A 101,267-nucleotide genomic window follows, 5' to 3' on the forward strand; every position below is an offset into this window, starting at 1 on the left:
CCCACTATGCATGATATATAAGTGTACAGTGGATCAATTACGGCATCAAGGGAAAACACATGACCTCCTCCAATTTTAATGAGAATAGTTAGAAGTCGGTACTAATCCCGTGTGGGGGTCGTACAACGTCAAGGCATGATGAGCAAGTTAAACTTTGAATGAAGTTGGCAAAGGAAAGGGAGAAAATAAAGGATCGGGTCACGTGTGAGATACGTGAGTTGATCAAGGTCTGACTGTCAATTTCATATATAGACCGATTTGTTTCATCTTGGTGATAAGCGTTTGTCTGCATTCGGGGCCAAAATCCATATTGCCGAAGCCCGCGTGGCAAGGGGGGGGGGGGGGGCTACGGGTCTCTACTCCAATGTGTATTTCCATGCGTTTACTCAACTATATTTATTACAAATGAAAACATCCACTTTAAAAACGACACTCGACCACGGCCTGATCGGCCCTGTTTAGGATGAGGTTCGATCCCGCCTCCAATACTATTTGCTTATATATATCATCGAGATATCACTAAATAAATATCGAATCCGCAATGTAGATTAGGGCGGTGGTCGAGTTCCAGTGTAAGTTTGACCACTAAAAAGGTTAAACACCTGGGAAAAAGTTGTCGACGTTTGTTTGCCTAGTATATCAGACGTAATTAATATGTTTTTTTGGCAACTTGATGGTTGTCAAAACTTATCAAGCTTGCGGGATACTTACAGCGAACAAAACTTTCTCTTGACCGATGTTATAACGATGCACGCCAATAAGACTTCTTTTACTAACCTGTACGTTTGCTAGTGTAAACCGCTCAATGCCCAGCGCGCGTCAAGTAGTCCGGTGTGTATAAGTGCGCAATTATATGCAATTACCGATTCGTGTAAACACTTTAACTGAACAATTCAATCTGGGACGCATCACAAAGAACCGATGTCGGTCACAAATTCCGCAAAAAAATATGGATTTTATTGGTCGGGTAAAAACTAGGTCATATACAAAGATATTGGTCTATACTTGATCTTGGCACAACATACCCAAAACATAATGCATATTAAAGCTTGATCCAACAATTTTGGAAGTAAATCCAATACATGAAATGTCGCGGATAATATGGATTAAATTGAGCTAATTATAGTAGCCAGGCTCTATTTTTGTTGTATACGCGTGTGATGGTCCATGTCTAAACTTTCCAGTGACACTTGAATAATTTTGGTCTGCACAAACATTTCGTTCTCCCATCCCACCCAAATAGTGTGTATGAGTAGGACTTTTGTCAGAAATCGTTTTTAAAACTCGCCCCCCCCCCCCCAAAAAAACCCCAAGTTCGATCCGGTGACTGGCATGCGGTATGGGTATAGTCACACCGTGCCCACGTACGGCCGCGGACGTACGTACGAACGCCAATCGTGTACTATCCGAGTCGTACGCATTTCAAAAAAAATCTTGGCAAGAGGGCGCTCTACCAGTTCCTGCTGTACAAAACAACGGCGGTTTGATCTCCCAATCAAGTAAGTATAAACTAAGATAATGTTCATATTTTTGGTTATTTTGGCTGTCATTTTGTACTTTGGTAGTAGTGGTTATATCCTGAGGGTCAATCAGAGTAAACTGTCTTCTCTAAAATATGCTTTAAAGTTCTGATTCGGCCTTTTCAAAACTGGTTCCGTATGAATGGGTTGGGCAGTTCGGTACGCTGTGTACGTACTGTCTCATCGTAGTCCATTGTGCATGCATGATACCCCTCCGTTCATTGATCACACACGCACTCGGTCAGTGACAGCCATAGTACATTCCTAACATACCATACGTGAAACTCACCAATTCCGGCCGCCGTTCACATTACATGCAATAGAAACGGGCCGTTTCCTATGTCTATGCATTCACTGCACTGATGTGTATGCATTCACTGATTCTGTTCATGGCGGATGATTTTAGTTGATTTTCATGCTTATGGGGATGTTCAATGTTAATTACTTAGAGGAAGAATTCCATACAGGGACATCACTATACTAATTTTTCCCTGCACAGCGAATAGGCCTACCTCCAAGGTGTAAGATCAAACCTTATAGGAAGACGAATTGAAGTTGCTATAGGCCTAGCACTAGCAGAAAATTGTCAATTTTTTCAAACTTCCAAACTCTCCTGTCACTGTTTGGCCTCAATATTTCAGAAGTATTATCTTGATGTGGATTGGTACCTCTAGGGTGGGTTGAAATCCCTCAAATGTCAAACGAAAATGTGAAATTTACCAGAATTTTGTTCACCAGGATCATTGGAGTCTCGCACTCGGCCGTCTCTCATTGTTTGTCGTCGACTGAGGGCGCTTGAATTCTCTTGACTATTTACAGCGCGGTTTTCATTCCAAGAGTGTCTCCGTGCCTCGCGCGATGTCTGGTGGGGTGGCTATTTGCACTCGTTGCAACGATGGTTTCCGTGAAGATGAGAAGATTGTCAACTCCAGTGGGGAGATGTGGCATGAAGAATGCTTCGTGTAAGTTCATGCATTGATCAAGATCACTGCTTCTTCTTTTTTATATCCCGATACATCCGATTTGAACGTTTGTCATACACAGTATACAATGTACATGTACATTGGTACATGCACCGGTATATATTAGAATTTGATGATGTCTTATTCATCTTAAAATCGGTCATTTCTAAGAAACAGTTGGTGAATTTTGAGAATTGTGTTTCCACAATATTTGTCATGTCCTGATAATTGGACCAAAGTGGGCAATGGGACTGTTCACTCAAACCAAAAATTTGGATTTGAAAAAAAAAAAGTACATCTAATACTGATAAATTTTGAAAATAGAAAATAGATTCTGTACATGTAGGAGTCTCAACGTGCTTACTTCAAGTAACATTTCAATGACAAGTCAATTATCATAAAGTGACTTACATGTACACATGTACATGGCCATTAACAATAACATGGAATGTAGTTTGGGGGTTAACAATTATGTGGTTTTTATTAGGAGAATGGGAAACTGATAATTTGCATACATTTTTATTTGCAGATGTGCTCAGTGCTTCCGACCGTTTCCTGAGGGAACGTTTTTTGAGGTAAAAAAACAACTTTACCTGACATATTTTTCGACCCCAATTTCATTTCATCATATTTACGCATATGCACGTACTGTTAGAGATTCACTGAATTATGTAGAAGTAGGAAATGCTTTTACAACTTGTCCCAAAACAATTGTGAATACATTATGGGGTCCCTGCACAAGTACAAATGCTTTTTAAAACTGTTTTCTTCATTACGCTGTCAGAGTGTTTGTAGGCTATATTTATTCTTTACCGATGCACGAAGTTAATATCTACATGTATGGATATAGACAATTCCACGGTTACTCACGTTACATTTTTGATGTACTTTTGAGTTTCCTTGGGCTGTAATTACCTTACTGAAAAGGTTTAATAACTGTTATCCCCATGGTAGATAGAGTAGACCTAGACCTACCTAAGCACCAAAGATGACATCCAGAAAAATGTGTTATGTATGATAAACAAGACGCACAAAATCAGTTACCCACGTTACGAAAATGTAACGTGAGTAACCGTGGAATTGCCCATATGACTTTTGTGTGTGATGTTGTTTTCTGCTGTTTCAGTTTGAGGGCAGGAGGTACTGTGAGCATGACTTTCAGGTCCTGTTTGCTCCATGCTGTGGAAAGTGTGGTAAGTTAAAAACAGAACCATAAAGAATTCATCCAGGGAATATTGACGATTGTGATTGCGACACCAGACACTCTTTCTGAGCTGCGTTGCTTTTAGTACCCACGAAAAGCAACTTCCATGATCACATTACCACTATAGCTTATAAATGTGCATACTTGTAAGCTATTCTAAATTGATTGAATAGCATTTTCGTGTGCTGGGATTACATGTAGCTTTAACACGCTGGCCTTTTCTTGATTAACCATACTATCTTTCTCTTTTCACATTGACGAATCTAGGGGAGTTTGTGATCGGCCGCGTGATCAAGGCAATGAACAACAACTGGCATGCTGAGTGTTTCCGCTGCGAGTTATGCAACGCCGTGCTGGCCGACACGGGATTCATCAAGAATAGAGGAAGGTATAGCAATTCTCGGGATGTTTTCCAAATCCTGGCTCTGTCTCCAGCTGTGGCTTCAATACCTGGCTGAAGGTTGATTCAGAAATGTGTTTTTGAATTGAGCCCCAAGTAAACACATTCTTTACTTCTTATTGGATGTTCACTGGACGTGAATGTGTGTCTGAGTCTCCAAATTCAGTGGCTTATTAGATTTGGAGCCGAAGTTTGAAATTCGGCTGAAGTGTGGGAAATCCTCAGCCCTAAAGAAAGTCTGTAGCCATGTGACAGCCAACAGGCTTCCATAGCAGACAGCCCGTAAGCTTTTGTTTTCCAGTGTACTTTAAACTCGATTCCCTCAACTTCCATAATAACTAGCTTCAAAGCCTTTGCTTAGAGTTTGAGAGATCATGCAAAGTTTCTACGCACTTTCACAAACCTTCGACAAATCCTGTATGTCATTAAAAATTGAAAAGACTTTGTTGAAAATTCTTGGAGTGTTTTCATTCTTTGTAACTACCCATTTGCGTACCATATTAATTTAGGCCCTACAGTCTGAAAATGGAATAATTTCCATTGGATGTCTGAACCCGGTTGAAGGTGGGGGCAGTATTTAATTAAGAAGGTATTGGACCTGATTTCTAATGAACAGTTAAAGAACACTATCACCTCAGTGCTCGAATATAATATGATATCTTGTAATATTTGTTGTTTCTTTTTTTTCTGTATACAGAGCTCTTTGTAGACCATGCCATTTGAAGGAAAAGGCTGCAGGTAGGCCAATTATTATTGTGGAAAGATATCTAAGGCTGCCCCCAGGTTGACCTTGTCGGCGACTGACTTTTCAGGATCAAGCTGCACCTGAGCTATGACCGTCAGGAACATATCAGTTGCCAATTTTTTTGTGACGTGATTGTAACTGCGACAATATTAAGACGATCAGCAAAAGTCGGCACTAACAAAAAAATTAGCAGTCCCAAGATGAGAACAATTTCAGCTTCTGTGCCTTGACGAAATGTGTTTCCTACAGGCGGTAATCAAACACAGTCCACCTGTGTGGAGTTACAACGTCGTGCGCCCATACAGATCATCTTATATCACTCATTCATCCATCTGTTTGTAGTATGTCTGTCCCCGAACTAGAGGTTGGGACTCCATGATGATCATGTCATCTTGTTCGGATAGCTTCACTCCACTCGGTTCAATTCCGGACTGGCATAGATCTGCAGACACCTCAGGTCTGATATCGTAGCCAATCAGCGTGCGGCACAAATGGTCGAATGAAATCATTTTGTATTTCGAGCATGAAAGTTTGTTTTTTATTTTTTCCCTCCAGGGAGTGGAAAGTACATTTGCTTCAAGTGCCAGTAAGTGGGTTTATTTCTCATTTTTAGTTTTCAATTTGTCCTATGTGGTTTTCTGAATATTTTGGGTTAAATTGGTAAACAAATAAAACCGCTTGTGAACATTTTGCTCTTCAAAAAGATGATGTATTTTTTCCCCGTGACAACAAATTTTTGTCAGCTTTTCAACCCAATTTCAACCCAATTTTTTTTTGCTGTGCAGTGGCCTGATCCAGGAAGACGAACATTTGAAATGGAAGATGGAACATTATCATCCCTACCACTTCAACTGCTGCAAGTGTGGGTGAGTAACAGGCTTTGAAAACCCAGGAATACCAAGCTTTTGTGTTTGACACTTTTGTTTTCAATTTCAGATGTGGATTTATTTTCACAAAGCCAAATATTTAGAGAGATTTTCAGGACTCCATTTTTTTCTTTCAGTTTGCCACTTGTTGTAAAAAAAATTTGCATTTTACAAATAATAAAGAAATAACTTGGGAATAGAGTACGCAAATTATGTGAAATTTTCACAGTTGCTAATCAATAACATGTAAGTTATCCTTATGTTATTTTTATAAAATGGAGCGAGCCACATAATTATTTTTAAAATATTTTTTCTAGTTCGGTCACTTTCTTTTTGACTCACCCTGTATATCGTACCCAGTTTTGTGGTGATTTCTCCTTTAATATACAGTCTCTCCATGGTATTTAATACTCAAATCTATTGTAGCCGGAATACATTGTCAAGAACATGTATATCAAGTATTGCACATCATCAATACTTGAAAAATATTATTAACATTTTTCATTGAAGAAAAAAACCAAAATCAAACAGGGAATTCAGGAGTATAGATATCGAAACTAAATGACAGGTTTAAGTTTCTTCTGAAAATATTTTCTCTGGAACATGAATAACTGAATTGCTAATACCTTATACAGTTTTAATAATGGATTGTTCCATTGTTTTTGTGTAGGGAGGAATTGACTCCCAGTGCTCGTGAGTTGAGAGGGGAGCTATACTGCCTGCCATGCCATGATAAGCAGGGTATCCCGATCTGTAGTGCCTGCCATCGTCCAATCGAAGAACGTATTGTGACGGCCATGGGCAAACACTGGCACGTCGAGGTAAGTAAGGCTGCATCTAACCTGTTCTAACCTGTCCAAACCCAGCGGCAGATCCAAGGGGGGGGGGGGTCCAACGGGGACCATGGCCCTCCCCAAAAACTAACACATTTTTTTCTTTTAAAGTGACGTTGCAAAAAAGGCAGCCACTGCGTACACTACCATCCTTTGCTAAATCAAATTGGTTAAAGTGGTCAGAAATTGCAAAATTAAAGTGGTCAGATAGAGCATCTAGAATCCACAAAATTTCCGGGGCCCTTATGCGGGCCCCCAACCCCACGCCTTAAATTTTTGAATCAAATTTCTGGGGAACATACCTTTTGAGCCCCGTAAAAATTGTCTTCGTGATCCGCCCTTGTCCAAACCTGACCTTACCTAACCTGACCTGACCTGAACTGACCTGACATGACATGATCTGCTCTGACCTGAACTGACTCGACGGTGCCTTACTTGACTTGACCCAAACTTTAACCTGACCCGACTTGACCTGGAAAGATATGACTTGTCTTGTATTGATGCCAGGTTGGGAAACCTCAGTTTTATTTTCAACATTAGCTTCAGGCTCTAGTTTCATGACTTCAGATGCCACACCTTCATCAAATTATTGACACTGAGAAGTCACCAAGGGCTGAATTTCTTGTTTATAAACCTGCCTTTTGTAAACTGCGGCTGAATTAATAAATTAATTACAATAATGAATTTGTGTTGATTTTTCAGCACTTTGTGTGTGCTCGCTGCGAGAAGCCTTTTCTTGGTCACAAGCACTATGAGCGCAACGGCAAGGCCTACTGTGAGATGCATTACAACCAGGTATGTAAGTGGTACCTTTGTGGACAACTTGAAACTTTTGGTGGCCAGAGTTTTATTCCTGTCTCTACTGAGATCCTATGGTATAAATGGAAGACAGACAGATGAGAACACTGCTTTTCTCATTGGGAGTAACCTCCACTAGAAACGTCAGAGAGAAAACAGTCAATCTAACTGTAAACTGGCCAGCCCTCTAATCTATCTTAATCCTTCGTCCAAACAGTGGCTTTATAATCCCTAACACTTAAGTGTAATAAAGCCACATGTGCTGTCACACAGCTGATATTGACAAGTGCAGGGGATAAGCAGCAGTATCTGATAACAGGGGCCAGTTTGTTGACAAAGGGATTAACAAGATTAGAGTGTACTGTTAGAAGAACTGTATTCTTTTGAAGAACTGTATAAAATTTGTATTTTAACAAAGTTTGTAAAATCTTTGTGCTGACAGCTTTTTGGCAACATGTGCTTCTACTGCAACAAGCCCATTACATCTGAGAGTAAGTTCTGTAGATTTAATTGTCATATTTCTCTTTCAGTTTTTAGTGTATTTTTTTCTACCTTGCAGCGAGTATTAAACGTTTCAAATTCAATCTTGAGGTAATTTGTATTCATCTTTTACTCAAGGCAGGATTACCCCCTTCTCTGTATTATCCATTTACTTCCTTGCTTATCAGTCACACTTTTGAGGGCATTAAGACTTTGAGATTTGTGTGGTTGACCATCAGTGGGTAAAGGGAGTACCATGTATGTGTACTTCTGAGTAGAAATAGCTACAAGTACTTTGTTCGTCTTCAGCTGAAGGTAAAGGTAAAGGTACCCATAGCCATTACTGGCCGTAGGAGCAGTGGGATGTTAGAGGTCCACTGTGTCTTTGGCGTGGCATATGAGTGGCGGGGCCCAGTCCTCTCCTCTCGCCATCTTACCTTCGCTGAACGAATCAGGTACCCATTTTGCTGTTGGGTCGTCTGAGAGAGTTTTCCAGTTTTTGATCCGAATGGGATTGGAACCGCCGACCTTCCACTCCATAGCTCCACGCTCTAACCGCTCGGCTACGAGGCAAACAGAAAACACGGTTTGCAATTCAATTAAGGGGTTGCTCTTCAACGACGTATTTTGTAAACAATCGTATACTCACTATTGTCCCGAGTGATTGTGAGAAAAATTCACAAGTTACTTGGGTGGAAATCAAACCCACGACCTCTTGCCTACTAGTGCAGACGTCTTACCACTCCACCACGGAGCTTGCCAGCATCGGCTTTTGAAATGTTGAGCTAATAAGTTGTTCTCCTCAACACTGGCAACTCTGAAAAAGTGGTGCTGTGTATGTAATGTTGCTTCCTCGCAATCAGTTTCTCTTTTCCGTGTCAGTCAGAAGGAGTAAATCAGTTAGCTTTATAGAGGTTTAATTGTCGTTTCCCTTTTCTGTAGTGATGTGCACCATGAACAAGACGTGGTGTGAGGAGCATTTCTTCTGCAGTTCCTGCGATACCCTCCTAAGTGCCAAGTAAGTCATCACATTTCATTCCTTCAATTTCCCTAAAGCAGGATCGTTCCCTTTGTCCTGAAAACTTGGGAATGGAACCTCCACGCAGGTCCAAGTGATTTTGAATTTGTTTCTTTCGTACAAAATATTAATCCAAACTCTGTTAGGAACTTGGTTTGACTTTTCAACCCGATTTAGAAATCAAGTTTCACCATTTGGTATAAACATTTATTTAATCTGAAATATCAAGAACAATGAAATTTGGCCGTCTAAGATGTATTTTGATTGAGATATTTGCTATTAACAACAGGAGTAAGTTCATCGAGTTTGATCTGAAGCCTGTCTGCAAGAAGTGCTACGACAAGTTCCCCAATGAGCTGAAGAGACGCCAAAAGAAAGTGGAGACTACCAGCAAGAAATACGGCAAGGCTGAGCAGAAGTAGGCCACTAGGAAAGGACGGCGAAATTAAAGATGGAGAAGTTTGGAGGGAAGGGGGAGGGGGTTGCTTGAGGTCGTGGGGTAGGGTAGAAGTAATGGACAATGGAGGAATATTAGCCTAGATGAGGCACAATATTGGGGCACAGGCGGAGGGTGCTATTTGGTTGGGGTATGTTTGGGTAAAGAGAAAAGAGTTTAAAAAGGCTAATGCAGGAAAGGGGTGTAGTTGAAACGTTTGACAATATCACTTGGCTATGCATGTTGAGAATAAAAAGTCATGCATCTAGGCATGAATTTGATACCGCTTACTTACTAATCATCATTTATATATTAAAAAAATTTAAGGTCACAATGTGACATTTTAAAGCAAATTAGGTTAAAGTTTTATATTTTTATTAAGGAAATAAATCTGTGCTTGACCAGTTTTAAACAAATAATTTAAAGCCGTGTAGGGGCCTGAACGCTGATAATGCCCCAGGCAAGGCTGCTAGATTGTTAAAAAATTATGTGTTCGAAACTGGCCAAGTACATATTTATTCACACTCATAAAGACCTTTCAGTCAAAAAGTCAAAACAAATCATAAATTCACAAATTTCCAACGACTTTGTTCAACAATTTACTTCATGTTTTGTGAAACACCCCTCTGGCCATGGCTATAGTATGTGCCTCATGTGCATAGTGCTAAGAAATCTCCTTATATGGAAATTGGCATGTGCGAGGCGCGTACTCAGGAATTGTGTTTAAAACCAGCAGGTGTTTTATCAGCGCCAACCCAGCCAAGTGACGTGCTCTTGACCAATAGGAATGGGTAAATTGTCTCAGATATTTATGAATGCTTATGAATGCATGTTGGTATAGCTATGAATTATTCTCTTTGTAATTATTGAATACACATACATTGTAGGTATAAGATATTAATGCATGCCTCAGTAATGAAATAAGCCGCATGCAATGTTTTGCTTTATAGATGAAAAAATAGTAAAATCAGTCACGCGAAGCTAACACCTTATTACTTGCACATCAGCACACAGGGAGAAGAAACTTTAAGCTTAAATACAATAACATCATTCGCATTTCATTAGTGTTATTATTCAAGGAAGAACAGCACTCGAACTCGCCCCAGCATCTAAAAAAAATTAAGTATGAATCAGTCAAGATCGTGCGTGATAGTCGTTTGCCCTGGTATGGTTACATATGATACAATACAATGCATTGAACTTGTTGAATTAAACAGATGGCATGCCTACTTCATCATTGAATGAGTATAATTATCATATATCACTTCCGTAAGTTGCCTTTTCATGATGTCTGTCTACAACATTAATCCCCGTGGGAATTGTATCGAAGCCCAAGATTTTGACGACCTTCTCGGATTTTTTTTTTTTTTTTTTTAGGATTGAGGAAGGCAGAGCCCAACTAAGCTTGGGGCTGGATAGTACCTTGAAATAAAGTTCAGTTGTGGTTGGTTTGGTTTATGGTTTATTAAAAAAAACATGACATATAGTAGTGAGAAACTGAATTGCATGACATTTACAACATTAAAAAACAGTTAGGCCTAGAAAGCACAAATACATATTAAAAGTTTTTAAACTTTAACTTTAGAGTTAAGGTTCACGTTATACATTGTATAAAGACCAAATACGTAGAATGTGGTTTCACACACAGAACAGTGTTGAATTTTAGCGGGTTATAAGTAAGTTTCCAACTCCAGCAAAAAAAGTCATATTAAAGCTGGTGAACGCGGTTTCAGTTATTGTTACCGGTATTATTATAATGTTTTTAAACTCGGATGCAGGGTTCAAAATGTTTACGATGCATCATGTTGGCCTTCATTATAAGTACATGTATAAACGTGCATGCCTACAATCACCTATTTGCAGCAACAAATATTAGCCACATTTTACTTGTATATACACCGATTCCTAATTTTTCAATTTTTCAACCCAGATTTCAGTTTGACCGATGCGTTGACACATCTTTGTAGCAAAACTGAAATCCGTGTCACAAATTTAAATTCATAAAGTGGAACAAAGAAATTGACTGGAGCTGAAACACATGGGCCTAATGGCGACATTTCTTGTTTAGATTGTGACGGACGGAACAAAAGTAGTTTGAGATTATTTTGTAAGTTTAAAAAACAATTAATTTAATACGATATCTTAACAGTAAATAAAGTTTGCATAAAAATACTCATTGTATAGCTACGTTAAGTTAGACATTGCCGAAAATGTAGTAATTAAAAAAAAACACTTATTTTTTTGCATGATGGTAAAATAAAATTTTACAAGATATTGAAAAAACAAGGAGAATAACTCTTTCCATTTTTTTTGACAACAACGTCGCTACTTTCAGTTGCTGTTTAGTTGTGATGATGACTTGCGCTTTTCAGATTTTTAAATCGATGGGATGTTGATAATTATTTGGTCCCCTTTGGCTGCAGACAGAAGCGTGCATATTTATTAGGGGACGAGGTTGATTTATGACACGGGCAACTTAACTCGATTATTGAAAACCGTCACATCAAAAGTAATGCTGGTGCCAATTTGCTGAAGGATCGAAAGATGCATCAAACTACATGCATTTCCCACGGAGTGCTGTGGCCTCGTGGTCTGGAGCATTGAGTTCGTGGTCTCCGCGGGTAATTCTGCAGGTTGTGGGTTCAAGTCCAGCCTGCGGCTATGGTGCGTGTGCCCTTGGGCAAGGCACTTTGTCACTCATTGCTTCTCTCCACTCGGGAGTAAATGGGTACATGTGAGCACAGGGAGGGTGTGGTTGATTTTAGCTGCTTTGCGCCGAAACGGTAGCATCAAGCTGTTTTCAAATGTACTAGGGGGCTGAGATGGTATTTGAAATGTCCAGTAATGCTGGATACGTGCGCTTTAAAAATACCACTTATTATTATTATTATTATTGTTGTTGTTATTCATTTCTCCGCATTAATACAACTCCACCAAACATCGTTTGTCTGTTTAGGACCCAAAGGTTACACCTTTATCTGTCTACTTGACGGAAGCTTGTAACGTCGCTGATATCACGCCGCATCAGTTGTGTAAAATGGGCACCCTTACTGCCCCAGCAAACAGGACAAATTCTGATAATCACCCATTATCATTATGCGAACGGATTTGTGATGATCTAACAACAAAGTAAACAAAGCCCAACCAAATTTGGAAGCACTTACAAGCCCCACAGGTTCCAAAGTTTTATGACGAACTTTATAGCACGCCATTAACCCGTGTCAGTTTGCTATTAAAAGGGTACACTCTCAATTTGTTTGCGCAGTGCATGTAAGCATATACGTGCAGTTAAAAAGTCGAGGGCAGTGTTTCAAGCCTGCTCCCCAAGTTCACACGGTTCGTTAGCCATCAACGTCTAAGTAACATCTTCCCGTAGATCGTCCATCATGGCGAATAAGGTATTGATCGCCCTTGTCTCAGCAGCGGTCGTGGTGGTGGTGTTTTTGGCCATCTTCCTGCCTGTGTACCTCACCCAGAGAGCCAAGGACGAGCCGTCTACTACAATTAAGGACATAGACAGGTTGGGAGAAATATGTTATACTTTTCAGATCTTGGTGTCCGAATTTTTTGGCTTAAGCTTTGGAATGATTAGGAAGGCTTTAATGAGGAAATACATGTATGTTTGGGAGGCATTAAAAACTCTGTTTAAGACCGGTTGGAGTCTGGATGGTTGATAATTACCCGAGGCGAAGCAGAGGGTAATTATCAGCACTCCAGACTCCAACCGGGCTGAAACGGATTGTTTAATACCGACCAAGCACAATTTATTTCACATTCATAAATACCTTTACGGTAACCCCCCCCCAATCCGAGTTTTCGGTCCAAAATTATATACAAGTCAAAAATTATATACAAGTCAAAAACTATAAAGGGCGTCAACATTAAAGGGCGTCATGTTATCGAGAACCGCAATGTTCTGCCCAAGAAAAAAAGAAGGCCAGTGGATGTGAATTTACCCCCCCCATCATATTCCTACCCGGCTCCACCCACCCTATATAGGTGACCCGTGTATATAAGGACGCGTGATAACGCTGTGGTCTCATTTTGTTATAACAAGCTATATATAAGAAGTTGGCAAAATAGATAAGGGGTGTGCAAATACGAAGCTAAGATGATAACCATCAGCTTTTGGTGACAGCATGTCATAATATAGGCCTAGTCCTTATTCGTATCGTATCAACGGCTACCCTCGTGCACCAGCCAATGTTTCCACAGAATATAATATGCAACATTTGCAAACATCCAAAACAAAACTATTGTATTATAAAAAAAAAACACCTTCCTTGGCTGTAAGTGAATAATAGTCTCAAGCATCATGTGAAATCATGGCGTATGGATGGTGTGCTGTCATTTTCAAGAAAAGTGGAGTTTTGTATCAATTTCCGACGATGGTCGGCTGACCAACGTTGGTGGACGAGTACAATTAAGCCTGATAGTCTGGTTCCCTGACCTGACAATTTCCCAACTTCTATGAATCGCTCCGTTTCGTCTGAAGAAGGGTCACGGGAAACAAGACTACAAGAATAGTATTTTTGCTTGGCTTTCCAGCATCTTTTAACATACAATTCAGTGTAAAAATATTAGCTATAAAATACTAACCCCATTTCTAAAACTTTCTAAAAGCAAACGTTGTTTGTTACCTTTAACTATAGGCCAATGGCGGGAAAAAAGTTGAACTCGCTTTTTTGGCCTTGGGCCAAAGCCTGCAACGTGCAATCTCGCTTTAACTTTTTAGTGGCAACTTGATTTTTCAGTTAGTAGTTTGGAACATGTTAATTGATATTTTGCAATGCTCACACCATATCGTTTGCACAAAATTAATCAGAAATAAAGAGGACTGTTTCCCCAATGTAACTATGCCACATGGGGGCGATTGCGATGCATCATGCATCGCTGCCATTGCGTACCAGCCTCGCCTCAATGGGCGCGTGGGCGTTCCTCCATTAACCCCTGGCCAAGGAGAATACGAAACGGCGACGCTGACTGGATATTCAGAGCGTGGGACGAGACCTTTTTTCGCTCGCCACGCGGTCTGGTTTGCCGATTTTATAAAACTTCACAGACATAAAAACGCCGAAAATTCTACATGAGAAAAAAAACATAAAAAACAGTGAACCCTTTGTGCATGCATTGCTACTATATTAAAGTAACACAGAACAACCTCTGAGACACCTATAGTTTTGCTAGGCGACTGGGAAAAAAGACGAACTTGATTAAATTAAGCTCTCCTTGTTGCAGGGTACCCATCTTCCATCGCTGTTCACGAATATCACGGGGAAGTAAAATGTGGTTATTAATGGGGTACGGTATCAGCCTCGACAAACTAGTTTCGAACACTGCCCTTCTGACCTTTAGCCCTTTGCCTTGTCTATTCTTTGGTTTTTGTAGAAATGTCGGGCATACAAACAAAAACAATACTAATCACTGATTCAACAGATGAATTTGATAAGAAAACAACTGGAGCCACACAACAGTTGAGTAAAGGACAGACGCCATTTTGTAAAAGTACACGCTTGAAAGTCCCGAGTAGATTTTGGGCCGTATCATTTATAAGTCCGACGCCTCATAAGTCCGACGCCTCATAAGTCCGAATATCGGACTTACCAGGCGTTGGACTTATGAGGCATAAATTCCGCCTCATATAGGTCCGACGCCTCATAAGTCCGACAATGGACAAACGCTGTTTCGGACTTATGGCGTCGGAGCTATAAGGTGTCGGACTCATGCGGCGTCGGACCTATGACGTGGAATAAATGCATCGTATGGCGACGCCGCATAGGTCCGAAATTTCGGACTTACGAGGAGTCGGACTTATGAGGCTAAAAGAGCCTACGAATGCACAAAAGAGATAGAACAATCTCTAATGAGGAATATTGCTTATCATTATTTAACTCTGTAAAAAAGAAAGAATTTTAATGGTTTTTCGAAGTGTTGTACAGAAAAGCTGATTGAAATGTCTTTTTCAGTGATGTTTGATTATGTTAATGGTTTTGAAAGAGACACTTAACGTCCACTGCAAGACCACCTCCCATGCTGTAATAAATATTATATAGGCCTATTAACCCAATATCCTGTGTATAATTGAATCCTTGTCTGGTTACTCAAGGGGTAAAACTGCTTTTCATGCGTATGAGCGAAGCGAAGTAGCATCAAAATGATCTTTCATTTCGCTGTCAGGTTCGACTGCTACCCGGATCTGGATCTGAAAGTTAATTCCACCCTCTGCGAGAAACGGGGCTGCTCGTGGAGGTCCGCCAGTCTTGCCGGGGCGCCCCAGTGCTTTTACCCCGATAACTACGGCTATCAGATCTCTGAGCAACCCACGGGTACCAACCTGGGCTGGGAGGCCAGGCTGACTCGTCTGGAGGGGATACCTAGCCGCTACGGGGCCGATATCAATACTCTGAAAGTTGAGGTGGAGTTCCAGACAGATTATCGTCTACACTTCAAGGTATGGGATCTTCCTGTTCGCGTGATTTCAAGATGGCGGCCCCCAACGAAAGTGTCAGTGACGTTGTCAGCACCTATACATTTTAGAAGACAAGCTGGTTGATTTGTGGCCAGATTGTCCTTGTTTGTAATTCGCATGATTTTAAAACTAGCGACAAACGCCAACAGGCTTTAGAAAAAAAAGAAAAACAATACTTGAAATCACGTGAACAGAGCATGTGCTTTTATTGGCTAGTTAATTTTTTTTGGCTCAGCACGTAGCTCCCCATGCTTGCACACGGTGAATTGTTGACTCGCAAGGCGATAGAATCAGACAGGGTGGATATTTGCCTCACGGCCTCGCGAGGCAGAACATGGTGAGCTACGTGCTGACCAAACGGCCTTGAATTACTTTTTGCTCAGCACTTTGCCCTCGCTTGTGCGGCGGGCTCAATATTTCAGCAGTCCTACAACCTTCTGCTGGTCCCAGAGCAAGGGCCAGCCGGATTTGTTTTTTGTCCCACACACTGACTGGCAGTCACTTGTGAGCCGGGCAGTGCTATCGCACAGGATTACCCCGCTACCCCAGTGGATGGCTAAATCCGGCCCATTGTGAAGACCAGATGTATTCAAAAAGGCGACCAGTGAATTGCCGTTCCGAAGCTCTACTAGTTTTGCCTTGGCTTGTTTTCGTTACATGCGCTTGTATTATTTCTCAGTCCATTATTTTCGTCCATCCGTAGATATCAGACGCAGACAACGCCCGATTCGAAGTTCCCAGCGATGCAGTCAACATTCCTAGGCCGACCTCGAAGGCATCTAACCCAATGTACGAGGTCACCTACACGCAGAACCCGTTCAGTATCAAGGTCAAACGGAAAAGCACTGGGGTGACAGTGTAAGTGCAAATCAAAATATAACAAAATGGCTGGATATCTATTGTAGAAATTCTGATGATGCACCAATGATCTGCCGCACAACTAAGTAATCAGTAAGGTGTTAATCACAATGATTTCGTAGATTTTACATGGAGTCTATCGCAAATCTATCTAAATGTTATGTTATGTTATGTTTGTATAAACAACGGCAAAGGAATACCTTTGTAACAATTTATTGAGTTAGCTTCATGTTGTCACACTGAAGTTAGACTGGACGACTTCTAAATAACTTCTGATCTTTTCTGATATCCTGCTTCTAACTCCTGTAAAAAGTCTTTGCCAAGAAGAGCGCTGGCATTTTCGGCGACACTTCTTTTTGTCAGTGTTTTGTGCGTGCTTCCTTTAAAAAAAAATCCACTCTTTTGTTCTAGTTTTGATTCGTCAGTGGGTGGTTTTACATTCGAGGATCAGTTTCTTCAGATATCCACCAAGCTGCCATCCAAGTACGTCTACGGGTTTGGTGAACACAATCACAGGCGCTTCTTGCACGATATGGACTACAAAACATGGACAATGTTTACCAGGGATGTTGCGCCTGTTGTACGTATTTTCTTGTTTGTTTGCGCTTTTGCTTTATACACATGAAAGTTGGAAGACCCAAATAAATAATTTCATTCTCCATTTTTCATTCTCCATTTCTTACTCAGGATGAATGGAATCTCTACGGTCACCACCCATATCACATGTGTGTCGAGGATCGCGAGAACGCCCATAGCATCCTCTTCTTGAACAGCAATGCAATGGGTGAGGGCATGATTTTGTGTGGTATTGCATTGATAAAGACTCCAGATTCAGACGTATGATTTTTGCTCCATTAAGCTTCACTGAATCCCAGCTGGCGAATTTCAATCGATGTTATTGGTTCGGAAGCTCGTTGTTTGATATTTAAACCAGCGACTTTACTTGTAAGGAGACTAAAGGGTAAAAAAACACAGCCAAGTCTGTCATTAGCCAATGTGGCCTATAAGGCTGGCATGTATCTTCGGTTTCAGTAGCATTAAAAGACTGAGAATATTTCTGCTCCCCTGGGATGCTAATACATCGCAGGCTAATCCCCAGCTAAAAGCCGGTGCCCATTTATACTCCTGGGTGGAGAGAGGCAAGTGGTGGTGAAGTGGCTTGCCCAAGGACACAACATTATGACCAGCAGCTGGACTCGAACCCCTGACCCTCTGATCATGAGTCACAAACCCTAACCACAAGGCCACACTCCCCAAGCCAATGGTGCATCAAGAGGGTTACCTTTATTTAACATTGGGTAGAACTATAGTGACTGATTGGAGCAAGTTTTAAACCTGTTATCTTCGCAATCGTCAGAACACGCTTTCCGAAGGTCCCAGATTCAATTGTCAAAATAGCACTATTGCTACAACATTTTGTGGAATCATAATACCTATATACGATCTACAACTATCACACAACGATCTTAAATCGGCAAAACTGTACGATCGCTGATGAAAATTGAATGATTGATTAGTTTGGCTTTATCTGTCTTTTTTTCTCTCTCCAGATGTCACTCTACAGCCAACCCCAGCTCTGACCTACCGCACTATTGGTGGGGTATTCGATTTCTACATGTTCTTCGGCCCGACGCCCGAAAACCTTGTATCGCAGTACACAGAGGTAGGTCTTGGGAATATTGAACCCGACAATCAACTAGATTAAAAAGAAGACTGCAACACAACAGGTGGAAAAGGGGAAGTAAACAAAAAAAAAAGTACGATAAGTCAGCCAGAGAATCTGAGTGATGTTCTATTAAGGAGTAATCTTATTTATGATCGAGGATGAGTTGCGGACGAGTTTGTCCGCAATAAGGTCTATTTTATCGGGTGTAAGCTGCCGGATTCTGAACAACTTCCCCGCAATCTTCATGCAGTGCAGTACAGGTAGCTATTCAGGATTCCGAGACAAGTACTCGAGAAAATGTGCTTAAAGGAATTTTGGGGAAACATTTGTTTTGCCCCACCTTCCCGGGAAAAATCCTGGCGACGCCTATGATGCATGACATCTACAGCCGTCAGGAATCAGCGTCAATACTCTTAGCATATCTTACTCGTGAATCTTTTTATATTCCCTCCAAAGGCAATCGGCCGACCAGTAATGCCGCCATACTGGGCCCTTGGGTTCCAACTCAGCCGATGGAACTACCTGTCACTCGATCGTGTCAAAGAGGTGGTCAAGGAGGTCACCGACGCAGAGATACCATTTGTAAGACTTGTCACCTTTTCCCCGTAATTTATCACCTGTAATTTCTTTCCAGAATATAGGCTCCATTGTTACTTTCAAATTCAAACGTGCACCATTACTTAATTTAATATTTGGAACAGTGCAGTTCATTCATGAATGTAGCATTCTAATTTGTCCAAGTTTCTGAGAAATTGTTCTCGTATGGAGTTTGATCATGTTTATTTGAAAAACCAAATAATGTATTTTTTATTATGCTTTTAAATGCTTCGGTAATTTGAAGAATAAATGTGAGCATCAGTCAAACAGAGAACAACAATAGAAGAAATAGCAGATACGAAGCTGTATTGCGATAATTAACATACCCTACTCAGGGACACATTTCACAAAATAAATATATATATTTTTTTCAGTACATGTGTTGCTGAATCTTAACAACTACTATTATTATCACACGAACAATATAATGTCTTACCACTCTGCTCTCTGCTCATGCTCATACTTGACCAGAATCAGGGTCGTTTTGGCCCGATACTTGTCAGGGTCAAAATAACACTCCAGACTTGATCGGATCAGTTTCCGGGTCATTTTGACCCAGAACTTTTGAAAAAAATTGCCATTTTGACCTAAGTGTCATTTTAACTCTGAAAATAATCATGTCAAATCTGACTCGGATTCCGGGTTAAATTTGACCCGGGACATTGGAGAGCGCAGAGAAACAATTTATATTTCATAACTTAATAAGGGTCGCTGATCCATATCCACAGGATGTCCAATACGGTGACATCGATTACATGGATCGATGGATGGACTTCACGGTGGACGAAACTACCTATGGCACGCAGAATCTGTCTGACTTCGTCGATGATCTGCACAGCAAGGGTATGCGTTACATTATCATTCTGGTGAGTCCCAATAATTTTATTTGCTCATTATTTGATATTATATGGCAGAACTACCGAGAACTACATTTTTGTATTTGTTGTTGTGTTGAAGATAGATCGCTGTAAAGAACGAATATTGTTGGAAGCTAGGTTTTATCGTCTAATCAGTAAGCCCTATGCAGAATGACTTTGATATGCAAAGTAAATAGAATGTGAGTCATGAATAAAATTGGTACATGTACTGAATGCACCTGGCTTTTATATACTCTCAGCTTTTTTATCACGCAACACTTTACACTGAAAAACAATGACACATCAATGCTGAAAGTACCCACGAACCGTCAAAATGTAAATGGTTGAGGTCTTCTGTTCTTGATCGGCAATCCCGATAATTTCATTGTTACGTACAGGATCACTGCATCGGAAAAGAGGTTGGCTACGAACCGTACGACCTAGGTCTCACACAGGATATCTTCGTCAAAACCAAAGCTGGTGCGAATCTGGAAGGCGAGGTGAGTTTGAGTATTCATACATATACCTTAATTCTTGGATCCTTTTGGGTTACTTTACCCCTCCTTTCCCGAACCATTTTTCAAGCCTTGGTTTTGTCTCCGACTACGCCTCTGGGCTTAAGATTCAGTTTTCGAATCCCTGACGTTCTAGATTCGAGCTGAATTTGTCTCCATTTGTCTATTCTGAACCAAATATATTGCCTTCCTGATGTTTCTGGGACGTGACAAAGACAAAGCCAATATTTTAGATATGCTTTGTGATTCTTTTCTTGCTACTTCCCTCTCCTTTTTTCCCCTGTCTTCTTTGTTATATTTAATACCTCCTTTTCTCCCAATTTCTCGTACACACTTCTTTGATTCCTTCCAGTTCCCGTACATACTTCTTTGATTCCTTCTTTGATTCCTTCCAGTTCCCGAAGAGTGTCAGTTTAAATCTGACCCGGATTCAGGGTATGCAGCATATGAGTAATAATAGGGGACGGAAGGTGCACTTATTCACCTCTTCCTCGCCCTCTTACGCCCCTGCTAGCCTAATTGGTTCATGATTCGACTGTGCCATTCTTTCTCATCAAGGTGTGGCCTGCCGTTCCCTCCAGCGTGTATCCAGACTTCACTCTCTCAGATGACGTGACCGCGTGGTGGACGCAGCTCTGCGATGACTTCCACGGGAAGATTGCTTATGATGCGCTGTGGATCGTAAGTTAAGAGCCTCAGAGTCGTAACCACGTCTTCAATCGATTGAGTTTCTGAGCTGATCTGCTTTTACCGTGAAGGCATTTGTGATTTGCGTAATTCATCCAATTACATTGCGTGTTTTTCGTTTTATAAGGACATGAACGAGCCGTCGAATTTCGTCCCTGGTTCCACAACTGGCTGTGAAGAGAACAAGATTAACAACCCACCTTATTTGCCCAGTAAGTTTCCATGGATGCACCCAACCCAACACGAGGGGTCATAGATTCCCCCCTAGTTATATACCTTTTGAGTAGTATAATTTTATATACGAATCTTGCAAAACAAAATTGAATAGAAAATATTTCTTTGTACAAAATAATAATAAAAAATTGTTAATTGATAATTTGTTTAGGGATAAAGCAAATGGACAGCTATGTTGTTTTTTTTACTGCAAATGAAAAATCACCCAGATAAAACAAAATTCTTCAGAATACCGACTTATTTTGTGTGATCCAGTCACATAATGCAACACATCTTTACTATTTGTGTATTTTAAGGACCACACCATTATTCATGTACCTCAAAAAATTACATAATAATCATATAGATGTTGTTTCTCTTAAATATCTCTCTCGCCTTTCTGATTTTCCCCTGTATTTCCTAGACATTCTCGGTCGTATGATGGGTGACAAGCGCGGTCTGTACGACAAGACGATATGCATGGACGCAAAACAGAGCTGGGGCGACCACTACGACGTGCACAGTCTGTACGGCCACAGCATGTCACAGGTCACCTTCAAGTGAGTTTACTAGTACTGTGCTCTGTGTTAATGACTGGCTGACAACACAAAGCATTGTCCTCGAGAGTATAGTAAAACACGACTGTGTGCGTTTGAGCGTGCTATTCGTGTTAACACGAGTATACGCACGAACGGCAGGAGCAAGTCCCGCGGGTTAGCAAGAGTATACTCTCGGTCAGACCAGAAGTACTCTTGCACCGAGAATAATGCGAAGCGCAACATTTTTCATGCACTTGGGAGTAGCAAGATCTAAGAGTAACATGCTCGAACGCACCCTCGGAACTTTGTATAGGTAGTTGGTATATTTTTTCTTCTTCAGAGTTAAGGCAGCGAAAATAAGAATTGTATTTTCTGACTGGCTTTTGAGAATACAAATAATATTTCATAAGGGGAATTGTTTGAAGTGAAGAAAACATATCAACTGCAGATTGTGCGTCGCGTCTATATTGTATAGGTCAGGCAGACGCCACGGCTACAAATAAATATGATGGCCCTTCTCAAAGCTCGACGTCGTTTCTGGTTTGGCTTTATCGTTAAAAGCTCTTTAATGTTCCGATCAAATAAAAAATAAAAATCACTTGCTTCATATATCATAGAGTTTGATATATCTGTAAGAAAACATTGACTGATGTTGAGCTGGAATCTTCAAAGTTAGGAACCCAAATAGCAGGCGAAGCCAAACTGGAGACGAAGCCGAGTTTTGGAATACCCCTTATGGTAACCGTAGTCAGATTCAACATAGTACTTGTATGTCGCTACAATACTTTTGTCGATTTGTATAGCGCCTTGAAGACTGTCTTCCCGACCAAGCGTAGCATGGTTCTGTCCCGGTCGACGTACGTGAGTAGCGGCGCGTACACGGGACACTGGCTGGGAGACAACCAGAGCCAATGGCGGCAGTTGCCCTGGAGCATTCCTGGTATGTAAAGTAGTGTCGAATCCGTGTACTAGGATCTATTTAAGGGCCCTGCAGTTTCATCATTTAAAAGCTATATATCCCTGAAAATGCACTTTTGTTTTCCATTTAACCTTATTTTCAATTTTCGTTTTGCCATTTGAAAGGTATTTGATTTTTACGCTGATGCGAATGTCCATATTTATGAGCAAAACAGGATGTCATTCCGGGCTAAAAACTCCATGTTATAGCTATTTCAGCACAAAAGGTTGCTAGAATTTTGGATATTTTGCTGCCATAAATGTTCTTTTCTTTGCTGATTTGCTGTTGTGCAAGAACATGGCAGTAGAGCAAAAATTTCGGGTTCACAATTTGAACAGAAAAGCCCTAAACTGAACAGTGTCTTCCTGAAATGATATCACAACAACAGCTCCCGCAGTTGCCCGGTAAAGCATGTAACATTTCTAAAGTTTAAGGGAGTGCTCTTTTCAAAATTAACCAAAAGTGGATGTCCAAAAGATGTCATACGTTTTAAGAGGAGTATAGAAAGTTGCATAAAATGTGTTCTTAAGAAATGTCATCGCAAAGACCTTTTAATCTTGGCTTGAGAAGTAAACCTTCGGGGATAACTGGCTATTCTGATTGTTTTAGTACTGTATATATCAAATAACTGATGTGTATCATGTATTGTACGTTTTTAATTTTCGCCGTTTACGGTTAAAGTTCTTTGTTAAAAGGTTATACTTCTCAAATGTACGTCTCACAAATTGCAAAGTATTCAAATAGTTTACTATATAAAGAAACCTGACGTTATAGACTTTTTTCAAGACTCTCCTAAGACTTCCATGTTTTTCCTCCGTTTACAGGTATGCTTGAGTTCAGCCTCTTCGGCTTTGCTTACGTAAGTTACATCAAAATTTGAATCAACTTCCACGAATAAAGAATAACATGTTTAGGTACATGCATGAATGCCCAAGCTAGCTTAGTCTTCAGTGCCTCTAAATTTAACGCATGATTAAATTTGAAATAGTCGATTGTAACAGCAACGTAGACATAGCGCTCTGATTTATGTATCTCCGTGCACGTGCGCGAAGTGAACAGTTTTTAGTTGACGTCTATAGCTTTATTTACACGTCATTTAAAAGTAAAATGTATGATCGACGGCGAAAACCTTCTCCCAATGTCTTTCACTGAAGTCTATCGATGACCATTTTATGACAGTGTGCTCAGTGTGATAACAGTCTCTTGATTAATTAAAGCAAAGGCGAAATTGCCCAGAATGTTTGCCGTCAAGTAGAAACCTATTTACCTAAAGCTTTATTGTTATACTGCTTTTCCTTAGACCGGGACCGATATTTTATGTTTCTTTTCCTTAGACCGGGTCCGATATTTGCGGCTTTTGGTTCGCCACCACGAGAGAGATGTGCCTTAGATGGAGTCAGGTCGGGGCCTTCTATCCTTTCGCCCGTAACCACAATGCCAAGGATTTTATAGTAAGTAAAATATGTACATACATCCTAGGCCATCTCATGTAGCCATGTCTGCACTATCTGCCAGACTTGTATTCGAGTAACCAGACCTGGAGCCCGAGTCCGAGTCACCTCTCCCGATTCCCGAGTCATGCAGGTCGAGTCCGAGTTCGAGTCACGAGTCACCTGAAATATATATCGGAAATTATTTTTCAGGTACTTATTATTTTCAGGTACTGTTAAAACCTCACAGTGTAAATGTTTACATTTTGTTTCACAGCTGTTCTCTAATTTAACAAAGAACCGGAAAACAAAATAACTTGTTTAACCAAGCAATAAAATACCTAACCTCATTTCCAGCCGCAGCATCCTACCGCATTTGATCCCGAGTTCACGGCCAACGTCAAAATGGTACTGGAGATTCGCTACAAACTGCTGCCTTTCTTGTACACACTGTTTTACGAGGCTAACACGAAGGGGACCACAGTTGCCAGACCAGTCCTGCACGAGTACGTTTGTATCTCTTTAGTTTTACAGAACAGGCTCAGTTACTTTCGTTAATGGACCGATCCAGTAAGCTCCGCCCAGTGCGCACGTGGGCAAATTAACACGTGCTCCTCTCCAATGCCACGCTGCATTTTCCTTCCGCGCGCATCATACGCGCGTGCACGCATGTCGGACTTTAGTGCACGCACGTCGGACATAAATCACGGCTGTGATTGGTCAGAACACCATGGGGCGGTGCTTACTGGATCGGTCCATTCCCATCTCAGCTTGAAGTTGTAAACGAGTTAATGTGTTTGGTCTCTTTGCCCAATACAAGGCTGATCAGAGAAATTGATTGGAGCGGCCGGCAGTTGAGCCTGCGACCTCTGAAACACCATACCGGCTCTCTACCAAGTCAAAAGTCGGATATGACATATCTGTCTCTCGCCAGATGATTTTGTCTCCAAAAAGTTTAAAGAGGAATTGGTTAAAGTTCAAAGAAAATATACATTTGTTTGAATGTCGACTCCCAATGCTTTAATGCTTTTCCACACCATGATGTTTTGGAGTTTGGTGGGTTTGTTCAAACATTATTTCACCAGGAAATTCATTCCGATATAAATTACGTGTATTTTAAATCCTTCTGTTTGTTCGTTAAGACAAATACATTCAATAGTTTTGTCCGGATCTAGAACAATCCGACATCTGATCATCAAAATTCAACAAAACATTGAGGCATTTTCAGATGAGTACAGCCACATTCTCTGTGAATATGTGACAGTGATTTTCGTTGCTATACCACTCATGAATTTGAATCAGCCATAGTGTTTTGTTTTGTATTTCACAGGTTTCCTGAGGCTCTTGGTATGAATATAGACCGCCAGTTCTTGTGGGGTCCTTCATTCCTCATCTCACCGGTCCTGGATGAGGTACGTCATGCCCAACACATATTCTAGAACTTTTTTTCAGATATCTTAGATTTGGTATGTTCGATTATTCTACTTTTCCCTATGTAATATTCATGTTTACTTTCCCGTAGGGTATGACAACTGTCGAGGCTTACATCCCGGACGCTAGATGGTACGACTATCACACCGTGAGTATATAGGTAGAATGGAACGGAAGTGCTTCAAAGATTTACTTAACGTAGTAACTTGCTGTAGCGTTCGTAGCAACAACTATTTAATCCACCTGCGATTAATATGACCCTGTACCAGTTAGCAGTATGCAATGCCATGACTCCGGGAAATTACAACTCTTCAAACAGAAATCATACTTAAATATTCCAACGTTTTCGCAATAAGCCTATTGCCACTTCACGTTCAATTATTTACAAAACGTCAACAGCGAAAGGAAGTGGATTCCAATTTACGCGGGACAACGACCACATTGGAGGCGGATCTGTTGACCATTAACCTGCACGTCAGAGGCGGCTATGTCCTGCCATTCCAAGAACCAGCCACCAACACAGTCTACAGGTCAGTGTTATAAACGTACAATTATCCTGATGGCAAATCCCGCCAAAATTAAGAATGAATCCTCTTATTTAGATGAACGTTTTGAGATATGAGAGTAGGCAAACTCTTTTGTATTTACTTGTTGCTTCCAATTATACCCACGCGAAAAGGCGCCCTCTCACTGTGTCCGCCATATCTCAAAAAGGGCTAATGACACACAACAGTCTACAACTAATGAATGTTTGTGATTGCAATGGTAAGAATAATTTCACATGCTTACAAATAGAACGTTCCATTTCATGAGGCGAAGTCGAGTGGAATGGAACATTCCATCTGTCACCGAATGAAATTATTCTTTCCACTACACGAATGTGAATTTTGTATTATTTGTTTCACTTTTGTTTGTTTTTATACATGTATCACCAAATGTATCATATTTGTAAAACATAATGATTATTACACGGTCGATCCCCAAATTCCTATTCATCAACACAAGAAAGAAAACAAACAAAGATAGCGATATTGTGAGTAAATCTCCTTTCCCATTCAAGAAAATGTCACTAAAAAAATGATATTCAACCTTTAGCATGGTTAGACGCCTTCATTTTGTAAAACTCATTAGTTCCATTTACATTCCGTCATTGACTGATTTCTTTCTCTCATCTCCACAGTCGAGTGAAGCCCATGGGTCTGATCATAGCCCTGGACGATGACCTCAAGGCTAAAGGAAATCTGTTCTGGGACGATGGGGAGTCTAGAGGTAAGCCACATTTCCGCACCTCGCACATTTTGTAAAAGGCCGCTATTTAGAAGCATTCCAATCAGTCATTACACCTGTTGCCTATAAACTTCTGAGGAAAACTGTCCAGGTTCATCTTCTTGACGGTATTTTATATGAATATTGTCTGACATTCAAAATGTACACTTATTAACATTTCATGACGTTCCTGAAAGTGCAAGTTTTACCTCATTGAGCACATCCTGGGTATTTGTGTCATCTGCAGATTCGATAAAAGACGAGAAATTCATACTGGCAGAGTTTGACGTCACGACGCAGAATGGAGTGGTAACGATTGGTTTCTTTTATGCATTACGGTAGTTAGGATGTGATCGATACCCACATTGTAGCCCATGAAGTCTAAAATGCAATGATTGAAGATTATAATTGTTTAAAACAACAGCTTCCTTTAAACACTGTAAACTCAGTGTGTGACGCCAGTGTGTTGTACGAATTTGAACCAGCCAACAGGATCGGTTGGTTGGAGTGATTCGAACCAGCCAGTGTAGGCTCGATGGTCGAGTGGTAAGACGTCTGCACTACAAAGCAGGACGTCGTTGGTTCGAGTTCCACCCCAGTGATTTTTCCCAACTAACATTCGGGAGGTAACACGCTGAGAATACAGTTTTATACGTCGGTGAAGGGCAAAACCTATACTTCGAGGTTTTAGTATCAAGAATTGTTATTTGGTACACTGAAATTGCAAACTGTCAAAATTCTCCTTCGCTGAAAGTAAACACATTCCTTTTCATATTATATTAAGGGTACACTGAACATAATTGAGACCAACGGCAACAAGTACACTGATCCGGACTCGCTAGCGTTTCAAACCATCCAGATAATGGGACTGACTACCGTGCCGACCAAGGCAAAGGAAAACAACGTGGCGATTCCACCGTCTAACTTCCAGTACGACGCAGACACCAAGGTATTTGGTTCTTCTCGAGTTTTTTAAGCAGGCGTTTCTTTCCTTATCGTGCAGTAGGGCTTTCAGTCTTAACCTAATTCACGTAATCTCATGAGATTCGTTTTTTTATGTGGAAAAAGCACATTTGGGCTCCTAATGAATGCTTTAAATGTACATGAGACACTGAGCTGTAAGTACTAGGTTGTTTAACTAGTCAATTACATTCGCTTTTGGCCGTTTATAGCTGAAGCCCTAACCCTTACCGTAACCTTAACCCTGTACCTGAACCCACCTAGCCCTTACCCTTACCGTAACCTTAACCCTGTACCTGAACCCACCTAGCCCTAACCCTAAACCTAACCAATCTACCAGGGGCGTAAATCCCGGGGATGGAGGGTAAAATCTCCCCCAACTTTTTGACCGGGGGGATGGGCTATTGAATCCCTAACACTTTTCGTGATGGGAAACAAAAAATGCGGATTTCGAGGTATTTTTCGAACATCCCAACAACCTAAATGTATTCAATAGCTCTGAAAAGCAGAGAAGCATAGTGCACAAGCTTTTAAAATGCGCCGTTTTGATGTATTTAAAGCGTGAGTATACATATTGATATGCATCTATATCCTGAAGAGCGCCCCCTTGTGTAGATTTAAGCATTGCAATCTATTGTCTGGTCGCAACTCATTAGACGTTTGCAAAGAAATCAGTCTCTTGGAGGACAACACTCGAGAATAACACGGACACTATACATTCTAAAATAATGATGTTCGACTGAACCATGGCCTCAACGATGTTGTCTCCAAACATGTGGCACGTAAAACTTCGTTAGAAATAAGCCCGAGTGGATATTAATGATAGGCATACTCAATTTTTTTTCCCCGTTCCCTTTAGGTGCTGGAATTGACAGGGCTGGATCTGCTCATCTCTGGAACTCATACAGTGGTGTGGGAGCCGTAAACTACCATGGATGGATAAAACCAGGACGGGGAACATGTTGCTTTTTAAATATGACCGGCTCCACACAAAAAAAGGGTTTTATGTCGCAAAAAATGTGAAACAAACTGAGTTATACACATGGTTGGAAAGCTCACAATGTAAGCTTTCATTTGGCATATAAAAGTGCTCCATATCGCTTCCGTTTCTGGAGATATGACATATTTGCATGAATTACTTCCTTGGAGTTCACCTTACACAACTGAGAAAACAGGCTATGAAATAGCTGGCTGTTTTGTAGAACAACAGAACGACTCACGCATAATGGTTGTTTTTCCCCACTTTGTTCATCAAAATCAACATTTCTGCGAATGAAACCTGAAACTGTAGGTGTTAAAGATGACATTCATGACCAACAAAAAAATGAAAGTCACATTTTGACGAAATTGTCACCCCCTCAATGTTGAGCGGGCCATTACACAATAACTTAATACCCTTTTTTGGTGGAGCCGGTAACAATTTTAATGATGGTTATGTCTCGATATTTTCTTATTGTTTCCGATCTTTGAATTTTCAGTGGGAAGTATTTTGTTCTGTATTATGTTTCTAGTAGGCTTGTAGGATTGGTTAGTAATTGCTCGGTTACTTAATCAGAGAGGCGCTGGAATTCGGGCGATTCACAATGCAGTGCGCCACCAAGAGTTTGCCGTGGAAAGTCAATTTTTTCAAGTTCACGGTCGACAAAACATGGCTAATTTGAACAAAGGGGTGTCAGGAGACAACTTGAGGTAATTTGTTATACTTTTTAAATTCCACAGTCGGAAACCCAAGCTCACCATTTGTTTTGGTGGCAAATAGAGTATATTTAGAGAAAAACTGAGTGTTTCATTTGAATGGTTATTTACCTTGTCTTACACAGGGAATTTTGAATTTTTCAAAGTAAAGGCTGATGAGTTATGCCATTTTCATTGAGGTGTCTCATTTTCCTGTCTTCACACGTAAATCGGTACTTTGCCTTTAGTTTTTTAATGTGTCAACTTCAAGTGAGTCACTCACCATGACTACTAGGTTTCTATTTGTAATTACACTGCTTCAAATCAGTACACGATTACAATAAATTTGTTGAACCATGGAACCGTGGTCAGGGTTTTTTTTAGCGTATGTCCTTAATGACGCTTTTCTTCAAAGTGGTGCGATGGACATACATGAAACTTTCACAAAGTATGTACAAAATACCAGCCTGGCACACATCTCATTTGCAATTGCATTAATAGTTCCTACATATTTTTAATATTTTCTGTAATTTCGGTGCAGATCATTCTGTCACACTGTTAATATGAATACTTCTTAAAAGTCTTGATTGTCTTATTAGAGTCACATCCAGTCATGACAAAATTTTAATATAAGTCCACACCTATATTTCATTTGGGAAATTAACAAGCTTGACAGCCTTGGTCAAGGCTACACCAAAAGTTGCCAGAATATTGGATTTGTTGCTGTTGTGAATTCTCTTTTCTTTTGGTATCGTTGTTGTTTCGGTGCATGGCAGTAAGCCAATAGGCAAATTTTTGGTTCACCAGAACATAAAACCCCTATTCGAATGACCCGCGTTTTGTTCGGGCACTGTGCAGTCGATAGGGGCCAATCACGGGCATTTGTGTTTGCGCTCAGCAGTTTCTCTTCGCGCAATCTATAATTTTGCAACTGTTTATTGGATTAATTTACATTTCCCATGGGCAGAAATGGGACTTGTTCTCCTAACTTGCGTCCACTCGCTGCCAAAACCATATATTTGTACATGGCTCTTATGTAAAGACTGAATTCTGTTCAATGAACCATGGACCCCACTATTCCTGTACAAAACACACAAGCCATGGAACAGAATAAGTAAACTCTGGCAACAACAACGCCCAAGATAAACTGGGGTCAAAGTTTAGAAGTTTTCAGCAGCCTTATCGCAAGTTCTGAAATGTAAAAAAGAAAGGACAATGAACGAGGATTAAACAAACATGGCAGCTCTAATTGAAAACCTACTGTAGGTCAAAAGTCTTTTAAAAACAGATTGCGATATCATTCTGCGAGTAAATAACAGTTGTGAACGGATGTGTCTGTATTTAGGTCCTACACCAAATTCCGGGCTGCTATCAGAGTTAAAAAAAAGAAAGAACAAATTCCTAGAGTCTTGATCTTCCATCTAAGGCCGAACTTCCCTACTCATCATGGTGAACAAGGCCTTGGTTGCTTCCGTCACGATTGCCGCAGTAGTGGTGGTGTTTTTAGCCGTCTTCCTGCCCGTGTATCTCACCCAGACTAGCAAGGATGACGGGAAAGAACCAAGCGAGTACCTTACACCGGACCAACAGTTCTATCGAGACGTCAATGACGAGGACAGGTTAGTATAGGCCCATAATACCGTTAAATTCAGGGAAACAATATCTACGAGTCTCAGTTGATGGCTTCCTCCCACTTCTTGCTGGTACTATACAAACAAAGAGATCCACTAAAAGTATCCGAGCACTTTATTTACACTCTAAAAAGTTGATTTGACCCGAAATCCGAGCCCTATGGGGCCTGACTTTTTTTCCAGGGTTAAAACGACACTTTTCTGGGTCAAAATGACCTGGGAAATGAGTCAAACAAGTGCAATCGTGACCGGGAAAAGTGTCAGTCCCCGTAGAATCCGGATCCGTTTAAAATCTGACCCAGGACTTTTGAGAGTATTAGGAAGTGTGAAGAAAGTTCCGTATGCAGGGAAAAGTCGATGAATAGGCCTATACATCTTTGGTTTAAGAGGTGGAAGGATATCCCTATAATGGTATTTCAGGGAAAACTCACTTAATCATGGAGGTATTGGACATCAACATGCACTTCGGATTGGGTTCAATTCGAACCTCATTACAGAATTGGAAGGCGAGGAAAGCACCACTGCATGAACATCAATACTCACGGTTAACAAATTGAGAGTGCAAAAAAGCCAACACTTACAACAAATAGCATGGGTTTGTTACAAGTGCGGAAAACATTGTCAAAGTCATCACTTTCGGTAGGAAGGGAGTAGTGAAACATATATTTGCATCCACTGAAACCCCGATTTTGTGAAATAACTATTTTATGAACTTTAATTAACGTTGCACACATATATAATGACCGTTTATGGTCATGGAAATTGACCTAATTGTGAAAGCAAAATGTGTATGGTTCACAATATATATTTTGCTAATGACTGTTTAGGTTTGACTGTTTCTCGGATCTGGACACCCCAGCCAGCCAAAAGCTGTGCGAGGCCCGTGGTTGCTTCTGGAAGCCCGCCACCCTGGCCAAGGCTCCCGTCTGCTTCTACCCTCCAACCTACGGCTATCAGATGGCTGCTAAACCCACGGATACCAACCTGGGCTGGGAGGCTAGGCTGACTCGCATGAAGGGAATACCTAGCCGCTACGGGGCTGATGTGAACAACCTGAAACTTGAGGTGGAGTTTCAGACAGATTATCGTCTACACATTAAGGTATTAAGTCTATTGCTTTATGGACGGAACAGCCATAAAGATCCGTGGTATACACAGCCAATTGCGTTGCGTGATTTTGTTCCAAACGGATTACCTGAGTTAGACCTCTTGAACATGTTAGTGTCATTGAATTAGATTAACAAAAAGTCAAAACCACCTCAAAAATGGCGGCCTATAATGCAAAGAGTCTGGATGCCACACTGACAAAACACTTTTATACTACTTTGCCAAGATTGATAACTCACGATTGCGGACGTATTATGAATATCTCGCCTTTTTAAATAGCAGCAGTCGGGATTCTAGGCAACCAATCAGCATTGAGATTGTAAGCAGCCAATCGTCGTTAGTGGGTTGCCGCCAAAATCCTAGGCCAATCCGTAGGCAGGAAAACGTATTAGCAGATGTGTGTGTGTGTCATTTTATGTCGCGGCTTCAAAAGACAAACATGAAAATTTAGTTTGAAAATAACTTGGGTGTCTGTCTACTTTAATGGAGTTTGAGTATAAATCGTCTTGAAATTGATTGTGATCAAAGTTGTCACTCACAATAATATTGTTCCCTGATGTTTAGATATCTGACGCAGACAACGCCCGCTACGAAGTTCCCAGCGATGCCGTCAACATCGTTAAACCGACCAAGAAGCCGTCTAACCCGATGTATGAGGTCAGCTACAAGCACGACCCGTTCAGTATCCAGGTCAGACGGAAGACCACTGGAGTGAAGGTGTAAGTATACAATGTCAAAAGTCTCGTGTCAGATTTTACCCAAACTCCGGGTTCTATTTGACTTGACGCCTTTCTGGTCCTAGTATCGTCCGTTGATCAGAGCCCACACGCTAGCTCATACTAAACGTCTGATATAATTTCTGAAATGCAAAATTGATGCGAGTCTGCGCGCCAGCCAAAAGGGGTCAACTTTAGAAACTGTGACGTCATTTAGTGCCGAAAAGTGAATTAAGCTGTAGATTGAATGGTCAATTGGCTGACATTGTTTTCTGTGTGTTATACAACAACTTGTTGCCGAAGATTCGATAGCAGGACTTCTGCATTTCATTCTAGTTTTGATTCGTCGGTGGGTGGTTTTACATTCGAGGACCAGTTTCTTCAGATATCAACCAAACTGCCATCCAAGTACGTGTACGGCTTTGGTGAACACAATCACAGGCGCTTCTTGCATGATATGGACTACAAAACATGGACAATGTTTACCAGGGACGCTTTTCCTATTGTAAGTAATACAATTTATTTACCTTAATCCGTAGTGCGTTGGTATACAAGGCTCATTACTGATTTCTTAATTTGCAAATTGGATGGATTCTAAGTTGACAATAATTATGGCACATATAAATGCGTGTTCAGTGGCGCGTCAAATCCCTGTCAGGCCCTTGGTTATATATTTTTAATGACACGAGTCCAAACAGTTCCTCAATGTTACTCCTTCAAGACACCTGAGCTATCCAAAAACAGAATATTTTCATAAGTAATTATTTTCAGCATAGCATTCCAATGAAATTAATTAAAGGTATTCGGAACATTCTTGACAACAATCAGTCACATTTAATGCCGTCTTTTTGTTTTGATTTCCCAACCAGGATGATTCAAATCTCTACGGTCAACACCCGTACTACATGTGCGTCGAGGAACGCGAAAACAACGCGCATAGCGTTCTCTTGTTAAACAGCAATGCGATGGGTAATTCCTTGCTCTATAAGTTAGTGTAAACATTTCTCCTCATGGATGACATGAGAAAATACATGACATAAAAATGCCCACCCAGTTTTGAAAAAAAACCTTTTCGGGATGCACAAATGAGCGTTTAAGCTATTTTGCAACTGTTTCAGTCTCCATAAATGCACTCAAGCATGTTTTCTGTAAAAAGGGACCTAGTATTTTATTTAACTGATTGTTATATTCACCTAGAAGTATGACGACATTATTTTAATCTCCTGTCACATTTTAATTGTATGCATGGTTAAAAACAAATACCATTTCTCCAATCTTTATAAACAAAAACACATGATGCACGCACTGCGCGGTGTGTGGCTATGGGTCGAGTTTTACATACACATACATTATTTGCAAGACAACACATCAGACTCAAAGGAAACAGTATATTATTTTGCCTTAGAAGACCATTAAATGAAAACTGCACGGAGAAACCAAGAAATACCCATCCTAATGTGTAAAAGTCCTAAAGGTATGTAATTTATTTGTTGACGGAACCAAGGCTGTAGTTTTTTGTTTTGTTAATTCTCTTTCAGATGTCAGTCTTCAGCCGACTCCAGCTCTCACGTATCGCACCATCGGTGGAGTTCTCGACTTCTACTTGTTCTTCGGACCGACGCCTGAGAATGTTGTCTCACAGTACACAGAGGTACTAAGCAACACAGACTGATTAGAGCTTAAGTATTTAAAATAAAAATATAAAAAAAAATTGCAAAAAAAGTTGAGTTTCATTGCGCAAAAAGGTCATCAAAAGTCCATAAAATATTCCTAACTAAAACATATCACGTGTTTACAAGTTATTTTTATACCTCCTTGCAACCTATGATAACAGGTTTTGTGCAGTGTCTCATTTTAAACTCAAACGGGCTCCGATGTACACAAATCTTAGTTGTCAACTTCTTCCACGTTTTTCTTTTCTAGGCAATCGGCCGGCCCGTGATGCCGCCATACTGGGCCCTGGGGTTCCAGCTCAGCCGATGGGGCTACAACTCGATCGACCGCGTCAAAGAGGTTGTCAAGCAGATGACCGATGCACAGATGCCATTGGTAATATACCTGCATGTAGTGCGCCATCACGCGAATATCCGGAAGATGCCACTTTCCATTTTTAAATTTACCCCGACAACATGTCGATTATCCATCGGTTATTTACCTGTCCATAGTTTGAAGAACAATGAGGACATTGTCCGTGAGCAGATGGAAAGCAGGATGTCTTGGCCCTACGTTTCCCATAGTTCGTTGCGAAAAAAATATTGTATCCTTTGTAAACTCTTGGTGGCGCTCTCTAAGATTCTATTTTTACGATGAAAAGAAAAGTATATTGAGGTTGCAAACCAGTAAATAAACTGCCATATACCTCAGTGATAATTACGCCCACTATTAGTCAAGGGATCAATCATTTATTGCAGGATGTTATGTACGGCGACATCGATTACATGGACCGATCCATGGATTTCACAGTGAACGAATCGTCTTACGGAATGCAAAACCTGGCCGACTTTGTGGATGACCTCCATGACAACGGTATGAAGTATATTATCATCCTGGTGAGTCCCGTCGAGAAACACCGTTTTTTTTCTTCTTTAGATATTTTTCAATTTGCCATAATGGTTTCATATTAATCGTAAATGTCACGTCGGCACAGAAATGAATGACAACAGGCTCGGTTTTCACTTGAAGCACGAGAAATTACCTCCTTTTCAGACTTCCTCATTTCAAAACTCATTTTTAGTACCTGGGCCTATGTGCAGTTCCCTCCACCGGGCATATTTTGGCGAAGAATCAAAGACAATGCACCATCGAAATGTCTTTACTCGGAGCGCGTGTGTCCGTTGGCCAGAACAGATGGTTACACACCGATGTTCCGAATGAACCTTAACCCTAACCCGAACCCAAACCGGGAGTAACACAATCTTATGTGCGAGTTGTCGGAACATAATGGTGTCGGAACATAGAGCAGTCAACGATCAGATCACCCAAAATAAGGTTGCATAGGATGGCAACTATTTTGGGTCAACCGACATATACGTTTTTCTTGTGGCAGCAAAGTTTGTCTTAGGCCCATACTGCCAACGAGAGCCTGATTTGCCCAAACTTTTTTAACCGTTTAGGACCCGGGTATTGGAGGGGAGATTGGCTACGAACCGTACGACAAAGGATTAGCGCAGGATGTCTTTGTCAAGATGGAGAATGACGAAATACTCAAAGGAATGGTAAACATTATTCATGGTTTTTGATTCACTAATGCAGAAAGCGTGTTACCAAAAGGCAAATGTTCTTAAGTTTGTGGGATACAACAGGGACCAATTTCAGATAGCTGCTGAACAGACAATGTGGCTTTGCAAATGAACGCGTTCAGCAAACATCAGCTTGAAACCAGCCATAAATTGTACTTATCTCAGTTGCATAAAATGTTTGCTGGTAAGCAAGTACCTCAAAAAATACATTTCTCCACAAGTTCCAATTGTGTTTAACGCGACCAATCAATCACACAAGTAGTTAGCATCCTACCGATTTTAACCAACAAAGAGGAGGGATTAAAGCATAGGGAGTTAGCAGCAGTAAGGGGGGGGGGGTGAGACTTGCGTCCATGGGCGTCGCGAGGGGGGGGGGGGGGCTTCCCCACCCATCCCCCCAAGTGCATGCAGTGTTTGTGCGTCTTGTTTCCGCCGTTCGAGCATGTATACAGCTGTCAAGAACAGACCGCCCGAACTCACCCAGAATTATGACAAGAAAGTGTTTGAGTGTTTTGTGAGTTCTGTAAACAAGTTTTACGAGGTTTACCCTGCCTTTTTGTTTCTAACTTTTGCTGCCTAGGTTTGGCCAAATGTAACTTTCAGCGTCTTCCCTGACTTCACAGAGCCCGACACGGCTGCTTGGTGGACGGAGTTGTGCGATGGGTTTCACGATAAGATCGCCTATGACGGGCTATGGATCGTAAGTTGAAAGACATATAAAATATCGGTCACATTTTGACATGGAGATGGGCTGTCGGATCCCCTCGAACAAGGCAAAGCAGTGTTGTAGTACTCGTATTCGGCACTCGGTACTCGTACTCAAGTACATCTCGAGTCCTTTTTTTTGGAGTACTCGTACTCGAACGTCAAAGCGTTTGTTTATGGTGTAAATCTGGGACACACACGCGCAACATCATCGGTGAATCGAGGACAGGAACCAATTTGAGAAGGACCTCGATAAGAAAACGTGTACAAAACCAATAAGAGCTGTTGTGAAAAAGTTAAGTACAAACAAAGGAAAAGGAACATCCTCGATTTAATTCACGACTGGTTGCAAAAATATTCACGACTAGTCGTGAAAAAAAAATCAGGACTAGGTCGCAAATAAATTCACGACTAGTCGTGAAAAAAAAATCGCGACGTCGCAAAAATATTCACGGCCAATCGCAAAAATATTCACGACCGCTTATGTCCCTTCAGGGCCACCATCCAGAACAGTCGTTCATCCTTGTGTGTATGATCCATGGTTTTATCAATGATCGGTGAGTTTACGCCGCTTTTATCGCAGTCCGAATGTTAACAAATACAATACAAGCTGTTGCGTGTGCCGCAGAGAGTCAGACATGGAACATAATGTGTAACTTCCACAGCGGCCGTGAAAGCGGCGACAGCGGTGATGAAAGCAGTAAAAATAGCAATGACCCATGAAATACGCCGGTTTGGCTGATTGCACAAGTGAGAAATAGTGTATACATGTAGGCTACATGCTCAACTCTGTGTGCTGTGTGGACTCTACAAAAGTAGGCCTTTCTTGAAAGGTCTGCAAGGGTTAGTCCAATAAAAAAAAAGTGGCCGAATTTGAAGGAAAAAAAAACATTTTAGAAATATGCGGCTCGCTCTATTTTATGACAAAAATAAAAGGATAATATAAATCTTATTAACTTTAACTGTGAACCTTTTTACCTAATCTGCCTACTCTATACCCAAGTTATGTCTATTTCGATGAAAAAAAATCACAAAACTCGGCTATCCACCACTGATCATTTACCGTTCTACGAACAGATGAATGATCCATTGAGCACAATAAAACATGGACGTTTTCCCACCTTGGTGAAAGAACGAGAAGTTGGAAAGGAAAACAAGTCAGACAAATACCGCCATCAGTATTTTAGAAAAAAAAGAGTTGACTTGTTCCTCATTATCAAAACACAAAATATGACATTAAAAATAGTGTCTCGGTCTTTATTTCAATTATTGAAATCTCATTTGTATTTCTGTGGTTGTGTTTAATCTGTAACACACAGTCAGCTTAATCACTTTTTATCGTATTCCATGGACAGCTAGAAAAATTGGTTCTTTTTGTAAAACTGTAATTACCCTCCGATAGCAAGGATCAACTTCACTGTTCTTTTTTTTTGTAGATGAGTGGAAGAAGATGCTCTTTTCATATACACCTTATTCGTGTTTCAAATTTGATTGGTTTTTAAGATAACAAAAAAACATTAATTTGTGGGTAACTTTCCTTTGACACCCTTTAGCCCGTCTACCTCTACAATTATATCTTACAGAAGGTCGGTATAGTTCCTCTACATCAAGGCAATTTGCCATCTTAATTAATGCACCTGTCTGAGTATTTAATGATTAAGATATGGCCTTTAATTGCAAATTCATTCTTATTGAAAAACACCCACAACAAATATCTCCATATAATCGAACTATTTTTTGTATGAAAAATAATAATTTACTATTTATAATACGAGCCAGCTCGTGAATTCGATTAAGGAAAAGCAAGTCTTTAAAATATGAACATACAAAACTGTTATACAACCTCTAAAAATGCGAGCAAAGACTTAATAGTTACTTATCACGGTCATTATTATTATTATGTTGAAAACATGTATCATCCGAATATATATTAGGTGTGAGTCTATAATTATTATATGTTTGCAAATGCATCTGAATATATAATTTTTTTTTTCATCATAATAACTCAAAGAAGAACGGAAACAGTCAAATATACCGTTTTTCGACTAACTACGAATAAACTTCTCTCTTGTGTAAGCTGTAGCCCGTAGGGCCAAAATGAGAGCATGTGGAAGAAACTTTCATCCAGTATCTTTGCCAAATCTTGCAAGGAATATGAAAATGAGATGTTTCCCCTGCTAAAAAATACCCCAAAATATACGTAGCGTTAAAGATGCATACTTTCCCTTGTGCTAATTATTTTTTCTTCTCCCAACGAATTCTCAAATGTATGTTTTGTTTTAACTAGAAAAACTACTTTATTCCGGTTTCGGGCGTCCGGAAGCCTTGATTTTTTTGGGATTTTTTTCGCACAACTTCACCCACCCTGCGATAGCCGAATTATTGTCTGCCAGCCAATATTTCAATTCTTGTCAAGAGTAAATTCAATAAACAACGGTCGGTGGTTTTTGTGTTCGCTATCCTATTCCAAAAGTAAATAACTGTTATATGTTTTTTCAGAAAATAGCCAAAAAACACCCCCCCCCCCCCCAAAAAAAAAAACAACCCCCAAACAAACAAAAAAAACAGATCTACTTTTCAAGATGAAAGCCGAAAACAGTACGGGGAGCGCATCTTTAAGTCAAATAAACGTGATGAATATTCCTTTCAAGCTGCACTTGTTCATGAGTTCGTGCAGACCAACTTGTTTTTTGGTGCATCATTTAGTTTTCGGTTTCTTCGAATGAAACCTCTTCTGGTTCATTGGTGTGTTGAGGGGTCGCGTCCATGTGGATGTGGTGAAGCTCGATGTCAGGGTTCTGAGGCCAGGGTTCCTGGGCATGGCCATGGAGGATGTTGTTATTCATAATCGGTTTGGGTTTCGACTTCAAGGTGCGAAGGAGAAGAAGATTCAAGCCCATTGAGAACACAAGGAGAAGGAGGGTTACCATGAAGGTTGCCATCCATGCGATGGGTGACTGGTCGGGTTCTTCTGGACGGACTCGGATCGGCCCGAAGGTACACGAGCGTATTTCCCCTGGGAAATCCACCGACGAGATGGAACACATGAATTCCTTCCCATCGTCGGAAACATCCACCGTCAGAGACAGAGAGGCTGAAGAGACCGTCTTGTTACGGGTGATGGTGATGTTCCTGCCATGACAAGTGTACCCTGCTGTGGTCTGGGCAATGTCCATCGCGACTGCCGGGTTACCGGGGTCTGACGAGCAGTGCAGGATCAGCTCCGTGCCAGGGTCAGGGAGGTCGGGTGAGGGAGAGCAGACCGGGGACGACTCACCGGGGAAGTACAGCACTGACAGTGTTACGCTGGAGGTGTTCAGGAGGATATACCGTTGTCCCAGAAGATCTCCTGTGTCTTCGCAAACGCTGCAGTAATAAAGCCCGCTGTCCCCTTTGCGCAGATTATTTGTGACAGATGTAATCGAACTCATGTTTGTGGACGCATCAAAGTAGGGCATGGAATTAAACTGACTGGTTTCTGATATTGCTCTCATGCCCATGTGGACTGTGCATGCGGCATTGTCTGGTGGACCAGGGCCCCACATAAGCCTATGCCTGTTGTTGTCGAAGTTGGTAGCCTGGCACGCTATCTGTAATTGCTCGCCCTCCTTTCGATCAGCCTCTGGTGTAACGATCCATGTACGCACCTCCGGTGCTGTGCTGGCAAAACCAGCGTGAAAACACAGCACATAGAGAAGAAACAGACGAATGGAATTTATCCTAGCCATTGGATTGATTGTCATAGATCTACAATGAGAGACCGAGTCCTATAACACAATCTTGAATCGGAGATGGGCTTGAAAAATAGAGCAGTCTAGGCAGGCAAAACACTGAAAGTAACGGGAAGTTTGCGCCTTAAAATGTCTTTTGTGAGAGGTAACCTGGTGTACCTACATAACTCACCAGCAAGCCATAGCGAAACCCTACATTTCCTTGAAGTTTTCATTTGTATGCAAATTAGTGGCTAAGCCAAGTTCGCTTCAACAAAGGCTCGCCAAAAATCTCGTGACACGGTACAATAAAAGACCTGATTTTACCTATTGTCAAAGTAACATTCTTCTGAACCGTAAATAAATGCTAAATAAACATTCCATCAACATGAGTGCATGTCTGAGCTGTTCTACATTTAGGCCTACATATTTTATATTAGTTGGCTTGCACGGTATATATATTAAAACAAAATTCAATGCGTCAAAAGATATTGAAAGCTTTTTTTAAATTTATAGATAGTGCTATGTAAAGAGCGGCGAAAGGTCTTTTTTGTTTGGGTGGGGGGGGGGGGGGGTGGGAATAACAGTTAAAATTGTCATGCAAATTTCCTCCCTTAAAATTAGTTCGCAAAATACCTTTCCTGCATACCTTCGTGTAAATTGCAGGTAGTTTCCCGGTTCTCTGGTAGAGCTTTGGAAGGATGTGTACATGCCTCGAAGCTCGATGCTTAATTAGGCAATTAAGCTCGATTCAATAATCCATTGTCCAAAAATACAACTAAAAGATAAAACAATGCTACATTTTATGTTTAACGTAATGTGGTGTTTCTTATTAATGTGCTTCGTTGTTTATCACAACATGGTTAAATCCAAAGACTGCATATGCCATTAGCTGCGTACTTTTAAGCACTGTCGCGCCCATGTTGAAACAGTAAAAACTTACTTTTCTTGTCCCCTGCAGGACATGAACGAACCCTCCAATTTCATCAACGGTTCTTTCAGTGGATGCGAGGACAATAACATCAATATCCCACCATACGTCCCGAGTGAGTTCCAGACATCTTTTACCTAGTAGGCATTATTGTGCCGTGCTATTTCATTTCATTGCAAATAATTAGCATTGACTAATCGTCATGAAGTGTAGTCAAAACATGGAACCATTGCAGCCTGCTGGCGTTAGTATTTGGAACTTGGAGCCTTGCTGCTCTATTTCAAGTCATAGTTAAACCTGCTAATTTGTCATTGGAGCAAAGACATACGAGTATGACCTTCAAAATGTTGGTTTTAATAATAGCCAGGCCTATATATCATTATTATTATTATTTTTAAACAGCCGAACAGAAACAATCAACTCAAGATGGCAACGGTGACCAAAAATAGCTTCACATTTTAATATCAAACAATCATTGTCCCCATTTCTTAAGTGTCAAAATGCAAATTGTAAATTTTTGGAAGGGAAACATCTTTTTGTCCTCTATGAACAAGGTTCACGCGTTACACATAAAGGAGAGAGCAGTGTTCAAAACAGAGGTTGGGGTTTTCAAGGAACAGCTGTACACAGTTAATTGTAGGTAATCGACTCCACCATCAATTTGAATACGATAACACTTGACATTCCCTTGCATTACTCTTCTTGTATTTTCCCTACGGTCTCTTCTCGCTCCTCTTAGATATTCTGGGGCGGACTGCAGCTAACCGTCTTGGTCTATTTACCAGAACCCTCTGCATGGACGCTAAACAGAGCTGGGGAAAACACTACGACGTACACAGTCTGTATGGCCACAGCATGACACTTGCTACAGCCCAGTGAGTATGAAGATCTAGACCGTTATACATGCAGCTTAATATACATCATTGAGGGTGCACTCCTGCATTAAAATTCCCATAGACACTAGTGCTATAAATGCCCATACTTCAAAATTCTTTTTAAAATACTAAGAACTCTCACAGATATTTAAGCAGCACAGAAAAATGATGATCAACATGTTATCTTTCATTTTCTTTTCAATTTGTGGTGGGTTGACCACTGGCTTTTCGAGAAATTCTCGCCCAAAGAAGACGACCCCTATTTTCCCCAAAGCGGAACGGCAGCCATCTTGAAAAACGATCCCTCCACAACATGACAATGTAGCGCCGCTAGGATTATACTTTCAATGGGGGCGCTGTTCAATTCCGACGATTATTAACACTATATCACAGAGTAAAGTATATATACACCCTAATCAAGCTGGCTTTGTCCGTATTTTGTGCAATGGCGGACATTATTACAAGTAAAACAAATATGGGCGTCAGAGCAGGGGGGGGGGGGGAGGGCTCGCATTTTTTCCTAGAATTTGATTTTTTTTGACAGAGCTGGGGGGGGGGGGGTTGGTACCCCCCGGATCCGCGACTAGCGTACCAACTTTTGCAGATTGTAAGATTTTATTGTGTTGAGATATTATTTTACCACCAGAGCCTTGGAGACTATATTTCCTCGAGACCGGAGCATGATCCTGTCCAGGTCGACGTTCGTGGGTAGCGGCGCCTACACGGGACACTGGCTCGGGGACAACCAGAGCCTGTGGCCCCAGATGCATTGGGGAATCCCTGGTGAGTGTTGTCGTCGTAAAAAACAGCATTGCTTGAATCGGTGACCAATTTGGAATCTTGTTCCTTTCAGAATCGAAATTGAAAGTTATGTACAAACGGATTGAAGACAATGATGATTAAATGAGATATCAAGATTGAGGAATGTCTGTCTTCGGTATTTTATTAAAACTGAAAACCTTTCTTATCGACTCTGACGTCATCGGCAAATAGTACTTCGCTTGCCTGACCATAAAGGGTCCAATTTCATGCATGGCTCTGCTCTGCTAACCAATGATTACGATTATCATTCTGTGCCGATGGTGATGCCAGGATGACCAGGAAAACTACCTTCGACCCTTGAGTGGTCTGTCAGCAAATTTCAAGGAAAGAATTCAAGGAAAGAAATCCTGGCGATACCCGAGATTTTGGCCAAATATTTCGAAAACAGAGACAGTGAAACTGTAGGGGTCCAGTGGTTAGTTACGGTGTTGGACTCGAGTGCCGTGGTACGAGGGTTCAAACCCTGTCGGAAAATATGGTGCTTGTGCAAGACACTTACTTCAATCGCCTCTCTCCACCCAGGAGTATAAATGGGTACCTGTGAGGGTAGAGACCAGATTGCGCTGATCTCGAGCTGATGCAAAAAACTGGTCTCATGGCCTGATGAACAGGGGTAATAATTGTGAAGCGCTTTGAGATCTTTGGTATAAAGCGCTATATAAGCACCACATATTAGTTTGGATTCAGACGAAGCTAAATAATACTTGCAGAAATTTATATTTAAGTTTGTGGTTCGTTCCAACAGTGTCAATTCATTTATCTTGAATATTGTTCTCACCCGTCTTTGAGTGCTCGAACTGATTTTTTTTAAAAATGTGTTAATATGCTCTTTTCTTTCTATAGGCATGTTGGAATTCAGTCTCTTTGGTTTTGCCTTCGTAAGTACTTATAGAAAGGTTTTATATCTCCCCCACCAAAAAAAAGACCGGCGTTTGTTTAAAACACAAGTTTCGGTTGAATTTGATGCTATGTGTGCCTAGAGGCCATCTACTCAGTAGGCCTAAGGAGATGAATTGAGGATATTTAATGTTAAAAAAGAAATCATAAACTTTATATTCCTTTTTATGTCATCTTCAGCGCACCTAGCGAATTTCAGAATAAAACTCTTAAAAACAAGTAAAATAATCATTCTATCACGTGTCAATACTCAACATGTTTGTTTTATGACCTTTGATTGTAAAGGACGAACGATTCATGAAAATACTTGCATGATGATGGTGAACTGTTTCTTTGACAGACTGGTTCTGATATTTGCGGTTTCATGTTCAACACCACCCGTGAGATGTGCCTGAGGTGGAGTCAGGTCGGGGCCTTCTACCCGTTTGCTCGTAACCACAATGCCCTTAGTTTTACAGTAAGTTCTTCGGTATTTTTTCTAATGTATGTGTGGTGCTGTGGTCCAATGGTTACAATGTTCGACTCGTGTGCCGTGGTACATAGGTTCGAATCCTGACCGTGGTAACATGGTATTTGTGCTCTTGAGCAAGGCACTTTACCATTATTACTTTGTCCTTCGGATGGGACGTAAAGTCGTAGGTCCCGTGTGTTGTGTAATGCACGTTAAAGAACCCAGTAACACTTATCGTTAAGAGAAGGGGTTTGCCCCAATGTTTCTGGCAGTGGCTGCAATATGCGCCGCAGCACCTTATACACCCTTATAAGGTGCTACGTAATTGGTCTCATATTTCTCATAAACTTTATTTACCTTTCTTTAATAAAAGACATAATTTCCAGCGCATAATTGTACGTGCGCTATTATAAGACTCCGATATTATTATTATTATTATTAACCATATGCATACATATATTATGATTGCAATAATAAGATGCAAACATTATACCAATCAGCCAATTGCTAATTTTGGCTTACCAATGAACCTCGATCGAACCCGCTCTTCACTGAGAACGAAGTATTTACGTTTTAGCCGCAGCATCCAACGTCTTTTGACGACGAGTTTACAGCCAACGTGAAAATGGTACTGGAGATTCGCTATAGACTGCTGCCCTTCCTGTACACACTGTTTTATGAAGCCAACACAAAGGGGACCACGGTTACAAGACCTGTGCTACATGAGTGAGTCTGGCTTTCTCATTTTGTTCCGTCTTCATTCGATTTTGTCTATAAACCAGTGTAACTATGTAAAAATAAAAACAGTGTTTGTGTGCAATATTTAGGCATACCTGTCGTGAAATCATTAATTACTGGGTGGAGTCGTCAAGATACTATTTTTTTTTTATTGAAATACGGAAGTGGGAAAATGCACAATTGGGAGCAAAAACTTGGACAGATTTTATCAACGAACTTGATGGATTTATCATCATATAACGTCGCTGTTAATCTAACAAATGACCAGTTCGCCCTCAATTGACTTTTTTTTGAGAAGGGGTTCATAAAACAGTTAGGTTTTGAAATTCGCCGTTCAAAATAATACCGTTTCTGTCATAAAACTCGACGAATTGTTGACAGAGGAAAATGGATCGTCTCCCATAATCACAAGATTATGAGTTTGAAACTCATTGCGCAGGCTTTTAGTCGTGGGGTAAGCACACTTCGTACACGTCATGTTGGTACAAAGTCACGCTTTGCCTTCGCTATTTCAACCGCTGTCAAGATTTAGATAGTATTTGAAGTATACGAAATTTTACTTGTGCCTTCTTTCACAGGTTTCCGATGACCCTTGGTATGAATATAGACCGGCAGTTCCTGTGGGGTCCATCATTCCTCATCACACCGGTCCTGGATGAGGTAGGTGATACTAACATTTTCAAAAACTTCTGCTTCGAATTTGATGTCCGCCTCAAACCATTGATTTTAATTTTGGTGATGACGACTGTATTACGCTTTAATGTTTCTGTCTTTTGGTTATTCTATAGGGCATGACAACAGTTGATGCGTATATACCGAATGCAAGATGGTACAACTATTATGACGTAAGTCTTAGGGGTCTTGTGCCCTCTTATATAAAAATCATTTATCTAATCACCAAAAGGGATACAAATTTGGTCCCCCCCAAAAGTGGGTCCAAAAAATGACGGCGTGGGGTTCGGGGTTCGATCAAGGTCCCCGATCATTTCTTGGATTCTAGATGCTCCGTGGTGCGATTGAGGCAATTTCTGACCACTTTTTTTTGCGGAAAAGATGGTGATCAATGCAGTGCCTGCCTTTATTACGACGTCTCTTAAAAAAAGGTTTTTTAAGGGGTGGGCATGGCCCCCGTTGCCCCCGATCCGCCCTTGATTGCAATCAGCTTGGAGAAGCACCTGCTTTTATCGTCAATGTGCTTCATAAGCTCATATTTGTACCAACTGTTTGGACGTAACTGCAAGATGCAGTTTCTACGTATTAAAATGGTGCGATCGTTTAGTTAGCCTGTGTCATTAACTGTATACATTTACCAATACCCTGAATATTTGTGAAAAAAACTGTGCAAAAATCATAGACCTCTCTGTTCCCTCCAGTCTTTGTCAAGCCGGATGGCACATGATAGAAATGCTAGAGTTATGGTTTCCAGACACCCATAGGCCTGCACAAAATCAATTTCAGATACGTATCGAAATTTAAAGAATATTAAAGAAACAATGCAGATTTTGAAACTAGTCATATAGGTGAACGTCAATCCGTTAGCAGATCACCGTTACTTATGTTTCATGACACATTTCATTTCGTTTTGCTCACGCACTTGATCCTCCTCAGGGGATGGAAGTTGCTTTCAGTTTACGCGGGACAACGACCACATTGGAGGCGGATCTGTTGACCATTAACCTGCACGTCAGAGGCGGCTATGTCCTACCATTCCAAGAACCAGCCCAGAACACAGTCTACAGGTCGGTGACAGAATCGACTAGCGATTTTAGAAGAAACATCAGCTAAGGCCAAAAAAAAAGTCTCCGGTTTCTGGTATGGAGCTTGCCCAAAAAGTGGTGCGGCGACGCGGCTTTTTTTTTTTTTTTTACCTGATTTTTTTGCTTCAAATGCGTGCTGATGACTGCAAATGGTGCCCGACTAAACTTAGTGCAAATATATGGGAGTCCAGAGAGGCCACAAAAAGCTTATTCTCGACCATAACCCAATCTAAAAACACGTTAAAATTGTGCAGCAGCAGGATTCCAGTCAAACCAGTGAGTTTGGCGGTTTTGAGACATCATCTTTTATTGAAAAAAAAACTTTTTCATTTTGCCGACGCGCATGGCTACGGCGACGCGTGCGCATACCAGAAACCGGAGACTTTTTTTTTTGGCCTAAATATTGACCAATGTATATCACTCATCCATCGACAGATAAGTCAATAATTTATCCAGTAGTAACTAACTGACCAACCTGCTGTCAAAACAAAATCGTCAATAAAACGTTCATGCAATTATCAGTCAGTCACTATGTGCACATTTAAAACAGTTTGAATGATTGTAGTCAAGGCCATCACACCAGGCAATTACAGATCAATCAAAAGTCAAATTTCAAGTAAAAATATATCCGTCATGCCAAATCCCTTTTAGCTTGCAACTTGACTTAAGACTTAAGATGTCTTGTGATTAGACTACTACTTTACATGCAACTTTTTCTGATGGCACTACGACTGGCTACATTTTCTTTCGAAAAATATTTTCCTATGCACGGACTCCAAATACTGTGTAACGCCGCAATACTAAAGTCTATGGAATATCCCCTTGCACAGCACGGGTCTATGATATGCGAGCAGATTCGGCGATTAATTATGCAAAACAAGACTGTGTCTTGGCCTCGAGATTCTAACCATTCAGTGGGCGCCTTCTATCGGGTCTTTGGTACCCCATTGTTGTATTACAAAAAACATGGTAGCCAAATTGACCAATCAACAGCTCAGTTCACATTTCTGATCGAAATGACATTAACATTCAAAAGCTGGAATTTCGCGTCGGGGTGATGTAAATCAAATTAGGTTTTGGGTTACCAAAGTGTATTTGATATGATTTTCTGTGTTTTAATCCACCAGTCGGAAGAATTCCATGGGTCTGATCGTTGCCTTAGACGATTACTTGAAGGCCAGTGGCAATCTGTTCTGGGACGACGGTGAATCCAGAGGTAATAGGCAGTTTAGGCATCAAAGTGTTTTTTCGACTACCAAAAAAAAATGAGAAGCAAAAGCTCAGTCCTTTATGTACCAAAAAATATCTTTGTAAGGAAAACAGGCTCTCAAAAAAGTGTTAACACAGACATCTCATTGACTTTATACAGATTCTATCAGCGAACAGAAGTTCATACTGACTGAGTTCAATGTCACGACTGAGAATGGAGTGGTAAGGTTGAGTGTTCCGATTTGTGGAAAAGATTACAGTTTATTGAAACAAATCTTAAAAGTGGAAACCACGGATTTTAAAAAATTATTCGACATCTTTTGCAGTTATTAGTATTTGTTTAATGCTCACAAATACACATAAACCTTGACCATTACTCGACATCTTTTGCAATTATAAGTGTTTGAGTGTTCGCTTTAACAAAGAAAATGTATGGACGCAAAACATAACAGCCTCACTGAGCTACATCAAACCGTAGAATTAGGACGGGTGAGTGCATTCACATATTCTTCAGTGGAGCATAGTAAGCTGGGTTTATATCTTGTCCTCTCTTTTATGTCCAAATTATTTCTCTCAGGGTACCCTAAACATTCAGAACAAAGTCAACCAGTACAGTGATCCGGACTCGTTAGCGTTTGGGACCATCCAGATAATGGGACTGACTACTGTACCTACCAAGGCCACGTACAACGGAATACAGATTTCGGCTGAAAACTTCGATTACAGTCCGACTAATAAGGTAAAGGAATTACCTTTGGTAAAACCTGTAGCAAAAAAAAGATGTAGGTAGTTTTTAAACATTTAAATAAAATATACAAAACAATAAAAAGTAAAAGAAAGCTGCTTTTTCGCTGTGAAGGAAGCTCTGCGTGTAAGGAAGTTTGTGTGAAAACACAATCCAGGTGTTGAAGATCTTCATTTCGTTGCCCTTGTGGGATCCGAACCCAGGACAATGGAATGAAAGATAACTTCCGACTGACATTTTGGTGTCAGATCTTATTGAATATTTTAAGAGTAATCTGATAGAGTTACGTCTGACGTGGAAAAGGTCTTGCTACAATTTCGTCGAAATCACGACTTTTCTTGAAATCTTCATAAAAGGTTTAACTAGGTCAACATTGTCCAGACGTGTAGCCTGGCGATTTTTTTTTTAGCTCTGATGGGAGCCCAAGAATATTGACAATGCAGTTAGTGGGGCAGATAGGGAAAATAATTGGGGGCATTGTGCCATTGATGATACAAGCATGGCATTTGGCACACAGTCAGAGAATGTCTTAAGAAAGATATTTGGCTATAGGGCCATCACAGATATGTCCTTTGACAAAACATAGGTAAAATAACAAGCAATTTCCAAAATTGTCAAAATGGCTGCCATGGCTTGTTTTTCTACCTATAGTTTTGTTCAAAGGGCCCATACCCAAATACCTTTCTAATCACATACTCTGACTCTGTGCAAAATGCCATGCTTTTATCATCAAAATCACAGTCCCATCAACTATCTGTCGTAGTAAATAGAAAACAATTGCTTAGATTTTAGTTTGGATAGATCCAAGATCCAAGCTTGTTTGTTGACATACATTGGAAGAACTGACCAATCACAGGATAAACAAGATTTTCTCACTGGAATCCGAGGGTTGACTGGGAAGAATCCGAACATTCGATTGATTCACAGCAGAACTGAAATTATGATACTTTTTTAATTGCTATTGTAATTTTCCTCTTTATTGTTCATACTTCAAGGTTCTTACATTGAAGGGACTGGGACTTTTGATATCGCAGAGTCACACTGTCGTCTGGGAACCGTAGCTTACCATTGCTGGAGGGAAGAAAATAATCATCAGACACCACGGCAAAAATAGTTTTTCACGCCACACCCAAATTGTGGATTTGGCGCCAACGGCTGACTAAGCTTCAGTTTTCACCTAAATGGCTAACCACTAAAAGCAAATACTTGAAAACTATTAATTTATCTAAAAAAAGAACAAGACAACTGCTTTTTCAATTTCAGATGTAATTAAGGACGTACAGTTTAAGATTCAAAAGTAAAAGAGTATGAATGCAAACGATATTAACATGGACTTAACTAGACTGGAACCTGGCAAAATATGCGAACCTTTTTCGTTTTGTTTCATTTGTAAGAAAGCCTAACGCTTAACAATAAAATAAAAGTCACATAGGTAGGAATTAAATTTTACCAGATTTCAGTCCATTACACAGATTTAGGATCAGCGTTGGACAATTTACATCATCGAGATTATGTCTCTTTAACTATTCATCGGAAAACATAAAATACTGTCGACTGGTAAAACCAGCCTTCCCATCCAATCGTCGTTTCATGTGATTGTCTTTAATTATAATGTACATACCTTTAAATGTAATGATCTGCTATATTTATAGCTGCTGGCACTTTGATTGCCTATTCATTAACCACAGGTTTCAGATCAAGACATGTGAATAAGTTCCACTATATCATGAGGTAATAAAAAACACTTTTTGTTTTTGCTTGATAGTAGCCGACACTTTTATTGATTGCAGAATTCAATTGTTTGTTCATTACATCTATCTGCCAGCTTTCTGGTGTTTGTAAACCCCTATTTGTCTATTTTTATTTGCAAACGCTCGTTCTGTTAATTGTATTGTGATATAGCTATGCATGCAAGAAAAGGGGCTAATAATATAGGTTTTTCCGGCCAATTAACTGTTCATTCACTTCTGAAATCGGTCACTCATTAAATCCCAGTTGCTTGTCTTAAATCCCATTTCAATTCAACGAAAGTTCAATCGTTCTCATTGCCCGTGCATTTGGTTTTGAGAAATAGACGGCCGATTACGTTACCTGTGCATTCATTTACGCAAGCATACCTTTTCTAAATTGATTGCAGGTACAGCTAATTAGATTGACGGTTAATGAAAAAGAAACCCCTAAATGTATCTGGTGCCGATGGCATTAAACTAAAAGTGAAATAAAAGGGTGAGTGTTTGAAATTGCTCTTTAAAAGCGAAAAAAGAATTCTTGTAAATGAATCGGAATGGACATAAACGAAAGGTGCTGCTCCAGCACTTAACTGATTGAACTGAATAAGGAATTGCTCTGGTAGCAAAAATGAAACGCGTGTTTAGAGCGATTCTGAATTTCAGACACACATGAATTACCGATTTTCAGACGTGAATGAACATTTAAGGAAATTGGCCGGGAAAACCTATATAAAAAAAAGACTAGAATGAATTTAAAAAGAAAGGACTCATTGATGAATGAAAAACACGGGAAATTTTTGTACGCTGAATTGCACCATTTGCCAATCTGGATCGTCCCCCTTTTGCCTTTGAAATTTTTTATTTATTTTAAGAGATTGTCTGTGAGGAATCGAGGGTTTTGGCATTGACCACCATTAATTTGAAGACGGAACCTCATTCTAATGAAGCTCGCCGACCCAATTCTCAGATGAATATGCACCGCAAAGAAGGTAAAAGCGGCAAACATAAAAACAGAGAATTCTTTGTTCTTTTTTTTTCTGACAATGTCTGTGGAAGCCACCACTTCCCAAGAGTGTGTATTGTTGTTATTGTATACAGCACTTCATTCCAGGGTTTGTAACTTTACCCCCCCCCAAAAAAAAGAAGAAAAAACCACATCATAATAATTAAAAACAAAAAACAAAGAAAAAATGTCCCAAAGCCACATGTCCCCTGTTTTTTGGCCAATTTTTTGTGTGTGTGCGATATCTCCTTGAAAAGCTAATAACTAATGTAATGCTAGAATTTATAAATTCAATCGAAAAATGTATTGCCACAAACAAAAAGCACGTATTGTACCACCTTGAAAGGAAAAAATCATAGATTATAGTAATTCTCAACCAAAAATCCACACATTTTTCCAAGAAAAAAATACTGAATTCTCACAAAAATAATAGACTTTCCATTTTGAAATGTTCAAAGCTTGACATGAATTTATAAGACCTTATATTCTTCAGTACGTGTTCGTGAAAAAAGGAATACTTTCTACTCTATCTGCATAATTATGACATTATCACTGCATTTTACTGTGTTCACGATATTTGTTTTAACACCAATAATGCACAAGCACATTATTTATTCCCATTCATAAATAATGAACGATCACAAAGTAAAAAAAAATGTTCAACAATTTTACTCATAAAACACACTTCGCGCTATGTTGATGGTATGGGCCTCGCGCGAATTGTACTAAGTATCTCCTTATATGGATATTGACTCGCTCGTGAATGTGGCGCAGAACGCAGCGGTGCCGGTGTAGTGTGAATTTGGTTAGGAATCTACGAAATACGAACTCATTGGTACAGTACTGCGCATGCCTATAGGTGAAGGTAATTGTAAACGTTTACCCAATAAAAGGGTAAAAGGGAGAAGATTGCATAGGAGTCGAAATTTCATGTGACACCGGAAAGTGTTTAAAACCATCCAATCGGTTTTTTTTAACCGTTTAAAACCACCCACGTAAAAAAGAATTAGGAATGAGTAAACTAGTCTCAGTTATTTATGGATGATTTTTTATGTACAGGTGAACGATTAAACTTCGCAAACGCGAGTTGTAGAACAATGTGAACAGTCCTTTTTTTATCGGTCAAATGAGTTAAGACCTTAAAACGTTACAGCAACTCGAGTGTTCATGAGTTCAATATAAACTACTTAAAACTGGAACAGTTTTGATCCACGCAGGTGTCCACAATGTGCTAGATCACTAAAATGTACGTAAACACCTGATTAGTAAAGTGTGTTCATTCTTTGTTCGACAATTTAAATGTACGGCTACAGTTGGACAAGTGAAGTCATAATCTGAAACTTCTATTCAAAGATCTCTGCAAACGTTGCAAATTTCCCCCTTTTTACCCCACGTCGTGCTTTAGGTTACTGATAAGTACCAATGCTGACAGTCGCCACTGTCGAGTTCTCACCTGTCGTATCCTTCCTACCAAAGAATTTTGTCATGGCCTTTCGGAACTGCTTGTACTTCATGGCGTATATAACAGGATTCAGACAGCTGTTGGTCGACACCATGGCGACGGTGACGAAGAAGAGAGGTGATGTGAGGTCCACTGCCACGCCCAGGTTGAAGAGCAAGAAGGCGACCTCGTTGGGCGTCCAGCACACAGTGAACGCCACGCAGACGATCAGGAGGGTCTTGAAGGTGTTACGGCGAGCACGCATCAGCGACTCCCCCGGGCCCTCGGGAGCTTGGCCGGTAGATGGACCGGCAGCCTCCGGTCCGGGCTGGATTCTCGCCGCTCCCTTCTTCAGGACCACCGCGATGCGCACGTAGACGACCAGCATGATTGTGACAGGCAGGAGGTACGTCACGACGAACACAGCCACGCCAAGAGCTTCCGGATGAGCCACTAGCTTCTGCCTGCACTGACCAGCTTCATGGTAGCGAATGAAGACACCATAGCTAGTGAACATAAACGCCGACAGCCAGACAGCGAGGATTGTGACTATAGCGTTCTTACGAGTACCCAAAGCTCGGTACCTGAAGGGAAACACTATGGCCAGGTACCTCTCCAGGGTCAACGCCACCAGGTTGAAAGTGGACGATACAAACAGCGCCCAGTTGAAGTAACCGGACACCCAGAGCCTGCAGAGCAGCACCCCACTGGTCCCCGAGGGTAGCGGGTCGGGGATCGGTACCAGGCTGGTCAGCACAATCAGCAGGGATCCGAAGAGATCGATCAGTGCTTGGTTGAAGATGAAGGCGTTGGTCAAGGTGTGCATGAAGGGGACCTTAGCAATCACTAAGCACACCAGGCCGTTCCCGCAGATGCCAAGACTTCCTACTATGCTCTGGAAAATCGTCAGTGTAAGGCTGTCGTCACCCATGGCCGCAACTCCAACTTTGATTTCTCGTAAACCTCACCAAACTGTAGTGAACAAACAACTGCAGATCGCTCGATGAGAAAAAATACCAATCCTCAATATTGCACATTGGCTGCGGTCATAATTGTTAAATTTAATAAGCACCCATTCAGTTGAGCATTATCTCTTTATGTAATGGACATGGAGATTTTCATTTGCTTGCACTATACGTACGCAGTCGTACACAGAATGACGATAGATCGAGCACCCCTCATTTGTGCAAGCGAGAATGTAAAACGAAAGTTACCATGACAACCAATTAAGTAGGAGCGTACCTGTGAGCCTGGAAGACATTAAGGTAATTTGCCCGAGTGGTAAAAAAAGGACGGCCATTCAATCACGGACTTTAGTTGTTTTGCTGCAGTGGCGTAGCCACGGGGGGGGGGGGGACAGCCCCCCCCCCAGTCGCCCCCCACTGAGATTTTGAGTTTCTAAAAAAATTATCATTGATCTACATGACGCCCCCCATGAAATGTTCCAGTCCCCCCAGCGCCCCCCCCCCCCCCCCCCACTGAACAATTCTTGGCCACGCCACTGTTTTTCTGACCTTAAGGTCGCCGCTGTCAATCTGGCCGTGTATTTGTTGATTTGGGTCTTCAGAAGCGGGGCGCTCTGAACGCTTCGTCACTCACAGGAAATTAAAATTGAAAGAAGGGTCAAATTCAATAGAGCGTTCTAGTCTCGCCAGTCCAAGTTCACTGTCATGTGAACGACTCGTCTCGTCACAAACCCTGTATTTGAATTAAACTACTGAATACTGTGTTCGGGCGACATATCTTGCTGGGGTGACCATGTGGTGTCGCTTTTTTGATAACACGACCCTGAGGAGAAGGAATTTTACTGGCGCAAATGGTCCAGATCTATTGTTCTGGTTCAAAACATAGGAATACCGAAATGCGCATGGAGGCAGGATTGGTAAACTTGGGTCAGGTGACATTTTCGGTTTGTGCACAAGTCTAAAGGAAAGTCGCCCTATTATATCATTCAGTGTGTTTCTTAACCTTCTTGTTAATAGCGTGATCGATTGATGGCAGTTGAGGTCAACAAGTTTTTATAAATAAATAGTCATAAAACATCTTCGATATGTTATAAATTGTAATGATTTCTGTTCTTTCGAAATACCCGTTTGTAGTGCCCTTGGATGGGCTTAGTTGGAACACAACATTAATTCTAAAATGGAACGTGCTGTGTAAGCATGTTGGCCAAAGACGCTAGTGATCGATAGTGGACGGTGTACAGTGCATTACAATTATACCAGCGGGCCTACTCGTACTGACGTCTTTGTTATTTCGTTTCAGCGGTTTTTCTCTTTATTTTCTCCCGAAGGCTTTTGTAGGGAACCAATCAGCGAGAAAAGGCCCAATGGCTGCCCCAACTGTTGTTAACATACGCGCCACGTGCGGTAAGTAATCAAGCATCATCGCTCTCCTAGGGAACGAATCGGCGATCGAGAAAAGGTGCAATGACTCGCCCCATGGTTATATACATACATGTACGAGCTATAAAAAAACTGTGTTTGTTCGAATTTATACCGACGGTGTTATTTACATAAAACGACCCCGCCCCCATTGCTACGAAATGACCAAGACGTTAGTGAGAGAAAGTAAACAACAATAATACAAGGGCGCTACAGAACATTGCAACTTTCGCTTTTGATCGCTGACGTCTTGGCCTTAGATTATGAGAGTGCCTAGAAGGAAGACATTTGTAATTTGCTCAATTGATTACCAACTATGGTGGGGGAAAAGGCACTTTCAAAAGATATTTTCTTCCGAAAGTAAGCTTATACTCACAGTGTATACTCGAACTGGACCCAATTGACGTCAGAAATCATAGAGATTGCCATTCAAACATGGACTTTATACTGACTTGAAAGCCGCTGTCAATTTGGCCGTGTAATGAAAATTTGGGTCTTCAAAACGCGGACTTTCCGAAAGATACGTCAATATTAATTATCTTTCCCTTAACAAACCCCAAAGAGTAAATTAAACCGTTTGTTTGAAGACGGTGCTCGTGAAAACGATCACATGCTCAGAAACGGGGCGCCCTGAACACAATCGCAAAGATTTGTCACTTAGAGGAAATTACAATCTAAAGCAAGTGACAATTCTTTCCAATTTTCATAATGGATAGCATCTTGACCTCCAACCAATAGAGCATTCTGGTCTTGCTAGTCCACGTTACTTTTATGTGAACGTCTTGGTACCAAACACTGACTATTCTGGCGACTCTGGTCACATATCCCGTGTTTGAATCTACCCAATTGCTATCTGCTTTATCGATTGAATGGAAGTTTATGTCAACATAGTTTTTTTAAATGTATAAAGTCATAAAATATTTTCTATATGTTGTAAAAGTGTAATGATTTCTTTTCTTTCGAAATACCCATTTATATTGCCCTGGATTATATGGGCCTAGTCGGGACACAACAGAAATGCCAAAATAGGACGTTACACGTACGTTGTAGATCCTAGAGAGGGTACCCTGATGTGCTGTATTCTCCTAAAATCTCGCATGTTTTTGAGGCCCACTACTCGCTCTATGTAAACAAAAAGTTGCTGTTCTGATAATGTCTGTTGCACCTACCACATAGCACAGTTTATTTTCTGCTTTATTTGACCTTGGGAGATGCCGACACAAACAATAATAATCCAAAAAAGGCAAAACAAGAGCCCAAGAGCTCTATATACAAAATACCCGGTTCATATTCTAAATGTCACCACTGCGCATTTTATTTTGTTATGTGAGCCTACATGTTTATTAAGTTGTTGCCAGATGCCTCAGGGACGTTTGACACTAATTTCATAACAATGGAGTGTTTCCCAACTAATAACCAACCTTGAAACAGAGAAATCTTAGACGACTTCTTTACTTCTGATAATGTCTGTTACACCTACATAGCGCATTTTATTTTCCTATTCCGGAACAGCTTTTTTTTTTACCATAGGAGATGCCGACACAAAAGCAAATAAAAAACAATGCAAAACATGGGCCCGAGAGCTTTATATTTCCCTGTTCAATTTTTAAATGTCTCCACTGCGCATTTTATTTTATTATGCCGAGCCTCAATCAAATTGTTGGCAGATGCCTCAGGGTCGTTTTACCCATCTTCATAACAATTGAAAGTAACGATCGCGTAACATGTCACATTTTTTGAAGCAGGATACCAAAGAATCTTTCTTTTTTTTAGGGTTCATTAAATTGTAAAGGGGGTAATTTCAATTGCTGTTTTAGACTCGACAGATGTTAATTTCATTCTCTGTTTTAAACTTGCCAGAAGTTAACCGAAATTGTTATTATTTTGATCATTGAACGTACATGCTAACAAAAAGTCCTGGCGAAAACATAATTATTCTGGCTCTATCGGGGTTTTATTAGAATATTGCTATTTTTGACACGTATATCAAGACTGAGTAGTTATTATTTCGCCATTTGCAGATGTGAACATTTGGAATGTTCAATACAGGCGAGATCGTTTTGAAATTAAAGAAAAATTATAATGATGCTGTTCCAGATAACTGAGGGCGCTGTTGTCGTGATGCCACTGAAGGCAGAAACTATAGTTTTATAGTATAAAGACAGTACTTGCTTAATGAAAACATTTGTATTGAATGTTTTCTAATAATTTACCTTGATGTACTGAATTAACAATCAATAACAACACGCCTCAAACGGAACATTCCCCAAAACCTACCCCTGCCCTAAAATATAAACCAGGTGAGACTTTAACTGGTTCATTTTGATTTCTGTGAAGCCCCTTGAGCGTCAATTTTGACGGATTTGGCGCTATACAAGAATGAGTTATTATTATTATAATAAGGTAGAGTAAATTTGAACACAAAGATGAATTTCAACAATTTCATTTAGATAAATTCTGTTGTGTTGGTCCTTTTAATATCGCAGGTGAAAAACGGACTTTGACTAATGCTCAGGTGATCTCAGTCGACCTAAAACATAACGAGATCACACTCCGATAAGATTACACAGGAAAGAAATGGTAGTTATAAAAAGTCATCAGAGAGAGATAGAGACCAAGATATAAATTGTCTCCCTAATGATCAGTGTCTCTCTAATAACTCAATTTGTACCGTTTAATGTTATTGATGTAATCATGATTACCTACGATCAACAACGACCACATTGAGCGGTGTGTTCTATGGTGATCACAAATAAACTTGTGCACATTTATTATGTGAGTTAATTAAATCCGTCTTGAATGTTCTTGTTAAAAAAAACCCCAATTTTTCCTGTAACTCTATTTAAAACAATACTAGCAAAGATGTTTGTAATTCTTCAGCTGTTATTTATAATGTTACTCAACACCACAGCACTCCGAATCAAAGCTTAAACAGGTAGTGAGTTTTAAAAGGGGATGAATTAAAAAAAAACAATGTTATATTTATGCTTTTGAGCCAATATTCAAGGCCTCAAGATTCTTTCGGTATTGATTTTCTTCCGTAGATTGAATCATCTACTCCACAACTAAACGGTGCTTAGAAAGGGTATCGTAATATGGCAGAGCATCCTGGATCAACTGCTGGATTTCAGGTTTGATAGTATCTGTACCCTCCGTGGCTGCACCAGAGGTTTCTTCATTGGTGTGGAAACATGTGCTCTCAAAGGCCGACTTGTACATGCCGACTTTCACGCCATTGCTCCAAAGGACCTTGGGCATCAACCAGTTGGAGGGTAGCTCGTCTTTGACCTGATCCCAACGGAGAAGCTCTTGGCTGAAAGGCATCCCGGTGGCTTCGCAGATCAGTCGCACGGCTTCCGCGGGTTTGGCCAGAAGGTCAGCGGTGTCTAACACCACGGGCGCGGTATGGCCGAGGGTTTGGGTCACGTAGTCGTACACGCCAGCCAAGCCTTTGTGATAGCTGTGATCGACCATGGAATATCTCACGTCCTCTGGAAAACACCAGAGCGATTTGTAATGAGATGTGATTGATTTGAAAGGGTGGCGCATCAGGAAGACGTGAGTGTATCCATCGGGTATCATCTCCATCCTGCCGCCCAACGAGTCGGCCATCTCTTTGCCGAGAATAAACGATTTGCCAGGATGCGGCTGCTCGTACATGGCCTTCCAGGATTGGATGTTGAAACTAGACTCTGTCTCAATGTCGACAAGGTCCTTCCGATCACCCAAGGCTTCGGGTACCTCGTTCAAGCCTGCTAATAGAAGGTACTCGTTGAGGACCAGCGAATCACGAGCCTGTGACAACGACCTCATCAGCACGGTGGAGAGAGACCGCGGCACGCTCCAGATTAGGATTCTCTTCTGCGTTGCCATTGATAGTTTGAAAATCTCCGGGCCTTTTCGTCAAAATAAAAATATTGGTAGGATTATCTCCTGCAATGCAACCAGAAGAAGGGATAAAAGTGATTAGTAGTGTAAGTCAGGGTTCGACTTTAGCGGTAGCCCGCTAGCAAAATGCTATTGACAGCGGCGGGCTAGTCAAACTATTCCGAAAGTAGCCCGCCTGGCGAGTCAAAAATTATTGGGCTACGGCAAACATGAAAGGACAGGAAGAAATAAATCATTATATTCTGCAAACGATGACACCTTTTCCAATGTATTGCAAACTGGACAGTTCAAGACAGCTATATCTGGTGTAACAGCGTATACGCCGTTACCGTACCATGCCCGTGACATTCAGACAGCGAATGTAGGGAACAGGTCAACTCGTACCCAGGTCAGATCGTACCCATTAAAAGTTTGACACAGAATTTTCAAATAAAATAAAATAACGAATCATTAAGGCTGTCTTTTTCTTCGAGGAATAATTGATGTAGGTTACATAAAACATTGTTCACTTACTCATGTGCAATGTGACGGGAAGCAACACAGAGAGGGACAACGCACAGAATGCTCGCGATCTTAATATACCATCATTACCTGGTAACCACCATCACAAATACACCATAACGATATCCATTATGACTACAATTGTTGGGTACCAATTGGATGACGATATCTGTTGAACTTTGTATTTTGAAATATCGACAAGACAATCAATTAGCAACATAACGATTGTGATGACCGTGGTCTCCCTAGACGTACTACTGGCATTTGTGTACCTATCGTCGGGCGGGTAATCAGGGTTTTGTTTGCCCGTTGCAGTGGCGAGCAAAGGGCACCTGGCACCCGTGCTGAAAGGAAGACAGGGTGTTTCTCACCGGACACCCAGTTTCCGTAAAATCAAAAAGGTTCTTTGTTGTTGAAAACAGTCTTCGATCGTGAACATGTACAGGGTTCCTTATGGGGTAGAAAACATAATAGATCAACAGACCCCATAAGGAAGTCTATAGAAATCAATCTACCCCATAAGGAAAACGCTATTGAGTATGATATTTCAATAGAAATAACAAAAGAAGGAATATTGAAGGAAATTGACGTGTAAGGGTGCACGCCTGTGAATAGGCCTAAACCCATCCACCGAGATCATGAATAAAAGTTATACCCTCAAAATATTCTATTATTAGAGAGTTCTGAGAGCCATAAAATTGGGGAATTGAAAATAATATGGCAATGAACCCTTGCCCAGACATGGGACTTCCAATTCTGAGCATTTTGGATGCAATTGAGCTCGAAAGAGGCGCTATTTTTTTCATGTTGTGGAGGAATCGTTTTTCAAGATGGCTGCTTTTCTGCTTTGGGAAAAATAGGGGTCGTCTTCTTTGGGTGAGAATTTCTCGAAAAGTCAATGGTCAACCCACCAAAAATGTAAAATAAAATAAAAGATGAAATATTGATCGCCATTTCTCTGTGCAGCTTTAATACATGTGAGAGTTCTGAGTATTTTAAAAAGAATTTAGAAGTATGGGCATTTAGCACTAGTGTCTATGGGAATTTTAATACACTGTAAGGACACTCCGTATTTTTTTCGTCATGGAACAATTTTTGTTTTCAAAAAGAGGGCGCGCTACACAAACACTGCTCACCACGCTACGACGTCTGGCCATTCGAGATGTAAACACAGTTATTGTGAAAACGGGAACTCAAGATAAACACATTGTATTGCGATGAAATTTCCTGTAATATTTTGCCGTGGTATTTGACACGAAACTTTAGAAAATTGACAGGACTCACCGAAGAATGAATGTAATATAATTAAAAGAAAATGCAGTATGAAGGACACTCCGTATTTTATCGTCGTGCAATAATTTCTTACAAAAGAGGGCGCGCTACACAAACACTGCTCGCCGCGCTCCGCCCGACGTCTGGCCGTTCGAGATGTAAACACAGTTATTGTGAAAACGGGAACTCAAGATAAACACATTGTATTGCAATGAAATTTCCTGTAATATTTTGCCATGGTATTTGACACGAAACTCTGGAAAATTGACAGGAACCGCCGAAGAATGAATGTTATATAATTTAAGGAAATTGCAGCATGAAGGACACTCCGTATTTTCTCGTCATCATTACTAACACATTGTCGTAAACGTTGGTATCTGAAAATTTCTATGCAAAACCCCCTACACCGGGGGTTTGTGTAGAAAATATCAGACGGTTATTTATTACTCTCCATCACGATCAATTACCTTCGGCATCGACCGCAAGCCCCATTTGAAAGAAAAAGTTAAGACCGGATCAAGGTACCAACTTTTACGACAACGTGCTGGTAATGTTTGCTAAAATTTTACCAAACATCTGAAATCTGAAATTTTCTGAAATTTTCCAGAAACATCTGATTGTGCCTTATTTTGTTAATGAATGCAAGGTTAACCCCATACAATTTAAAATTGTTCATAAAAATCTGATGTTGCCCAATTTTATTCAAAAAGCAAGGTTAACCCCTTACAAACTGCAATTTTCCAGAAACATCTGATTTCGCCCAATTTTGCATAAAAAAAATGCAAGGTTAACCCCTTACAATTTGAAATTTGTCATAAACATCTAATTTTGCCCAATTTTACTAAAATAGCAAGGTTCATCCCTTACATCTGAAATTTTTTCAGAAATATCTGATTTTGCCCAATTTTGCCAAAATGTGCAAGGTTCACCCCATAAAATTTGAATTTTTTCATTGAAATTTGATTTTGCCCAATTTTGCTAAAAATGCAAGGTTAACCCCTTACAATCTGCACTTTTCCAGAAAAAAATTAAAGGTTAACCCCTTTAATTTGACATTTTTCATAAGCATCTTATTTTCAGATGTAAGGGGTTAACCTTGCTTTTTGAATGAAATGGGGCAAAATTAGATGTTCATGAAAAATTTCAAATTGTAAGGGGTTAACCTTGCATTTTAAGCAAAATTTTTCAAAATCAGACGTTTCTGAAAAATTTCAGATGTAAGGGGTTATTCTTGCTTTTTGAATAAAACAGGGCAAAATTAGATGTTTATGAACAATTTCAAATTGTAAGGGGTTAACCTTGCATTTTTAGCAAAACTGGGAAATATTAGATTTTTATGAAAAATTTCAAATTGTAAGGGGTTAACCTTGCATTTTTAGCAAAACTGGTCAAAATCAGATGTTTCTGAAAAATTTCAAATTGTAAGGGGTTAACCTTGCATTTTTAGCAAAATTGGTCAAAATCAGATGTTTCTGAAAAATTTCAGATGTAAGGGGTGAACCTTGCTTTTTGAATAAAACTGGGCAAAATTAGATGTTTATGAACAATTTCAAATTGTAAGTGGTTAACCTTCCATTTTTTTTGCAAAATTTGTCAAAATCAGATGTTTCTGAAAAATTGCAGATTGTAAGGGGTTAACCTTGCTTTTTTAGCAAAATTGCTCAAAATCAGATATTTCTGAAAAATTCCAGATGTAAGGGGTTAACCTTGCATTTTTAGCAATTTTGGTCAAAATCAGATATTTCTGAAAAATTTCAGATGTAAGGGGTTAACCTTGCATTTTTAGAAAAATTGCTCAAAATCAGATATTTCTGAAAAATTTCAGATGTAAGGGGTTAACCTTGCATTTTAAGCAAAATTGGTCAAAATTAGATGTTTATGAACAATTTCAAATTGTAAGGGGTTAAACTCTCATTTTTTAGCAAAAAAGGGCAAAATCTGATTTTTCTGCAAAATCGCAGATTGTAAGGGGTTAACCTTGCATTTTTAGCAAAACTGGTCAATATCAGATTTTTATGAAAAATCTCAAATTGTAAAGGGTTAACCTTGCATTTTTAGCAAAATTGCTCAAAATCAGATGTTTCTGATGAATTTCAGATGTAAGGGGTTAACCTTGCTTTTTGAATAAAACAGGGCAAAATTAGAGGTTTATGAACAATTTCAAATTGTAAGGGGTTAACCTTGCATTTTTAGCAAAACTGGGCAATATTAGATTTTTATGAAAAATTTCAAATTGTAAGGGGTTAACCTTGCATTTTTAGCAAAATTGGTCAAAATCAGATGTTTCTGAAAAATTTCAGATGCAAGGGGTTAACCTTGCTTTTTGAATGAAATGAGGCAAAATTTGATGTTAATGAACAATTTCAAATTGTAAGGGGTTAACCTTGCATTTTTAGCAAAATTGGTCTAAATCAGATGTTTCTGAAAAAATTCAGATGTAAGGGGTTAACCTTGCATTTTTAGCAAAATTGGTCAAAATTAGATGTTTATGAACAATTTCAAATTGCAAGGGGTTAACCTTGCATTTTTAGCAAAATTGCTCAAAATCCGATGTTTCTGATCAATTTCAGATTGTAAGGGGTTTACCTAGCATTTTTAGCAAAATTGGTCAAAATTAGATGTTTATGAACAATTTCAAATTGCAAGGGGTTAACCTTGCATTTTTAGCAAAATTGCTCAAAATCCGATGTTTCTGATCAATTTCAGATGTAAGGGGTTAACCTTGCATTTTTAGCAAAATTGGTCAAAATCAGATATTTCTGAAAAATTTCAGATGTAAGGGGTTAACCTTGCATTTTTAGCAAAATTGCTCAAAATCAGATATTTCTGAAAAATTTCAGATGTAAGGGGTTAACCTTGCATTTTTAGCAAAATTGGTCAAAATTAGATGTTTATGAACAATTTCAAATTGTAAGGGGTTAACCTTGCATTTTTAGAAAAATTGCTCAAAATCAGATGTTTCTGATGAATTTCAGATGTAAGGGGTTAACCTTGCTTTTTGAATAAAACAGGGCAAAATTAGATGTTTATGAACAATTTCAAATTGTAAGGGGTTAACCTTGCATTTTTAGCAAAACTGGGCAATATTAGATTTTTATGAAAAATTTCAAATTGTAAGGGGTTAACCTTGCATTTTGAGCAAAATTGCTCAAAATCAGATGTTTCTGAAAAATTTCAGATGCAAGGGGTTAACCTTGCTTTTTGAATAAAACTGGGCAAAATTAGATGTTTATGAACAATTTCAAATTGTTATGGGTTAACCTTCCATTTTTTAGCAAAATTGGTCAAATCAGATGTTTCTGAAAAATTGCAGATTGTAAGGGGTTTACCTAGCATTTTTAGCAAAATTGGTCAAAATTAGATGTTTATGAACAATTTCAAATTGTAAGGGGTTAATCTTGCATTTTTAGCAAAATTGCTCAAAATCAGATGTTTCTGATCAATTTCAGATGTAAGGGGTTAACCTTGCATTTTTAGCAAAATTGGTCAAAATCAGATATTTCTGAAAAATTTCAGATGTAAGGGGTTAACCTTGCATTTTTAGCAAAATTGCTCAAAATCAGATATTTCTGAAAAATTTCAGATGTAAGGGGTTAACCTTGCATTTTTAGCAAAATTGTTCAAAATTAGATGTTTATGAACAATTTCAAATTGTAAGGGGTTAACCTTGCATTTTTAGAAAAATTGCTCAAAATCAGATGTTTCTGATGAATTTCAGATGTAAGGGGTTAAGCTTGCTTTTTGAATAAAACTGGGCAAAATTAGATGTTTATGAACAATTTCAAATTGTAAGGGGTTAACCTTCTATTTTTTAGCAAAATAGGGCAAAATCAGATTTTTCTGCAAAATTGCAGATTGTAAGGGGTTAACCTTGCATTTTTAGCAAAACTGGGCAATATCAGGTTTTTATGAAAAATCTCAAATTGTAAGGGGTTAACCTTGCATTTTTAGCAAAATAGTTCAAAATCAGATGTTTCTGATGAATTTCAGATGTAAGGGGTTAACCTTGCTTTTTGAATAAAACAGGGCAAAATGAGATGTTTATGAACAATTTCCAATTGTAAGGGGTTAACCTTGCATTTTTAGCAAAATTGCTCAAAATCAGATGTTTCTGATCAATTTCAGATGTAAGGGGTTAACCTTGCATTTTTAGCAAAATTGGTCAAAATCAGATATTTCTGAAAAATTTCAGATGTAAGGGGTTAACCTTGCATTTTTAGCAAAACTGGGCAATATGAGATTTTTATGAAAAATCTCAAATTGTAAGGGGTTAACCTTGCAAATTCAGCAAAATTGGTCAAAATTAGATATTTATGAATAATTTCAAATTGTAAGGGATTAACCTTCCATTTTTTATCAAAATAGGGCAAAATCAGATTTTTCTGCCAAACTGCAGATTGTAAGGGGTTAACCTTGCATTTTTAGCAAAATTTTCAAAATCAGACGTTTCTGAACGATTTCAGATGTAAGGGTTAAACCTTGCTTTTTGAATAAAATTGGGCAAAATTAGAAGTTTATGATCAATTTCAAAATGTAAGGGGTTAACCTTCCATTTTTTAGCAAAATAGGGCAAAATCAGATTTTTCTGCAAAATTGCAGATTGTAAGGGGTTAACCTTGCTTTTTGAATAAAATGGGGCAAAATTAGATGTTCATGAACGATTTCAAATTATAAGGGGTTAACCTTGCATTTTTAGCAAAATTGCTCAAAATCAGATGTTTCTGAAAAATTTCAGATGTAAGGGGTTAACCTTGCTTTTTGAATAAAACAGGGCAAAATTAGATGTTTATGAACAATTTCAAATTGTAAGGGGTTAACCTTCCATTTTTTAGCAAAAGAGGGCAAAATCAGATTTTTATGCAAAATTGCAGATTGTAAGGGGTTAACCTTGCATTTTTAGCAAAACTGGGCAATATCAGATTTTTATGAAAAATCTCAAATTGTAAGGGGTTAACCTTGCATTTTTAGCAAAATAGTTCAAAATCAGATGTTTCTGATGAATTTCAGATGTAAGGGGTTAACCTTGCTTTTTGAATAAAACTGGGCAAAATCAGATGTTTATGAACAATTTCAAATTGTAAGGGGTTAACCTTCCATTTTTAGCAAAATAGGGCAAAATCAGATTTTTCTGCAAAATTGCAGATCGTAAGGGGTTAACCTTGCATTTTTAGCAAAACTGGGCAATATCAGATTTTTATGAAAAATCTCAAATTGTAAGGGGTTAACCTTGCATTTTTAGCAAAATAGTTCAAAATCAGATGTTTCTGATGAATTTCAGATGTAAGGGGTTAACCTTGCTTTTTGAATAAAACTGGGCAAAATCAGATGTTTATGAACAATTTCAAATTGTAAGGGGTTAACCTTTCATTTTTAGCAAAATAGGGCAAAATCAGATTTTTCTGCAAAATTGCAGATTGTAAGGGGTTAACCTTGCATTTTTAGCAAAACTGGGCAATTTCAGATTTTTTATGAAAAATCTCAAATTCTAAGGGGTTAACCTTGCATTTTTAGCAAAACTGGTCAATTTCAGATTTTTTATGAAAAATCTCAAATTGTAAGGGGTTAACCTTGCATTTTGAGCAAAATTGCTCAAAATAAGATGTTTCTGAAAAATTTCAGATGTAAGGGGTTAACCTTGCTTTTTGAATAAAATGGGGCAAAATTAGATGTTCATGAACGATTTCAAATTGTAAGGGGTTAACCTTGCATTTTTAGCAAAATTGCTCAAAATCAGATGTTTCTGAAAAATTTCAGATGTAAGGTGTTAACCTTGCTTTTTGAATAAAGTTGAGCAAAATTAGATGTTTATTAAAAATTTCAAATTGTCAGGGGTGAACCTTGCATTTTTTAGCAAAATTGGGCAAAATCAGATCTTTTTGAAAAATTTCAGATGTAAGGGATTAACCTTGCTTTTTTAGTAAAATTGGGCAAAATTAGATCTGATCATCTAATTTTGACCAATTTTGCTAAAAATGCAAGTTAACCCCTTACATCTGAAATTTTTCAGAAACATCTGATTTTGAGCAATTTTGCTAAAAATGCAAGGTTAACCCCTTACAATTTGAAATTGTTCATGAACATCTAATTTTGCCCCATTTTATTCAAAAAGCAAGGTTAACCCCTTACAATCTGCAATTTTGCAGAAAAATCTGATTTTGCCCTATTTTGCTAAAAAATGGAAGGTTAACCCCTTACAATTTGAAATTGTTCATAAACATCTAATTCTGCCCAGTTTTATTCAAAAAGCAAGGTTAACCCCTGACATCTGAAATTTTTCAGAAACATCTGAGTTTGAGCAATTTTGCTAAAAATGCAAGGTTAACCCCCTTACAATTTTAGATTAATTTTGGGGGTTTGGGTTTCGCTTTTATGATTCACCCTGTATAAACTAAAATGGTCTGCGAAATGGACCACCCTTTTACGCTATGGGGCCAATTCTATTTTCACTTCACGAGCCGAAACAGAAATCCTTCACATAATACGGCAGATAGGTGATGGCCTTCGATGATACAAGCAAGGAACATGGCACACAGTCATAGTTATGTCATGAGAAAGATATTTGGCTATAGGACTATCGCAGACTTGTTCTTTGTAAAAAAAAAAATACAGCCTAGGTGGAATAACAAGCAATGACAGCCATTTTGAAGAAAAAAAAAGAAAATTGCATGTTTTCTACCTATATTTTTTCAAAGGACAAATCTGCGATGGCCCTATAGCCAAATATGTTTCTGAAGACATTTGTGCCCAGTGCCATGCTAGTATTACCGAAGGCACAATTCTCCAGATACCTCCCCTATCTGCCGCATTGACAGCTGGACGTGAACGAGACTCATTGCCGCTTGTCGATACCTCACCTCCGCGTTAACTTCACTCCGTAGTCTCACCGTCCAACCTTCGTTGCCAATCACGATGCTACCGAAGAGGAACGCCGATAGCTAGCTTTGAGACCGCCTCCGAGTCGGTTGCAAGGGGTATGGAACGCACGCCACCCGGTGAGGGAAGGACGCCTTGCACCGGATGACTTGATGGAATTCGTGGGTGCAATCGCGCCGTAGGTCCCCATGAGATTCCTGCTCGGCTCTGCTCGTGGAACTAATCATCTGCGGATATATTTCTATGTCTTCAAACACAGACGAATTTGAGCTCCGCTTGTCCCTCTGAGTAACTATACTCAGGGTTTTTGGTGAATTCACCCGCCCAGTGATATCATGATCCACATGCATGGATTTTAAATCCGTCGCTTCATTAATAAAAAAAAAACACACTGGCTTGTTGAATTTTCTATTCAATTATTATCGTGATTTGATTGCTTTGAATATTTTGGACCAGATAACTTTACTGATTTGTGATCAAATGAAATTGATTTTAAAAAAGGAAGGGGTTTTGGTATTTGTTTTTCTTTTCGCAACATCACATTTTTATCAACAGAAATTGTCTGATTGTTGTATACCAACCATGCAACAGTAAAGGATAGGTCTCTTACAAGAGGGCTTAAACGCCTGACAATCTTATGTTCCAAATCCTAATCGTTATCTTCATCTTTCTCAGAAGATGGAATTTGGCGCCGGGGTGATGTAAATCAATTATTAGGTTTTTATCTTCATCTTTGTCCCATCACCATATCTACCATCACACAAGGCCGGATCTATTATTTTTATATTTTTTTGTTCCCCGAGAAAGTTGGTCCAAAACTTTTCCCGCCCAAAGTTTAATTTGAAAAGCAAGGGGGAGGGGCGGTAAATGTATTGCTTTTGTTGAGATTTTGTGGGTATTGTACGCAGTGGCTGCCATTTTTTGGCGACGTAACTATACCATTTCCAACGTGCTCAATCTCACCAACTTGCCGTGTTTTTTTTCCACATTGCAATGTCCGCGGACGTGAAAGTATCCTTCTCCGTGCCTGATGTTATAGTGTAAGTACGTTGTGTTGTACGGCAGGCGTAATGGTTGCCTCATCGGAGGCTGAATTTACTGTTATCCGATTTATTTTCAAATTTCTGAGCGATTAAAAAATAAATATGAGACTTGTTGATCTGTCTTTATCTTACTTTCAGTATAGGAAATAACAGATATCAGTCTTTATAGAGTTAAAATGTAAAGAACATTAGTGAATATTTACAAATTACATCAACAGCATCTATTGTTCATTCATTTCTATTCAAGTTTTGTTCATTTCAGATTAGTAAAAATTATGATCGTGTATGCAATTGTAAAAATTCCAAATAGATTTCATTAAGACACTTGATACAAAGCCCCTTCTACCTTAATAAAGGCATATAGGATCATATGCTTTTCATGCATTTTGTTTTTTTCCAATAATAACGCCACTCGAAACCCACAGAAGATTTCTCAAAACTTAACCTGTTGAACTTTCAGCTCAGTATATTACACATATCGAGGAAACAGTGCAACCATGCAAACCTTTTGATCAGAAAATACGATTTCCTCAACAGTATACTCTTTGTTCCAAAAATCAATCAATTGACAGATCGTTGGAAAATCTTACATTAATTTCTTGCTTACGGAATAATTTAACGGAGCTTGTAGAACCAGAACGATCTTTAATCTAGGTAGAAGCTTTCCGATGAAAATTCAACGGGTTACTGTTGGGGTAAACCCAAATGCCTTGAAGACGAAGCAAGAAAGTTCCAGCCAATTTGTTCAAGCCCAGGAATTTGATTGGTTAAAGATCAGGCATGCGCAGAGGCAACTCATCTAACTTCTGAATCTGTCGACCTCATTTTATTGTAACAAAAGTCCAAGTTGTATAGCACTTTTTTTTCATGGTCATCATTCAACCGTGGGTGACCGTTTAAACCCCTTTGTGAAAGTAGAGTACACGGGAACGATATTCATTCCTTTGAGTTTAACCAATGAAATTGCACGAATTTTGGTAGATGCTAACACACAGGCCGATTTCACGTGCTAGCTGCATTCGGAATATGCTACCCTCGAATAGGCCCGATCTGATTTGTTGATTTTTCGTTCATGCGCAGTGGCGTATTCTTGTCCATTTTGGGTCCAGTTAAGTTTGGTTGGTATAAGCCTGGGTTGTGTGGCTCCAACTTGCGGAGTGTTTCTAACGAATTCGCCCCCAGGTGACGACAACCCGAGACGATCTATCGCTAGAGGGGGGTATTAGTTGGGCCGAGGGGACAACACCGAGAGAGCTCCACCTGGAACTGAGTGAGAAAAGAGAAGAGCTTGTCTGCATGAATAGCCCGGAGTCCGAGCTAGCTTGATGTAGGCTTGCGTGTAGGGCAGTGACTCGTACGCGGGGAAATCGACGCGTCAGCCGGCTACAACCAATCGCTCAGGCGCCGGTGAATAGGAGCTGGAATAGGTGCCCTCGTCTATCGAAGACATCTTTTTTTCTTTCTATCTTGCCGTGAAGTGACGGGCGAAACTTTTTAGCCGAAGTGTTTTCCTGCTGAAATCCTAGCCGGGTGATCCGTTTGCTCCCCTCGCATTACGGTATATACGGAGTGATTGAAAGTATTGGGAATTCGCAAGACGGGGAACGGGTCGATAAGCGACGGGGCGACAGGGACAGAAAGAAACAGAGGGAGATGTTTTAGCATTCATGAAAGTTTTCTGTTGATTCGAATTCGGTCTTCTTTTACACGTGCAGGAGTTCCATGATTCTAGCTTCCCCCAGTTGATTGTGTTTGTACGCACAATAGTTTGGGAACAAGTAATCACTTTGTTTTGAAAGTGTAGCCTGTCCCCCCTTCCCAATATTATTATTCCGTAAAAAGGCATAGAGAACCATTTGCATTTATCCCCAAAATAACCTACCAAATTATTACCAAAAAATCATACTTGAATAAAAGATCGTAAGCTGGTGCTTAAAATCCCGTGAAATTGTTCCGTCTGGCTTGCTTTTATTTAGAAGAAATCAAGACATTCATGTGAGTTCCAACGATCAGTCATGAATTGTTTGATTTTTTTTTTAAATAAAGAGTGATATAGACAAAATTATGTTTCTTGATAAAAAAATAGTGTGTGAATGGTTTTTCACTGTGTTCTCGAAAAGTGCAACATCCGAGCCGAAACTTCAACTGGTTAGGTTTCGAACACTCTTCCATGGATTTTGATTGTTGTTATTATTGGAAACGAACAAAATGCATTCCAAATTCCATATAAAAAGCGAACGGGTTTTGTCTAAAAACACAAGTTATTTAAGAAGATTATTATTAATAGCAAAACAGATCCTGTATCCTAAAACATCATCAAACAAAAACAGCAGTCCGGTGCCCTTATATGCCCTTTTCATACCAGACAAATCTCGGGGGTTGACACAGGGTTGACGCAGGGTTGAAAACGTGCATCATTTCACACTTGAAGAATTTCAACCCTGCGTCAACCCCGAGATTGATTACACCCCGGGTTGAACTCAACCCCTGCTCCAGACCAGGGTTGAGATTGTCAACCCAGGTTGTTCTGTCCCGGGTTGTTTTTTGACCAAAATAAACACTCTGTGTGTATATAGTGTATTTCTTACAGACTTCTTATCATATTATGACAATATATACTATTGTGACAAAGTGAACTGTTTAATGGCCTAAAAATATATTACGATGTTATGGTTTATGGAAAGCAACGTAAGGTAAGTAATTTGCTTAGCAACTGCAGTGAAGCCGTTAAATGAAGTTCCGTCTCTATTTGTATACACACATTTGGCGAGTAGGGTTATATTCATGTGACCAGCCCCTGATGAGCCTGGATATATCTTTCGGTATACTGTGAGCCGTGATGACATAGTTAACAGAAATGACATAGTTAACAGAAATAAACGAAGAAATAGGTAATTTCACGAATAAAAACGGGTTTAACGTTGGGTAGGTGTTAATTAAGATAACATAGATCGGCGTACATAACATAGATGAGCAGACACACTAACAGACACACAATAGCCGCATAATAAAAAGAAAACAGAAATCAAACATTTGAACGATTGTTTGAGTCATTGTTTTAGCAGAACAATTGCATTGTCCAGAATTGTGCGGTCAGTTGCGCTCACACAAAGACTGAACAAAATTTAAACAAATATTCCAAGAAAAAGAAGGAAACGAGTCGACACGAAAGCGCTATAACCCGACCGATGAAATAATAGCCGTCTTTTAGTCATCTGAATTATGAAAAACCAAAGGCCTCCGGCGCAGCAATAACAGACCAACACATTTAGTCAACTGATATATGTTTCCATTGTCATCATTCTCTGAAGCAATTGAAAGAAAGCCAGCCAAAATTGGCCATGAGAAACACTACACCTAGCGGTGCAGTGGAGTGGCTAATTACCATGGATGGGTGGGGAGAGTGTACAGTGATACCCCGGCGAACAGGTGCCGGGAAGTTCTGGGCCCGGCACGGTGGGGCAGATCAATGAATGGAGCCCCGGTATACACCGAGCCGCGAACACTTCGCCTGCCAGGGTTGCCAGCGCGCAGCCCAGCCCAGCCCCGGGCTATGGGGCCTCGGCCATCACCCGAAACCCGCTAATATCCTCCCATTCCCATTCTCTCCCGGCTCGGCTGAAACATCAAAAAATTGATCAATCTCTCGGCGTTTAATTTTGGTGTAATCTTATCCGACTACAATTATTACATTTTCTCCACTTTTTCTACCCACCTCTTCATTTTGTTTAAAGCCTGAGTGAGTTTGCGGCTGCAGACCGAACCGCAGTCTGTGGAGAAACTATTATTGTTTTGGGGGACGCGTTAAGGACTTAAACCGGGCGGTACAAGTGCCGGCACACTCGGCGAAACATTTTGTGAAGAGAGACATCATTTTGGTGAAGGTTGAACAAAACAGAACAAAATCCTCCCGGACTTGAGAAGGATGTAGCCGACAAGCTGTCTCCCGAGAGACGACAAAATCTATCGATGAAACTCTTACGTGCCGTCGTCTCATCGGACGGGCCTCTCGAAATTCTCTCACACCTCACATTTCATGTTGCACTCCCACCTGTTGCAATGATGGCTCGTTTGAAGGAGATGGATTGAAGAAGATTATAAAACAGCCTTAAACAAAAATACCGCACAAAAAAACCGATATTAACTCAATGATAATTATCATAGTATACCCACTCCTTAAACCTTTAGGCTTTAAACAAATGCATTTCAAAAACAAGTGACGTTAAGTTGTGCAGAGTATTAGCTTTAAGTAAGATTTGACATTTTGTATGGTGGATGTACTATAATGAATGAAAGGTTTGCAGAAACACCATGTGGCAATAATTTCTTAAACTAAGAGAATGGTTCTAGAAGAGTTTATACCTCTGGTTCTTTTCAGAACCTTTCTATTAGTTTGAGAAATGATTCCCACATGGTGTTTCCGCGAACCATTCATTCATTAGTATAAGCTTTGTATTTGTTTTTATTCAACGGAAAACGGACGTACAATGATCATGGGAGTATAATTTCAAAGTTGATCTGTCTTATTTTGTGCATCAAAACGCCGAAATTGAAAAGCAAAGCCTTCCACTAATGAAACACTATCCGATAAGCATTCGTCATTAAATGCGTGAATCACCTTGCTTTGTCCGGAACACCAGGCTAAATCTAACCCATTGTTTTTGTTATTAAGTGCTTTTGCCTAAGAGGTCGGAATCAATGCATTTCTCGGTCTTTTTCTTTTCTTCTTTTCCCGCCAAAAGAAAAAAAGAGCGGGGAAAAGGACACCGCTCGAAGTGGTGCGGGTTTTAATATGTTTTGCCCGTGTCTCTGTGTTATAGCATTCGTCACCATTGTAAAATGCAAGGGGGATTCGGCGCCCAATCTAAATTATTATTGGTGTCCGAATCTGATACTTGCGTTTCCCCGGGCCCCACTTGGGTTGAATGAAAAGTAATTAATATTTTTTTTTTGGCAACAATAATGACAAATGTTTGGCCTGGGGCCATGGCTGTCCAGGCCCTCCTTGTCTCCTTGCTTGCGGATGGTGGGTTTTGCGATGTGGAACATGTCTTGTCAACACTGCAATTTTTGTTTGATTTTATTTCATTTGACAAAATGTCGACAAACCATTGAAGCGAAAGTGGCTGCGAAATTGTGACCAATAGACTTCAAGCGAAGCCTTACATATTAACTCTCCATATTGCTCTCCATGTGCTATATTTTTTAGTTTTTCCCCCAAAATAGATTTTGTGTCTTAATGTCTCACTCTTGAGTGAGACATTGAGCAAAACAAATCTGCCGACATTTAGTTTATATAATAATAATTTATTATAATTTGGGACTTTCTTTTTTGCGTAAAGGGCACAAAAGCAACCCAGAGCATGAGTAAAATGTCAGAGGGTTGAAAACATCCCCCCCCCCAAAAAAATATATATATAAATATCGGTCGTAATGATTGATACAATTTTATATTCATAAATACCTAAGACAGTTAACCATTCCTATTGGTCGAGAGTCCGTCACGTGGTCCGTTTTAAACGGTTGATAAAGACCGGCTGGCTGGTCTTAAACACTTTTCCGGTGGCACATGAAATTTGGACTCCTGTGAAATCCATTGCATTTTACTGTTTTACTGATTGAACGTTTACAATCTTCACGTAGGCATGCGCAATACTACCAGTGAGTCAGTATTTCATAGTCCTAAACGCACAGCTGCGTTCTGCGCCACATCGGGAAGTACGTACGCGCGACGCGCGCAAATCTCTGCTCGGGTAATTATCAGCATCGGACTAAGGAACCTTCTGACTATCTCATCAAATGTTCGGATTAACGAACCTTATTTCATTTCCGGACTCATGAATCCCCGGGTACAGGAAATGTGTGTGTTCGGACTATCGAACCTTCGGATGAATAAACCTTCGGACTATCGAACCCTCGGACTATCGAGAGGACCTCGTTTTGTCATTCCTGTTTATTTATAAATAGTCAGCTAGGTTGGTCTGAAAAATCAGTCAAAATGCATTCGTAAGTATTTTCTAGTAAGGATTTATTGACTGGAAAAGCTATGCAGAGATACTAGTTAAAGATAAGGTTTTCTTAGACTAGCGTTTGTTAGTTGGGATAGCATTTAAGACACGATTCATTACACACATGGGACGATTTATTTCGCCCAACACTCGTCATGTATTCATCCGCCAAACTGGGTTGAGTAACTAGGTTAACGTATTTCAAATGGCCGCAGGATTCAGTTTGACCGGCCGCCCTTTGACCAGTACTACCGAGTCCTTTTTTTTACTCTAGACTCGACTCGATCGTTACCAAACAAAACTGAGACAGTGGTATAGAATGACAAATCTGGACCATCATCAGCTTCGCTGTGCGGTGTACGTCTAATTCATATGCATGCACGAAATATAACTCCTTTTCACCATTAGGCCTACTGTGATATATAGCTGAAAAGTGCCCGGGCGGTACTATAATAATTAAGACACACTTTGAAGTGTAGGTCGGAATCTGGGTCGGATTTGACCTAACATAAACACTCTTCTGGGTCAAATTGACAATATTGGTTCAGAAATGACACCTTTCTTGGTCAACCTGACCTTTTTGTGTGTGTCAAAATAACTCTTTTCCTGGCCAATTGGCCCGAGAAGATGGACTATTAAAGTTGTTATTTGAGACTCTTAAAAGTTTGAGGTCAAATCCTACCCAAGATTTGGGTCGAAATGACCCGAGACTTTGAAGACTGTAGATGGAGCTTTTTGGGACTCCTCGTTCTCTGGATTGGGCATTCAGTGGGGTTGGTCATTTTGAGTTAAGGGGATCCTTTATTTTCTTCGCTGAATTTTGAACAAGGGGCACCTGAGGGGTGAGGCTTGGGGTGGGGTATGGCTTGGTGACCGAGGGGAGGGGCGTGCAGTTACGCTTATGATGGAAATGCCTTTGTATAAAAAAGGAAAATGTCGGTGGAAGCTTTGGTGGAACCCCAACCAGTTATGTTAAAGATAAAAATATGCAATAATGGCATTAAAAAATAGATAAAATGAGCAATAAGGTAGCTATTATTCATAAGTGCCCTCAGTCTAACTCGAAACAGCTTATATTTGATTAACTGTATACTTTACCGTGAGATATGAATTGAAACCATGATGAAATTAAGTGCTGAAAGATGAAATGTCCGTGCTATTTTCGGGATTCACCACGAAAAGTAGACATTGTTTTTTAATTGCTTTTGCATCGACGCAGTAGAGCAACATAAAAAAAAACCCACAGGTTTGTTTTCTTTGAAATTAAATATTGAAAGCTCAAACTTTGTGAGGGAAAAATGGCATTTGTTGAAGACCATGGTCAGTACACCTACATGGCCAGTACAAGGTCAGTACAGCAATCGATTCGATCTACCAGATAGCGAGTTAACGGAGTGCACAAAGAAGCAGGATACCGTCGATTTGCACTACGACACGGTCGAAATCGCCCCGTCCGACGCGCTCATAAAGTTCTTCGGAACACAGTAAAAAAAGATGACTTTTGACAATTATTATCTTTCGTTTATTCAAGTTCATTTTTAATTGGTCGAGGTGCGTGATTTGTGATCTCATTATAGTTATCCACTGTGTTTCATGAGACTTTAGACAGGGTGAACTTAACTACAAAGAGTGAAAAAAGTACAAAGAGAAAAACAAACTAAAACTATATTATTACTTATTCCTTTAAAGTCAATAGAAGTTGACTGTGATCAACTTTGATATGTCGGTTAAAACAACAAAAAAGAGAGACCATTTCGTGCCCAAAACCTTGTATAATATTTTAAACAGTGCATCAATTTTATGGTTTTTTTTAATTGCTCTCAATATAACATTTGTCACAACTGGACTTGCATAAGAATATCGTGACATCCGTGATAATCGTTTGATTTCGTAGAAATTTTATCCAAACAAACGCTTGGTGCAAACTGCATATCAAAGAAAACAAATTATATAGCTCCAAAATGAAAAAGGGAGTAACTATGTATCAACTTAATCCTTGTATTCTGTTTCAGCCAACGCATCAGATATTTTTTTCATCAGTCCAAGCATGTTATTTAAGAGGACTATTAAAAACCTCAATTTCCGTATCTAACCCGAGCGAGCGTCCCTCTGCAGAGATTGCCTACCGGGCTCAAGGTGTTCTGGCACGGCGCAGTGCATCGCTGCGCACCCGGTCACTATACTCCGTCTTCGTACTACATCGGTAGCAATCACGTCGTGAAAAGCACACGATCGGTGGCATTTGTTCTCTTTTTATCCTCTATGTCGCAGGCTTATTTTGTGCAATAAAATTAATTTCTTTCCTTACATGTTTTATAATGTTGTATAAAACAAAAATCAGGGGCGCAATTGGGGTGCGATTACAGGGGCATCTGGGAGACCCATTTGGAGGAAAAACTCTTTTGGTTCAATCGAAAAAAATCCAGTTTTTAAGAGGGCTGATGAGTTTAAACATAAAGAACTGTATTATTTTCCCCTGAAAATAGTTATAGTAGGCTTATACAAAAACTGTCGAATCTCTTGCAAAGCTCCGAAAGAGCAATTTCAACTAGAACAAATTCCAGTAAAAAGTGGGATTTACAAGTCAACTTAAACAAACAAAAAATGATAAACTAATCGGGTGGGACTCGGACGGACCCACAACCTCCTGCTTACTAGTGCATCGGTGAAAGGCAAAATATTGAATTTACAATATTGAATTTACATCACCCCGACGCAAATTGCAAACTTATAGTAATTTCTTAAAGAATGGAGAAAGTATGGTATTATCTATATTATTGAAAAGAGTATAAAATAAATTTAAATATCTTAGTTAATTTCTTGCGGGGTGCAGTTGTTAACAGATATTTTCGTGTCTGTAAATGTGGGTGTCCGGCCAGATCGTCAAAGGACTTGAGACTTAAAGGCTTTTGTCGCCAGCACAGAGTTATTGATTTGAAAATAGAAAAATCGCAGATATTTTGCACGATGATGATATTTTTACTTCAATCATTGTGTTAAGGGAAGATTCTTATCTTGTTTTTCCATCAACCACCATGTATATTAAGACTGTACAAGACTCATTCAATCCAACAACACAATATTGACTTCACGTTTATCAAGTCCTGGTGCATGTTTAATATTTCGTATATTTTGGTGCTTTTATATCAATTTACCGATCGTCAGTTAAATTTGGAACTAAAGAATTGAAAGACAAAACTGCCAGCTTTTGTGTGGAAAACGTGTCCCCTGTACGGTTCAGCTCTTCCCTTAAATGAAAACGTGAAAATAGAACGCCAGGAATGAAAGAAAAGATCCGGGATTCACAAAGTTTGAATGGCGCCCCCACTTGACAAACCCGACAACCTGCCTCGCTCTGCAAGATGACTGGACTCCAGAATCAGGTTGAATGCAGCATTATATCGAAACATACAACCATCGTTCCCCATTATCTCGTTCAGTACTGATTGCGTTGAGGCTTTTTAAGACATGTTGTCATCATCATCATCATCATCATCATCATTATCATTATCATTGGGCGCCTGTTGCCCCCCCCCCCGGATGCGCCATTGTCGTCCCCCCCCCCCCCCCCCGTTCAGCTGATGACTAGTGTTATGACATTAGTAAAATGGGGCCAATAATAACACATGGAATGCTTCAGCTCCTAAATTTATTTTCAAATTGACTTAGAATGCAGGAGAATTTTTTTTTCTCGATTTGAACTTTTTTCCCGGCCATTCCGGACCCTAGTGTAGTTCGTGCCAAAGACTCACCCACCTTTCATATAACGCCCCACCCCCCCCCCCCGTTTCTCGATAGCTAGACCCGCCCCTACTCAGTGCCGTATCCTTGTCTTTAAACTAGAGCCTGCTTTCAATCAAATATAGTAATTTTCTTTTCACTTAGTATTACATGCTAGCATGAATCCTGGACGTAGTAGTTGGGTACTTCGACCTCAACCTTTTCTTAATGAACTCCCTAAAAAGGGGGCCTTAGTAGAAAAAGAAAAGTCATTTGCACAATCCATGTTTTCTGCATCATCCCCGTATTTTTCAGATGTTGTTGCTCAAGATTTTCCAGGGAGTCGATGAGGCGTTGCAGTCAACGAATGAACAACCCAAGTGGTCTGAATACTCAACACTGATTAGCACTGGGATGCATGGTTAGCCATCCCAACCTATCTCTTCGGAACCTCCTCCGGCCCCTCGCATGTAAAATATTGTAAATAAAAACACACGGCATTCAAAATTTATTGTTTTCAACTTTTTCCCGATTTCTTTCCTTTAATATGCATCTCTGAAAACATAACATTTCGTTCATATTTACATAAATTAAACAATCTTTTAAAACAATTCTTATCGTCGATAATATTTTTTTGTTATAAATAAATAAATCACAAGACAAAAGATTAAATTTTAACTTGTATTACAAAAACAAATTGCACCGAAATTAATTTTTTAATTAGATAATGAAGCTTTACATGGCAAGGGACGCATTGGATCTATTTAGTAAGTTTCATTAATTTTGGTGTTCTGAGAAAAACCGGTAAACTCGATAACTCGAACGGTATACTAAAAGTCCTAAGACAAATTCATATTCAGAAGAATGAATGACATTTAGCATGATAAACCGATAGATAAATCCTTTCTACTTTATAAAAGAATTGTGCTCGGCATTAGTCCTAACACATACATTCAAATGAACTTTCATTACATTCAGCACGTCAAACAATTTGTCTGTGTCAATGTTATAATCACAATTGATATTTCAATAAAAACAATTAGTCCCATTCTTTTAAAATGAATCAACGTAATATTTTCCATTCATTGGCATTTTCCAAGTGGTGAAAACTGCTCTGCTAAAAAAATGAATAATTTGAATCTCGAGTTAAACACGCATCATACGACCTATGTTGGCGTTTAATAAAAAAAAATGCAACAAGCAAGGACAAACAAAATAAGGGCTAAAGATCCTTGCTTCAAGTCTCGTAATCTTGTACATAATTACAATACTTTTATATACCGCGTTCTGAACGCGAACACCTCTAGAATTCTTTCTACATAAGTCCGTATACCACTGCCATGCTATTGTTACATTTTGATCATCGTAGACGCCATAACATTCACACGGCGTGGGTATATAACCACGCCCACAAATTAAGTTCATAACAATATATATTATTTATCTTCACAGCGGTCCATATTGATGGCAAAAGGCAGATAATGAACAGCGTGAACTCTACCCTTTTTCTTCCAATGAACAGAAACTGCTACTCTGTGTATATGTTGAGTTTGATCGCATTCTTTCAAGCATGCAGGACATATACAGCGTCTGGATCCTGGATCCCTGCTGTACGTTATGTATGCGCGCGGCTATTGGTTACCAGCGATGCAACCAACCCCAGTAGGTTGGTTCCAAAAAGTCGACTAGCGTAGTCAACCACCGTCGACCAAGGGCGGATCCAGGGGGGGGGGGGGGGGGCCAAAGGGGCAATGCCCCCCCCCCCCAAAAAAAAAAACGAAACCATTTTTTTTTTTTTTTATATGACAACGCCATAAAGGCAGGCAATGAGTACACCACCATCTTTTCCTCAAAAAAACATTGGTTAAAGTGGTCAGAAATTGTCTCAGATCGCACCACAGAGCATCTAGAATCCAAAAAAAATTCGGGCCCTTAAGCGGGCCCCGAACCCCACGCCGTAATTTTTTGGACCCACTTTTTGGGGGGACCAAATTTTTTTTTTGGCCCCTCCCAAAAAAATTGTGTTCTGGATCCGCCCTTGCCGTCGACTAGACAGAGTTCGGGCTAACTTTAGCCGAACTATGGTTAACCATTGGTCAACAATAGTTCTTGCGCGAACTCGCCCTAACTTGCCCTAAGTTTAAACTGGGCAACACGGGAAAAGACGTAGGCCTAGTCTGCCTAGTCTGGCTCCCGCGGCCGGCGGTGCAAGAAACAAACAGTGATAAATGCTGTGCCGTCCATGAACCCAACATAGTGTCGTAGTCTTTAAAACGAGGCTCTCGATGCACTAAGTCTGGTGCCGAACATACAGCGATTTAAAATCGTGCGAATTTCGCTCAAGGCTTCAGGGGATCCGACGTTATGATGCAAACTGTGATAGTGGTGGGAAACACGTAGCTAAAGCATTGTAGTCTTCAAAACGATGCTCTTGTGGAAATGAGTCTGGTGCCTACCACGTGCAGCAGGTACATCGTGTGAACTCCGATCGAGGCTTCGAGGAATCTGACCTACGAAATCGACGCTAAACTCGGTCCAAGATCTTGTCGATCTGGACCTGACCCAGAGTCCTACGGAAGAACAGTTCCTCCAGGTCCTCGCCCGTGACGCGCTTGAGGGACGGCATGGTCAGCAGGAGCTTGCCAAATCTCGCGGGGCTCTCGGGGTGGACCACGTTCTCGTACTGCGCGAGAACCACCTGCGCCTGGTCGCGGAAGAACTCTACTTTGCTCTTTTCCCTGAGTGTCTTGGTGGTATCTGGAAAAGAAGAAAACAAAAGAAAAAGGGGAAAAAATAAAAATTGAGAAAAACGAACATGTTCAAAGGACAGAATATATCGACTTTTCTTTTGTAAAGACTGAGCGCTGTGTGTGTATGGGCTGCCACGATTAGATAAGATGGCATAAATTTTAACCGCGGTTGGCAAAATATTTTGCCAAAATGGATATTAACACCCTTATTTTTATGTAAGACGGAGGCCTTTTTCTACGAAATCTTTGGTAGCGTTACTCTGTTGGTTAGTTTATTTTTCCAAGAAGGTAACCTCATTAAATTGTTTCAAGCAATGGACTAAAAGGGTGGAAAGAAAGTTCAAACGAACGTTGGAGAACAATTGTAAATAAAGTTTGCTTTTCAAAGTTTGAAGAGCTTTAATCTTAAAAAGTGTTTTGCGTTTCATCATTTCTGTTCACTTTTAATCAGATAAACAATGACAAATATTCAAGGAATCGACAACATCTACATTTCACTTTTTAGTCATGCGAATTGGTTGTTGCTTTTCAACAACAGTTTCAAATTGCAACCGTACAATACTCAAGCTCGCATTTACAACACCAATGTTTCAAATTGAAATTTAGGTTTGAAAATGACAGTCAAAGGTTTTAATATGTGCTATGTCGTTTAAAATGATAACATTTGAAGTAAGTTAAGGTTATATATGGTTACAATTTTTAACTCCACAATTAATCGTGCATTTCACACAAGCTTGGTAGGACTAAAATTGAATCGATACTCTTCGACAATTCACTTGGGAAGATGCGTAAACATTATGTCCGCGGCGGGGCACGGCTAGTGTCTAGACAACTCACAAAAGACCACCAACTGAACTTGAATTCAACCGGAGAATTCGTGTTATTTTCCGGCCCAAATGCTCGACATTCCCCGCTGGTTTGAGAGACACTGAGTCGCGCACCGAGCGTTAAATCTGGCTGCGCATCTCAGCTGTCACCGCATACGGAGAAAGAATGAGAATCTACCGCTCAAAGCGCACTGATGATATCCGCAACAAAATATATTGCAACAGTTTCGTTCTTTCTAATGTCTTATAAGCCGGCGGGGTTTGTGGGTTTTAACCGTCCCCTTTTCGACCGCTAATTCAATTAAACAAGACCGATTAACCACATTTTTTATTGCTTTGGCGATTCTCATTTTTCTCGCGGACGCGATAGGCAGCCGAGGGGCGCAGCATTTTACTGTCAAAGAACGGAACCAGGACAAAATTGAGCCCGCCACGCCTAGCGTTGTTTGGGTCTTTAAACAACCCTAGGGCTGGCTGAATAAACCAGTTGATATCGGGACATTTGCGTGGTTATTACAATACAACGGACGATGCATCCGCGACCGCGAACCGGCACTGCGTTTTACCGGTCTAATTGTTCTTTTGACCGGTACAGTTTGAGGACAAAGAGACGCTTCGTTGATTAAATTGGTATAAGACCCTTTGTGGGCAAGAATTCCTTCTAGAATTTAGCTAAGGCCAGGGCAATGTATTTGATATCTGATTTCGTTATTTTCGTTTCTGATTTAAGACTTGATATATCATCGGCGTCAAGTGCTACACCACTTAAATGCACTTATGATTCTATGTCCACCTACGTGACCAGCTATTGGGTTAATGATGAGATACGTTTCCACTTGCTTGAGTCTACTTACTAAAGAACTAGTACCGGTACGTAGGCGGAAATAATTTCACATGGTAATTGGTACCATTCCTATCTTCACCTCAGATCAAGATTTTTTTCTCGTTAAATCGGTAGGTCCCTTTCCGGGTAGTTACCAACGTTCCTTTACGGTTGCAGTAAATAAACTGCCATAGACCCCAATGATAAATGCCCCCACTTCAGAAATTCAGGAAAATTACTCACAACTCTCTAAGGTGTTCGAGACACACATCAAATTAAAGCTTGTTTCATCATCTTTCATTTTCTTTTCAATTTTTGAGGGTTAACTGATGACTTTTAGGAGAAATTGCCATCCGAAGATGATCACCCCTGTAAATAGTCCCGAAGCCCATCGCCATTTTGAAAAAAAAGATGCCTACACTCCATTGCAAAATAGAGCGCTTTTAGGGCCCCAAATTCATCCAAATTGCACAGAACTACAAGCTCACAGTCCTGTGCACCGCCTCCACCCATATGTTTTACAAACCCTCAAGTTCATGGTCCACAATATACTCAAATACCGAAGAATTGCAAATCGTGATTTGGCCGGCGTAGGCAATTTTGGACCGATTTACTGGCCTGCAACCTTACGTATTACTTTAATCAACAATTTTTTTAAACGCCATGCTAATGTGCTGCAGCAATGTCTCCATATCTGCCACTAAGTATACCTAGTCATTTTATTTGGACTTCGGACAAACAACGAGCGCTTTTAACTCAGTAGTCCTAATCCAGGTCATACAATCTCGAGTTGTGTTTGCTTTTTACCACCAACTTGTAATATTTTGTGGGTCACGGGTGGTGCCACCAGCGTGCTCGTGCTGCCCTGTTGCCGGGGCACGTGCCCATTCCTACGGCACGCGCCTCGTGAAAGGATTACCGTGCTCCGCAACAAGTCAACTAATATTTTTGACGCCCACAAGACAAAAACACCGATTCTTTTTGGGGGACTAGGTTTTGTAAAACTCGGCACGTGGCGGGGTGTGGGGTCGGGTATGCGTCAGTGACTAGTCCAGTTTAAATCGTGTTAGTGACCTGATTTCGAGGCTTAACCTGCGTAAGGGGCTGATGGCTGGTGTAGTGAGCTTGGTGTGAATTCGTTCTTTTTAAAAGCGGTCACCAAAAGTACAAGTTCATTGATACGAAACAAAACAACTGTAGCTAAGGTTGTTTTTGAGTTTTAAAATGAGCGCTGTTCGGATTTTGTCAGACGGCACCTGCATGCAGCCAAAAAAAGGTATATAGGGAAATCAAAATTCAAATACCAACAATGCGCCGTTTAGAAACAAGGTTTTAATTGATGTTCAAACAAAAATAATGATCGGTTTTTAATTGAAACTTCTACAGGTGTCTGAAATACTCCTCCAAGAATTTACTTTCATGAAAAGAAGATGCCGACTTTATTTCATTTAAATGTGTTTTATTAAAAAGCATTATGAGACCAGATCAGCTATTGCTAATATTTTCGAACGGTTGTTGGCAATGATAGAAAACTTTAAAATCTCAATTTTTTTTCTTTTCAAAATTAATAGTTTAATTTTTTCTATAGTAAAGTTTTTAATGAATTACAACTTTATTTTATTTAATTACATACTTATAGATAAAAGCTTGTTTGTTTTTAATTTTAAATTGTCGCCTCATGAAGCGACCAAAGTAAATTCTAGAAACATATAAAAATCCTTGACGGTTCCCAAACCTTTAGAGAGAAGGAAAGGGACCGAATTTAGTCAAATTCCACTTGAACTCAAAGTCCACTTCTCCGTACAGATCGGGACAACATTGCTACACCATCCCCGAGTCCAGGAGAGAAAATTAGGGCCGGTGGCGAGGTGGCCGCCCCCTTTTTAGTCACCCGGCTTCCGTCCTTGCCGTATGGATCAACCCCCCGAACGGTACAGATTGCAAAACAGAGAAGACATCGCGAATGCGGCTCATTTCTCTGGGGATGACCTCAAGAGAAAAGGCACGGTCTTAAGTAAATGGACAGATATCGACTCGGTGGTCCTGATTCGATACTCGAAGTTGAAAGAGGGTGATGTTAGCGAACATCAGGCATACCAAATGACTTCGAGATGCTGGTATGTTAAAACGCTTGATGGAGGCCTTCTTAGACTGAACCCAACATGATTATTGTAGTGATTGCGGTATTGGAATAAAACCAAAAGATGTGTATTTACAACGAAATCTATGGATTTGTAGACATTTTGAACTTTAGGTTTTGACCGAATCGCTGATGGGCGTGCACTTCATTTTATGAACAGCAGAGACTGGGTTGACTCTATATATATGCATGCAAAGGATAATGGCTTCCGCCACTGGCTTTTTTTAGCTGCCTCGAATTGTATTAGGGATAACGATTATTTTGGCGGGAACGCGCGCGGCCCGGGTGAGTTTCATTAAAACAAAGCAGTCGTGAAGACTTTGTCATCTTTGTAAATGAGATTATTTTAAGGGGGGATCGATGGCCGGGACATTTACTCCGGTGTCTCTGGGCAGTTAGTGTCGGGAAAGGCCGGGGAATTATGGCTTTGGTGGCGCCGAGGAGTCTGAGCTGTAGCCGCGTAAGTCACTAAGTCTGAGAGGTGATTTCGCTCTCAGTGCCCTTTTCAGCAAAAAAAAAGTGTACTGGGATGAAGTTGAGAGTGAAGTTGAGAGTTGCAGTTTTTAAGTTTCTGTTGCTGTTGCTATTGCCGTTGGTTTTGCTGTTATACCTGCTGCGGTTGTCGTTAGCCCTAGTTGTCGTTCTACCTAATGCTGCTGATGTCGCGGTTGATTTTGGTGTTGTTCGTAGTTGTAGGTATCGTGGTTGCGGCTGTGGCTTGTCGTATAGTATAGTTGTTGTAGTGGTTGCAACTCCTATGGTTGTTATGATTGTCGTTGTGGGTGCTATTGTCATCGTTATTGTCGCCAATATCGTCGGTTTGTTTTGGTGGGGTTTTTTTGGGGGGGGGGTCATTACCTTGTATTCATTGTTGTTTCGTCATTCGTACCATTTATTTTGGCTGCTATAAAATAATATTTTATAATATTTTAATAAAATAATAATAATATGAGAGTGGTCATAGTATGACCACTGTTCATTACTGATGTTGTACTACTGTTTTTCTTATTTTAAGAGCCGAACTGATGTAGCACGTTAAACTAGCGCATAAGGTTTTTGTACAAAAATATCAGTTTGCAATGTAAAACAGGAAATGCTTTCCACGTATGTATTTATATATTTTTTGCCACACATTTCAAAGTAAACATGGAATGATAGTCGCCCAGATGTCAGGGGTACTGAAATTAGAATTCGACATGAAGGTTGGAGATAATCACCTGGTTTGAAGAGGACGATAGCCTCAAGCGATGCAAACTCGTAGGAGCTGAGATTCAACGTTCGTAGACGGACTGTGATCTCTTGGATATCGTCGATGATTTCATTTCGCTGCCGTATTGTTACCTGCAGGTATAGGGCGATATGTGAAACAGGTGTTATCTTTAATCAATTATTCCAGGATACATCTAATTATGATATTCATACACGGTAATTTTTTAAGAAGATTATTGATATGCAATTCATCAATGTCCACCGAATTTGTTACTTGTAATGAATTTAGGTACCACTCTGAAAGTTCTTGGGCATTTTTAAGGACACAGATACGCTTGAAATTCAAGGAAATGTTTGAGACAATAAATACTTATAACAGTTTGGGTCAATTCGAGGCAAACTGCCTCGATTTGACCCACCTTTATAAGCGTTTTACAATTTTCAACAAATCTGACAAAAGTGTAATCTATGCATGCATGAGCTCCAAAATATGTATATTTTTGTTCCTATGGATTAACAATTAAAAAACTAACCGAGGAGTCACTTGACGAGCTAGATGACCCGGCTCCGGCGCTCTCCGACCGCAGGTTGGAGTGGCTGAGCAGGGCGCAGAAATCCAGCCCGGGCCAGTAGGCGGCGTGAAGCAGGAACAACTCGTTCCAGCACTCCTGCAAGACCGCGGCCTGGTCCCAGCTATCCAGGGCCTGGAACGGCTGGACAGAGCGGGACGTCCGCACGGCGTGGACCAGGACGTGTGTGGCGATCTCCTCGATGGACGCCGTGCAGGGGGACGGCGCGGCCGGGATGGCCAGGATGGGGCCGGCTCCTGACGGGCGGGTGGCCCAGGGAAACGGGGGACGGTCTCCGAGCCGCTTCGCCAGCAGAGCTGAAGGAGGGAAACCGAAATAGAGGGGGACATGGAACAATTTTAACAATGAGAACATGAACGTTTGAGATTCATTTGATGAGGACAACTTGATCACAATTACTTTACGGAAAGCGCGTTTGATTATCTTGGTTTTTGTGTATTATATAGAAACGCAAGGAAAAAGGAAGGCACATAGAGGGTAACGCAAGAAAAACAAAAGAAATTTTCATTTCATTCATGACAGAATGAAGACGCAGGGTTTGAGATTCAGTTGAAAAGAGTTAAAAAGTCGTTTTGCGAGATGATAGCTTTTTGATTATCTTGTTGTTTTGGTTTAGGCCTATAGGGGGCCTATAGAAGGATGGAATAACGCAAGGAAAACGGAAAATATCATAGCTTATTTTATCCATGACTAGTCGGAAACAGCAATGTCTGAGATTCATTTAGGTAGAGTCGAAAATTCGTGTACGAGATTAGCTTTTGCATGATTGTCTCTGTGTGTGTGAATTAGTTCATGTGTTTGAAAGTAGACGTGAAATGTTTGGCGTGGGATGACACTTTTTTCACCGTTAGGTTATTACCTTCATAATCGGTGTAAAGACGCTACAAAAGCATTAAAAAGCTTGGTATTTTTGTTCTGAAAGAGATGACAGACGAGTTCCTGACACCTGATGAGATGAAAGTTAAGTTGCTGACACAGAAAGAGTAATAAGAGAAAAGGAGCCATGCGTGAAATTCAGTAATAATATACCAACCTGCTCTGTCTTCCATCCTCAACCCGGCAAACTGGGAGGGTAGGGTCGGAACCAGCATGCCCCGCTCCGCAGCTCCGTCGAACGGTAGGGTTGGGGACAGGTGGGGCGGTACCCCGCCCGGAAACAGCCCACTCCGGACCGCCACCACGCGGAACGCGCTGCCAGGCCCGCCGGCGGCCTGGGCGGCATGGGCCGCCACAGCGGCGTGGTGCTCCCTCCAACCCGGTGTCTTGCTGGTCCAGGGCTGGAAGGGGCGGAAGGAGGGCTTGGGGTGGTTGGACTTAGCGGCCGCGGCGTGGGCAGCCAGGGCCCGGGAATGGGAACCGCCGCCCGTGCCCCGACAGCACAGGTCACCGCTGGAGCCCGCTGCGTCCGGCTTGGGTTGTGGCTTCTTCTTTCTAGGTCCTCGTTCTTCTTGCACTGCTGTTAAACAAGATAACAATACAATTTACCAATGTAATTTGGATGCCCACTTCATATTAGTAGCACATATTTGTGATGATGTAGCAATTTAATATTTGCCGTTAAGACGGCGCATGCGTAATAGAAACAGTTGCCAAGTTGAATAACTTAGAACGAAATTGAATCTAAATATTAATAAAACGGGGACTCTGTGCCTAAACTGGTGATTGTTAAATTCGTTAAAAAGATTCGGTAAAAATAAAAGACAACACTTCCACCATTAAGGCTATTATGCACAACCTTTTGCACACCTTTCATTAAACATTTTCACCTTAAACATTTTCGTCTGCCCCATTAACGTACACCTGTGCAAATTTCGATTTCAAAGTGTAAGTGCAGATTTTCTAAAAACACAGCTTGATTCAAGTCGATTTTGCGAACTAAATGGTGTCTCGAATCCCCTGAAACTCGTATTTGATGTACGATGCGTATTTGATAGAACTCCGATTCATTAAGTTGATGCAAAAGCTACACTTTGTAAGAAGTTTTCTCTTTCTATTTGAATATTTTGGGTATTTTTAAGTGTTTTGTTGAGTCCCACTTTCCCCTCAATTGAGAGAGGAACGGCAATTAAGCCACTTTTAAAATCTGTTGCCGTTAAAAATACAGTGATTAACTGGGGGGGGGGGGGGGAATGATAATTAATGGCCCTTTTGGGGGCAAGCTACGTACAATCATGAGTGCCAATACGCACTTTTCCTCGTGTCAATAATCTGGACACATTCAGCGTTGGCCAAAAAAAAAAATCACCATTTTCTAAAAGCTTTTCTTTTTTTCTTACCAAACCGACGGGTTACGACGAGTGTAAAATCTGCGTACATTTCCCCTTGTTTAAACAATTATGGTTCGCCTTTGGATTGCTTAAGTGTGTATTTCCGGTATAGGTGATACCTTCGGTAGATCGTTCTTTCTTTTTTGGACCGACAAATCATACGGGTGTCATTCCTTTTTTTTCCGTTTCCATGGAACAAGCCGACCACGCGCTGTGTATAGGTGTGAAATTACAATCAAAATAGGGCCGTTTAGCGGCCTAATACCGCATGTAATGAACTACGGTGTTCCTAACCAGTTACACCTCGTGTCGTGGCAAATAATGGGTGAAACGAGGGGCAGCAGCCCCGGCCTACCGCCGTGCAGCTGCGCAAAACAAACGGACCCGCGCGCTCTTTGCTCGCTCGGCCAAAAAGCTTTGGTTTATAAAACACTCCACGGAGGCTCGCTTGACGCTCAGAGTCATTTGTGGGGGAAAATCTCAGCGGTACGTGACGACGGCACGTTTTGTGGTTGAGGGGCGACGGGCAATCGATTAACGGGGCCTTGTCTCATTAGACCAAGATAGAGAGCAGTCAGAAGACAGAAGAGGAAAAAAAGGACATGGGTTTAGAGCTCCGTGTTTCCTTTCCTTTTTCCTCTTCTTTTGACGGTTGGTCTGGGCGCTATATAGCGAAAACTCAGTGTGATAGTTGTCGCGGGGGCTCTTTGGCGGCTAATCGGGCCCGGGTTGGGGCCGGTTCGTCCCTGCTGATTTTTTAGTTCGGGAGGGTCGGGCCCGGCCGGCTCTGACGCAAGAATTCTAACAACCAGTGATCTTTGATCTTTCTCCCCCCGTGTCGCCCGGGCCCCTGCCACGTGCACGGCCGGCAAACACCTTCTCTCAGCGCCACACTAGAACTCGGGACGGTGGTTTTGTTAGGGAGGAAAGCCCTGACCAGAAACACTACACCCTTAATGCTCAAGCTGAATAAATCTCGGCCGCGCCGCACGCGACGGACGTTTTGTACGGCCGGTATTTTTTTCTTCCACGCGGCTAGCCGTCGACAATGCCCGCCTTACTCGCGTGCGCTCGCGTGCCGTGATTTCCCCCTCATTCTTTAATCAGTCTCTCTGAATAGACCTGGCGCTGGCTTAAGATCCGACCAGTTAACAGTGCACCGCCAAAAGGTAACAGCGGTCTTTTCAGTACAAAGCCCCCCTCCCCCTCCGTAAAATGCTACTGCAACGTCTCATTGTAAACAGAGACACCGACATCCTGTAGTCTCAAATCTCATGGCGGGCTTGTCCTGTGTGTGGGTGTGTATGTGTGTTTTTAGTCTTGTAGCCCTGAAGTATAAAGATAAAATTCAATTGTTGATTTCTTAAAAGACGGCTTTTTCCCCCCTTTCTGCCCAAGTGAGCTCCGGCGCGCGGGGGCACGGCGCGGCGGAAACATCTGACTGCTGAGGCTGTTGTGTTTAATTGCTTGCCACTCAGGTTTCATTGGCGAGTTCTCCTCCCCTAATACTCGGGGCTTTTTTCTTTTCATTTATTTTAGGAGAATCTCTGGTTTAATGAAAAGAAGAGCTACATTTTAATGAGCCGGCACTTAATGCAAGCGTGCCAGTACAGTGACCGGGGATAATGCTAATGTGGGCATAAACTTGCGAGCGAGTTGTTGAGCTTTATCCGTTTTAATTAAACGAGCAAATTTGTCGAGACGCTTTTAAGACATCGAAAGTCATATGATTTTAGATTTTTTTTTCGATCAAAGATCTTGCTTTTTCGTAACTGTATCTGACTTTCTGTAACCGACGTTCGTAATGTTTGTTTTGGTCAATACTTTCGTCCCATTTTTAAAGGCATAAAGAATGATTTGCATTTTATGAACAGAAAGCTTACTTGGATTAAAGATCGTACTAGTACTAAACACCGCGTGAAATTAGTCCATCTGGATTGCTTTCATTTCGAAAAATCAAGAAAATGCACTGGTGATTTCCAACAATAAGTCAATTGAATGACCGTTGGAAATTAAAAGTAATATTAACAAAATGTGTTTGGTGATCAAAAAGTTGTGCATAACTTTTCACCCTTTTCTCCGAAAGTGTAATATCCACTACGTTGAAACACCAGCAGGTTGTAGGTTTTGAACATTCTTCTTTTGGAATTTGAGTTGTGTTATTATGGGAAACGACCAAAACGCATGGAAAGCAAATGATCCTATGTACATTTAAGCTGTGATCGTCAAATTTAAATATAACTTAAAGATACACTTTCGTGATTTTTTGTAAAGCACAATTTCTAGCTGACGATGGAATGAACGATCACGTGAAATTTATCACTGAGTTAAAACTTATTTATCCATGCCCTGTACCTGAAGCGGTAGACATGGTATTGAATGACGGGAAATGTTATAGACTTTCTTTTAAAACTCTTTGAAAGCAAAAATGACAAACAAATTTAGCCTGTTTGTAAAAGTTTAAACATTGAATGAAAAAAATATCAATGTCATGCCTTGACCGCTTTAAAATATTTGCCTGAGTTTCGCAAATGATGTCATATTTTTCCAGCTTTTCTGTTCAAATAAAATGTATCTTGGATATGATTGGTGCTTAAATCTGAATTTTTAATGAATATCTGTTCTCATAGAATTTATATTTTAGACTGGCTGTATATTTTTAATATTTAATATTTTTGATATCTGATGATGTACCACGAAATTGATCTGCGAAAATAATCACACTGCCGAATAAGGACGAAAAATTGTGTTTATCAACGGAGGATTATAAAAATCGTTCGATACATGAGCCAGTTTTTGTAAGTCGCTTAAATGAACAAAACACATGTCATGGATTGAAAAACGCCCCTTTCCACTAAGAGCTGTGTGTTATTCCAGCACTGTTTTTATTACAGCAAATGAAAAATATCGGAAATCCGGAAATTATTGTAATTCATCAAGGAATTTCACTTTAAGTGAAGAATATTTTTTACGAGACAGTCTGCTCCTGTTGTTTCATCTTATACTTGCCAAGATGCGATGATTGTGTTTTTATATTCAGCAATTTCAAATCCAGGTCTTACCATTTTTGTTCATGTTGACGCCGAAGCATTTCTTGAGTCGGCAGTACGGGCACCAGTTCCGCCGCGCCTTGTCCACGAGACAGTTGCCCTTACCGATGCAAGTGTACCGCATGTTTCGCCGTATGCTCCGCTTGAAGAAGCAGCTGCACCCGTCGCAGCAGTAGACACCGTAGTGCTTCCCGTAACTCTTGTCTCCGCAGACTTTGCAGGGCACGGGGTTGGGCAGCGTGCGACCTGTTGATGAGAGAAACCAATTAAGATTATAGCCTTACAGCAGGTGTATTGGATTGTTCAATGAAAACCAGCATTTGACATTCAGACGGGATTTTAGCAGGATTTTGGTCGTCATCCTGGCAATATAATGTTGTCGTACTCACGAGACAAAACGTTTATCAGGATTGGGAAAATCTTTTCAGGATGATAGGTTACATCCTGTCATTTTAGGCACCTTTGTATCTTTGTGCGCCTTTTTTATCTTTAGGCATAATTTTTACCCTGCTTTTTTATTGGTTTTGGAGATATAAACTTCTGTAAGAATGTCAGACATAAGATTTAAAAGCTGTCGCAGACCGAATAACGGCCGGATTGTCCAGAAATACACAAACCGTTTATGAGTTTGGGGGCCTTACGTTGTAATCCTGGCGGAATCTTTTTTTCACGACAGAATTTGTTGAAAATGCCGATTGATATTAGATGCAGGTTTAATTGAACTGAAGTGGATAAATTCACACGATTTGTAACAGAAATATTTGTCTTTGACAGTAAAATATTTTGCCAAAGGGTACAATCCCAAACGTAACACATTTTTGAGAGGAAACTGAAGAAAGTTTGCATTTAAAATTAGGTTTTCGTTTAGCCGACTGTATACTCAGCGACATCCGAGGGCTCACAAACAAAACTCACATATAAGCTACTCAGGCGGGATTTGAACCCACGACCTCCTGCTTACTCGTACCGCTAGTGATGTTTTTATCGGAAGTCCTCGGACCACACCGAGTGTACAGTTTTATGAAACTACGTCGGTGAAGGGCAAATACCTAATATTAGATGCAATTTCCCGACACAAAAAACCCATCATATCAAAAGTAAAATGCAAACAAAAATATAGTTAAACAAAATCATGGTGTAAAGTGAACGGTGCTCATTGTATAATATAGATCTCAGAAACGGTACGTCCATTCAGTTTAATGTTTAAAACTTGTACCGACACTGAAATTACGTTTAGTATAGGCTAAGATTAAAAGTAAATTACTAAAAAAAATCAAAAGATGATCTTATCTTGACCGGACTTGATATCGCTTCTACATGGATTCTATTAATGAGATTTTATCACATATTTTCGAAGCATACATTTTGCTTGTATAGTTGCTCTCCAACTCAAATTCCGTCGTCTGTGCCTTTGCTACACCTCTGACGAAATATTAGGCAAAGTGACATTTTCAGGTTTAAAGTCTACTAATTTAATAAAGAACTGGGTGATGATTTTCTCCTCAGATTTGAAAATTAAATTTATTCATTCTTCGAATTGTTTAATGAAGGCCTTTCACTGAACACTGCGATGTCTATTTGTCTCGTGTGTGTGCGATATTATGTACAAGACTTTGGACTTGAAACTGTTCAAAATCACACTACATAAAATAATATCGTCTATAGCCAATCACAAATCCTTCACAATGTCATGTATTAAACAACGATTAAATATTTATTTAAAAAAAAGAAACAAAAAGTAACTATATAACAATGAGATCTCACGTTTGGGGTCTAAAATTGTCAAGGTTGTCGAAGTCATTTTATACGATTCTTCATTACGTTTTAAGTCAATTTTAAAACGAGAAAAAAAAACATTCATTTTTGACAGAAGGTAACAGTAGGCCTAATGCGAAATCACCAAATGATTCGTTTGATTCTCCAAAGATCAGACTCACCCATGACAGCAGCTTCACGGACGAAAATAAAACACCGGAAACAAAAATATCAGAAACAATTCTCCAAGAATAGCAGACTGTGTTGACGGTGGGCGATAGTTGCGAGCGCAGCACAAGCAAGAAGTTATCCCGAGAGATCAATGCGAAGTCTCGGCGGAATTAGCTTCGGCTTTCTCGGTCGTCGGTACCAGTCGCGGCGAGTGAGTGACTCCAGACATCAAACCGCGCTAGCTTTCAAGACTGCCAGTGACGGTGGTGACTGACTGTAAGCCAAGATAACCGAAAGAATGAGCCGATTCATCAACCGAACCAAGAAAAAAAAAATGAGGAGAGAGAAGGAGAGAGGATAGGCTTTCTGAATCCAAACTTTTTCACTCCGGGGCTTTTGGGAGAGATGCTCGGATCCAACAGCCACCTGCACTCCAGCTGGAGAACTGCGGTGGGTGAGCGGCGGCCCGGAGGGATGGCCGGCGCTTGATTGAACGGCTGCGCAGCCAGCGAAAATCGCAGCACTGTTTCGACCCATAGCGTGCTCTCTGATCTATCGCCTTGCCTGGCTTCAATAACGGGATAATTTTGTTTAATCAGTTGCCAATCGATGGCGAGTGCTTGCCAGAAACGTCGCTCAACTCGAGTCGTTTGGAGGGGGAGAACATTTTCTCATTCCCAAACCGAAAGAGGAGCCAGTAATGAAAATGAAAAAAAAAAGGAATGGAAAAAAAACTGCATCTTTTATTGAATCAGTGCGTGTAGAAGAATAGGTAACTTGTCAAAATGTCACAGGACGGTGAGAAAATGCTATGGCTTCCATTAAGGACAGCGTTAACGTCTGTTCTCCAGGCTATTATGTTGAACAGCTATAGGTGCTAGGGCGTGGTGTCATCTTACAGAAAGGATAACAAAACATCGTAGTTTGCATATTGTTCCACTCATGCCCCCCCCCCCCCCCCCACTTAACGAAAAATAATTTTGGCGCGAATTTGGAAAATGACTTTCGCGACAAACTATTGGCGGGAATAACGAACTGATCACGCGTTGCCATTTTGACGGTCGGGTGCGCGCGCCGTTCGTCTTAATCGTTCTGGTTTCTATTGATCTCTCGCTTCTGGATTTGTTTTCTATCAAAAGAGTGAGAGCAGACAGCTAGCGTGGTTGCGGTGGTATAGGTAGCTGGCCCACATTGTATGTAACAGGTTTCAGTTTGGGGGGTACCTGTGAGGGATCCGGTTTATTGATAGAAAGAAGAAGCTTTTTTCTCCGGGCAGACAGATGATACGGTTGCGGTGGGAAACACGCTGCCTGCCCCCGGGCTTCGGTGCTTTACTTCCCTCTATATGCTCAGCTCACCGTTCGCTGCTCCATCGACGATTCCACCGGTGAGCGGGAAAACAAGGGATTGGGAAAAGGGGAGAAAGTGAGAGAACGACAGCGACACGGAGAAGAAAAAAAATCACCGGCTCACCTCAATTTAGGAAACGGAGCCCGGACCGCTGGCCAGAGAGGACCGGGGTCGGGGGTCGTGCGCGCAAACGCGATGCGTGCCACTGACGCCACGGAGTTGATCGACCCTTTTGCACTTCAGCGAGTGGGGTATCCGTTTCTAGTCCGTGCGATTAGGCGGGATTAACTTCAAATAGTCGGCCAGGGACGGTCAGTTTTTCTTGGCCTTGCAAGGTGGGCAGTTCTTCGTCTCTGCATGCCGACATGTCTCATTAATTCGTTTTCAGAAGTGTGTTTGTTTACATCCAAACTGTCTTCAATGCCCTTTTCAGAAATTTGGAAGATGTTTCGTTATCTGTCTTGAATAAAGAGTAACAAAAATCAACCTTTTCTTAAAGAAATAGTAATAATGAAGCTTAATAATGAAGCTTAATTCACCAATATTTAATTTTCAGGTTTAGTGTGAAAAGAAAGGTTAAAGTTTTAATGATTAATGTTCTGTTTCTGCTAACGGCATAATCAAAATTATTTGACTCCATGCGAATGTCAAAGCATCACTGGGAAAAGCATATTGATACAATTTTCAAATACTTGGGGGTTTTTTTGGAAAAGGATCGATGCGCTGCATGTATACTGTACTCTTAGTTCAAGCATTATATTCCTTATGACTAGAGAGAGGTCGTTCCATGAGCCTTAACCAGCCTTAGTCATAGCTGTCACTTGATGACACACCTTGGGATTGGATGGGGCAATGCTGAAACTATGCAGTATCGATTCACCGACGAATAGTTTCAACACGAGCCGCCAGACTGGCTATGGCTAAGAGCTTTATTTGATGGTAAAGGCTTGCAAAGCTCTTGAAACAGGCCTTCGGTTCAGCGACCGATGCTGCTAGCCCCGATGCTCGAGTTTGAAGTGCCAAGTTCCGAGTGGCGCCAAAGTAAACAATGAGCGCAGATACACCCGCCATCTTGGATTTACACGGAAAGCCCGCCCTCTGCCGGCATGACGACGAGGCTGGGAGTGCATTTGCGGGATAAAGGTGAACGAAAATAGGTCTAATTGTTTTTATCATAGCTATTTATGCATGAACGAATCTTTTTGTTATCATAAGTGGGTATCACCAAACTGACACCGATGCCAAACATGCCAAAAGGAATCTTCTAAATTTGTGTGTCCAATGGTGGCGCTCTCTTGCAGATAGCGCCCTCACACGTAAGAGAGGGCGTCCTCAATAGCTATATAGTCTCTTGTAGGCTTTCGCATTCTAAATGTCCTTTTTTATGCAATTTGGGGACATTTAATTGTTATGTACTGAGATGTGGCAAAGAATCAACGGCTCAAAATTCTGATTTTCCTGATACCATGCCTGTCCCAAGCATTTTCCTGTGCGTGTGAATATTGGTTAATGGTTACTGTTAATTAGCCAACACCTCCGGGAAGGGAGTAGAACCGCATAGAGTACCCGAAGGTACCGGTGTTCTACGCCCGCCCATCGCTCGTCAGGCCCCGGGCCGGCGGTCCTGCCACAATCAACCCGTGGGGAAAGAAGGGACAATGAACGGCCGAGTGCTTGGTCTGTGGTCCGTTCAGCGTGCCGTACTTGGAAGGAGAGCCGGGCAGAAAATTATGTCCAAACACTGTAACTCTATCCCGACAATGGACTCGACAAGGAACGCTTGAGCTCCGAATTTTCAGTGGTGAAGCGAAGGGAGCTTAGTATCATCATCATTGTGACAGATCACTTCTTGGAGAGTGACAACTGCATTGTTATTTTGTAGCAAATTGCAGTGCCAGTGAGGTCAACAATTGGAATTTCTTAAAAGGAATGTACAAAATTAGCTTTTGCTGCAATTTTATTGTCAGAAATAAATGGATTTGAAGGTTAAGTATGTTGTAGCAAATTTTGTTAAGCTGGCTTGCTTCACGTTTTGGGTTCGGAGATGCTATAAAATCCAAGAAAACCAACCATGTTCTTGTAGTCTGGTTCCCTGACCCCACTTAAGATTAAACGGAGCAATGTATAGACTTTGAGGAGTTGTAAGGTCAGAGAATCAGTCTAGCCGGTTTTACCATTTCACAGGTGTAAACAATTGCAAAGAAAATAGGGAATAACCAAATATGAAAGATTAGGAGCAGATTTGAAAAAAGGCCAGTTTTCTCCAACGCAAGTGTTTAAATAATGGTTGTGGGACGTTTATAATCTACCTTTAAAATCTCGTTCTATTTAATATTAGTTCGTTTAAAACGGGTTTTGTAGCCCAGTCGGGCGCATTCCAGGCCGTAATGTCCCTTTAACTCTAGTTCCTGATTTGCGCCATTTTGGCCATTCTGACTGATTGGTTATTTCATTTTCTTTTACAAACGATGCAACAATTTTCAAAAATTTCAGCAGTGAGACCTTGCGATTATCCGTGGCAATCTTTCCGATCATGGCCATTATCATAAAAAGAAAAACAAGACAAGCAACTGCAGCTGGTCCAACGTGCGCACAATTCTTTTCAATTGACTCAGAATGGCTATTCGCTGGATGTCTTATCATGCATATTGTTTTACGCAGATGGGACCCGATACAGCCATATACGGCATCCCTGACAGGCGCTCTGCAACAATCAACTACCACGCTAATATACAGGGTGTCTCAAATAAAGGTAATTCTACTTTAAAGGGTTATTATGGCCCGACCATATGCTTACCAGCAAAAAGCGTGATATCATCTTAAAGCTGAAGCTGTGTGCTTTTCAATGATACCTTAGGTTCCATTCCAGGGTCACGCATCTTGTGGAGCACGACTGTCTTGAAGTTGTGGTGCAAAAATGTAGTTGGTTCACTTTTGAACCCATGTCATTCTGGCCTTCAGACAGTGTGTAAACCTCAGGTTTTCCCGATGGTTCAGCAAACGGCAGAACAGAGAATCTTTGTGGTCAAGAAATGGCATGAAACCAGAAGTTTGCAGGCTACACAGGGTGCCTTTGGAGAAGCATTCCTCCCAGACCGAGAACCACCAGCAAAGGAAACAATCTGGGCCAATGTGAGAAAGTATGAAGCATACGGAACCAGCCTCAACCGCAACAAAGGACGTTCAGGAAGGCCAAGGACAGCGAGACCTCTGGAAAACATCGCTGCCGTACGACAGCGGAGGGAGGGCCTTGGACAATGTGAGAACATTGTGAGAATGATCTCTGCTGTTAAGTGTTTTACTCATGATCGTGAATAAAATCCAGACAATGGTGCTCCATGATGCGTGACCCTGGAATGCAACCCAAGGTATCATTGAAAAGCGCACAGCTTCAGCTTTAAGATGATACCATGCTTCTTGCTTGTAAACAAATAGTCTGGCCATACCAACCTTTAAAGTAGGATTACCTCTCTTTTTTTTAGACACCCTGTACAAGTGACAGTTAGTCCGTAAGTCACTGACTCAGTGAGTCAGTTAGTCAGGTGCACAGAGGTCTTTTCACTGACTCTCTCTGGAACAAATAAAAAGAATGAGATAATGAGCAACGCGCCTCCGAGTACACGAAAGCTTAACAATATTGAATCAAACACCTCCACCGTAAGACTCAAAATCCTGTGTACAAACCTGCGATTTTTTTCATAAATTAATAGCTCACCATCGTAACAGCGTGATATGTCAAAGATGAATCAGTGACGGAGCACGAGAGGGCAAAATGTGGCCACTTTTGTTTCCTTCTTGTCTTTCTTTCCACTTGTTATTTTTTTCCCCGCGCGAGCGCCAATCCAATCACTTCTCCTATATATTGTCAGTCTTGTCTCTTAGCAATTAGACGGGAGGTATCGATCCGTGGCCCAGGGATACAAAGGTGTTCCAGTCAGGTTCGTCGGGGGTGGGTTGTCGACAGAAGTCTTATATCGATGATCTTTCGTTTCTGTTGTGCCAGTTGTTAGAGTTGTTAATTAAATATACCTATATTGTTTTATATTCTTGAGCAGTGCTCGCTCTGAATAAAATATGGTCCTGCAACATTTGCTTTTGCTGTAATTTTCAGAAATGGATGGATTTGGGGGTTAGCATTTTATAGCACATATTGTTATACTGACTTGTTTGACGTTTTGTTGTGCGTAGATGCTCGAAAAACCAAGAAAAACAATCATGGTCCTGTAGTGTGGTGCCCTGATTTTCGACCCGGTGGAGTATTGTTGATGAAACATGCCTACGCGAGAATTTAACTCACAGAAATAAAAATTGGCCGTGACTGTTCTTCCGAACCTTTCAATTTTCTACACACACCGGGAAAAAACCCTGAAAATTTGAGCACTACGGGAATCTGAACAATAGAAATGGGCACAATTATACACAGTGAAGGTTTTCTTTATGTAGTCGTTCGAGTCAAGATTTTCTCAATTATCATTCCGCCATCGCCCAGCCATCGCTGTGATTCTTTCGCCCCCTGGCGCCCTGACGTTCGTTCTCTTGTCTGTTACGACAGGCCGTCACCAGCGCGCGTATAGCCCCCTCATCACCACGAGACAAACTTCTCCGTTGAAAAAAAACAGAGGGAACTTGTAGGGTAGGTAATCCTAAGCGCTCGCGATGATCTGTTCACTTAAATTTAATGACATTTTGATTTTTCTGGTTCGTCAGTCAGTCCCGATCACGTGGTGTGCATTTTGATCGATTGGAAAGCTGCCCGGTTGTGGCAAATTGGCCAAGCACTGAATCTTGATAAGCGTTATGAGAATTAAATAAAAAAAGAACTCTGCATTTCAGTTTGGTGTACACAAATAACTGCGGAAACAGAAGAACACCGCCGCCATTTTGAAAGCGCATGCGCATTTTTCCACGTAACAGCCTGGTGCCTAGTGGATTGGACAACCTTATTGAGATGTCTTGCAGGACTTGAGGGAACACGCCAAGCAAAACTCAAGATGAGGGCTTTAAATATGATATTATTATGTTAATTTTGGAGGGAATTTACAAGCTAGTGTGTGTGTTTCAAACAAATATCAACATGCATAATAAACTTGTATTTTGAAGGTTTTCTGGAGTTTTTTTCAAGAGCAAGAGCGCAATGAATTGTGAAATTAAGCAGCAAGGTCATCTTGGGGGATGACGGATTCTTCACGCTATGTGCCGATATGGTGATCTACATGCCAAAATCGTCATCAAACTGGGTTACTTGATTTTTGAGCTGACATTACAGGTCGCTCAAAATCGATGTGAAATTGTGAACGAATGACGTTTTTTTTGTTTAAGATATTTTAATCACAGGTTGTGCGTTTGTGATTCGTTATCGAAATGACACGACCTGCCGCGGGAAGACGACCGTTGCTGTTATCGACTGGCCGGGTCCGAGTCACGTAACGTACGGCTGGGTCAGCCGTCAAGCTCCAGGGGGCACGGGGTCTAAAGTTTCCCCCTCTCTATCTTCTTGGCTGACTCCCTCCTTACGTTTCTAATTTTTTTCTCCAGAGCGCTTTGCTTCCCCGGGATT

General features: G+C 40.5%; 5 protein-coding genes across 8 annotated transcripts; 2 read left to right on the forward strand and 3 right to left on the reverse strand.

Moving 5' to 3' along the window:
* The first annotated feature begins 1,419 nt into the window (after positions 1–1,419).
* Positions 1,420–11,548, forward strand: LOC119723513 (LIM and senescent cell antigen-like-containing domain protein 1). Of its 2 annotated transcripts, none has more exons than XM_038194211.1 (13): positions 1,420–1,499; positions 2,340–2,482; positions 3,012–3,057; positions 3,609–3,675; positions 3,954–4,074; positions 4,784–4,824; positions 5,387–5,417; positions 5,617–5,697; positions 6,368–6,518; positions 7,233–7,325; positions 7,771–7,819; positions 8,751–8,826; positions 9,116–11,548. In XM_038194211.1, the coding sequence occupies exons 2-13, from the start codon at positions 2,379–2,381 to the stop codon at positions 9,246–9,248; spliced, it is 993 nt and encodes a 330-aa protein (XP_038050139.1). In that variant the 5' UTR covers positions 1,420–1,499; positions 2,340–2,378; the 3' UTR covers positions 9,249–11,548. The 2 variants fall into 2 exon arrangements, with proteins under 2 accessions (XP_038050139.1, XP_038050138.1); XM_038194210.1 differs by having other exon boundaries at positions 1,433–1,499; positions 2,259–2,482.
* An 879-nt stretch (positions 11,549–12,427) lies between these two features.
* Positions 12,428–50,691, forward strand: LOC119723981 (sucrase-isomaltase, intestinal-like). The gene is made up of 47 exons (XM_038194904.1): positions 12,428–12,782; positions 15,440–15,713; positions 16,435–16,589; positions 17,001–17,169; positions 17,277–17,373; positions 18,140–18,252; positions 18,712–18,837; positions 19,581–19,718; positions 20,108–20,209; positions 20,783–20,905; positions 21,039–21,123; positions 21,549–21,684; positions 22,467–22,603; positions 23,446–23,480; positions 23,956–24,072; positions 24,409–24,557; positions 25,382–25,463; positions 25,574–25,630; positions 25,882–26,012; positions 26,663–26,751; positions 26,996–27,057; positions 27,533–27,697; positions 28,568–28,629; positions 29,428–29,459; positions 30,809–31,001; positions 31,841–32,114; positions 32,685–32,839; positions 33,173–33,341; positions 33,706–33,805; positions 34,375–34,487; positions 34,760–34,885; positions 35,248–35,385; positions 35,950–36,051; positions 36,656–36,775; positions 41,452–41,536; positions 42,161–42,296; positions 42,943–43,079; positions 43,962–43,996; positions 44,356–44,472; positions 45,044–45,192; positions 45,783–45,864; positions 45,993–46,049; positions 46,813–46,943; positions 48,089–48,177; positions 48,331–48,392; positions 48,748–48,909; positions 49,911–50,691. The coding sequence occupies exons 1-47, from the start codon at positions 12,649–12,651 to the stop codon at positions 49,974–49,976; spliced, it is 5,568 nt and encodes a 1,855-aa protein (XP_038050832.1). The 5' UTR covers positions 12,428–12,648; the 3' UTR covers positions 49,977–50,691.
* Positions 50,692–53,054: 2,363 nt separating this feature from the next.
* LOC119723982 (galanin receptor type 2-like) lies at positions 53,055–54,374 on the reverse strand. Its single transcript, XM_038194905.1, has one exon. It carries the CDS (start codon positions 54,018–54,020, stop codon positions 53,055–53,057), a length of 966 nt encoding a protein of 321 aa, XP_038050833.1. The 5' UTR covers positions 54,021–54,374.
* Positions 54,375–57,798: 3,424 nt separating this feature from the next.
* LOC119724073 lies at positions 57,799–59,978 on the reverse strand. Its single transcript, XM_038194993.1, has 2 exons — positions 59,875–59,978; positions 57,799–59,406 (listed from the first exon to the last, which is right to left on the reverse strand). Exon 2 carries the CDS (start codon positions 59,344–59,346, stop codon positions 58,528–58,530), a length of 819 nt encoding a protein of 272 aa, XP_038050921.1. The 5' UTR covers positions 59,347–59,406; positions 59,875–59,978; the 3' UTR covers positions 57,799–58,527.
* Positions 59,979–80,826: 20,848 nt separating this feature from the next.
* LOC119723514 (photoreceptor-specific nuclear receptor-like) lies at positions 80,827–99,147 on the reverse strand. Of its 3 annotated transcripts, none has more exons than XM_038194214.1 (6): positions 98,508–99,147; positions 92,447–92,680; positions 88,151–88,573; positions 87,061–87,413; positions 86,536–86,659; positions 80,827–81,535 (listed from the first exon to the last, which is right to left on the reverse strand). In XM_038194214.1, exons 2-6 carry the CDS (start codon positions 92,556–92,558, stop codon positions 81,303–81,305), a joined length of 1,245 nt encoding a protein of 414 aa, XP_038050142.1. In that variant the 5' UTR covers positions 92,559–92,680; positions 98,508–99,147; the 3' UTR covers positions 80,827–81,302. The 3 variants fall into 3 exon arrangements, with proteins under 3 accessions (XP_038050142.1, XP_038050141.1, XP_038050140.1); XM_038194213.1 differs by lacking the exon at positions 98,508–99,147 and adding an exon at positions 94,372–94,905 and having other exon boundaries at positions 88,151–88,570; XM_038194212.1 differs by lacking the exon at positions 98,508–99,147 and adding an exon at positions 94,372–94,894.
* Positions 99,148–101,267: the final 2,120 nt, after the last annotated feature.

Source organism: Patiria miniata, unplaced genomic scaffold (assembly GCF_015706575.1).
Source record: "Patiria miniata isolate m_02_andy unplaced genomic scaffold, ASM1570657v1 HiC_scaffold_17, whole genome shotgun sequence".
NCBI lineage: Eukaryota > Metazoa > Echinodermata > Asteroidea > Valvatida > Asterinidae > Patiria > Patiria miniata.

What these genes read in the sequence shown, in the direction of transcription:
- LOC119723513 (XM_038194211.1), top strand. Translation starts at nt 2,379, where the DNA reads ATGTCTGGTGGGGTGGCTATTTGCACTCGTTGCAACGATGGTTTCCGT. An exon ending in CTGAGGGAACGTTTTTTGAG is followed by an intron (nt 3,058 to 3,608) that starts GTAAAAAAACAA and finishes CTGCTGTTTCAG; the next exon opens with TTTGAGGGCAGGAGGTACTG. An exon ending in TACATTTGCTTCAAGTGCCA is followed by an intron (nt 5,418 to 5,616) that starts GTAAGTGGGTTT and finishes TTTGCTGTGCAG; the next exon opens with TGGCCTGATCCAGGAAGACG.
- LOC119723981 (XM_038194904.1), top strand. Translation starts at nt 12,649, where the DNA reads ATGGCGAATAAGGTATTGATCGCCCTTGTCTCAGCAGCGGTCGTGGTG. An exon ending in GCCACCAACACAGTCTACAG is followed by an intron (nt 26,013 to 26,662) that starts GTCAGTGTTATA and finishes TCATCTCCACAG; the next exon opens with TCGAGTGAAGCCCATGGGTC. An exon ending in TCACGACTGAGAATGGAGTG is followed by an intron (nt 48,393 to 48,747) that starts GTAAGGTTGAGT and finishes TATTTCTCTCAG; the next exon opens with GGTACCCTAAACATTCAGAA.
- LOC119723982 (XM_038194905.1), bottom strand. Translation starts at nt 54,020, where the DNA reads ATGGGTGACGACAGCCTTACACTGACGATTTTCCAGAGCATAGTAGGA.
- LOC119724073 (XM_038194993.1), bottom strand. Translation starts at nt 59,346, where the DNA reads ATGGCAACGCAGAAGAGAATCCTAATCTGGAGCGTGCCGCGGTCTCTC.
- LOC119723514 (XM_038194212.1), bottom strand. An exon ending in GAGGATGGAAGACAGAGCAG is followed by an intron (nt 87,414 to 88,150) that starts GTTGGTATATTA and finishes TCCCTCCTTCAG; the next exon opens with CTCTGCTGGCGAAGCGGCTC. An exon ending in GCTCGTCAAGTGACTCCTCG is followed by an intron (nt 86,660 to 87,060) that starts GTTAGTTTTTTA and finishes CTATACCTGCAG; the next exon opens with GTAACAATACGGCAGCGAAA.